The following is a 125,747-nucleotide window of genomic DNA, read 5'->3' on the forward strand; positions in this document are numbered from 1 at the left end:
TGTATGTCAGATTAAAATTGACATGACTGCTTTTAGATTGTGCTTAGTCATTTCTGTGGAAGAAAAGAGGCCTCCTCTCTTCTACGGATTCCCCGTGTCGCTTCTCGTGTGAGCGATGTGCGTGCTTTCAGATAGCGTCCTGTCCCTTTTTCTGCCTTGTGCCAAACACACACGCATACACCATGTGTGTGTTGCTAACACACTAAAAACGAAGCAACGAAAGCCACTACTCGTACTAGGCAGGTAAGATGTTCCATCGGGCGGGGTACAGGGATCCAGAAAGTTGTAGCCTGAACGTTGGTAGCCGAGGCGCGCCTCAACCGCACGCCTGAGAGCTTTGGCTGGCGGTGCTTCGTTTGAAGACCAACTCTGTACTAGGACAGAGCCACACCACATGGGAGGCGACAGATCAAGCACTAAGCAAGCAAGTGTGCGCTGAGCTGTGCTCTCTGTTGCAATGCGCAGACGACAGGCTAGACTCCCCCCACAGCGAGGGCAGCGTTCATTAGAAAAGCTGTTCGAAAAATTAAAAAAAAAAAACTCTTCCGCGCGGCGGGCAGACCACACACGCTTAGTAACGCCGGTCCACGGCCGGACTCAAGTGACAGCTGTGGCTGTCTTATCAGATCTCCCTGAGGCACCGGGTGGAGACAAGCATGCGCATGACAGCATTGCTCTCAGTCCACCGCCATTCGTTCATTTCCTGCGCTCTCTGTCTAAACGAGAGGTATTCCTTTAACTTACACTCCCCCCCCCCTCCCCGTCAAAAAAAAAAAAAAGAAAAGAACAGCGATCTGCAGGAATGGGTGGGCAAGTTATTCAGTTTGTGACTTCGTGCTGCTGTGTAGCTTTCGGTCGGACAGCTAAAATTGTTGTCGTTTATGTTCAAATCAACACTTTGGTGGGCTGTTGCAAATTTTATATGCTCAAGAATGTCCGTGCACAATGTGCGCGAATACGTTTCTATTGTGGCTGTGTGTGCCCCAGGATATTTTCGAGAAAGGCGCGGTCCAAGCAAAATGTGTGCACGACGTCATGCAGGTTCGAGGTGAGTTTCATTTTTCTACGGCTTTTGCATTGATAGCGCAGGCAATCTGGTCTCCGCTTTTTGAATATGCGGATATACTGCCCTGAATGGGACAGGTCAGGAGATGCGAAAACAGGTGAACTGATGCAGAGTGTGGATTCGGGCTAGTTGGCGCATGTGTGTTGCTTTTCTGGTCCCGTACAAAGCGCGGCTTTTTTTTTTTTTTTTTTTTTCATAATTGTACCTAGATTAGGCACGCTCTTTAGGAAGCATAACGAAGCCTTATGCACGGAACGCTGGCCTGTTCACCTTTCCCGACGTAATGCTCTAGTTAGACGCTATCCCGTTCTGTTGTCGTGTAACTTCAACAGTAATTGAAAATAAACAAAAAACGGTCTTAGGTGCGGTGGCGTCTGTGATAATCAGAAGCGCAACAGAATTACGTGTTTGACTGTTTGACTTTGTGTTTTCTGTTTGTTCCTGGAGGGACGCGACCGGAGCAGATCGTTGGTGGCACTTGCGGCGCCATGCCCAAACAACCGCTTTTTTACGCGGCGTCTGCCAAATTGCCGTGGACAAAAGTGGTATAATCCACGCGAACCGAAACGATTGCATTTTTTTTCAGTATAAAAATATGTGCCATACAAAATTGCTTGGATAAGATGGAAAGTATATCAAGGAGGGCACATATATCTCAGAAATAACTGCTTCTCTGTCAGGAAAACTTGGCGGGCAGATATCTCAGAGGGCGTGGAGTATACCACTTTTATGCACGGGGGTACATATCTGAAACTGTAGCACACGGCCCCAGGCTTGCATGCTGTGTCCCCTTTCCCTAAAATCGAAGGGAGCGAGAGATTAGGCTTCTGTTGAATAGCGTTTCTCTGTTCCTTAAATTATATTGCATTGTTCTGTTTTTTTAGTATACTGTATAAGCCTCATGCCTTCCGTAAGAGGCTGGATAGAAGTTGTTTGTATCATTTCCTTCTTCACGCGGTGTGGACTGTGCAATATTTCGTCGCTCTATCTCCTTCAAACATACGGAGAGTGAATCGGTGGGCAGGTTTGCCCGGTGAACTACGGCAGTAGCTATTTTCCTTCCTTCTCACAATTTCGCCTTTTATTGGTGGCTTAGGGCACTGTCACAATTTTTCTTTGCACTTTTCACAGCCCCTGGTTTCCCGGCGCAGTGCACATCTCATTGTCAGCAGCTGTCGGAACCTGTACCAGATGGCTCTTGCCAGTGATTCGCAACAGCATGAACGCAGCCCGCGTCTTAAAGTCCAGTATTATTCTCTCGAAATTCTGATTGCTAAGCATAAATTATCTACGCGGCTTGACACCGCCGAAAGCGGATGCAAAGGAGAATAGTTTGCGTCTACTTCGACTGAAGAACATTGTCATAGGTCGAAAGTAATGAAAAATAACTACAAGATTAAAGCTGCTGAACATGAGTTTGAGGGGGGGAAGATAAGAATTGAGGATGAGGGTGTGTGAGGACCAGCAGTTTAACTTGGGATGAGGGCGAGAGAGCGCCAGGAAATGAGATTTTTTTTTAAATCGAGCGTGACGGTGAGAGAAGCTCGCCGATTGGAAGGTGAGGGCGAGGAGAGCGCCAACAGCCTGGCCACGATGGTATAAAATGCCTGGCCTTCTTTCAGTCGTTCTCTTGCATCTCTCTGGATTTGTTGCGACTACTCGATATTCATGATGGCTGTCCCCCGTAAGGACCCCAAGTTCTGTGAAATGGGCCGAATCATGGATGACGCAAGGGTCCAGGAAGACTTCGTGAGAAGTTTGCGACTGGCATCCCAGTCATCTGCGGTGCGACCCCAAGCTTCGACGGCCCCTGTCGGTCGTCCGGCGACGGCGGAGTTTTGGGGAGTGTGTGGCCAGCTGGGGTTCAACAGCGCTCGCCCGACCTGCGACGAACAAGTAGTCACCTTCTATCGGATGTCGACGAACGGACGACGGGCCCAATTTCGGTGCAATAGATGCCGGAAGCAGCTTTCGCAGCTGCACGGCACCGCTGCACTGCATGGGCCCGCAGCTCTTCAGGCGACCGCTGGCACCTCAGCAAGTTTTTTCGCCAGAAAGGACAGCCTCGGCCGCCCAAATGTCAATTTGTCGCGATCCTATGCCCTTTATATCACCTACTGCATGGCAAAGGACGTTTCAATCACCAGCACCAGGGCTATGGAAGGCAACGACATTTCCAAGCAAACGTGCACCGACTGGTGCAATTACGTTCGCAAAGTCTGCTGCGCCGAGCTCCAGCTGCAGCCGCCGATGGGCGGTCCCGGTGAGGATGTGCAGGTCGATGAGTGCCTCATGCGGGGCAAGAGAAAGTACAACCGCGGCCGCCTTTTGGCAGGCGATAACGTTCCGCCCCACAGGCAGAACAATTACGGTGGCGTCGTCGATCGCGGCTCATGGATTTTTGGCATGATATGGGTGGCCACAAAGGAGCTGCGACTCTTCAAGGTGGACCAGCGGGACTCAGCGACACTTGGAGCCGTCATCTCCGCAAACGTCCGTCCGGGGACCACCATCCTCAGCGACGAGTGGGCGGCCTACCAGTGTGTGCCAGGATTGGTGGACGGTAACGGGGTAAACATGAACTTGAATCACTAAACTGTGAACCATACACAGTTTTTCGTGAACCCCGTTACCGGCGCGCACACGCAGAATATTGAAAGCGCATGGCAGAAAGTGAAGAGCCGGCTGATACGAAGCGGGTGGCGGATGACGGATGGCCTCACGGACTCGCACCTCGCGTGGATGTGGTGGTTGTCGATCAACGGGCGACGGCGTTGCAGTGACCTTTTCCTGCGGTCGATCGAGGCCATCGCACGGCACTACCCGATGTGAAGTATGTGCTGTATCTTCAGCCAGCCACTTTTTCCACTGGAACTCTCAAGGTCTTCAATCGGAGGCTCAAAGCTGCTCAGCAGCTTTTTTTTTTCCGGTCCCTCTTGGGGCCACCAAACGAGCTTTGGCAGAGCAGGCATGATATTTACCATCATGTCTCTGTCACCCCTGTCCCTCTCTTTATACGGAATCACCTTTTTGATGATCCGATGAATCCGTTTGGCATTACAAACTTCGTCAATTTTGGAACCGTCAACTTTGCGCTGATTCGCGAACTCAGCTTTGGTAGCCAAATGGCCTAGCCTGCTAGCTTTTTTTACCTTCGGTTTCCAACTAAATTCTTTTCCGAATTCATATTGCCTATTGGAGTGAAATTTATAGAACGAGTGCCCTCTGCTGTATCCACATGTTCTTCGCAGAGCTGTGCGCGGAGTGGGCGAACCGCCTCGAGCAAGACATGGCAGTTGTTAGATTATAGTAAATGTAGGTAAAGTCGTTCACTTTCGCCCTTGCGAAATTTATTGAAGTCTTTATATCCTTTTTAAGGTAACTCATCTGCATTTATATTTTTGCACTGAAGTTATTTTGACTTCCCCAAATGCTATTCACCTCTTGGTCTTGCTCTCTTGTGCAAATCGACGCACTCCGAATGTGTAGTTCGCGCTTTCAAAAACTGACCTTTTTTTCGGTCCAGTCCTGCGGCCGTCCAGCTAAGCCCGTTTGGCGGGAAGGGTTACCAGGACTACCTAGCATATTTTCTGCAAAAATTTGTTCACAATATTGGAGTGGACTCTGTTTCCGCCTACAGACGCGTGAGTCATCTGTGGAGACACCCTGACTCACCTCCTCCCACTGTTAACCCATTACAACAATAATCACTGGCAAACTCGGACGTGCTTCCGCACTGGAGGCCAGGAGGAGACAATAATATTCGTGTGCATCCATTCATCCAGCCATCCTTCCGAGGGCCTAGAATATGCTAGCGCCGCACACAATTATTGTTCACTAGCTTGTCGCGTCGATGAAGTAAGGGACGTTGTTTCGTGGAAAAAAGCGCGGACCGATCCCCTCGCTCTATTTTCGCATGACATCCTGGCGACTGAAGAGTCGTCCAGCATGCGCAGAACGTTACTGGAAATGCATTAGTTGAAATGCAGTGTTATTGCTTCGCATATGCAGCTCGGGCCGAGCGAGATATGAGCGAGCCTGCGAGCTATTACTTATTTTTATGACCTAGGGGGAGCACGGCATATAATAATAATAATAATAATAATAATAATAATAATAATAATAATAATAATAATAATAATAATAATAATAATAATAATAATAATAATAATAATAATAAATCTTTATTTAATGAGTGCAGGAACAACCATGTGGTCTCCGTGCAACAGCACAACTAAAAAAAATGCACACACAAGCTTTACACACACAGATAGAATACAAACGAAGAAACAAAAACACATGAAATGAAATTGCGACAAAAAGACTGTCAGATAGAAAGAAATCAGTGAGCAGAACATCTTGTATACACGGTGTAGGAATTGGAGAGCACATCACTAAGAAAGAAAAAAACGATAGAGAAAAAAAAAAACAAATAACTCATTGAGTATAGTAATATAGAAATATTGTCACGTAGTGGTGACAAGGCCGTAGACACCAAAAGAAGACACAAGCTTGATGGTACTGAAATGAACTCTTTATTGGGCTGACTTGCGCCCGCAAAAGAACTAAGCAAAGTAGAGTTCTGGGCTAGTTGGTAATACATAATAGCAATAACTGGTAATAACTAAGCAACTTGGCTGTGGCGATAGCAACAAACGTGCTCGTCGATCGTCGAACAAATAATGCCCTTCACACTCGTCAACGCTCAATTTAAATGCTGCTCAGAATAATCTAGATAACGTCTCAAACTGCTACCAGCACAACCTGGGACATTGTAGAAAATACGCAAGTGATCGTAATCTTCGAGACAAATTTCAGTGCATCGTTCGCGACAAACAAAATGATAACGCGTCGTATGGCGACAACGAGCATGAACAAACACGGGATACAGAATTGATACGCGTCCCAAAATCACAGTGATAAGGCCGCATGCCGGCGGCTGTTAAAAAAGAACAAATACAGTTTTGAAGGTTTCGCGGCAATATACATAACTACACAACCATTGCAGGCGCAACAAGTGTGTGGTACCTAACACACAGGCTAGAAATACAGGAAATACAATAAAGAAATAGAATCGAACGCGAACAGTAACACTCGAATTTTAAGATTAAAGTTAAAATGTAAATCAGAATTGTATACAAAGTAGTTCAAGATACAAACAGCATTGAACAGGAGAAAAAGCAATAAGTGAAGTTAATACAATATTTAGGCTAGAAAGTGGAAGTTATAAGTAGTGTTTAGAATACAACGCTAAGAACATCCAATACAAACGAAGAGAGCGAGTTTCTTGAGATATCAAGGTGACGAAGAAAAGAGTTCAATAACCACTGCATTCTGTCCAGAGGGGAAAGGGAATGAAGAGACGGAGAAACTTGAAATGGTCTGAATTCCCTCATGCTCTTTCGCGGAACGCGCAGTAGGATGTACTGTAATAAGTGAGGGCACATAATGTGGCCCTGAAGGAGTTTGTACAAAAAACTCATATCTATCTGACACGACGGCAGTTAAGACAAGAAAGATTCAGTTGGGTGCTCCGGGTGTAGCCAGAGGAGGAAGTTGCGCAAAAAAAACGATATCGAAACGTCCGTAAATTTTTTGCTGTACTCTGTAAACTTTGTCCAAGTTTGTTTTGTAAGTGCCATTCCAAACAACCGGCGCATACTACAAGAGCGGCAAGCATATCAACAAGTACAGCTTTAAGAACGGAAGTGGAGTACGGACTCTCTCGAACGTCTGCAAACGAATCCAAGTGTGCGCATAGCCCGCTGAGCAATGCGTTTAGTATGAGAGGAATAATAATATAATAATAATCAATCAGTAAATCAGTCAATCTTTATTTAATGAGCGAAGAAACAACCATAATGTCTTCGTGCTGCTCCACAAATACAAAAAAAAGAAAAAAAAAACAAAAATGCGCACACAAGTTTTACACACACAAAGGTAGAACACAAAAGAAGAAATAAATAACACATGAAATGAAACTGAGACGGAAAGGGTCACGGAAAGAAAGAAATCAATGAGTAGCATGTCTTATATACACAGTAAGAGAATTATTATTATTATTATTATTGGGCCCTGAAACAGGGCAAAAACAAAGAAGAGGGGGAGGGGTGCTCGTTGCTGTTGACAGTTCTCTGCAGTGTGCTCGACGTTACGATCTGGAAACTGTTAATGAATGTGTGTGGCTTGAGCTCACTTTAAATCGACATGAAAAACTTTTACTTGCAGCTTTCTACATTCCTCCGAGTCTTCCTCCTCGAGCCTAAGATGATGTCCAGCTCTCAATCGAGCATGTTATAACTCGTCATAGCAAACACAAAATTCTCACTTTAGGCGATTTTATTACTCCGGGTATCAACTGGAACTTTTACTTATCACAATAATCATTATGTATTAAGTAAATGTAGCATACTACTTGATTTTGTAGCCTTTAACTCTTTGTAACAACACAATTTCATTGAAAACTGCTGTGGTAATATTCTCGATATCTGTCTATCGAATTTAGAAAGTATTCGCGTCTCGAGTTCCGACATACCGCTTACTCGCTGTGACAAATTTCACCCTCCACTTCTTGTGATTACTTCTGTCTCTGCCTCACCCTCTACTAATTTTGATCGTGCGGGAAATTCGCCCTGTTTCCCGTATGCTCGTGGTGACTTTGTCGGTCTCTTCAATTTCTTCTCTTCTGTCGACTGGTCCCTTTTAAATGACATTAGTGATGCCCACGAACAAGTCAATCGCTTCACTGAAATAGTTCTTGATGGTATGCATCAGTACATACTTCTGCATACTCCTACTCGTAGGAAATTTCCTTTCTGGTTTTCCAGAGAACTGAAAACGGCGTTAAAACTTAAAAAACGGGCCCATCGTAAAGCGAAACGCCTCGGGTTTCACAATTGAGCAGATGAGTTTCGCCGCTTGCGTTCTCTTTGCAAACGCTTATACAAGCGGGACCATGACTCTTATCTTGAATCTTTAGAGAGGAGTGCCACTAATCCTCCTAGTCAGTTCTGACGGTACGTTCGCAAGCGTTCCATTAAATCGGATTCCAGTATGAGCTTAGTTGACTCTGAGGGGTCGGAAATTCGGGATGTTGCCGACAGTTATGCCCAACATTTTTCCTCCGTATACAAACCTCCACAGTGCGACTCCGTATGCCTCCCATCTGGTGCACCATATAATTCCTTTCTCTTTGACGAGAAATTATATAACTGCAAATTTTAAGCGTCTGAGACCATCTTTGTCTCCTGGACCTGATGGCATTCCAGCCGCCATAATAAAGCCTTCAGTTGTATCTTTGTACCAGTACTGACTGCTATATTTAATAACTGTTTGAAAACTACTGCCTTTCCTCGCGTGTGGAAAAAAGCACGCGTCTTTCCTGTCTTCAAGTCAGGAAACAAATCTCATGTTTCTAATTATTGTCCGATTTTTCCTCTATGTGCAATCAACATGGCTTCATATCGGGTCGCTCTACTTCAACCAACCTAGTCACGTTTATGACATATGCCTCTGCAGCAGTCCTTCAGAGAGGTAAGGTTGACACTGTGTACTGTTATTTGAGCAAAGCTTTCGACGTTGTTACTCACTCATTACTACTTGAAAAGCTTCTACTCTCTGGTGTCGAAACCTCAATCGTAGCCCTCCTACGTAGCTATCTCCTTGATCGCTCCTGCTTTGTCAGCGTCAATGAACAGACTTCCTTCGTTTATCCTGCAACCAGTGGAGTTCTTCAAAGTTCTCTATTAGGCCCGCTTCTCTTTGCCGCTTTTATTAACGACGTGTCCTCCGTCATCAAGAACTCGTCGTTTCTTCTTTATGCTGATGATATAAAAATATTCAAGGTCATACATTCTTTTCAAGATCGCTTGTTGTTGCAATCGGACATATCTGCTGTTTCTGATTGGTGTAAGAAGGATCGACTTACCCTCAATTCTTACAAAACTAGGGCTGTCGCATTTACTCGTAAAACGCACAGCTTTCTCCACCATTATTCTGTGAATTCTGTGCTGTTGGACAGGGTTGATGAAATTAATGACCATGGTGTACTTTTTGACCGCACCCTCCAGCTTCTCCTCTCATACTAAACGCATTGCTCAGCAGGCTATGCGGACGCTCGGATTCGTCTGCAGACTTTCGAGAGAGTTCCGTACTCCACTTCCATTCCTAAAGCTGTACCTGTCCATATGCTCGCCGTTTTTGGAGTACGCGTCGGTTGTATGGAGTGGCACTTGTAAATCGAAATGGAACAGGGTTGACAGAGTACAGCAAAAAAATTTAACGGATATTTCGATATCGCTTTCCTTGCTCAACTTCCTCCTCTCGCTCCACCAATAGTGCCCCCCTTAATCTTCCCTCTCTTAACTGCCGTCGTGTTAGAGTAGATATAATTTTTCTATAAAAGCTCTTTCATGGTCACATTATGTGCCCTCAGCTCTTAGAGTACATTCTTCTGCGCGTTCCGCGAAAGAGCATAAGGGAATTCAGACCTCGATATTTTACCGGCGCTGCGACAGGGGACGAGGAACAAGAAGAGACAAGACAAGCGCTCGGACTAAGAACTGAAAGTTTTAGAGCTTGTGTCTTTTTACCTATAATCCACTTTTGTTGAATGGGATGGCAGATTTTATATTCAAAAAACGGGGGAGTGCATTGGATCAAAAGTAGCGCCTGTACTAAGCAATACATTTCTTTCTTATGTGGACAAAGCTATCGAAAACTGCTTAGGCAAAGACGTAAAACAAGTCTTCAGATATGTGGACGATTACTTGGTTTTTGTTGGAGGCTGTAATCTAAAGAAGCAGGTGGAAGATGTTTTAAATACCTTTACCCGTAATGGATTCGGTCGTAAATTTACCTATGAAACACCGGAAAGAAATCAGCTCCAGTTCTTGAATATGAGACTAGAAGAAAAAGGTGACCATGTGTGCTGGTCATTTCAACAGAGGTCTGAAAAGCCCTTATTTAATTACAATTCAGCACATTCGAAGATAGTATAGCTGTGTCGTGTTTGGTTCGGCTATCACTAAATCCTGTGTCCACACTATCGACAGCAGTTTCAATCAGCAGGTTGGCTTCCCAAAGGAAGTGATAATACTGGCCTGCAATAAAATCCTGAAAAAGTTAGTCATTTGGTAAGTGGGATCTATCGGGAACCACCAAGTAAAAATTAAAAGAGTTATACGGTAATACCGTACGTTCACAAGCTATCCCATAGGCTTAAACAAGTTGGCAATATATATGGGGTTAAAGTGTTGTTTTCAGCTCTCAATAGTCTGGTAAAAATTTGTGCTATGGTAGATAGGAGACGCAAAAGAACAAAAACAAAAAACTAGCAAAGGATGTCAAGTAAAACATGAGCTGCGTTTTGTGCCATGCGCAGAAGGAGTAGTCTATGATATACCCTTTACAAGCGGGAAACTGGTATATAGGAAAAATGGGGAAATGCAGCAATGCGCGCCTTCGGCAGCATAAAACTTCTTTGAAAGGAGTTCCCTCATCCAGCTTAGCACTACATTACAGACATTGTAATCTTATTGATCCCGATTCATCGAAGGTGTCGAAAAAAGCATGCACTCCGATCCTTGATAAAGCTAAGATTATTTTCAGGAATCAAAACAAATTAACTAGAGAACCTTGGTAAGCCTATCACATCCATAAAAAAAGTAACACATCCGTTAGCAACAATCAGTAATTATCAATGATTGTGAACTGTCATATTTGAATCCATAGCTGTATGTTTTGGTGTTTCGTTTTTTGTGTGTGTGGGAAGGGATAGCGCATGCGCTTCTGGTTGTCATGTGAGAATATATTTCCTTGTGTTTCATTAAACCTTCAGTTGTTAGTCCGATAGTCCGAGCGCTTGTCTTGTCGTCTCTTCTTGTTCCTCGTCCCCTGTCGCAGCACTGGTAAAATATCGAAGATGAACCAACTAGCTCAAATCTCTGTGTTACTGGAATTCAGACCGTTTCAAGTTTCTCCGTTTCTTCATTCCCATTCCCCTCTCTACAGAATGCAGATGTTGTTTAACTCTTTTTGTCTTCACCTTGACATTTTCCAAAACTCGCTCTCTTCATTTATATTGGACGTTCGTAGCTTTGTACTCTAAACTGTATTTATCACATATAACTTCCACTTTCTAGCCTAAGAATTGTATTTAATTTACTTCACGTTTTGCTTTTTCTCCTGTTCAGTGCTGTTTAAAGTATCTTGTACTGCTTTTTATCCGTTTCTTATTTATATTTTATCTTTAAACTTTATTTTTGAATCTTACTGTCCAGCGTTCAATTCTATATTTTTATTGTATTTGCCTGTATTTCTAGCCTGTGTTTTAAGAACCACGCACTTGTGCCTGGAATGGTTGTTTATTTTATGTATATTTCTATATTTCTATATTCAATGTCAGTTATTTGCTTTTTTTGTCTCTATATATCTTGGTTGTTTTTTTTTTCGTGATGTGCTCTACAATTCTCTGACTGTGTACATAAGACATGCTACTCATTGATTTCTTTCTTTCTGTGACACTTTTCGTCTCAGTTTCACTTCATGTGTTATTTGTTTCTTCTTATGTGTTCTGTGTGTGCGTAAAACTTGTGTGTGCATTGTCTTTTTTTTTTTGTGCTGCAGCACGAAGACTACGTGGTTGTTCCTGCGCACATTAATGATTATTATTATTATTGTTTATTTATTTATTTATTCATTATTATTATTTCAATGCTGAAGTGCGACAGTATGAAGGGGGATTATTACTAATTACTCTTACAAGTGCGTTAAAATTTGCTCCTTTAATCAGCACTCTGATCAGAATAGCACGTTTTTACTGTCTTCATAAACTCCGACATGTTAACCGGGGGAGGCAAGTTAACGTGAGGGCACCTTTTTGTTTCTTTACGATGTCTTCTATGATAGGAATTCTTTTATGCTCATGTTCCGCCAATATGTCACCCGTTAGTTTCGGTTGCTCCTAATTTTAGTAACTTAGGCGCATAATATGATAGCAGTAAATTTCTTTTTTTTATTTGTAATATTTGTACAATTCCTTTCTGTGCCAGGTATTAAAAACAACCGCTTCATATTTTATTATTTATTTAGTAATGGTCAGCAGCTTTGCAGTTTATGCATTTTATGTTATCAGAGTGCTTTGCATACAAGGTCATGTTATTGTGCCTTCCTAACATGCTGTTTATACACTTATATTATACTTACATACGCCAACCTGCTAACAATATCAAATGGACATAGAATTATGTCTACATAAACAAATACCTAAATACACAAATAAATATTCTTAATTGGCAAGCGCTTGAACATTCACGAAATACACCAAGGAGTACTGGTGAAGTGGACCGTTACTAGGGTCATTGAAGACGGCAGATGTCAGTTTTAATCACCAGCATGGAAAGGAGGAGAACAGCAATAATCTTTGGCCACCCTTTCTTACGCCGGGCACAGGAAGCTGTTGGAGAAGGTAGTAGAAATGAGAATACCGAAGTTTTCATTCCTGCGTAAAGCAGCGCGTTGTAGAAGACTCCCCGAGATTAAAACTCACCTCGCAGAGGTCTTCTTTACATTCAGAAGCAGTATCATGCTCGTGCGTGTGGCCAGTTTGGCTTAAACTATTATGGAACGCCTGCGAGGCCCTGCAGACGCGAGCGCAATGTCGTGGCGCGCTCAACCCGAAGTCTTTATTCCTGCGTAAAACGACGAGTTATGGACGACTCTACGAGATGCAAAATCACTTCGCAGATGTCGTCTTTACACTCAGATGCAGTGTCAAGCTCGTGCGTGTGCTCAGTTTGGCTTAAACTATTATGGAGCGCCTGCGAGGCCTTACAGACGCGAGCGCAATGGCGTGGCGCGCTCAACCCGAAGTCTTTATTCCTGCGTAAAACGACGAGTTATAGACGACTCTACGAGATGCAAAATCACTTCGCAGATGTCGTCTTTACACTCAGATGCAGTATCATTCTCGTGAGTGTGCTCAGTTTGGCTTAAACTATTATGGAACGCCTGCGAGGCCCTGCAGACGCGAGCGGAATGTCGTGGCGCGCTCAACCCGAAGTCTTTATTCCTGCGTAAAACGACGAGTTAAAGACGACTCTACCAGATGCAAAATGACTTCGCAGATGTCTTCTTTACACTCAGATGCAGTGTCAAGCTCGTGCGTGTGCTCAGTTTGGCTTAAACTATTATGGAGCGCCTGCGAGGCCTTACAGACGCGAGCGCAATGGCGTGGCGCGCTCAACCCGAAGTCTTTATTCCTGCGTAAAACGACGAGTTATAGACGGCTCTACGAGATGCAAGATCACTTCGCAGAGGTCTTCTTTACACTTAGGTGCACTATCATGCTCGTGCGTGTGCTCAGTTTGGCTTAAGCTATTATGGAACGCCTGCGAGGCCCTGTAGACGCGAGCGCAATGTCGGGGCGCGCTCAACCCGAAGTCTTTATTCCTGCGTAAAACGACGAGTTATAGACGACTCTACGAGATGCAAAATAACTTCGCAGATGTTGTCTTTACACTTAGATGCAGTATCATGCTCGTGCATGTGGTCAGTTTGGCTTAAACTATTATAGAACGCCTGCGAGGCCCTGCAGACGCGAGCGGAATGTCGTGGCGCGCTCAACCCGAAGTCTTTATTCCTGCATAAAACGACGAGTTATAGACGACTCTACGAGATGCAAAATCACTTCGCAGAGGTCTTCTTTACACTTAGATGCAGTATCATGCTCGTGCGTGTGCTCAGTTTGGCTTAAGCTATTATGGAACGCCTGCGAGGCCCTTTAGACGCGAGTGCAATGTCGTGGCGCGCTCAACCCAAAGTCTTTACTCCTGCGTAAAACGACGAGTTATAGACGACTCTACCAGATGCAAAATGACTTCGCAGATGTCTTCTTTACACTCAGATGCAGTATCAAGCTCGTGCGTGCGCTCAGTTTGGCTTAAACTATTATGGAACGCCTGCGAGGCCTTACAGACGCGAGCGCAATGGCGTGGCGCGCTCAACCCGAAGTCTTTATTCCTGCGTAAAACGACGAGTTATAGACGACTCTACGAGATGCAAAATCACTTCGCAGATGTCGTCTTTACACTTAGATGCAGTATCACTCTCGTGAGTGTGCTCAGTTTGGCTTAAACTGTTATGGAACGCATGCGAGGCCCTGCAGACGCGAGCGGAATGTCGTGGCGCGCTCAACCCGAAGTCTTTATTCCTGCATAAAACGACGAGTTATAGACGACTCTACGAGATGCAAAATCACTTCGCAGAGGTCTTCTTTACACTTAGGTGCAGTATCATGCTCGTGCGTGCGCTCAGTTTGGCTTAAGCTATTATGGAACGCCTGCGAGGCCCTGTAGACGCGAGCGCAATGTCGGGGCGCACTCAACCCGAAGTCTTTATTCCTGCGTAAAACGACGAGTTATAGACGACTCTACGAGATGCAAAATCATTTCGCAGAGGTCTTCTTTACACTCAGATGCAGTATCATGCTCGTGCGTGTGCTCAGTTTGGCCTAAACTATTATGGAACGCCTTCGAGGCCCTGCAGACGCGAACACAACGTCGTGGTGCGCTTGCGGCTGGCGAGGTTGCGATCCGGGTAAAAAGGAAGGTGGTTAAAAATAAAAATAGGAAAAGGGCAGGGATGGGGCGGGGGAGGTGGCGGCGCGCGCCAAGTGAAAGGAGAGAAGAGGGAGGCCTCCCCCCCCCCCTCGCGCTCCCCACCGAGCTAGCGAGGACCTTGCCGTCGTTACTGCCGGCGGTGCATCAGGGTTGCATGGCCTTTATTGATGTTGATAGTTACCACAGAAGCTAGGCCAGCGGGCGGTCCCCAAAACCAAATGTAGGTCGAAAGAAGTAAAAAGCCTGAAAGGGTGCAGGAGTTTCCGGGCTTCATTGTTGCGATCTCTGAAGTAGATTAATCTTAATGAGAGTGCCTGAGAGAGGGACCATAAATACTTGTCTTGCGCTCGCAGTATGAAGCAGCGCTCTCAAGAAGGGCAGAGGAGGCAGCCTCAGTTCGCAAATCGAGTCAACGTTTCGACGATGACAAGTTCGCTTGTCCTAACGTTGGCTCAGTATCCATGTTTCTTTTGGTCTAACCTGAATAGAGCTCAGCTTTGACAGTGTCCACGCTATAAAGGCTAAAAGATCTACTTATGCAATGGCTTTGGAAAGACATTAGAAAAGAGGCTGAGGTTTACAATGGAAGGTTAGATGTGGTTAATAATGCTGATGATGATGGTATAAGGAAGAATGATGACGCCCTGCAGAACAAATTCCTTAAAAGAACGAGTAATATAGACCTATTTGTTGCTAAAAAAAGTGAGATATGGAACCATGCATTGAAGCTTTGGGTGACAGGCGAAACATTTAGCAGCTTGAGGACAGACCTTCCCAGGGCCCATTAAAAAAAAACAGGTTTTTAAGCCTGAAACGTCTTGACTACACCAGGATGGGCACACTGAGAGTCGGTATGGAAAGAGGCGCAAATTTCTTGTCGTAAATGGCGGGGAATGACGAGAAGCCACCGTAGACCATCAGGCATATAATTGCGGCGGTAGAGAAGACCGTCTCGTAGGGCAGTGTGGTGCTTGACGGCGTAAAGTCCGAGAAGGCGCAGCGTTTGGAGAAGTGGACACGATGTCGATAAGAGATGCGAGCCACGGGTCTTTTCCCTGCTCCGCAGGCATATCAGCGATTGTTAGAGACGAGAGGACGGGATCAGCCGCCGAGGAGCAAACAGGTGCGATGGATAGGGGAGAACGAGACAGAGCGTCGGCGACCATGTGTTTACGGCCAGACCGATATATAACGCGGATGCCAAAATCCTGAAGGCGGAGAGCCCATCGTGCAAGGCGGCCGGACGGGTCTTTAAGAGAGGACAGCGGTGGTCCGTGACGACGTCAAACTGGCGACCATACAGGTAGGGTCGGAATTTCGTTAGTGCCCACACAATGGCCAAACACTCCTTTTCCGTAACTGAGTAGTTGCATTCAGCTTTGGAGAGGACGCGACTCGCGTACGCGACGACGTATTCTTGAAAGCCATTTTTCCGTTGAGCCAATACCGCTCTGAGGCCAACGCCACTCACATCAGTATGGACCTCGGTAGGTGCTGTGGGGTCGTAGTGGCGAAGGATTGGTGGCGAAGTCAAAAGACGGCGCAATGCGGTGAACGCTTCGTCGCACTCGACCGACCACGCAGTTAAGTCACTGTTTCCCTCGAGTAGCTTCTTAAGGGGTGCAATTATAGAAGCGAAATTCCGCACGAAGCGCCGAAAATAGGAGCATAGACCAATGAAGCTTCGAAGTTGCTTGAGCGAGACCGGCTTAGGAAACTCCGCCACTGCGCGCAGCTTGGCCGGATCAGGGCGAGCACCTTGCTTAGAGACGATGTGCCCCAAAATAGTCAACTCCCGGGCACCGAAGTGACACTTCTTGAGATTTAGTTGTAGGCCGGCGTCAGTAAGACAAACCAAAACTTGCCGCAAGCGCTCTAGGTGCGTGGCGAAGTCGGTGAAAAAGATAACAATGTCGTCCAGGTAGCAGAGGCAGATGTGCCACTTGAACTTCCGCAAGATGTTATCCATCATCCTCTCGAATGTGGCGGGCGCGTTGCACAAACCGAAGGGCATTACATTAAATTAATAGAGGCCATCCGGGGTCACAAATGCGGTCTTCTCTCTGTCACAGGCGGCCATTGGTACTTGCCAGTAACCGGAACGTAAACCAAGAGACGAAAAGTACTCGGCACCTTAGAGGCAATCAAGAGCGTCGTCTATACGCGGCAGGGGGTAATTGTCCTTGTGGGTAATTTTGTTCAGGCGCCGGTAATCAACACAAAAGCGAACTGAGCCATCTTTCTTCTTTACTAGCACCACTGGTCAAGACTAGGGGCTTTGAGATGGACGGATCACACCACGTTTTAGCATGTCCTCAACTTGCTCATTGATCACGCGACGCTCTGCCGCTGACACATGATAGGGGCGCTGTCGAAAAGGCGTGTTAGAACCGGTCTGAATGTGATGCACGACTGTGGAAGTGCGGCCGAGAGGTGTGTGGGCGGCGTCGATCGCGGAGCGAAACGTCTGTAAAAGGGCCACAAGCTGCGTCCGGTAGGTGGAAGGAAGGGCGTCATCGATGGCGGTTCGGAAGAAGTCGTCTGGCAACGAATCAGGCGTCGGATCGGACTGCAGAGAATCGATGTAGTTACCACGGTTGGTGTCGGAGGCATCCAGGTCAGAGAGAAGGTGGGCTGGTTCAATAGAACCGGGAGATTCCCCACGTAGTAAAGTAATCGGGCGCGGAGACGAATTGTAGATGAGTAGCTTCGTGAAGCCACCGTGAACATCGAGAACAGCGGACGGCAGCGGCAGGTGCTTACGGTGGATGAAGGATGCAGACGGCGTAAATAGAACACTAATGGCTGACACGGCAGGACACGAAAGAGGCACAAGAGCACAAGCTTCTGGAGCTACGTCGACATCTTCAGCGATGGTGAGCTTTTGAGGACACACTGAACGGTTGTCGTCGTGCAGTACGTCGCACAGTGCAGAAAATTCCACTTCAGCTCGGGCGCAATCGATCACGGCGTTATTTTTAGACAAGAAGTCCCATCCAAGGATCACATCGTGAGAACAAGACGACAAAACTACGAACTCTACACTGTATAAAAGACCTTCAATGACGACACGCGCTGTACATGCTGCTAAAGGTGCAATCCTCTCTTCGCTGGCAGTGCGGAGCGACAAACCGTTAAATGGCGTTGTAACTTTTCGTATTCGTCGGCAAAGTCGCTCATGAATCACAGACACTGCAGCACCTGTATCGACCAGCGCATGTACAGACAGACCATCTATAGAGATTACTATAACGTTCGTGGGCAAAATATGAGGCCTTGAGCTTTTCGCAGAGCACGCAGTTCTCGCCTCATGAACCGCGGAACTTATGCCCGTATTCACAAACGCGCCTCGACTCGACGCTCCACCTCCACTCGTCGGAGCGGAGAATACAGCCGCTACTCCACTCCAGGACCGATTCGGATTCATGAACGCCCCTCGGCGTTTCCTCCGACAAGTTCTCCTCGAGAATACCTCCTCCACTCGGAGCAGCGCAAGTGGCATATGGGGACGAGATGAAGATGAACTTTTGGCCCGAAAACTGCGTGCTGAACTATGTAACATGCTCAGTTTTTTATGTCAAGTCTTCTAAACAACTTTCGCAACCGACCTCGACGTTAACAGCGTAGTGTAACTTGTTTTGTGGGCTGGATGAAAAGGGCGGCTGTGAAAAATGGCCGAAAATGTTTTCGCATCTGGCAACAGTCGCTGCTGGTGACGTCAGCTTCGAGAAATGGTGTGAATACTTCTGTTTATTTTTTGGTGTGAGATCTACGCTCGGCCTTTGCCGCTTTGCCTTTTTTTATTTTTTTTTTGACAGGCTTGACCGACTTTTCTTTTCCATGCTTTTTTTATTGCCGGGCGTCAAAGTACATTGCAGGAAAAAAAAGTACAAGCCGCGAACTCCTACCTCCTACCAGCATGGCTGGGCCTGCTCGGAGGCGAGCTAAACATGCGTGCTGCTTCGCAGCGCATTGCAGCTCATGCACGCTGAATTCGACCCTCCAGAAGAAAATGCCGCTTGCGGTTTCCAAACAAGTAGGGAGCCCTAATTGAAAACGTGCTTGAAAAGCCATGCTCTGCGCCCTCCGTAGGAGGAGCACACCAACGCGCTCCCTCGACAGGCCGCCCCGGCCGCGCGTCCGCAGACGTACTACGTACCCTCGGGCGACGGGCAAGCCATTTATGTCCGCACAGTCCCACCGCGCCTCCGGTGCTAGCCAGATTACTGGATACAACACGCTGTTCCCCCACAACTTCGGCGCCGTCTGCGGAAGCGCGCGGGGCGAGCCACGGAAGGTGCGCCGCCGCAGCTCGACTCCGGCCGCGGGCGAGCTCACCATTTGGCCAAATCGCGCCTCAACTCTGCACTCGGTGGGCTCAGAAAAGGCTATCCATTTATCCAGTGACGATTTGTGCCCGCGCCACACACGCGCAATGCGACGATGCGACGATCAAACAACACAGACGTTGGTGGCTGATCACGGTTATCCACGTTCGGCGTGAGCGGCAGGGACGGCCGGAGGCTAGCCATGACCACATTCGTAAAACGATAGCGTGCCAGACGTCCCGGGTCACGGTCACTCTCAGCTAATGCTTTAGAGAAAGGTTCGGTGCATCCTTGTCGTATCTTCTTTCGTGAAACTTTTGGTATAGCGGTAGAACGAATTCCACACAGCGAGCGAGCGATGCGATGTCGGCCATGTTTACAAGCGGAGTGGCGGTCGAGGAGCGGCCAAGGTAGCGTCGTCGCAGACTCGAGATTCTCGAGAAAACTCAAGTTTTCTCCACCGCTGGAGGAGCGATTCGAGTGGAGATTGCTAGGTGAAACGAAAAACAGGCCTCGAGGGCCGCTTGGAGTAGAAGTTCGAGTGAAGGCGTGTTTGTGAATACGGCGGTTAGTTTCCCTCATCAGCAGGGGGTGGTCGCCGGCGCATTGGTGACAGTGACCTGCGACGTGGAGAAGGAGAACGATTGGTCGTGTAGGAACGCTGTTCGGCGGCGTATGCAGGCGAAGACGGAGCGGAAAGAAGCAGTGGTGGGGAGTACTCCGAAGACGCAGACTCGGGACGCGCAGTTATGCGGCGACGGCACCGACGGGCCACGTGTCCAGGGCAACCACAGTAGTAACAAATTGGGCGATTGTCAGAAGTACGCCACGGGTTGTAATAGCGCGGAGTCGCAGGATGAAGCGGAGCCGTTTGAGGAAGCGGTGCATGGCGTAGGATAGGCTGCACGGGTGGTAACGGCTCAGGCGGAGGTCGCGCAGCCACTGCCGCGTAGGTCAAAGGGGCTGGGACAGATGGTTGGCTATATTGTAGTGGTGCTCCGACGTATGTCAAGATGCGACTGCGACTTGTTCGCGGATGACTTGCTGCAACTTTGGCGCCAAAGGAGAGGAAGCGTCAGGACGATGGGGAACAAGGGACAGTTGACGGGCAACTTCTTCTCGAATGAACTGCTTGATTTGTTGCAGCAAGGGGGACTGTTCTGCGTCAGCTGTTAAAGCTGCAAGAGGCTCCTGGTGTGAGAGCGAAGAACGAGTGATTTGACGGCGCTTGCGTAATTCCTCAAAGTTTTGGCATGCATTGATGACGTCGACCACGGTTGCTGGGTTTCTGGCCAGAAGCATCTGGCACGCGTCATCGTCGATTCCTTGTAAAATATGACCAATCTTGGCCTGTTCTGTCATTGAAGCGTCTAAGCGCTTACACAGGTCTACAACATCTTCAATATAACTTGTAAAATTTTCGCCGGGTAGCTGTGCACGGCGGCGCAAGCGTTGCTCAGCGCGCTGCTTGCGCACTGCAGGCCTGCCGAAGATATCGGAAAAAGTAGTCTTAAAAGCAGACCACGAGGAGATATCGGCCTCGTGTTTGCGGAACCACAGGTTGGCAACGTCCGTCAGGTAGAATATCACGCTATTTATTTGAGACAGTCGTCCCATTTGTTTTGCGTACTGACTCGCTCATATGATGACAGCCAATCTTCCACGTCGTGGTCGTCGGTTCCGCTGAAGATAGGAGGATCACGCTGGCGCAAAGCTCCAGCGCAGAACACGGCGGATGAGGGGCCGGTTGGACTGTGGGTGGTAGCGTCGGTCATTGCATGTGTCGGGAGTGTGCGGCTTCGAAGCTCCAGGACGGCAGTAAATTCTGAACTCCACCATGTGAAAGGGGGTGTTCACTGTCCTTTAACAGGGATAATAGCCCTCTTCAAGTTGCACAAAGAACCACACAGGAGCACAGCCAGTCTAGGCCTTCCACAAGCGAGCTCGAGCAGCGCAGCGGTACTTCGCCGTTCTTCTCCTTGTCTTTGTGATATCTTCGCCTAGTTCATCCTCGTCTTCACAATATATTCGCAGAGTTCACTACAGAAAGTTTTCTCACACACGCCAGTGTGCCAGTGTTCTTACACTTCCATTACTTTGCGAATAGCAGCTTCACTGTAGAGGTGGACCCCATTTATGTCGGCTTTCAAGGTCTCCCTATCGAAAGCAAGTAAAACGAAAATGTGATGCTAGCACAACCTGGGACATTGTAGAAAATACGCAAGTGATCGTAATCTTCGAGACCAATTTCAGTGCATCGTTCGCGACAAAGAAAATGATAACGCGTCGTATGGCGACAACGAGCATGAACAAACACGGGATACAGAATTGATACGCGTCCCAAAATCACAGTGATAAGGCCGCATGCCGGCGGCTGTTAAAAAAGAACAAATACAGTTTTGAAGGTTTCGCGGCAATATACATAACTACACAACCATTGCAGGCGCAACAAGTGTGGTACCTAACACACAGGCTAGAAATACAGGAAATACAATAAAGAAATAGAATTGAACGCGAACAGTAACACTAGAATTTTAAGATTAAAGTTAAAATGTAAATCAGAATTGTATAAAAGGCAGTAAAAGATACAAACAGCATTGAACAGGAGAAAAAGCAATAAGTGAAGTAAATACAATATTTAGGCTAGAAAGTGGAAGTTATAAGTAGTGTTTAGAATACAACGCTAAGAACATCCAATATAAACAAAGAGAGCGAGTTTCGGAAGATATCAAGGTGACGAAGAAAAGAGTTCAATAACCATTGCATTCTGTCCAGAGGGGAAAAGGAATGAAGAGACGGAGAAACTTGAAATGGTCTGAATTCCCTCATGCTCTTTCGCGGAACGCGCAGTAGGATGTACTGTAATAAGTGAGGGCACATAATGTGGCCCTGAAGGAGTTTGTACAAAAAACTCATATCTATCTGACAAGACGGCAGTTAAGACAAGAAAGATTCAGTTGGGTGCTCCGGGTGTAGCGAGAGGAGGAAGCTGCGCAAAAAAAACGATATCGAAATGTCCGTAAATTTTTTGCTGTACTCTGTAAACTTTGTCCAAGTTTGTTTTGTAAGTGCCATTCCAAACAACCGACGCATACTACAAGAGCGGCAAGCATATTAACAAGTACAGCTTTAAGAACGGAAGTGGAGTACGGACTCTCTCGAACGTCTGCAAACAAATCCAAGTGTGCGCATAGCCCGCTGAGCAATGCGTTTAGTATGAGAGGAATAATAATAATAATAATAATCAATCAATCAATCTTCATTTAATGAGCGCAGAAACAACCATATGGTCTTCGTGCTGCAGCACAAATAAAAAAAAGAAAAAAAGAACAAAAATGCGCACACAAGTTTTACACACACAAAGGTAGAACACAAAAGAAGAAATAAATAACACATGAAATGAAACTGAGACGGAAAGGGTCATGGAAAGAAAGAAATCAATGAGTAGCATGTCTTATATACACAGTAAGAGAATTATTATTATTATTATTATTATTATTATTATTATTATTATTATTATTATTATTATTATTATTATTATTATTATTATTATTATTATTATTATTATTATTATTATTATTATTATTATTATTATTGGGCCCTGAAACAGGACAAAAACAAAGAGGAGGAGGGCGGGGTGCTCGTTGCTGTTGACAGTTCTCTGCAGTGTGCTCGACGTTACGGTCTGGAAACTGTTAATGAATGTGTGTGGCTTGAGCTCACTTTAAATCGACATGAAAAACTTTTACTTGCAGCTTTCTACATTCCTCCGAGTCTTCCTCCTCGAGCCTAAAATGATGTCCTGCTCTCAATCGAGCATGTTATAACTCGTCATAGCAAACACAAAATTCTCATTTTAGGCGATTTTATTACTCCAGGTATCAACTGGAACTTATTTACCTCTCACAATAATCATTATATATTAAGTAAATGTAGCATGGTACTTGATTTTGTAGCCTTTAACTCTTTGTAACAACACAATTTCATTGAAAACTGCTGTGGTAATATTCTCGATATTTGTCTATCGAATTTAGAAAGTGTTCGCGTCTCGAGTTCCTACATACCGCTTACTCGCTGTGACAAATTTCACCCTCCACTTCTTGTGATTACTTCTGTCTCTGCCTCACCCTCTACTAATTTTGATCGTGCGGGAAATTCGCCCTGTTTCCCGTATGCTCGTGGTGACTATGTCGGTCTCTTCTGTCGACTAGTCCCTTTTAAATGACATTAGTGATGCCCACGAACAAGTCAATCGCTTCACATAAATAGTTCTTGATGGTATGCATCAGTACATACTTCTGCATACTCCTACTCGTAGGAAGTTTCCTTTCTGGTTTTCCAGAGAACTGAAAACGGCGTTAAAACTTTAAAAACGGGCCCATCGTAAAGCGGAATGCCTCGGGTTTCACAATTGAGCAGATGAGTTTCGCCGCTTGCGTTCTCTTTGCAAACGCATATACAAGCGGGACCATGACTCTTATCTTGAATCTTTAGAGAGGAGTGCCACTAATCCTCCTAGTCAGTTCTGGCGGTACGTTCGCAAGCGTTCCATTAAATCGGATTCCAGTATGAGCTTAGTTGACTCTGAGGGGTCGGAAATTCGGGATGTTGCCGACAGTTATGCCCAAAATTTTTCCTCCATATACAAACCTCCACAGTGCGACTCCGTATGCCTCCCATCTGGTGCACCATATAATTCCTTTCTCTTTGACGAGAAATTATATAACTGCAAATCTTAAGCGTCTGAGACCATCTTTGTCTCCTGGACCTGATGGCATTCCAGCCGCCATAATAAAGCCTTCAGTTGTATCTTTGTACCAGTACTGACTGCTATAATTAATAGCTGTTTGAAAAATACTGCCTTTCCTCGCGTGTGGAAAAAAGCTCGCGTCTTTCCTGTCTTCAAGTCAGGAAACAAATCTCATGTTTCTAATTATTGTCCGATTTTTCCTCTATGTGCAACCTCTAAGCTTCTTGAATTAGCTTTGCATAATGTACTTTCCTTCCATCTCAAACATGTCATCATACCGAATCAACATGGCTTCATATCGGGTCGCTCTACTTCAACCAACCTAGTCACGTTTATGACATATGCCTCTGCAGCAGTCCTTCAGAGAGGTCAGGTTGACACTGTGTACTGTTATTTGAGCAAAGCTTTCGACGTTGTTACTCACTCATTACTACTTGAAAAGCTTCTACTCTCTGGTGTCGAAGCCTCAATCGTAGCCCTCCTACGTAGCTATCTCCTTGATCGCTCCTGCTTTGTCAGCGTCAATGAACAGACTTCCTTCGTTTATCCTGCAACCAGTGGAGTTCCTCAAAGTTCTGTATTAGGCCCGCTTCTCTTTGCCGCTTTTATTAACGACGTTTCCTCCGTCATCAAGAACTCGTCGTTTCTTCTTTATGCTGATGATATAAAAATATTCAAGGTCATACATTCTTTTCAAGATTGCTTGTTGTTGCAATCGGACATATCTGTTGTTTCTGATTGGTGTACGAAGGATCGACGTACCCTCAATTCTTACAAAACTAGGGCTGTCGCATTTACTCGTAAAACGCACAGCTTTCTCCACCATTATTCTGTGAATTCTGTGCTGTTGGACAGGGTTGATGAAATTAATGACCTTGGTGTACTTTTTGACCGCACCCTCCAGCTTCTCCTCTCATACTAAACGCAATGCTCAGCAGGCTATGCGCACACGGATTCGTCTGCAGACTTTCGACAGAGTTCCGTACTCCACTTCCATTCCTAAAGCTGTACCTGTCCATATGCTCGCCGCTTTTGGAGTACGCGTCGGTTGTATGGAGTGGCACTTGTAAATCGAAATGGAACAGGGTTGACAGAGTACAGCAAAAAAATTTAACGGATATTTCGATATCGCTTTCCTTGCTCAACTTCCTCCTCTCGCTCCACCAATAGTACCCCCCTTAATCTTCCTTCTCTTAACTGCCGTCGTGTCAGAGTAGATATAATTTTTCTATAAAAGCTCCTTCATGGTCACATTATGTGCCCTCAGCTCTTAGAGTACATTCTTCTGCGCGTTCCGCGAAAGAGCATAAGGGAATTCAGACCTCGATATTTTACCGGCGCTGCGAAAGGGGACGAGGAACAAGAAGAGACAAGACAAGCGCTCGGACTAAGAACTGAAAGTTTTAGAGCTTGTGTCTTTTTACCTATAATCCACTTTTGTTGAATGGGATGGCAATTTGTACATTCAAAAAACGGGGGAGTGCATTGGATCAAAAGTAGCGCCTGTACTAAGCAATATATTTCTTTCTTATGTGGACAAAGCTATCGAAAACTGTTTAGGCATAGACGTGAAACAAGTCTTCAGATATGTTGACGATTAGTTGGTTTTTGTTGGAGGCTGTGATCTAAAGACGCAGGTGGAAGATGCTTTAATACCTTTACCCGTAATGGATTCGGTCGTAAATTTACCTATGAAACACCGGAAAGAAATCAGCTCCAGTTCTTATATATGAGACTAGAAGAAAAAGGTGACCATGTGTGCTGGTCATTTCAACAGAGGTCTGAAAAGCCCTTATTTAATTACAATTCAGCACATTCGAAGATAGTATAGCTGTGTCGTGTTTGGTTCGGCTATCACTAAATCCTGTGTCCACACTATCGACAGCAGTTTCAATCAGCAGGTTGGCTTCCCAAAGGAAGTGATAATACTGGCCTGCAATAAAATCCTGAAAAAGTTAAAGTCATTTGGTAAGTGGGATCTATCGGGCACAACAAGTAAAAATTAAAAGAGTTATACGGTAATACCGTATGTTCACAAGCTATCCCATAGGCTTAAACAAGTTGGCAATATATATGGGGTTAAAGTGCTGTTTTCAGCTCTCAATAGGCTGGTAAAAATTTGTGCTATGGTAGATAGGAGATGCAAAAGAACAAAAACAAAAAACTAGCAAAGCATGTCAAGTAAAACATGAGCTGCGTTTTGTGCCATGCGCAGAAGGAGTAGTCTATGCTATACCCATTACATGCGGGAAGAGGTATACAGGGAAAATGGGGAAATGCAGCAATGCGCGCCTTCGGCAGCATAAAACTTCTTTGAAAGGAGTTCCCTCATCCAGCTTAGCACTACATTACAGACATTGTAATCTTATTGATCCCGATTCATCGAAGGTGTCGAAAAAAGCATGCACTCCGATCCTTGATAAAGCTAAGATTATTTTCAGGAATCAAAACAAATTAACTAGAGAACCTTGGTAACCCTATCACATCCATAAAAAAAGTAACACATCCGTTAGCACACAATCAGTAATTATCAATGATTGTGAACTGTCATATTTGAATCCATAGCTGTATGTTTTGGTGTTTCTTTTTTTGTGTGTGTGGGAAGGGATAGCGCATGCGCTTCTGGTTGTCATGTGAGAATATATTTCCTTGTGTTTCATTAAACCTTCAGTTGTTAGTCCGATAGTCCGAGCGCTTGTCTTGTCGTCTCTTCTTGTTCCTCGTCCCCTGTCGCAGCACTGGTAAAATATCGAAGATGAACCAACTAGCTCAAATCTCTGTGTTACTGGAATTCAGGCCGTTTCAAGTTTCTCCGTTTCTTCATTCCCATTCCCCTCTCTACAAAATGCAGATGTTGTTTAACTCTTTTTGTCTTCACCTTGACATTTTCCAAAACTCGCTCTCTTCATTTATATTGGACGTTCGTAGCTTTGTACTCTAAACTGTATTTATCACATATAACTTCCACTTTCTAGCCTAAGCATTGTATTTAATTTACTTCACGTTTTGCTTTTTCTCCTGTTCAGTGCTGTTTAAAGTATCTTGTACTGCTTTTTATCCGTTTCTTATTTATATTTTATCTTTAAACTTTATTTTTGAATCTTACTGTCCAGCGTTCAATTCTATATTTTTATTGTATTTGCCTGTATTTCTAGCCTGTGTTTTAAGAACCACGCACTTGTGAATGGAATGGTTGTTTATTTTATGTATATTTCTATATTACTATATTCAATGTCAGTTATTTGCTTTTTTTGTCTCTATCTATCTTGGTTGTTTTTTTTTTCGTGATGTGCTCTACATTTCTCTGACTGTGTATATAAAACATGCTGCTCATTGATTTCTTTCTTTCTGTGACACTTTTCGTCTCAGTTTCACTTCATGTGTTATTTGTTTCTTCTTTTGTGTTCTGTGTGTGCGTAAAACTTGTGTGTGCATTGTCTTTTTTTTGTGCTGCAGCACGAAGACTATGTGGTTGTTCCTGCGCACATTAATTATTATTATTATTATTAATATTTATTTATTTATTTATTCATTATTATTATTTCAATGCTGAAGTGCGACAGTATGAACGGGGATTATTACTAATTACTCTTACAAGTGCGTTAAAATTTGCTCCTTTAATCAGCACTCTGATCAGAATAGCACGTTTTTACTGTCTTCATTAACTCCGACATGTTAACCGGGGGAGGCAAGTTAACGTGAAGGCATCTTTTTGTTTCTTTACGATGTCTTCTATGATAGGAATTCTTTTATGCTCATGTTCCGCCAGTATGTCTCCCGTTAGGTTCGGTCGCTCCTATTTTAGTAACTTAGGCGCATAATATGATAACAGTAAATTTCTTTTTTTTTTATTTGTAATATTTGTACAATTCCTTTCTGTGCAAGGTATTAAAAACAACCGCTTCATATTTTATTATTTATTTAGTAGTGGTCAGCAGCTTTGCAGTTTATGCATTTTATATTATCGGAGTGCTTTGCATACAAGGTCATGTTATTGTGCCTTCCTAACATGCTGTTTATACACTTATATTATACTTACATAAGCCAACCTGCTAACAATATCAAATGGACATAGAATTATGTCTACATAAACAAATACCTAAATACACAAATAAATATTCTTAATTCGCAAGCGCTTGAACATTCACGAAATACACCAAGGAGTACTGGTGAAGTGGACCGTTACTAGGGTCATTGAAGACGGCAGATGTCAGTTTTAATCACCAGCATGGAAACGAGGGGAACAGCAATAATATTTGCCACCCTTTCTTACGCCGGGCACAGGAAGCTGTTGGAGAAGGTAGTAGAAATGAGAATACCGAAGTTTTCATTCCTGCGTAAAGCAGCGCGTTGTAGAAGACTCCCCGAGATTAAAACTCACCTCGCAGAGGTCTTCTTTACATTCAGAAGCAGTATCATGCTCGTGCGTGTGGTCAGTTTTGCTTAAACTATTATAGAACGCCTGCGAGGCCCTGCAGACGCGAGCGCAATGTCGTGGCGCGCTCAACCCGAAGTCTTTATTCCTGCGTAAAACGACGAGTTGTAGACGACTCTACGAGATGCAAAATCACTTCGCAGATGTCGTCTTTACACTTAGATGCAGTATCATTCTCGTGAGTGTGCTCAGTTTGGCTTAAACTATTATGGAACGCCTGCGAGGCCCTGCAGACGCGAGCGGAATGTCGTGGCGCGCTGAACCCGAACTCTTTATTCCTGCGTAAAACGACGAGTTAAAGATGACTCTACCAGATGCAAAATGACTTCGCAGATGTCTTCTTTACACTCAGATGCAGTATCAAGCTCGTGCCTGTGCTCAGTTTGGCTTAAACTATTATGGAGCGCCTGCGAGGCCTTACAGACGCGAGCGCAATGGCGTGGCGCGCTCAACCCGAAGTCTTTATTCCTGCGTAAAACGACGAGTTATAGACGACTCTACGAGATGCGAAATCATTTCGCAGAGGTCTTCTTTACACTCAGATGCAGTATCATGCTCGTGAGTGTGCTCAGTTTGGCTTAAACTATTATGGAACTCCTGCGAGGCCCTGCAGACGCGAGCGGAATGTCATGGCGCGCTCAACCCGAATTCTTTATTCCAGCGTAAAACGACCAGTTATAGACGACTCTACGAGATGCAAAATCACTTCGCAGATGTCGTCTTTACACTTAGATGCAGTGTCATGCTCGTGCGTGTGGTCAGTTTGGATTAAACTATTATGGAACGCCTGCGAGGCCTTACAGACGCGAGCGCTATGGCGTGGCGCGCTCAACCCGAAGTCTTTATTCCTGCGTAAAACGACGAGTTATAGACGACACTACGAGATGCAAAATCATTTCGCAGAGGTCTTCTTTACACTCAGATGCAGTATCAGGCTCGTGCGTGTGCTCAGTTTGGCTTAAACTATTATTGAACGCCTGCGAGGCCTTACAGACGCGAGTGCTATGGCGTGGCGCGCTCAACCCGAAGTCTTTATTCCTGCGTAAAACGACGAGTTATAGACGACACTACGAGATGCAAAATCATTTCGCCGAGGTCTTCTTTACACTCAGATGCAGTATCATGCTCGTGCGTGTGCTCAGTTTGGCTTAAGCTATTATGGAACGCCTGCGAGGCCCTTTAGACGCGAGCGCAATGTCGTGGCGCGCTCAACCCGAAGTCTTTATTCCTGCGTAAAACGACCAGTTATAGACGACTCTACGAGATGCAAAATCACTTCGCAGATGTCGTCTTTACACTTAGATGCAGTGTCATGCTCGTGCGTGTGGTCAGTTTGGATTAAACTATTATGGAACGCCTGCGAGGCCTTACAGACGCGAGCGCTATGGCGTGGCGCGCTCAACCCGAAGTCTTTATTCCTGCGTAAAACGACGAGTTATAGACGACACTACGAGATGCAAAATCATTTCGCAGAGGTCTTCTTTACACTCAGATGCAGTATCATGCTCGTGAGCGTGCTCAGTTTGGCTTAAACTATTATGGAACGCCTGCGAGGCCCTGCAGACGCGAGCGGAATGTCGTGGCGCGCTCAACCCGAAGTCTTTATTCCTGCGTACAACGACGTGTTATAGACGACTCTACGAGATGCAAAATCATTTCGCAGAGGTCTTCTTTACACTCAGATGCAGTATCATGCTCGTGTGTGTGCTCAGTTTGGCTTAAACTATTATGGAACGCCTGCGAGGCCCTGTAGACGCGAGCGCAATGTCGTGGTGCGCTCAACCCGAAGTCTTTATTCCTGCGTAAAACAGCGAGTTATAGACGACTCTACGAGATGCAAAATCACTTCGCAGAGGTCGTCTTTACACTCAGATGCAGTATCACGCTCGTGCGTGTGCTCAGTTTGGCCTAAACTATTATGGAACGCCTGCGAGGCCCTGCAGCCGCGAGCGGAATGTCGTGGCGCACTGAACCCGAACTCTTTATTCCTGCGTAAAACGACCAGGTAAAGATGACTCTACCAGATGCAAAATGACTTCGCAGATGTCTTCTTTACACTCAGATGCAGTATCAAGCTCGTGCCTGTGCTCAGTTTGGCTTAAACTATTATGGAGCGCCTGCGAGGCCTTAGAGACGCGAGCGCAATGGCATGGCGCGCTCAACCCGAAGTCTTTATTCCTGCGTACAACGACGTGTTATAGACGACTCTACGAGATGCAAAATCACTTCGCAGATGTCGTCTTTACACTTAGATGCAGTATCATTCTCGTGAGTGTGCTCAGTTTGGCTTAAACTATTATGGAACGCCTGCGAGGCCCTGCAGACGCGAGAGGAATGTCGTGGCGCGCTGAACCCGAACTCTTTATTCCTGCGTAAAACGACGAGTTAAAGATGACTCTACCAGATGCAAAATGACTTCGCAGATGTCTTCTTTACACTCAGATGCAGTATCAAGCTCGTGCCTGTGCTCAGTTTGGCTTAAACTATTATGGAGCGCCTGCGAGGCCTTACAGACGCGAGCGCAATGGCGTGGCGCGCTCAACCCGAAGTCTTTATTCCTGCGTAAAACGACGAGTTATAGACGACTCTACGAGATGCGAAATCATTTCGCAGAGGCCTTCTTTACACTCAGATGCAGTATCATGCTCGTGAGTGTGCTCAGTTTGGCTTAAACTATTATGGAACTCCTGCGAGGCCCTGCAGACGCGAGCCGAATGTCGTGGCGCGCTCAACCCGAATTCTTTATTCCTGCGTAAAACGACCAGTTATAGACGACTCTACGAGATGCAAAATCACTTCGCAGATGTCGTCTTTACACTTAGATGCAGTGTCATGCTCGTGCGTGTGGTCAGTTTGGATTAAACTATTATGGAACGCCTGCGAGGCCTTACAGACGCGAGCGCTATGGCGTGGCGCGCTCATCCCGAAGTCTTTATTCCTGCGTAAAACGACGAGTTATGGACGACACTACGAGATGCAAAATCATTTCGCAGAGGTCTTCTTTACACTCAGATGCAGTATCATGCTCGTGTGTGTGCTCAGTTAGGCTTAAACTATTATGGAACGCCTGCGAGGCCCTGCAGACGCGAGCGGAATGTCGTGGCGCGCTCAACCCGAAGTCTTTATTCCTGCATAAAACGACTAGTTATAGACGACTCTACGAGATGCAAAATCACTTCGCAGAGGTCTTCTTTACACTCAGATGCAGTATCAGGCTCTGCGTGTGCTCAGTTTGGCTTAAACTATTATGGAACGCCTGCGAGGCCCTGTAGACGCGAGCGCAATGTCGTGGCGCGCTCAACCCGAAGTCTTTATTCCTGCGTAAAACAGCGAGTTATAGACGACTCTACGAGATGCAAAATCACTTCGCAGAGGTCGTCTTTACACTCAGATGCAGTATCATGCTCGTGCGTGTGCTCAGTTTGGCCTAAACTAATATGGAACGCCTGCGAGGCCCTGCAGACGCGAGCGGAATGTCGTGGCGCGCTCAACCCGAAGTCTTTATTCCTGCGTAAAACGACGAGTTATAGACGACTCTACGAGATGCAAAATCACTTCGCAGATGTCGTCTTTACACTTAGATGCAGTATCATTCTCGTGAGTGTGCTCAGTTTGGCTTAAACTATTATGGAACGCCTGCGAGGCCCTGCAGACGCGAGCGGAATGTCGTGGCGCGCTGAACCCGAACTCTTTATTCCTGCGTAAAACGACGAGTTAAAGATGACTCTACCAGATGCAAAATGACTTCGCAGATGTCTTCTTTACACTCAGATGCAGTATCAAGCTCGTGCCTGTGCTCAGTTTGGCTTAAACTATTATGGAGCGCCTGCGAGGCCTTACAGACGCGAGCGCAATGGCGTGGCGCGCTCAACCCAAAGTCTTTATTCCTGCGTAAAACGACGAGTTATAGACGACTCTACGAGATGCGAAATCATTTCGCAGAGGTCTTCTTTACACTCAGATGCAGTATCATGCTCGTGAGTGTGCTCAGTTTGGCTTAAACTATTATGGAACTCCTGCGAGGCCCTGCAGACGCGAGCGGAATGTCGTGGCGCGCTCAACCCGAATTCTTTATTCCTGCGTAAAACGACCAGTTATAGACGACTCTACGTGATGCAAAATCACTTCGCAGATGTCGTCTTTACACTTAGATGCAGTGTCATGCTCGTGCGTGTGGTCAGTTTGGATTAAACTATTATGGAACGCCTGCGAGGCCTTACAGACGCGAGCGCTATGGCGTGGCGCGCTCAACCCGAAGTCTTTATTCCTGCGTAAAACGACGAGTTATAGACGACACTACGAGATGCAAAATCATTTCGCAGAGGTCTTCTTTACACTCAGATGCAGTATCATGCTCGTGAGCGTGCTCAGTTTGGCTTAAACTATTATGGAACGCCTGCGAGGCCCGGCAGACGCGAGCGGAATGTCGTGGCGCGCTCAACCCGGAGTCTTTATTCCTGCGTACAACGACGTGTTATAGACGACTCTACGAGATGCAAAATCATTTCGCAGAGGTCTTCTTTACACTCAGATGCAGTATCATGCTCGTGCGTGTGCTCAGTTTGGCTTAAGCTATTATGGAACGCCTGCGAGGCCCTGCAGACGCGAGCGGAATGTCGTGGCGCGCTCAACCCGAAGTCTTTATTCCTGCGTAAAACGACGAGTTATAGACGACTCTACGAGATGCAAAATCACTTCGCAGATGTCGTCTTTACACTTAGATGCAGTATCATTCTCGTGAGTGTGCTCAGTTTGGCTTAAACTATTATGGAACGCCTGCGAGACCCTGCAGACGCGAGCGGAATGTCGTGGCGCGCTGAACCCGAACTCTTTATTCCTGCGTAAAACGACGAGTTAAAGATGACTCTACCAGATGCAAAATGACTTCGCAGATGTCTTCTTTACACTCAGATGCAGTATCAAGCTCGTGCCTGTGCTCAGTTTGGCTTAAACTATTATGGAGCGCCTGCGAGGCCTTACAGACGCGAGCGCAATGGCGTGGCGCGCTCAACCCAAAGTCTTTATTCCTGCGTAAAACGACGAGTTATAGACGACTCTACGAGATGCGAAATCATTTCGCAGAGGTCTTCTTTACACTCAGATGCAGTATCATGCTCGTGAGTGTGCTCAGTTTGGCTTAAACTATTATGGAACTCCTGCGAGGCCCTGCAGACGCGAGCGGAATGTCGTGGCGCGCTCAACCCGAATTCTTTATTCCTGCGTAAAACGACCAGTTATAGACGACTCTACGTGATGCAAAATCACTTCGCAGATGTCGTCTTTACACTTAGATGCAGTGTCATGCTCGTGCGTGTGGTCAGTTTGGATTAAACTATTATGGAACGCCTGCGAGGCCTTACAGACGCGAGCGCTATGGCGTGGCGCGCTCAACCCGAAGTCTTTATTCCTGCGTAAAACGACGAGTTATAGACGACACTACGAGATGCAAAATCATTTCGCAGAGGTCTTCTTTACACTCAGATGCAGTATCATGCTCGTGAGCGTGCTCAGTTTGGCTTAAACTATTATGGAACGCCTGCGAGGCCCGGCAGACGCGTGCGGAATGTCGTGGCGCGCTCAACCCGGAGTCTTTATTCCTGCGTACAACGACGTGTTATAGACGACTCTACGAGATGCAAAATCATTTCGCAGAGGTCTTCTTTACACTCAGATGCAGTATCATGCTCGTGCGTGTGCTCAGTTTGGCTTAAGCTATTATGGAACGCCTGCGAGGCCCTTTAGACGCGAGCGCAATGTCGTGGCGCGCTCAACCCGAAGTCTTTATTCCTGCGTAAAACGACCAGTTATAGACGACTCTACGAGATGCAAAATCACTTCGCAGATGTCGTCTTTACACTTAGATGCAGTGTCATGCTCGTGCGTGTGGTCAGTTTGGATTAAACTATTATGGAACGCCTGCGAGGCCTTACAGACGCGAGCGCATTGGCGTGGCGCGCTCAACCCGAAGTCTTTATTCCTGCGTAAAACGACGAGTTATAGACGACACTACGAGATGCAAAATCATTTCGCAGAGGTCTTCTTTACACTGAGATGCAGTATCATGCTCGTGAGCGTGCTCAGTTTGGCTTAAACTATTATGGAACGCCTGCGAGGCCCTGCAGACGCGAGCGGAATGTCGTGGCGCGCTGAACCCGAACTCTTTATTCCTGCGTAAAACGACGAGGTAAAGATGACTCTACCAGATGCAAAATGACTTCGCAGATGTCTTCTTTACACTCAGATGCAGTATCAAGCTCGTGCCTGTGCTCAGTTTGGCTTAAACTATTATGGAGCGCCTGCGAGGCCTTACAGACGCGAGCGCAATGGCGTGGCGCGCTCAACCCGAAGTCTTATTCCTGCGTACAACGACGTGTTATAGACGACTCTACGAGATGCAAAATCACTTCGCAGATGTCGTCTTTACACTTAGATGCAGTATCATTCTCGTGAGTGTGCTCAGTTTCGCTTAAACTATTATGGAACGCCTGCGAGGCCCTGCAGACGCGAGAGGAATGTCGTGGCGCGCTGAACCCGAACTCTTTATTCCTGCGTAAAACGACGAGTTAAAGATGACTCTACCAGATTCAAAATGACTTCGCAGATGTCTTCTTTAAACTCAGATGCAGTATCAAGCTCGTGCCTGTGCTCAGTTTGGCTTAAACTATTATGGAGCGCCTGCGAGGCCTTACAGACGCGAGCGCAATGGCGTGGCGCGCTCAACCCGAAGTCTTTATTCCTGCGTAAAACGACGAGTTATAGACGACTCTACGAGATGCGAAATCATTTCGCAGAGGCCTTCTTTACACTCAGATGCAGTATCATGCTCGTGAGTGTGCTCAGTTTGGCTTAAACTATTATGGAACTCCTGCGAGGCCCTGCAGACGCGAGCGGAATGTCGTGGCGCGCTCAACCCGAATTCTTTATTCCTGCGTAAAACGACCAGTTATAGACGACTCTACGAGATGCAAAATCACTTCGCAGATGTCGTCTTTACACTTAGATGCAGTGTCATGCTCGTGCGTGTGGTCAGTTTGGATTAAACTATTATGGAACGCCTGCGAGGCCTTACAGACGCGAGCGCTATGGCGTGGCGCGCTCAACCCGAAGTCTTTATTCCTGCGTAAAACGACGAGTTATAGACGACACTACGAGATGCAAAATCATTTCGCAGAGGTCTTCTTTACACTCAGATGCAGTATCATGCTCGTGAGCGTGCTCAGTTTGGCTTAAACTATTATGGAACGCCTGCGAGGCCCTGCAGACGCGAGCGGAATGTCGTGGCGCGCTCAACCCGAAGTCTTTATTCCTGCGTACAACGACGTGTTATAGACGACTCTACGAGATGCAAAATCATTTCGCAGAGGTCTTCTTTACACTCAGATGCAGTATCATGCTCGTGTGTGTGCTCAGTTTGGCTTAAACTATTATGGAACGCCTGCGAGGCCCTGCAGACGCGAGCGGAATGTCGTGGCGCGCTCAACCCGAAGTCTTTATTCCTGCATAAAACGACGAGTTATAGACGACTCTACGAGATGCAAAATCACTTCGCAGAGGTTTTCTTTACACTTAAATGCAGTATCATGCTCGTGCGTGTGCTCAGTTTGGCTTAAGATATTATGGAACGCCTGCGAGGCCCTTTAGACGCGAGCGCAATGTCGTGGCGCGCTCAACCCGAAGTCTTTATTCCTGCGTAAAACGACGAGTTATAGACGACTCTACCAGATGCAAAATGACTTCGCAGATGTCTTCTTTACACTCAGATGCAGTATCAGGCTCGTGCGTGTGCTCAGTTTGGCTTAAACTATTATGGAACGCCTCCGAGGCCTTACAGACGCGAGCGCTATGGCGTGGCGCGCTCAACCCGAAGTCTTTATTCCTGCGTAAAACGACGAGTTATAGACGACACTACGAGATGCAAAATCATTTCGCAGAGGTCTTCTTTACACTCAGATGCAGTATCATGCTCGTGCGTGTGCTCAGTTTGGCTTAAGCTATTATGGAACGCCTGCGAGGCCCTTTAGACGCGAGCGCAATGTCGTGGCGCGCTCAACCCGAAGTCTTTATTCCTGCGTAAAACGACCAGTTATAGACGACTCTACGAGATGCAAAATCACTTCGCAGATGTCGTCTTTACACTTAGATGCAGTGTCATGCTCGTGCGTGTGGTCAGTTTGGATTAAACTATTATGGAACGCCTGCGAGGCCTTACAGACGCGAGCGCGATGGCGTGGCGCGCTCAACCCGAAGTCTTTATTCCTGCGTAAAACGACGAGTTATAGACGACACTACGAGATGCAAAATCATTTCGCAGAGGTCTTCTTTACACTCAGATGCAGTATCATGCTCGTGAGCGTGCTCAGTTTGGCTTAAACTATTATGGAACGCCTGCGCGGCCCTGCAGACGCGAGCGGAATGTCGTGGCGCGCTCAACCCGAAGTCTTTATTCCTGCGTACAACGACGTGTTATAGACGACTCTACGAGATGCAAAATCATTTCGCAGAGGTCTTCTTTACACTCAGATGCAGTATCATGCTCGTGTGTGTGTTCAGTTTGGCTTAAACTATTATGGAACGCCTGCGAGGCCCTGCAGACGCGAGCGGAATGTCGTGGCGCGCTGAACCCGAACTCTTTATTCCTGCGTAAAACGACGAGTTAAAGATGACTCTACCAGATGCAAAATGACTTCGCAGATGTCTTCTTTACACTCAGATGCAGTATCAAGCTCGTGCCTGTGCTCAGTTTGGCTTAAACTATTATGGAACTCCTGCGAGGCCCTGCAGACGCGAGCGGAATGTCGTGGCGCGCTCAACCCGAATTCTTTATTCCTGCGTAAAACGACCAGTTATAGACGACTCTACGAGATGCAAAATCACTTCGCAGATGTCGTCTTTACACTTAGATGCAGTGTCATGCTCGTGCGTGTGGTCAGTTTGGATTAAACTATTATGGAACGCCTGCGAGGCCTTACAGACGCGAGCGCTATGGCGTGGCGCGCTCAACCCGAAGTCTTTATTCCTGCGTAAAACGACGAGTTATAGACGACACTACGAGATGCAAAATCATTTCGCAGAGGTCTTCTTTACACTCAGATGCAGTATCATGCTCGTGAGCGTGCTCAGTTTGGCTTAAACTATTATGGAACGCCTGCGAGGCCCTGCAGACGCGAGCGGAATGTCGTGGCGCGCTCAACCCGAAGTCTTTATTCCTGCGTACAACGACGTGTTATAGACGACTCTACGAGATGCAAAATCATTTCGCAGAGGTCTTCTTTACACTCAGATGCAGTATCATGCTCGTGTGTGTGCTCAGTTTGGCTTAAACTATTATGGAACGCCTGCGAGGCCCTGCAGACGCGAGCGGAATGTCGTGGCGCGCTGAACCCGAACTCTTTATTCCTGCGTAAAACGACGAGTTAAAGATGACTCTACCAGATGCAAAATGACTTCGCAGATGTCTTCTTTACACTCAGATGCAGTATCAAGCTCGTGCCTGTGCTCACTTTGGCTTAAACTATTATGGAACGCCTGCGAGGCCCTGCAGACGCGAGCGGAATGTCGTGGCGCGCTCAACCCGAAGTCTTTATTCCTGCATAAAACGACGAGTTATAGACGACTCTACGAGATGCAAAATCACTTCGCAGAGGTTTTCTTTACACTTAGATGCAGTATCATGCTCGTGCGTGTGCTCAGTTTGGCTTAAGATATTATGGAACGCCTGCGAGGCCCTTTAGACGCGAGCGCAATGTCGTGGCGCGCTCAACCCGAAGTCTTTATTCCTGCGTAAAACGACGAGTTATAGACGACTCTACCAGATGCAAAATCATTTCGCAGAGGTCTTCTTTACACTCAGATGCAGTATCATGCTCGTGCGTGTGCTCAGTTTGGCTTAAGCTATTATGGAACGCCTGCGAGGCCCTTTAGACGCGAGCGCAATGTCGTGGCGCGCTCAACCCGAAGTCTTTAGTCCTGCGTAAAACGACCAGTTATAGACGACTCTACGAGATGCAAAATCACTTCGCAGATGTCGTCTTTACACTTAGATGCAGTGTCATGCTCGTGCGTGTGGTCAGTTTGGATTAAACTATTATGGAACGCCTGCGAGGCCTTACAGACGCGAGCGCGATGGCGTGGCGCGCTCAACCCGAAGTCTTGATTCCTGCGTAAAACGACGAGTTAAAGATGACTCTACCAGATGCAAAATGACTTCGCAGATGTCTTCTTTACACTCAGATGCAGTATCAAGCTCGTGCCTGTGCTCAGTTTGGCTTAAACTATTATGGAGCGCCTGCGAGGCCTTACAGACGCGAGCGCAATGGCGTGGCGCGCTCAACCCAAAGTCTTTATTCCTGCGTAAAACGACGAGTTATAGACGACTCTACGAGATGCGAAATCATTTCGCAGAGGTCTTCTTTACACTCAGATGCAGTATCATGCTCGTGAGTGTGCTCAGTTTGGCTTAAACTATTATGGAACTCCTGCGAGGCCCTGCAGACGCGAGCGGAATGTCGTGGCGCGCTCAACCCGAATTCTTTATTCCTGCGTAAAACGACGAGTTATAGACGACTCTACGTGATGCAAAATCACTTCGCAGATGTCGTCTTTACACTTAGATGCAGTGTCATGCTCGTGCGTGTGGTCAGTTTGGATTAAACTATTATGGAACGCCTGCGAGGCCTTACAGACGCGAGCGCTATGGCGTGGCGCGCTCAACCCGAAGTCTTTATTCCTGCGTAAAACGACGAGTTATAGACGACACTACGAGATGCAAAATCATTTCGCAGAGGTCTTCTTTACACTTAGTTGCAGTATCATGCTCGTGCGTGTGCTCAGTTTGGCTTAAGATATTATGGAACGCCTGCGAGGCCCTTTAGACGCGAGCGCAATGTCGTGGCGCGCTCAACCCGAAGTCTTTATTCCTGCGTAAAACGACGAGTTATAGACGACTCTACCAGATGCAAAATCATTTCGCAGAGGTCTTCTTTACACTCAGATGCAGTATCATGCTCGTGCGTGTGCTCAGTTTGGCTTAAGCTATTATGGAACGCCTGCGAGGCCCTTTAGACGCGAGCGCAATGTCGTGGCGCGCTCAACCCGAAGTCTTTAGTCCTGCGTAAAACGACCAGTTATAGACGACTCTACGAGATGCAAAATCACTTCGCAGATGTCGTCTTTACACTTAGATGCAGTGTCATGCTCGTGCGTGTGGTCAGTTTGGATTAAACTATTATGGAACGCCTGCGAGGCCTTACAGACGCGAGCGCGATGGCGTGGCGCGCTCAACCCCAAGTCTTTATTCCTGCGTAAAACGACGAGTTATAGACGACACTACGAAATGCAAAATCATTTCGCAGAGGTCTTCTTTACACTCAGATGCAGTATCATGCTCGTGAGCGTGCTCAGTTTGGCTTAAACTATTATGGAACGCCTGCGAGGCCCTGTAGACGTGAGCGGAATGTCGTGGCGCGCTCAACCCGAAGTCTTTATTCCTGCGTACAACGACGTGTTATAGACGACTCTACGAGATGCAAAATCATTTCGCAGAGGTCTTCTTTACACTCAGATGCAATATCATGCTCGTGCGTGTGCTCAGTTTGGCTTAAGCTATTATGGAACGCCTGCGAGGCCCTTTAGACGCGAGCGCAATGTCGTGGCGCGCTCAACCCGAAGTCTTTAGTCCTGCGTAAAACGACCAGTTATAGACGACTCTACGAGATGCAAAATCACTTCGCAGATGTCGTCTTTACACTTAGATGCAGTGTCATGCTCGTGCGTGTGGTCAGTTTGGATTAAACTATTATGGAACGCCTGCGAGGCCTTACAGACGCGAGCGCGATGGCGTGGCGCGCTCAACCCCAAGTCTTTATTCCTGCGTAAAACGACGAGTTATAGACGACACTACGAAATGCAAAATCATTTCGCAGAGGTCTCCTTTACACTAAGATGCAGTATCATGCTCGTGAGCGTGCTCAGTTTGGCTTAAACTATTATGGAACGCCTGCGAGGCCCTGTAGACGTGAGCGGAATGTCGTGGCGCGCTCAACCCGAAGTCTTTATTCCTGCGTACAACGACGTGTTATAGACGACTCTACGAGATGCAAAATCATTTCGCAGAGGTCTTCTTTACACTCAGATGCAGTATCATGCTCGTGTGTGTGCTCAGTTTGGCTTAAACTATTATGGAACGCCTGCGAGGCCCTGTAGACGCGAGCGCAATGTCGTGGCGCGCTCAACCCGAAGTCTTTATTCCTGCGTAAAACAGCGAGTTATAGACGACTCTACGAGATGCAAAATCACTTCGCAGAGGTCGTCTTTACACTCAGATGCAGTATCATGCTCGTGCGTGTGCTCAATTTGGCCTAAAATATTATGGAACGCCTGCGAGGCCCTGCAGACGCGAGCGGAATGTCGTGGCGCGCTCAACCCGAAGTCTTTATTCCTGCATAAAACGACCAGTTATAGACGACTCTACGAGATGCAAAATCACTTCGCAGATGTCGTCTTTACACTTAAATGCAGTGTCATGCTCGTGCGTGTGGTCAGTTTGGATTAAACTATTATGGAACGCCTGCGAGGCCTTACAGACGCGAGCGCTATGGCGTGGCGCGCTCAACCCGAAGTCTTTATTCCTGCGTAAAACGACGAGTTATAGACGACACTACGAGATGCAAAATCATTTCGCAGAGGTCTTCTTTACACTCAGATGCAGTATCATGCTCGTGAGCGTGCTCAGTTTGGCTTAAACTATTATTGAACGCCTGCGAGGCCCTGCAGACGCGAGCGGAATGTCGTGGCGCGCTCAACCCGAAGTCTTTATTCCTGCATAAAACGACGAGTTATAGACGACTCTACGAGATGCAAAATCACTTCGCAGAGGTCTTCTTTACACTTAGATGCAGTATCATGCTCGTGCGTGTGCTCAGTTTGGCTTAAGCTATTATGGAACGCCTGCGAGGCCCTTTAGACGCGAGCGCAATGTCGTGGCGCGCTCAACCCGAAGTCTTTATTCCTGCGTAAAACGACAAGTTATAGACGACTCTACCAGATGCAAAATGACTTCGCAGATGTCTTCTTTACACTCAGATGCAGTATCAGGCTCGTGCGTGTGCTCACTTTGGCTTAAACTATTATGGAACGCCTGCGAGGCCTTACAGACGCGAGCACTATGGCGTGGCGCGCTCAACCCGAAGTCTTTATTCCTGCGTAAAACGACGAGTTATAGACGACACTACGAAATGCAAAATCATTTCGCAGAGGTCTTCTTTACACTCAGATGCAATATCATGCTCGTGCGTGTGCTCAGTTTGGCTTAAGCTATTATGGAACGCCTGCGAGGCCCTTTAGACGCGAGCGCAATGTCGTGGCGCGCTCAACCCGAAGTCTTTAGTCCTGCGTAAAACGACCAGTTATAGACGACTCTACGAGATGCAAAATCACTTCGCAGATGTCGTCTTTACACTTAGATGCAGTGTCATGCTCGTGCGTGTGGTCAGTTTGGATTAAACTATTATGGAACGCCTGCGAGGCCTTACAGACGCGAGCGCGATGGCGTGGCGCGCTCAACCCCAAGTCTTTATTCCTGCGTAAAACGACGAGTTATAGACGACACTACGAAATGCAAAATCATTTCGCAGAGGTCTTCTTTACACTCAGATGCAGTATCATGCTCGTGAGCGTGCTCAGTTTGGCTTAAACTATTATGGAACGCCTGCGAGGCCCTGTAGACGTGAGCGGAATGTCGTGGCGCGCTCAACCCGAAGTCTTTATTCCTGCGTACAACGACGTGTTATAGACGACTCTACGAGATGCAAAATCATTTCGCAGAGGTCTTCTTTACACTCAGATGCAATATCATGCTCGTGCGTGTGCTCAGTTTGGCTTAAGCTATTATGGAACGCCTGCGAGGCCCTTTAGACGCGAGCGCAATGTCGTGGCGCGCTCAACCCGAAGTCTTTAGTCCTGCGTAAAACGACCAGTTATAGACGACTCTACGAGATGCAAAATCACTTCGCAGATGTCGTCTTTACACTTAGATGCAGTGTCATGCTCGTGCGTGTGGTCAGTTTGGATTAAACTATTATGGAACGCCTGCAAGGCCTTACAGACGCGAGCGCGATGGCGTGGCGCGCTCAACCCCAAGTCTTTATTCCTGCGTAAAACGACGAGTTATAGACGACACTACGAAATGCAAAATCATTTCGCAGAGGTCTTCTTTACACTCAGATGCAGTATCATGCTCGTGAGCGTGCTCAGTTTGGCTTAAACTATTATGGAACGCCTGCGAGGCCCTGTAGACGTGAGCGGAATGTCGTGGCGCGCTCAACCCGAAGTCTTTATTCCTGCGTACAACGACGTGTTATAGACGACTCTACGAGATGCAAAATCATTTCGCAGAGGTCTTCTTTACACTCAGATGCAGTATCATGCTCGTGTGTGTGCTCAGTTTGGCTTAAACTATTATGGAACGCCTGCGAGGCCCTGTAGACGCGAGCGCAATGTCGTGGCGCGCTCAACCCGAAGTCTTTATTCCTGCGTAAAACAGCGAGTTATAGACGACTCTACGAGATGCAAAATCACTTCGCAGAGGTCGTCTTTACACTCAGATGCAGTATCATGCTCGTGCGTGTGCTCAATTTGGCCTAAAATATTATGGAACGCCTGCGAGGCCCTGCAGACGCGAGCGGAATGTCGTGGCGCGCTCAACCCGAAGTCTTTATTCCTGCATAAAACGACCAGTTATAGACGACTCTACGAGATGCAAAATCACTTCGCAGATGTCGTCTTTACACTTAAATGCAGTGTCATGCTCGTGCGTGTGGTCAGTTTGGATTAAACTATTATGGAACGCCTGCGAGGCCTTACAGACGCGAGCGCTATGGCGTGGCGCGCTCAACCCGAAGTCTTTATTCCTGCGTAAAACGACGAGTTATAGACGACACTACGAGATGCAAAATCATTTCGCAGAGGTCTTCTTTACACTCAGATGCAGTATCATGCTCGTGAGCGTGCTCAGTTTGGCTTAAACTATTATGGAACGCCTGCGAGGCCCTGCAGACGCGAGCGGAATGTCGTGGCGCGCTCAACCCGAAGTCTTTATTCCTGCGTACAACGACGTGTTATAGACGACTCTACGAGATGCAAAATCATTTCGCAGAGGTCTTCTTTACACTCAGATGCAGTATCATGCTCGTGTGTGTGCTCAGTTTGGCTTAAACTATTATGGAACGCCTGCGAGGCCCTGTAGACGCGAGCGCAATGTCGTGGCGCGCTCAACCCGAAGTCTTTATTCCTGCGTAAAACAGCGAGTTATAGACGACTCTACGAGATGCAAAATCACTTCGCAGAGGTCGTCTTTACACTCAGATGCAGTATCATGCTCGTGCGTGTGCTCAGTTTGGCCTAAAGTATTATGGAACGCCTGCGAGGCCCTGCAGACGCGAGCGGAATGTCGTGGCGCGCTCAACCCGGTCTTTATTCCTGCATAAAACGACGAGTTATAGACGACTCTACGAGATGCAAAATCACTTCGCAGAGGTCTTCTTTACACTCAGATGCAGTATCATGCTCGTGCGTGTGCTCAGTTTGGCCTAAACTATAATGGATCGCCTGCGAGGCCCTGCAGACGCGAGCGGAATGTCGTGGCGCGCTCAACCCGAAGTCTTTATTCCTGCATAAAACGACGAGTTATAGACGACTCTACGAGATGCAAAATCACTTCGCAGAGGTCTTCTTTACACTTAGATGCAGTATCATGCTCGTGCGTGTGCTCAGTTTGGCTTAAGCTATTATTGAACGCCTGCGAGGCCCTTTAGACGCGAGCGCAATGTCGTGGCGCGCTCAACCCGAAGTCTTTATTCCTGCGTAAAACGACGAGTTATAGACGACTCTACCAGATGCAAAATGACTTCGCAGATGTCTTCTTTACACTCAGATGCAGTATCAGGCTCGTGCGTGTGCTCAGTTTGGCTTAAACTATTATGGAACGCCTGCGAGGCCTTACAGACGCGAGCGCAATGGCGTGGCGCGCTCAACCCGAAGTCTTTATTCCTGCGTAAAACAACGAGTTATAGACGACTCTACGAGATGCAAAATCACTTCGCAGATGTCGTCTTTACACTCAGATGCAGTATCATGCTCGGTCGTGTGCTCAGTTTGGCCTAAACTATTATGGAACGCCTGCGAGGCCCTGCAGACGCGAGCGGAATGTCGTGGCGCGCTCAACCCGAAGTCTTCATTCCCGCATAGAACGACGAGTTATAGACGACTCTACGAGATGCAAAATCACTTCGCAGAGGTCTTCTTTACACTTAGATGCAGTATCATGCTCGTGCGTGTGCTCAGTTTGGCTTAAGCTATTATGGAACGCCTGCGAGGCCCTGTAGACGCGAGCGCAATGTCGTGGCGCGCTCAACCCGAAGTCATTATTCGTGCGTAAAACGACGAGTTATAGACGACTCTACGAGATGCAAAATCATTTCGCAGAGGTCTTCTTTACACTCAGATGCAGTATCATGCTCGTGCGTGTGCTCAGTTTCGCCTAAACTATTATGGAACGCCTTCGAGGCCCTGCAGATGCGAACACAACGTCGTGGCGCGCTTGCGGCTGGCGAGGTTGCGATCCGGGTAAAAAGGAAGGTGGTTAAAAAAAATAGGAAAAGGGCAGGGATGGGGCGGGGGAGGTGGCGGCGCGCGCCAAGTGAAAGGAGAGAAGAGGGAGGCCTCCCCCCCCCCTCGCGCTCCCCACCGAGCTAGCGAGCACCTTGCCGTCGTTACTGCCGGCGGTGCATCAGGGTTGCATGGCCTTTATTGATGTTGATAGTTACCACAGAAGCAAGGCCAGCGGGCGGTCCCCAAAACCAAATGTAGGTCGAAAGAAGTAAAAAGCCTGAAAGGGTGCAGGAGTTTCCGGGCTTCATTGTTGCGATCTCTGAAGTAGATTAATCTTAATGAGAGTGCCCGAGAGAGGGACCATAAATACTTGTCTTGCGCTCACAGTATGAAGCAGCGCTCTCAAGAAGGGCAGAGGAGGCAGTCTCAGTTCGCAAATCGAGTCAACGTTTCGACGATGACAAGTTCGCTTGTCCTAACGTTGGCTCAGTATCCATGTTTCTTTTGGTCTAGCCTGAATAGAGCTCAGCTTTGACAGTGTCCACGCTATAAAGGCTAAAAGATCTACTTATGCAATGGCTTTGGAAAGACATGAGAAAAGAGGCTGAGGTTTACAATGGAAGGTTAGATGTGGTTAATAATGCTGATGATGATGGTATAAGGAAGAATGATGACGCCCTGCAGAACAAATTCCTTAAAAGAACCAGTAATATAGACCTATTTGTTGCAAAAAAAAGTGAGATATGGAACCATGCATTGAAGCTTTGGGTGACAGGCGAAACATTTAGCAGCTTAAGACAGACCTTCCCAGGGCCTTTTAACAAAATAACAGGTTTTTAAGCCAAGGAGGCCACTAGAGCAATCTATACTGAGAATTACATGGTGCAGAAAGCGGTGGAGGATGATGAACAGCATAGGGGTTGTATAGCTGCAATGCTGTAACGGGCAAGTTACATTAAAATGACGGCAGTGAAACTGCTATGGAGGGCGCGAACGGCTGTGTAAACGGTGCCAGCTTTCTCTGCAACGTTCGTGCGGGTGTTCTTTACTCGCAACCATTTCGAACCTTTTAAATCTGCAGTAGAACCCGGAACACTTACCTGCTTTAAGAAGAGTATCCTAGTGCTTCCTTACGTCATTCCAAGTGACCAGAGGCCGCACCGAGCTGGGGGCAGTCTTTTTGAAGAACCACCTTTGTTACATCGGGGCCTAAAACTCGCCCGTTTCGAGGAAGGCGTGTAAGGTTCCGTCGCGTCGTTAAACAGCTCTGTCATCCAGCAGCTCGTGCAACCAGGCATGGAGACTCATGTTATGCTATAATTATTAGGTCTTTCCACAACCGAGCGTCGCACGCAAGTGGAACTACTCCTGAAGCACGTGACAGTGTTCTGATTTGGCAGACTACTAATACCGCTGCCTACCAGTCATATTCATCACGCGATCAAAACCAGGTCCGCACATCCGATACGCCAAAAGTAATATAGCAACGCAGCATAAGGTAATAGATGAGCAAGGTCCAGAGATGCTAAAGCGCGGCATTATTCGAGATTTTTCTAGTTCTTGGACACCTTCAGTTTTCCTTGTTAGAAAGAAAGATGGCACATTGAGGTTTTGTGTTGTCTACCGTGGGTTAAATAGAGTCAAGAAGAATGATTTTTATCTGCTTCCACATATAGATGACGCAAGTGACGTTTTGAACTCAACTTCAAACTTTTCTTTTATTGACTAAAAATCAGGCTACTGGCAAATCCCCATGCACGCTGAAGATAAAGAGAAAAGGCATTCGTAACACCGGATGGACTTTATGAATTCAACGTTATGCTGTTTGGATTATGCAAAGCGCCTACTGCATTCGAGTGGTGTATCGATATAGTCCTGCGTAGACTAAAATGGCGCGTTGTTTATGTTATTTGGAATAGGTCGTAATTTTTGGCAAACACTTAGTAAGAACAAGAGCTGTCTGGATGTCAAAGTTAATTGTATGGAACAGGTTGGTCTTATACTGAATTCAAAGAAATGTGAATTTGGGGTAGCGAAACAATTGTTATTGGTCACTTATTTGATAAAGAAGATGTTCAACCAGATCCCAAAACAATGAAGCTGTTACAAGTTTTCGGGTGCCTCAATCAGTAAAAACCTACAGAGCGTTTTAGGGCTATGGTCGTACTTTCGATGCTTTACAGCAAGATTTGCCGACTTCGCTTTCCCGCTCACGTGTCTACTGCATAAAAACACATAATTCAATTGAATCAATGAATGTGACGCAGTTTTTCGTCATCTGAAATTTATTTTGACCTCGGGCCCCATCCTATGCCACGTCTGTCCATCACCGCCAATTGAAGTACACGCTAACAACATTAGTATATCTATCGGAATTGTTTTTATACAGCAGCATGTCCCCGATTATTAAGTAAGTGCGAAAGAAAATACACGGTTACAGAGCAAAAATATCCCGCCATTGTTTTCGCTGTACAGTCCTTCCTTTCCTATCTGTTCTCGAATGCTTTCACCGTCGTGACTGACCATCACTCGCATTGCTGGCTGGTCAGCCTCTGTGACCCCTGTGGACGGCTCGCTCGATGGATTAGCGCCTATAAGAGTTTAATGTTACTGTGGTACATAAAAGCGGCCATAAAAACTTTGATGCTGATTGTCTTTTCATCTGCCGCTTCAAACGATTGATGACGAAGCAGAAAACTTTAATGAATACTTGGCTTCACTTTCACAAGCCTTCCCCGATCTTCGAGATTTTTGAACTGAACAAAGGAAAGACCAGATATTACCGTTTTTGTTTGATGCGGCCAAAATTCTACAAAGAACACTTTTTGCATTCGAGAGGGATTTCTGTACAATAAGGATTTTGCCCCTGGGGGATCACGTATGCTTCTTGTCGTGCCGGAAAGCTTACGGATCACAGTTCTTGAAATGGTGCACGATGATGCTACGTCTGGGCGTTTGCGAGTGGCCAAAACACTCCAACGCACACTGCATCAATTTTTACTGCCCGAAAATGCGTTCAACTATTCAGCGCTATGTGGCCAGCCTTGTGCAACGCCAGCGTTATAAGGTGCCGACTTCAAGCCCACCGGGACAGCTGCGGTCACTCACACCTCCGGCAGCCCTATTGAAGTAAGTTGCAATTGGTCTTCTTGAAATTTTTTCATGTTCCTCTAAAGGAAACCGCTGGATTCTTGTGTGTGTGTAGGTTATTTAGCCCGCGAGCGTGAGACAGCCGCGATATCATCCGTTACTTCGTCCGAAGTATCTTATTTCCTGCTTCGATTCGTCATTCTTCGACTCGGCCTTCCTGCAGCTCTCATTACCGACCATAGACGCCAATTCACCGCGAATGTTTTTGAAGAACTCCGCCTGAGCGCCTGCAGGTTTCGCCACTCGACGCCATAGCATCCCCAAACCAACAGTCCGGTAGAATGCACAAATCGGACGCTCGCCACATTGCTGGCTTTGCACGTCCCTGCTGATCATAAGGATAGATAGCGTCCTCCCTTTCATTATTCACGCATACAACACAAGCAACATGAGATAACCGGCTGTAGCCCTTTCTACTTGCTGCATGCTCGCTTGCCTCGGTGTGGCCTCGACAGCATAGTGCCATGTTTCTTTTATGATGAACCTTCCCTTGCTGCCAGACTGTTCAGAGCTGAAGAAGCTCGCCAGCTTGCCCGCGTTCGAATTTTATCTGCGCAAGGCTTCTAAGGACCGTTACGACGCCCGACATTATAACGTTTCTCAAGCTCCTGGTGACGTTTTGTGGTTCTGGACACCTATAGGTTAGCGTGGTATTTTTCAGAACCTGCTGCCGCACTATATTGGAGAGTTTGTTGTGTTAGAATGCATCAGCGACCTTAATTACTTTATAGCGCGACTAACTGCAAGTTTTCAACGATTGCACAAATCTCAGGTGATGCATGTAGTCCACCGCAAGCAGTTTCTGACCAGGGTTTTCTTTAACTCACCCGACGGGCTTCGTCTGCGAGGAGGGAACTGTCATGCGCCTTCGCAGTGACATCGACAGAAGAACATTCTGGCGGACTGGCAGAGAAAAAGGAAAAGCAAGGGCAGAAACACGTTTGTAGATTTGTCGTGGTCCTACTTTGGTCGATACCTGTAAATAACCCCGCCTGCGTACTAAGCACGTAACAATATCATTTCCGTTTTCAAATTGCTTGATTTTTACGAATGCCAAAATTAATTTCATTTGCTTGTGCCTTATAATGTTATGTAGCGGCAAGCCGATGAAAACTGGAGAAAAGAGAACAGGAAGATGTTCGATGACTGTGAGATGACTTTTAATGATCTCTCCGGGCCTAACGCAAGCGCTCGTGCCCATACTACTGCTCGCTTCTTCGTCGTTCGTAACATTACCTGAGGCCCCCGAGCGATCGTCCCGATCGTACTCTAGGAAATTTGGGATTTTCATGAGCCCATCGTATAACGATGGGCGTGTTTGGATGGCTGAAGAAGAGGAAAAAGAGAGCGGCTTGTCGCTACGATGGATCACAATGAATCTTGGCTCAGGACGCTTTCGGGCCAAAGGTCGCCAAGACCCGATGGCGGTGGCCAAGGCACGCACCTCATGGCATAAGCACATCGATGTCTTCAATTGTAGCGGTGTCTTGGGTCGTGTGGTCATTCGTCGGCACATCTGGCCAGTCGTGTCACATATGGTCGTTCGGTTCTCTCGTTAGGTCTTGTGGTCGTTTGGGTGGCGTCCCTGTTCAGTCTCTCCTTCGTCGTGTCTTGTGGTCGGGGCGGCTGACATAGTGGAGGAACGCCAAGGTCTTGTTGGGTCTGGCAGGCTGAGGACCAGCCATGCGATGTCTCCTAACCTTCCGCCAATGACGCAAGAGGACGCAGGACGCCGAAGTTCCGGGCCAGGAGGAGGGGTGATGATGACATGCCTGGAACCTGAACCAAATGTTACGGCACGGCAAGCTGAAGAAAGCAGAGTAAAGATGTTTGATGACCGTGCGATGATGTTTTAGGAATCGCGGCGGGCCTAATGCGTGCGCTTCTACCCGCGTCACTGCCGGCTTCTTCCTCGTCCGTAACCAAAGTTTCGTTCAAAAAGGGTGGATATTTTAGGGCTTTTTGTTGACTTGAAATTTCACAAAAGAAGATAATTAAACTGCAAAAACCTCATTTTGAAGATGTCAGACAGCTTCCTTCAGAAGAAATGAGCATTATGCTATGAGGGATAAGTTTTGTACTCCCACTGGCCCACCTGTTCCATGATGCTCAATTATCGTGGTTTGTTACACATTTGGAGATCAGTACCAATACGCAGAGATCTACTGATGCCACCTTGGTGTCTTGTCTACATTCCTGCATGCTGTCTTTGTTCTAAGAGTCGTGAGAGGCTAAAAGGCTCAACTTTATTGTTCGTAGAATGTTTACCCGCATTGTCTAAGCGGAGATATCGAAAAAATTCAGCCACGTGGTTTCCGTCTTTTCTGTCGTTCTTCTGGTAATAATCTTGCGAACAAAATTCTCTTGCCTTTTCTTTGGTGTTATGTGTTATTGAAAACAGCTCAATTACAATAAGCGATAATAAAGTTTAAAGAATCCTTTATTTAAAGAAAATAATTTGTGATGGAACGGGGAACATTTTAGTTACCCCATTGCACGATGTGTGGAAGGCGTGACCAGCAAATCGGGTAGTAGATGATTTTGGTATCTTGTGCGCAGTGCTCTCTGTAGACTTTGTTGCACATATCTGGAATCCCTTTATTCACTGTGCTACTTGTCTGGAGCAGTCGGCAAGCTGTTTGCAGTCAGACAAAGCCAAGAATTTTATTGACAGAACAGAGCAGAGTTTCGCTGTAGGCGGATGTTCAACAAATATCAACAACCTGCTGTTTTAATCACTAACATTGCCGCATGCAGCTTTACCCTTTTACAGTCCCACTATATTAGTGAAAAAGAATTCGCGTTTGTGAGCTCACAGAAAGAGCAGTAAAACAGGAATGATGCCAAAATTAAAAGGTTGCACTGAGCTTTGATCAGGGGCTTAATGGCGAAAGCTTTTCTCCTTGTTTATTTTTCACAATTTGATTCTTTCCATCTGCTTTATTTTTACTTTATATGGTTTTCAATTTTCCTTTATCTGCCTTTGATTTACATATTATCAATCCTTTTTATTTTATTTCATTTTTTTTTTTCAATATTTCTTATTTAAATAGATTACTTAATTTAGCCAATGTTGGCTGGCTCTATTCAGTTTGATACAATCCCACGGAAGCCACTCATGAGCTATAAAGGGATTTCGTCTTCATATTTGAACGTGAACCCATTGTGGTTAGCATCGGTTAGATACACGAACGGACAGCAGAAAGAGAATGCATGACGACAAAGACTTCATGGGGTCTGTCCTTGAATTTACGCCGTGTCAACCGTAGTGGATTAGTCTAAACAAGACAGACAGCTTTTTTTATTGAACACGAAGTGGGCGTTATGTTTTGGAAAATATATTTTTGATGCGTAATTAATGGTAATCAGAATATGCTGATAAAGTTATGTGCGCTGTTTTTCAGTTTGCTCTTGAGATATTGCGCTTTTCTTCTCCTTGCGATATTCAGATACTACCAATTTGCATTACTTTGGCGAGCACCAAATGACGTTGTGACAGACACAACTCTGTCTTCAAGGGTATACATAGAATGTATGACTTGTTGATGTCTGAAACTCCAATTGCGGACCTTCTCTCCTAAGCGTGACTTAGACTGATTTTGCTTAACCAGTAAATGCCTCATTGGTGCCCTTAGGTCTGACACTCATTAGAGTATAGTCACAGACTAACCCTTTTTCTAAATCATCGGTCGACATAGATGTAAGCCCCTTTATTCAATCCGTAGGAACTTGCTTATTAGGTCTAGGAATTGCCTACCGGACTCAGAAATAAAATTTCACAGAAAGCCACACCCACAGGACGCGGGCGAGTTGGTAACTCCTTCCAGTTTTATTATATCTTCAGGACTGGTTATATTTCTCAACAAGTAAAACCAATCTGCGTCCTTTTATGTACGCTTCACACTATTACTAGCCAGTGCTATTTCCGTATTTTCTTGCTCTCAGCATCATTGCCTACTGAAACGAAGATGACGCCCGTTCCCGACCTTTTGGAGAACTTGGAATTTGCCTCTTCGTGTAAAAATCTGCGCAGATTTAGTATATGTGTAGTAGTTTCTAAGATCACAATATAACAAGTTTGATCACTTTTATCTGCTTTAAACAGAATAATACACTGACGCATAGTTTTAAAACACTATTTTACTGAAAGTTCTGCATCGTTTCCATCGATATTTTTGACGCTCTAAGCGAAACCTCAAAGGCATTCTATGGTAGGTGGCAGTTATTAGGAGAGCGAAAATGTGGGCGAGTTGGTTGATATGCATACTCACTAAGATATCATGGGTTACACGCACTTTTTGTTCCTGTCTCCATTGTTTTGTTTTTCTTCTGGTTCTTTCCTAAATATTAGGGCTTACGTCATGGATAGACTTTGGTAGTGAGTTAGCGTTTGTCTTTGTTTTCCGCTCCTTTCTTTGTGTCTACGCGCAAACTTTTCATTAGGCAGTTAAGTGACATGGCAGGGTACTGACTTTTCAGTAGGTAATGCGAAGTCACAATGCGTCTAGCTTGGGTGAGTACAATCTTGAGCCTCTCTATTTAGGTGAACGGGTATGGTGAGAACAGTACTTTGAAGTATAGTTAGGCGAAGGGTAAATCACGTAGAAGGGTAAAGAAAGCCTGGCTCCGCTGCACAGGCCGCCATTGGAAACTGACCCTGGCAACGTTTAATGCTAGAACCCTAGCTAGTGAAGCTAGTTTAGCAGTGCTCTTAGACGAATTACAAGGTATGAAATGGGATGTCACAGGGCTTAGTGAGGTTAGGAGACCGAATGAGACATATACTGTACTGAAGGACAGGCATGTACTGTGTTATCGAGGTTTACCGCAGAGGCGAGAACTAGGAGTAGGTTTCCTTGTTAATAAGTATATAGCGGGTAATATCGATGAATTCTATCGTATTAATGAGAGGGTGGCAGGCATCGTAATTAGGCTTAATAAGCGGTATAAACTGACGGTTGTACAGGCCTATGCCCCTACATGTAGTTATGATGACCAGGCAGTTGCAAGCTTCTACGAAGATGTAGAATCGGCAATGCAAAAAGTAAAGACGCAGTATACTGTCTAATGGGCGACTTCAATGCCAAGGTAGGGAAAAAGCAGGCAGGAGACAAGGCAGTAGGTGACTATGGCATTGGTTCTAGGAATAGCAGGGGGGAGTTACTAGTTGAGTTTGCAGAGCGCAATACCTTACGAATCATGAGTACCTTCTTCAGCAAACGGAAGAACCGGAAATGGACATGGAAAAGTCCGAACGGGGAGACTAAAAATGAAACCGACTTCATAATGTGTTCAACCCCCGCCATTATGCAAGATGTAGAGGTAATCAGGAAAGTGCGATGCAGTGACCACGGGATGGTGAGGTCCCGAATTAGCCTAAATCTGAAGAAGGAACGCAACCGATTAGTAAGAAAGAAACCCATCAACGAATTAGCGGTGAGGGGGAGGGCAGAAGAGTTCAGGATCTCGCTACAGAATAGGTATTCAGCTCTAACCGAGGATAGCGACATTACCCTAGAAGCAAGGAACAATAATTTCAGAGATATCATTACATAGTGCGCGGTAGAAGTAGGCGGTAGGATAGTTAGAGAGGATACCGGTAAGCTGTCTAAGGAGACAAAGGATTTGATTAGGAAACGCCAGAGAATGAAAGCTTCCGATCCAACAGACCGGATCGAATTGGCCGAGATATCAAAGCTAACCAATAAGCGCAAGGTGGCCGATATAAGGAAGTATAACATGGAGAAAATTGAGCATGCTGTAAAGAACGGGGAAGCCTTAAAGCGGTAAAGAAGAAATTGGGGCATAGAGAAAAACCAGGTGTATGCGATAAGGGACAAGGCGGGTAACGTCATCACGAATATGGGTAAGATAGTCAAAGTAGCCGAGGAGTTCTATACAAATCTCTACCGTAGCCAAAGTAGTCAGGACCGTAATGAGATTGGCGGTAGGGAAAAACATTCAGACGTTCCACCAGTGACGAAGGACGATGTCAAGAAAGCATTAAAAACTATGAAAAGGGGAAAATCAGCTGGAGAGGATCAGATAACTACGGATTTGCTGAAGGACGGGGGGATATCGTGTTAGAAAAACTGGCCACCTTGTATGCGCAGTGCCTGGTGTCATCGACGGTACCGGAACCATGGAAGAATGCAAACATTATCCTCATTCAAAAAAAAGGAGACTCTAAGGACTTTAAAAATTACAGACCAATCAGCTTACTGTCTGTTACGTATAAGGTATAGTAATAGCTAATAGAATCAGGACAACCTTAGACTTCAATCAAGCGAAGGATCAAGCAGGGTGTGGTGTTTTTTCGTGCAGGCAGGAAACGAAGACAGCAGCCGTGAAGCACGCGGTGGGAATTTCTTATTCCCGGAAACAAGTTACTGGCGAGCGCCAGCAGAGCTGGGCGCTGTCCGTGATAAGCCAGGGCGAAGTGCGCAGCAGCACGCGGCACTGCGGCATTTATAGCCATTATCACTGAGGGGCGTGGAGCACAAGACCAGTAGGCGCGCAACTACTACACTCCCCCAGTCTTATTTGAACAGGGTGCATACAGTCAATAACGAAAAAAATCAACACAGACTAGTTCAAGGCACATAGCGGTCTGGAGGGCGGCGCTGCCTTTCCGGATACCGCCGTTGTGTCGTGGATGGAGGACGGGACGAAGTTGGCTGAACCGGCCTCGTCGCTGGACGTGGCTGCTCCGATTTACCCTGCTCCTCAGGAGTGTAGCGAGAGTCCAATCCCACGGCCTGAATGATGTGGTTCTGGTGGCGCTTCCAGATGAACACTCCTTGACCGGTTTCCACTTGAAGTCGGTACGAAACAGGTCCCGTTCGCTCTAACACGGCAGCAGGCAACCACTTTTCACCCCGCCTAAAATTGCGCACTAGGACACTGTCACCAACAGAAAATTCACGTGTGCGCTGCTTGCGACGCACTGTCTGCACGGACTGCCTTGTCGAAACAGTCTGCTGCAGCGAGTGCTTGACTGCGTCCAGCCGGGTGCGCAGCCGCCTGTTGAGCAGAAGAGCAGCCGGCGCCTCGCCCGTCGTCCGGTGTGGGGTGTTTCTGTAAGACAACAAAAACTCTCCAAATGTTGTGGTTAAACTTGCAGCAGTACTTTTCCGTAGTGCCGCTTTCAAAGTCTGGACAAATCGTTCAGCTTGTCCATTACTACTAGGATGGTAGGCTGATGTTCGTACATGCCGCGTGCCAGTGCTCTTAAAATACTCTGAGAACACCGCTGAGGTAAATTGCGGCGCATTATCAGATACCAAGACTTCAGGGTAACCAAACCTGCAGAAGAGTTCGTGGAGTCGACTGACTGTGCTTTCCGCAGACGTGTCGCGCACCTGGCACACCTCCGGCCACTTGGAGTGAGCGTTAACAACCACCAAGAACATGGTTCCCTTGAAAGGTCCTGCAAAATCGATGTGCAGGCGCTGCCATGGTTTGGTTGGCCATGCCCATGGGTGCAAAGGGGCAGGACACGGCATTGCGTGGTGCGTTAAACAAGCATTGCACGAACGGACTTTAGTCTGAATGTCGCGATCAATTCCTGGCCACCAGACGTAACTGCGTGCTAGCTCTTTCATTTTCACGATTCCAGGGTGTCCCTTATGCAATTCGTCGAGCATCTGCGGCTGGTGTTTAGCAGGAATAACGACACGCATACCAAGAACGAGACATCCTAGCTGTGACGAAAATTCACAGCGTCTGTGAAAAAACTGTTTCATTTCTTCACTGTCAGCGCGCTCAGGCCACCCGTTCATTACGTGCTGCATGACGTGTCTAAGGATCGGATTTCTAAACGTTTCGCGTGCAACGTGACGATAGTTGGTTGGCAAGGGCTGCAAGCGTAGGAGATAAAATTGATCATCCGAGCATTCTTCGCTTTCACTTTGCAGAGGCAGTCGAGATAAGCAGTCTGCGTCGGCGTTTTGACACGACGGCTTATACTTCAGAGTGAAGTTGTAAGCTGACAAAACTAAAGCCCAGCGTTGCAGTCGTGCTGCGGCGATAGTTGGTATGCCCGTTTTGGGACCAAAAATTGTCTGCAAGGGCTTAAGAACGACCAAAGAGGTAGTAGTGGAAGCGTTTCACGCCAAAAACTAAAGCTAGTGCCCCTTTTTCTAGCTGACTATAATTGACTTCTGCTGCAGATAAGGAGCGAGATGCGTACGCCACAGGATGACACTGACCGTTTGGCTGCACATGAGAGATGACAGCTCCTATACCGTATGCCGATGCATCACACGACAGCTGCAGGGACGCACCGGGGTCGTAGTGAGTGAGAACTGGTGGCTGGGACAGCAGCTCCTTGATGTTCGAGAAGGCTTCTTCGCACTCGTCATTCCAGGACCGGGGAACATTGAGTCGTAGCAACCTGTTGAGGGGCAAAACAACTCTTGACAGGTTAGGAACAAACTTCCCATAGTAGTTGATCAAGCCCAGCAGCGAACGCAATTGCTGCTTGTCTGTAGGACGTAGAGCCTGTGCTATAGCTTCTAGCTTGTCAGTAGCCGGCTCAATTCCTTGCGCGCTAATGACATATCCCAAGTACTGCAGCTTGTCTTTGAAAAATTCGCATTTTTCCTTCTTTATTTTGATGCCTCTCTCAGACAATCTTTTCAATACTGCCTCTAAATTTCTTAGATGTTCCTCTTCAGTCTTTCCGGTGACCATTATGTCGTCGATGTAGCAAGTAACGCCTTCAAGTCCTTTCAATATATTGTCCATGATTTTCTGAAAGATCACCGGTGCGGAGGCGATGCCAAAAGGCAACCGGTTAACGATATACAGGCCGTTGTGCGTGTTAAAGGTTAGGTAGGCTTTTGACTCCTCGTCCATCTCGACTTGCTGATAAGCCCGATTAAGATCAATTTTCGAGAATTTCTGACCTCCGGCTAATGCTTCCAAGAGCTCATCCAAATTAGGAAGCGGGTATGTCTCGACGTCTAGAATCGGATTCAAAGTGAGCTTGTAATCGCTACAAATTCTAATTGATCCGTCACGCTTTATCACAGGAACAATTGGTGTAGCGTACCTGCTACTGGCGACGCGAGAAATGATTCTCAACCTTTCGAGCTTTTCTAGCTCTGCCTCTACCAGTTCCACAAGAGCGAAAGGTACACTTCGTGCTTTCAGAAAACGTGGTATTTGGTCATCTTTCAACTGGAGACTTGCCTTTTCTCCCTGTATAGTTCCTAGCTCGACACTGAACAAGTCTGCGTTTCTCCGTAGCAGCGCTTCCAATGCTGCCGGCGGACTGCCTGGCGTAGCGGACACCTTACAAAGACCTTGAATTCCACTCCAGTCTAGTCTGATATGCTGTAGGCAGTTGCGACCTAAGAGCGGTGTCCCGTTTTGCGGAAGAATGTACAGCGGCATACGTGCCTCTTGGTTGTTGTGGCAGACGAGCACATCCATTACGCCAACAGGTTTTACAGTTTCCCCTGTGTATGTTTTCAATTGCATTGTTGTACGTTGCAAACGGATACCGGGAAAGCACTCTTTAGCCTGATGGTGCGACATAACCGACACTGCTGCTCCTGTGTCTAGCTCCATTCGTATGGTAGTTCCTTCTACATTCACTCCAACCATTAGGGTGATGTTCTGGACACGTCGACACTATTTAGCTTAGTTAGGTCGAGCTGAGCCTTGCAGTCAAGCGTGCGCATGCACTGCTTCTGTTTTTCTGTACTGTTCTAGCTTTGCACATTCTTCGTATGTGCCCTTGTCGGTTGCATTCGAAGCAAGTAGCTCGTACGTGCGGGCATGCTTGTGCATCATGCTTGAAAGAACCACAACGATAACACGGCTGGGATTTGCCACTTTTGCTAGCGTACTTAGGCTTCTGTTTCCCGCCCTGCATTCGGTGAACGTTTTCAGCGCTAACCGATAAGTCATGTGCTATCGCTGCATTGCTCATTGAAGCCTCGGCGGCCAAAGCACGATCAATTGCCTTCTGAAATGTTAGGTGCTTGTCCTCAACAAACAGCTGCCTCTGAATGTCAATTCGCCGCAAGCCACAAACAAATTTGTCACGAAGCGCATCGTCCAGAAAAAGAGCCAAATTCGCAAGTTTGAGCCAGCCTGCGTATATCTTCCACAAACTGGGCTATCGTTTGCGTTTTACGCTGCACGGCGCGATAAAATTTCGCTCTCTCAGCAATAACGGATGGCTTCGGTGACAGATGCTTGCTCAAAATTTTCCTCAAGTCCGTTAGTGACTTCGAAGTAGGCTTGTCAGGAGCAGTCAAAGACTTTAAGAGTTGGTAAGTTTTGGGACCGATGAGACTCACGAATACGTCGACTTGAAGGTCGTCCGGAACCTTGTTCGCCTTCAAGTACGATGCGAGGCGTTCGTCGTATGACGTCCAGTCAATCGTCGAGTCGTCAAAAGGTTCCATTAGTCCGAGCTGGGAGGCCATCTTGCAGTATCGGCACCAGGGCTTAGCTCCAGTGTCCCGCAGTCGTTGCGTTGATTCTCGTCGCCATTATGTGGTGTTTTTCCGTGTTGGCAGGAAACGAAGACAGCAGCCGAGAAGCACGCGGTGAGAATTTTTTTATTCCCTGAAACAAGTTACTGGCGAGCGCCAGCAGAGCTGGGCGCTGTCCGTGATAAGCCAGGGCGAAGTGCGCAGCAGCACGCGGCGCTACGGCATTTATAGCCGTTATCACTGAGGGGCGTGGCGCACAAGACCAGTAGGCGCGCAACTACTACACAGGATTTCGGAAACGGTACTCTACTATCGATTATACCCATAACATCAATCAGGTGATAGAAAAATGCTCGGAATATAACCAGCCCTTATACATAGCATTCATTGATTACGAAAGAGCATTTGACTCAGTTGAAACCTCGGCGGTGATGCAGGCATTGCGAAATCAGGGGGTAGGCGAGCCGTACGGGAAAGTGCTGGAAGATATATACAGTGGCTGCACAACAACCATAGTTCTGCACAAAGAAAGTAACAAAATTCCCATAAAGAAAGGTGTTAGGCAAGGAGACACAATCTCCCCAGTACTATTCACAGCTTGCTTAGAGGAAGTATTCAGAGACTTGGAATGGGAGCAGTTAGGGAAGAGGGTAGATGGAGAATACCTCAGTAATCTGAGATTTGCTGATGACATTGCCTTGCTAAGCAACTCGGGAGATGAACTACAATTAATGATTGATGACCTAGACAGGAAAAGTAGAAAGGTAGGCTTAAAAATTAATATGGAGAAGACTAAGGTAACGTCCAACAGCCTCGGGAAGGAACTGCAGTTTGCATTAGGTAGCGAAGTACTGGAAGTAGTAGGCGGATATGTCTACTTAGGACAGGTAGTAACCGCAAATCCGGACCATGAAGAGGAAATAAGAAGAATAAGATTGGGATGGCGCGCCTCGCAGATTATGTCTAGCAGCTTACCGGTATCGCTTAAGAGGAAAGTATATAACAGTTGCATCTTACCTGTACTCCCCTATGGCGCTGAAACGTGGAGGCTACCAAGAGAGTTCTACTTAAGTTGAGGACAACCCAGAGAGCTATGGAACGAAAAATGGTAGGGGTAACATTAAGAGATAGGAAGCGTGCAGAGTGGGACAGAGAAATAACTCAAGTTACCGACATTCTAGTGGAAATTAAGAAGAAGAAATGGACATGGGCAGGACATGTAGTGCGAAGAGAGGATAACCGATGGTCGCTTAGGGTAACAAACTGGATTCCAAGGGAAGGCAAGCGTAGTAGGGGGCGGCAGAAAGTTAGGTGGGCGGATGAGATTAAGAAGTTCGTAGGGGTCAAGTGGATGCAGCTAGCACAGAACCGGGTTAAGTGGAGAAATATGGGAGAGGCCTTGGCCCTGCAGTGGGTATAGTCAGGCTGATGATGATGATGATGAAAGCGCAATAATCGTAACACGAGAATGGTAAATCGTATGCCTTGCTAATAGCGCGGACATATTGATAACTACGCCTTGTGGTCTTACATATCAATGGGCAGCCTACGACTCACCAGTAGAAAACATGGAAGAAATACAGGCAGAGTGAAGAGTAATATAGGCACTGGTGGTAGACGAACTGCGAGAAAATGGCGCGAGACCGATGCGCTGATTGTAGATGCTTAGAGTCCGCGTTTGATATGCGTTCCTTAGCCTGTCTTCATTAAGCAGAGTGCGAAGAATAATTTTGGTGGAGGCATGCTGTGTAGCATTTTTAGCTTCGATGTTTAGACTACTATAATAACACCAAACATGAGGAAGTTCTTAGTATTTTTACCTAGCCGCATTATCTCCTCTGGCGGTTTCCAAAGCAGACCAGGCTATTTTCTGAGTGTGGTGAACACGTGAAGGATTTACTTGCCTTTCACGAACCCTTAGACGACGACTCACGTTTTGAAGAAAGTATGACACTAAACAAGGTACTGTTTTCCTGACAGCCTTTGCTCTAATGGGGTACAGAAACGACACAGCAAAGTTCTGTTCGCTGTTTGCCTTGAAACGGGACTTCTGCGAGGTCTTACGGCTCTCGATTGTGCGGAAGCGCTCGTACAGTTGGCGTATCGGATCCTAATTGTTCTGAAATGCACCTAGGCAGTTGCATTACAAACCCTTTTGGTTATAGACTTGCGAGTGTTTTGGACATCTTTTGTTTTGCCGCAGCTAAAACTAGAAGTACGAACCGCGCATTCAAGTTGACTTACCTTTCTTGCAGCCCAATTTGTTTTCAGCCTGGCTGTGTCTAGTGCCAGCATAGAGTTACTGGACCATACTGTGCAATTTGTGATTATACTTTTCCCTTATTGTGCTATCGCCAGATGCTTCAACCTGCCGTTAAAAATTCATGCGGGTCGCTCTGGTTTTCATGCCAGTGTTATGGGGCGGTGCTGAATTCGCGTTTCGACTGTACAGCACCTTCTTAAAGCTTTCTCCCTGTCTCTTTCATCCAATCTTGCGTCTCGTCTACCCGCCGCCCCCGTGATTTCCAAATATTTTCCACCATATCATGAATACATTGGGGCCTTAGAATACATTCCTTAGGTTAACTACACTTTAGCACCAGCGGTACTGTCTCTTGCAGAAGTTTGCAGCCCAACGCGACGGGCGGAGAAGCAGTATCGCTCCCTAGAGGCTGCCTGGGGACGCAGCTATAAAGAGTGAGCAGGCTTGTTCTCTTCCCCTCATCCCGCGGTTGATATCGCGCATCTTTGCTCTCAGCCGCGAGATAAGGGGAAGAGAACAAGCCTCCTCTCTATTTATAGCTGCGTCACCAGGCAGCGCCGGCGGGCGCAGCGCCGCCTCTCGGGAGCGATACTGCTCCTCCGCCCGGGCGTTGGGCTGCAAACTTCTGCAACAGACGGTACATACGAAGGATTCCCGCTGAAACCAAGAAAATGTAACAATGTGCCCGCCTCATGCCGCATGGAGACATGTGTGCGTTGTTATCTGCGTTTGTTCTCCCAGTGTATTATCGGTATGCCGGGGATGGGGAGCTATTGGACAAAGGAATACAGTCTTCGGCGGCAGCCTAAAACAAGTAACGATAAGACATCGACGCGTTGTCTGCAAAGGCAAACTTTGTAGTTTGAAATGCCATCTTTGGCGCTTTTTTTTTAGCAAAGCTCCGTTACACGCAAATTAAAGAATCGAAAGAGAGTAGTAAAAAAATATGTGAAATAAAAAAATACTCAACTGGAACCACAACCGGAAGCTGAAACGATATCGTGTCATGCATAATGGCTAAACGTGAGCGTTCATAGATTTTCTTTATTGTAAATAAAAGTATAGCACCTCTTTATAGCGTCTCCGGGCCTAAAACGTAATCATGCATTTTTATAACGAAATAGATTGATGGGCTTTAGTTTGCGTTCAGGAGAAGTCATCATGAAATATAAATTCTCAAAGCATTTCAGAAATAGCAAACGATGAAATAACAACATTGCGTGTAAACTGAGACTCCTCTAAATTTCTCAATTGTGTTTCGAAAATTGTATGTAAGGAAAGCACAAAGAAAAAATGCTAATATTAAAGAGAACCAAATATTTGTGTAGGAAACCGCGTGCTACGAACTGCAGACGTGAATGTCTTGCTTCAATCGGTGCATGGTATTAGAACCCACTCTCCTTTCGAGCTCAGTGGTCTCATATTCACATAAACCTTGGATATACCTACATGCTGAGAAGCTCCATTAGAAAACTTTGCGGGTTTGTAACGTGCGGTAATCATGTACAATCAGCCAAAGTTTATAACCCTGCGTAAACAGGTATTTGTATTTGTGTTATTTTTCAGGTGGAATGTGCCTTCCAAGGCTTGTCTTACCTTAAGTATTATGAAAAATATAATTAAACATCTGATTTCCATTTGTCCCTAAATCAGCATACTACCACAGCGGAACATATTGTCACGGTGTTGGCGACTGGGGCTAGGTTAACAGAGCCGGTACAGGTAGAATTACACTGTCCAAGGTTTAGGTACGTCCTGCGAGTCCGGAGCCGATTCACTTCAACGTCGTCTTTCACTCCGAGCGCCCCCTGGCATTCCTCCCTCCTGAAGTGTAACGCACACAGTTACACGTGCACAGTATCGGTTGAGTCGTTCACTCGTGTCCGACTCTTCGTGACCCTATGGACCATGTCACGCCACGCTTTCCGGTCTCTCACTACCTTCCTAACATCACATAACTTCATCTGCAGTGCCTCGAGGATGCCATCTAACCATCGCGTTCGCTGCCTACCCCTTCTCCGGCGACCCTCAACTTTTCCCAACATCAAATCTTTCTCCAGCAACTCCTCTCTTCTCATCAGATGACCAAAGTAGCTAAGCTATAACTTTAGAATTTTACCCTCAAATGAGCAGTCAGGGTTTATGGTTGACAATATCGACTGATTTGATCATCTGGCAGTCCAAGGAACTCTCAAGAGTCTTCGCCAGCACCACAATTCAAATGCGTCAATTCTTCGGCGGTCAGCCTTTTTCACAGTCCAACTCTCGCATCCATACATCACAACTGGAAAGACCATAGCAGGAGTTATATGGATCTTGGTTGGCAGACTAATGTCTCTGATCTTTACTAGGTGGTCAAGGCTAACCATTGCTCTCTTTCCCAGAAGCAGGCGTCTCCTAATTTCATGGCTGCAGTCTCCTTCCGAGGTAATCTTGGAGCTGAAGAACAGAAAATCTGTCACAGCTTCCACTTCTTGTGCATTGATGCTCCAGGACATGATAGGGCAAGACGCCATGATCTTTGTCTTTTAATTGTTCAGTTTAAGCCCAAACTTCTCACTCTCTTCCTGTACGCGCATCAGAAGTCTCTTGAGTTCCACTTCACTTTCTGCCATTAAAGTGGTATCATCCGCATATCTAAGGTTGTTGATACGTTTTCCAGCAATCTTCACTCCATCTGAAGACTCATCCAGACCGGCCTTACTAATGATGCACTCTGCATATAGATTAAATAGGCAGGGCGACTGTATGCAGCCTTGCCTCTCTCCTTTCTCGATTGGAAACCAATCCGTAAGACCATGCCCAGTTCTGACTGTGGCCTCTTGCCCTTCATACAGGTTCCTGAGGAGACAGATGAGGTGAATTGGAACTCCCATCTCTTGGAGAGCTTGCCACAATCTGCTGTGATCTACGCAGTGAAACGCTTTCGCATAATCAATAAAGCAGAAGTAGATGGGTTTCTGGAACTCTCTTGCTTTTACCATGATCAAGAGAAGATTGAAAATTTGGTCTCTAGTTCCTCTGCCCTTGCGATACCCAGCTTTCACGTCCGGAAGCTCCCGATTTACATATTGCTGCAGCCTACCTAGGAGGATTTTCAACATCACCTTGCTAGCATGCGAAATTTAGCGCGATCGTGCGGTAGTTGGAACAATCTTTGGCACTGCTTTTCTTTGGAATGGGGATGTAAAATGACCTCCTCCAATCCTGTGGCCACTGCAGGGTTGTCCAAATCTTCTGACATAATGCATGCAGAATGTTAACAGTGTCGTGGTGAAGGTTTTGAAGCAACTCAGCGGGAATGCCATCAATTCCGCTAGCTTTGTTCTTAGCAAGTCTGGCCAAGGCCCATTCAACTTCACTCTTCAGGATGTCCGGCTCGAGATCAGTAATCACAACCGTCTTATGTTGTGTCTGCACATTCAGGTCCTTCTTGTACAGTTCTTCTGTGTGTTCCTGCCACCTCTTCATTATCTCTGACGTTTCGGTGAGGTACTTGCCTCGTTTGTCCTTTATCACGCCCAGCTTAGCACGAAGCTTCCTTTGATATCTTTGATTGTCTTATACAGAGCTCTTGTATTCCTGAATTGGCTGTTGTCCTCAACTGCTTGGCACTGTATGTTCAGGAAAGCATTCTTATCTCTCCTTGCTATTATCTGAAAATCCGCATTGAGAACCTTGTATCTTTCTCTTTCCCCCATAACTTTTGCCATCCTCCTTTCCTCAGCTATTTGAAAAGCCACTTCAGATAACCAGATTGCTTTCTTGCATTTCTTTTGCTTTGGAACTACCTTAGTAGCAACTTCTTGTATTATATTACGAACATCAGTCCACATCTCTTCGGGCTCTCTGTCTTCTAGATCTAATCCTTGAAACCGATTCCTCACTTCCACAGCATATTCTAATGGAATTTGATCCAGATCATACCTGAAAGGTTTTCTAGTTTTCTGCGTTTTCCTCAATCGAAGGTTAATTTTGGCAACAAGAAGCTGATGATTGGTGCCACAATCGGCCCCAGGCCTTGTTTTTACTGCTTGTATAGCGCATTTCCATCGCTGCTGACAAAGAATATAATCGATCTGATTCCTGTACAGACCGTCCGGTGAAGTCGATGTGTACAGGCGCCTCTTGTGCTGTTGAAAATGAGTATTCGCTATGGTCAGGTTGTTTTTTTGACAAAACTCTACTAGCCTCTGACCAGCTTCATTTGGCTCGCCAAGACCGAACCTGCCTATAATTCCGGATATTTCTTCACTCCCGACCTTAGCATTTTAGTCTCCTATGAGAAAAACGACGTCTGATGATGGAGTGCGCTCTAAAAGGCATTGTAGGTCCGCATAAAATCTCTCAACGTCAGCTTCTTCAGCAGTAGCGGTCGGTTCATAGACTTGGATAACTGTTATGTTGAAAGGGTGACCTTGGATCCAAAGTGAAATCATTCGGTCGTTTTTGGGGTTGTACCCTAGCACTGCTTTGCCCATTCTTTTGTTTACTATGAGAGCGACCCCATTCCTTCTCTCGGATTCGTGCCCACAATAAAAGACATAATGGTCGCCGGAGTTAAATTCTCCCATTCCGGTCCACTTGAGCTCGCTGATACCCAAGATATCAATGTTCAATCTGTCCATTACTCGCTTTACGACATCCAGTTTACCTTGCGTCATAGATCTTACATTCCATGTTGCTATGTGATATATCTCCTTGCAACATCGGACTTTCCGGTCGCTTCCCGACACATCCACAATTGCGCGTCCTTTTGGCTTTAGCCCAGCCGCTTCATTCGTCCTGGAGCTACTAGGAATCGCCCTTTATTCATCCCCAGTAACATGTGGGACGCCTTCCAACCTGGGGGGTTCATCTTCCGGCGCCATATCGTTTATGGTATTGTGACTAGCCATAGGGTTTTCTTGACAGGAAATACTGGAGTGGGTTGCCATTACCTTCTCCAGTGAATCACATTTTGTCAGAACTCTCTGCCGTGACCTGTCTATCTTGGGTGGCCCTACAAAGCAGAGCTCACGACTTCATCGAGTTTCGCAAGCCCCTCCGCCACGACAAGGCAGTGATCCATGAAGGGGTACACGTGCACAGAAGTGTACAAAAGCAACATCCCCCCCTCAAAAAAAAGTTTGTAAATGTAGTTTGTCAGTCACCGTGCAAAGTACGGGTTCAATCGCAAGACATGAACTGTCTCTAGACGAGGTAGCCGACGGCCTGTGTGCTCTGATCCATCCGGGAGCACCGCGTAATTCACGTTACTGATGCGTCGCAAATTTTATACGGTCCGAAGTAGCGGCATATTAGCTTGTTTGAAAGGCCGCGGCGTCGAACAGGAGTCCACACCCACACCTGGCACCGGTGTTGTAGGCAGCTTGTCTGTGGCGGAGTTTGTACCGGCGTGAATCCCTGTCCTGTTGGTGGGTGATGTGGACGCGTGCTAGTTGGCGCGCTTGCTCAGCATCTTGGGCAAACTGCTCGGCGTCAGAACAAAGTTCGGTGTCTGGTAAGAGAGCATTGCTTCCAGCATCGTCCGAACCTCCCTGCCGTAAACGAGGCGAAACGACATGAAACGTGTAGTCTCCTGGACTGCCGTATTGTATGCGAACGTCACATATGGTACGATCGCGCCCCAAGTATTGTGCTGGGCGTCGACGTACATCGCCAGCATATCCGCGATGGTCTTATTAAGCCTTTCCGTCAGCCCATTTATCTGCGGATGGAAAGCAGTAGATTTTCGATGCGCCGTACTGCTGAGATGAAAGACTTCGGCCATCTTTTTTGAAGTAAAGGCAGTCCTTCTATCAGTAATATTACAGGTAGGAGGACCGTGCCGTAGTATGATCTGGTGTACAAAGAAATGGGCAACTTCAGACGCTGTACCATTAGGTAGCGCTTTGTTCTCGGCATAGCAAGTCAGATAGTCTGTGGCGATGATTATCCAATGGTTGCCACCAGAGGACCGAGGGAAAGGACCGAGAAGGTCCATGCCGACTTGATCAAATGGTGCTCGTGGTGGTATTATGGGCATGAGGAGGCCCGCAGGCTTTGATTGCGGAACCTTCCGACGCTGACATTGCCGACAGCTCTTGACATAGCGCTTAACAACAGTGGCAAGGTTGGGCTAGTAGAATGTCTGTCGTATCCTAGCAAGTGTGCGAGAATAGCCCAAGTGGCCAGATGTTGGTTCATCGTGGCCCGCGGAAAGGATTTCCTCTCTGAGAGCTGTGGGTACCACGAGGAGGTAGGTGCTTAACTCGGATTCTAGAGTTCTGCTTATAAAGCACACCACCTCTCAGGCAGAAAGTTGAGAGGCTCCGAGAAAAGCACTTAGGTATGGTGGTTGGCTGACCTTCTAAATAATCAATCAGTGCTCGTAAATCTGGATCGGCACGATGCTGATGTGACATATCTGAAGCATCAACAGCTCCGAGGAAACTGCCAGCGTCATCCGTGTCTGGTGAAGCGAGCTCGACAGGCGCGCTGGAGAGCGTGTCAGCATCTTCATGCTTATGTCCGGACTTATAAACAATAGTGAGATCGAACCCTTGTAGGCGAAGGCTCCATCGCGCCAGGCAGCCGCATGGGTCACGCAGGTTGGCCAGCCAACACAAAGAATGGTGGTCAGTGACAACTTTAAATGGGCGACTATAAAGGTAGGGGCGAAATTTCGCAGCAGCCCAAATAATGGCGAGGCATTCCTTTTCAGTAGTTGAATAGTTCGTCTCGGCGCGGGATAAAGTACGGCTGGCATAGGCGATGACTCGTTCAACACCCTGTTGACGTTGCACGAGAACCGCCCCAAGACCAATGTTACTGGCGCCGGTGTGTATTTCTGTCTCCCCCTGCTCATCGAAATGGGCTAGAACAGGCGGCGATTGGAGACAGAGACGCAGCTCGGCAAAAGCAGCTTCTTGTTCGTGAGTCCAAACAAAAGGGGTGTCTCCCCGGGTGAGCTGAGTCAGCGGTTCAGCGAGATCAGCGAAGTTATCGATAAAACGCCGGTAGTAACTGCACAAGCCGAGAAATCGGCGAACAGCTTTCTTGTCACGTGGAATCGGAAATTCCGCAACAGCAGCAATCTTGTCAGTGTCGGGCTTCACGCCGGCGGCGCTGACGACATGGCCGAGAAATTTAAGCTCTCGGTAGCCAAAGTGGCATTTCTGTGGCTTAAGTGTCAAGTTAGCGGATCGAAGGGCTTCAAGTACTGACCGCAGGCGCTGAAGATGTTGTGCAAATGATTCTGCAAAGACCACCACGTCATCTAGGTAGACTACACAACACTGCCATTTAAGGCCGGCGAGGACAGTGTCCATCACCCGCTGAAATGTGGCCGGCGCGGAACACAGGCCGAAAGGTAGAACTTTAAATTCGTAAAGGCCGTCGGGTGTGACGAAGGCCGTCTTCTCACGATCTCGCTCATCGACCTCAATCTGCCAGTAGCCACTTTTTAGATCGATGGACGAAAAATACTTTGCACGCCGAAGGCGGTCGAGAGAATCGTCAATCCGCGGCAAGGGGTAGACGTCCTTCTTGGTTACGGCGTTCAGTTTGCAGTAATCGACGCAAAAACGTAACGTGCCGTCTTTCTTTTTAACTAGAACGACCGGGGAGGACCACGGGCTATTGGAAGGCTGGATGTCCTCATCTTCGAGCATTTCCTTAACTTGTGACCTAATAACTTCGCGCTCGGTCGAAGAGACGCGGTAGGGGTGCTGGCGGATTGGGCGCACATTGGGACGATCTGGACGATCTGGTGCTTGGCGATGGGAGTTTGATTCACTTTTGACGACGATGCAAAACACTCTTTGAATTCGAGTAACCATGAAAACAGCTGGTCACGCTGGCTGACCGATAGCTCTGAGCTGACATCGAGATTGTCGAGGGATGTGGGCGGTGGCACGGTTTCGGTGGACAAGCACTCGGAGACATCAGACATGCGTCCGGCGAAAGCTACGGAAGTGTCACGAAAAAGGTGCCGATACTCGTAAGAAAAATTTGCAACAAGTACCTTGGACTGACCACGGTGAAGATGTATCAAACTGCGGGCCACGCAGACTCCTTGTGTCAACAGTAACGATACGTTAGTTTCGGCTATTACGTCACCATCGTTAAGGGCATTGCATTTGACATTAACGAAGGTGCTGGTTCGAGGTGGCAGAGTGACACTGTCCTCATAAACTCGAAGCACATTAAGTGGTCGCTTTGCACCGCTGAAGGCCACTGCTTTCTCAGTAGAAAACGAGACCTTAGAATTCCGGAGGTCAATAATTGCGCCATATTCAAGAAAGAAAATCTACGCCCAGAATCAGGTCACGCGAACCGCCTTTCAGAACAAGGCAGCTTACCGCAAATGTTGATTCTTGAATTTGAACTCTGTCCGTGCACATGCCCAGAGGAGTAATCAGATGACCACCCGCGGTGCGAACGTTTGTGCCAGCCCACGGAGCCAAAACCTTCTTGAGAACTGCGGCAAACTGCCTGCTAAAAATAGAATAATCAGCGCCAGTATCCAACAGAGCTCGAACATGGCGACCATCCAGTAGTACGGGTATGTCCAACGAAATCTGCTCGCGAATGTCAGGCTTCTGAGTCTTTGAGTGCTCTGCGTCGGTGTACGCGGTCTGCTTCACCTGCAAGTCGTCGTCGTTGCAGGTGCGTTGTTGCAGCGTCCGTTCCACCGGCAGTTCGTCGTCGTTGCGGGTGCGTTGTTTCGTCGTCGGTTCCACCGGCAATTCGTCGTTGTTGCAGGTGCGTCGTGGTGGCGTCGAGGTGGCGTTATGATCGGTAACCGCGGACTTTTCCAATGTCGATGCGTAGTCTTTCCGTGTCCGCATCAATGGGGGGTCTCCCTCGCCGCGATTTCCAGCGAGCCTACCCCCGAAGGTCGCTGGTTTCAGTTTTCCCTCTGGGGACTGGGCGAGCGGCCCTGCGCTGCCCATGAGGAACTCGCAGCAGATGGCGACGGGCGAGACCTGGGTGACGTTGATCTAGATGGTCGCAGACGAGACGGAACGATCCTGCGCTGATCATTGACGAAATCTTCAACGGCTCGAGGCCGTTCGCCGTGGCGAGGCCGCGGAGAATCAGCGGAAAACCCTTGGAGACCTAGTCGATGGTAGGGACAGCGCCGATAGACATGACCCGGTTCGCCGCAGTGAAAGCATAACGACCGTCGGTCGGGAGTGCGCCACTCGTCTGCTTTCCGTGTAGGCGGTCGAGAATCTGTGACGTACTGGATCACGGGGGCTGCTGTTTTCGGCCCAGCTACGTTCGGAGGAATCAGGGACGGCGACGAGGGCGGAGAGTATTGCAGCACCTGGGAGTATGTAGGGCGGTGACACTCTGGTGGTGTAAGAGGATCAGGGCGAGGTTCACCGATTGGAAATGGAGGCCGGAGCGCTTGCTGCACCTCGTCGCGGACAACGCTGGCGATGGAGGAAGGAGCTGGTTGAGGTGTGCCATACATCAGTCGGAGTTCGTCGCGCACAACGGAACGTATGAGCTCCCGTAGCGCCGATGTGTCCATGCTATGCGATGGGAACTCAGCAGAGACGGAGGCGGAGTGGATGGTGGGATCCCGTGCCGAAGCTCGCTGCTGAAGCACTTTCTCTATAGTGGATGTTTCCGCAAAGAATTCTGCAACAGTTTTCAGCGGGTTGCGCACCAGGCCAGCGAAAAGCTGGTCTTTGACACCATGCATGAGGTAGCGCAGCTTTTTGTCCTCGGACATCGTAGGATCCGCACGCTTAAACAGGCACGTCATGTCTTCGATAAACGCCGCGACGGTTTCGTTAGGCATTTGGATCCGAGTGTGTAGAGCGCGTTCGGCCCGTTCGCGGCGATTTGAGCTTCCGTAAGTTGCCGCAAGATGACGTTTGAACTCACTCCATGACGACAGCTGCTCTTCATGGTTCTCGAACCATGTCCGAGCGCCATCCTCGAGGCTGAAATATACATTTAGAAGCCGTGCGGCGTCATCCCAGAGGTTGAGTGTAGCTACCCTTTCGTAGTGCTGCAACCAGTCGTCGACGTCTTCATAGGTGTCCCCGTGAAAGGTCTTTGGGACGCGGGGGTTTTGCAACGTCACGTAGGTGGGGGTCGCGCCAGGCATTGCGACGTCGTGGCTACTGGTAGTCATGCCCGAGGGGGAAAACTCAGGTGGTAGGCCTCGTTGCCTGCGGCTAGTGAGGTGAACGGGCTTTTCATCGAATATATGACCAGCACTCCTGCTTAGCGTAGGGGTACGGGACATCAGACCTGACCTCCACCAGATTTGTCACGGTGTTGGCGACTGGGGCTAGGTTAACAGAGCCGGTACAGGTAGAATTACACGGTCCAAGGTTTAGGTACGTCCTGCGAGTCCGGAGCCGATTCACTTCAACGTCGTCGTTCACTCCGAGCGCCCCCTGGCAATATAATCTCGAGAAACAAAGTGCATGTTGAATATTTGGTAATATAAAAAATTCCCTGCGCCAAACTCACCTCTTCCAGCACTTGGGCGAAATGCAACGAGAATGAAGCAGCCGTGTAGTGGGTCAGCGTACAAAACCTTGTAAACGAAAAATGATCCTCCTGGGCAGTGCGAGATCAGAAGAATTCCATTTGAATTTTCAGTTCACTTTTTATTTTAAATTTATATCACATGCTAAAAATATTGCGCCTTATTAAAAGTCACCTCTTGTATGCAATACTTATTGTGTAAAATATACTTAAACAACATTCCACAAAGACAGAGAAAAGTAATATAGATGATGAAATGCACTGTGAAAGATACTATAATAGAGCACGTCGCAGCGAGCAAACTTGAGAAGCAGCTAATGTAGATCCTAAATTTATGATTTCATCACTGTTTTGTACTGTTTTATTATGGTGTTATGCGTATAGCAGTTCCTGTCCCAAAAATCTTGCTATGCGTACTGACCTTTTTGAAAAGGTATTATGCAAGGTTTTAGACAGAAAGTGCCGTATCAACCAGACAAGTATAACACACGTGCAGCGCCCCAAAAAAGATAAGCTCAGTTCATAAAAGGGTACAAGCTATGGCTCGACCTCGAGATGGCCTTAGCATGGCTCATGGGTAAGCAAAGGAGTCCGCACATTATTAGCCCAACACTGTTAGGCAGAAGGCACTTTTTAGCAGATCGTTCATCGTCGTCCTTACATCATCCGCCACTTATTGGCTAGTGCGCAATTATTCGCAAAAAAGCGGTCTGGTTTGGTTCGTATAGTTTGACGTCCCAGAGTGGCTCAGGCTTTGAGAAACATCGTATCTGCCACCTGGGTTTTTCAACATGCACGGACATCGCAAGGCACATGGGAACTTTCCTTTTGCCTTATTTTTGAAAGCTGCTGCAGGGCCCAAATTCGACCCCGTATCCCTATTCACAGTAGCCGAGTGCCCTAACTGCTGTGTCACCACTGTGGGGAGCTGAAAGCTTTCAATTAAAGCAGTAGTTTCAATCAAAACTTTGACTTAAGGGTCTTCCGAAACAGCAGCCGACCTAGAATAGCTACGTCTGACCGAATGTCTTCCAGCAGGACTTTCTAACAAAGGCATTCCCATGACCTGTGTTTAGCAATAAGAATATCAAATTCTGTACTTTAGTGTCCTCCTTTCTTCAATCGACGTTTTGTTCCGGCGCAAGGGCTGACGCTCCAGTTGAGGCCCACCCAATAAAGCATCAGCGCTAGCGCATCCTGACTTAATTTTCATTTATCGCTGCTCACCCAGAAGCCCAGGTTTCAGCGCCTGGTTGCCAATGGTCCATTCCTCATTAAAACTCTTGATATTTAATTTTTCCGCCAAACCTACCAGATGTTGGCCTCGCTCGTGAGTTTGTCTTGCTTCGTTTGAACTTGTACCGGATGCATCTGAGCCCTCATGCTCACCGAGGGAAATTCTTAAAAATTGTTAATTACCTGGAGCTGTCGTTTTTATTGGGGCTCGGTTTAATTGTCCGTGATTGGGAAGTCCGGGGGTGCGAAGGCAATGCTTCGGGGACAAGCCGAAAAATACTACATCATATGCCTCAACTCCAGCCTTAAATAACCGCGGCTACAGCTCATCAGTCTGCGGGCGGATGTGATGAAAGCACCTATTTCATGCATGGTACGTTTTTGATAATAACATAAGATGAACTTCAGGACACACACAAGTACTTCGTCAATTAAGGAGAGAATAGCTCGGAAACCGAAGCTTGTTCTTCTGTTCTTTGTGCTCTCTTGTTACCCCAATATATGAAGCTTTTTCAGCATATTTATCGCGGCAGGATGCAGAATGTGTTCTTCCCTGGACCAATTTTGGATATCATCCCATCACTGTCCGGCCCCAGGGATGAAAGTTTCGTTGAATCGGGGCTAGTTAAAAGACCTAACAGTGACAGCCGGTATGACAACTCGTCGTGCTCACGAGGATAGTGCATCCATTGTTATCTTGCTTAAGCGCCCGTGCACAGGGCTTTGCCAGTATGTCTACAGAGACAGAATAGAGACGATTTTGGTTGCTGTAAACAGTTTTGAACAGCATCCGAATTACAGTATTCTCTGCGAGGCCGACTAGACTGCGACTTCCGCTTTCACTCCATGATATGACAGTGTTAGGAAGCGTATCCGTTCGCCACCCACTTAATACAGTGAAAACGTAAACCATCGCCATTTTTTTCATTCATTCCTTGGTTATGCTAAATGTGTACACCGTAGCTTGCATATTTCTAGTGCATTTACCTCAATTGAATGGATTATCCTTTGGACAATCAAAAAACACTATTTGAGCACCCTCCGCTCATTCTGCTACTTGAAATGCGAAATTGAGAATCCCGCTAGGTCACAATACGTGAGAATTTCAGGAGAAAAGCCCTTGCGTCATCCATGCAAGGATTATGTTTCCGTGAAAACTTCTGTGTTTTCTTCTTTTCTTTTTATCTCACGGGCACGCACATAAGCTCGCAGCCTCAAGGAGTATGCAGTGTATATTTCTTGTCAGCAAGTATTCTGGGTCCGCAGGGATGAATATGAGTGGAAAGGTGTCTTATGAAAAGATCCGACAGTGCTACTAGTCATGCCTGTTTGTCGGCCACATTAAAATATTGCAGCCTTTAAACCTCGTCATTTTTGTCTTTTTGCGCTCTGTTGACATGAATAAGTTGCGGCAACGAGCACATGCATGCTTCGGTTGCCTAGCGCATGTAATGCAGCGGTAATTTGTGACTGCTTATGTGTAATGGGCATTTATGTAGAAGGTAATGGGACTTGTTTACGCAGGGCATGATAGCTAGTGTCAAAGTGAAGCAGATAAGAGGCTTAAGTAGAGCAGCTATTGATTGGGCTAAACAATGAAGTGTCTAGAATAAAATATGGACGGACAACTTATGATTGAGTATGTAACGCGCGCCCGATTAACAGTATGTCGTTGACTATAGTATCTGGTGCAAATGATTGCTAACGTGTGCGTAATATGCCGCCTGTGTAAATCAGACCTATTAACATAATCGCTTTCTACACTTGATATTAAAGCCTACGCACCCCTTTGCTTTACATTTTTCGTTTAATTTCTGACACTCTTCAGCGGGTAGCGATATTGGCAGTTCATTTAGCACGAGTGAAGGGATAATTCTGTGCTTTGTTTGTGGGATTTAACGTCCCAAAGCAACTCAGGCTATGAGACGCCGTAGTTGAGGACTCCGGAAATTTCGACCACCTTGGGTTCTTTAACGTGCACTGACTTCGCACAGCACACGGGCGCCTTGCTTTTCGCCTCCGTCGAAAAGCGGCCGCCGAGGCCGGGATTCGTTCCCGCGTCCTTGAATTCTGTGCTGGTGTCATTTGTACGCTAATGTCGAGATCATGAACAGAGGGTACTAATATAATTATGATACCAAGAGTTAGCAGACGTTAACTGGGAAAGAATAAAGTCAAACCGCTTCTGACCACGCACGGTGCATCTCCCTCTGCTGGGTCTCTTGTGTACCGGTAGAATAATAAGACAAGTAAAACAGTTTGTGACTATTGTACAAAGCTGCGAGCATAATAACCACATCCTCCTTTTTAAAGCACTTGTGTGTGGTCGCGCACATTTGTACATCTTTTTTTCAAAGAAAATACACTCTTGGCATTCCAATTACTTTTACAAATACCTTTCCTCTTACCTTGCACGGTCTGATAAGCAACAGTATTTCGGTGGACACGATACCCATTCTGGGCGGGGGCTATACCAGTAGTAAGCGTTGTAACAAACGCTTTCCTGCATCAAGAGTCAGTGGTTAAAATGGAATTCCAGAAAGCTTTAGGCAGTTTATGGTTTCGAATAACTAAGTGGGACGAACATGAAGACGAAGAATTTAGCACTCACACTTCTGTCCGTGCAGTAGGAAGAGCATAGTACACAGCGTACTGGAATGAGCCGCCACCAGTATAGCGCAACTTCAGCATCGCCTGACATAGAGTTTTAGGGACGAGTTCATTGCGTTGGCTCTGCTTCGTCACCCAAAGCATCTCCTCAGCTACTGTAAACTGAAATATACCATTGAAATGCCTTCACTTAAATCCTAATTTTGGACAATTCTGCTATCGTACGTCCACAATGTAGAGCACTGCCATATATGACGGTGCATTCCTATAGCTTATATTTAGAGTACGTTGCTTAATGGCGCAAAAAAGGAAACTTTATACATAAACCAAACTTTATTTTATATCATAACGCCAAACATCAAAATGAAGAGAGACCTGCTTCGAATGACATGTAGCGATATTGTGCAGACCGATGTTTGTCTCATTTAAATTCGGATTTCCTCAATGTCGACGCTAAACTTAGCTACCACAAGATGACATGAGTCGCGCTAGTTACATCAACTGTCGAGAGTTAGCGCCAGCGTCGTAGCTTCGTGACCAAAAGCTTCGGTATTACACACGCGTAGGAGGGCTGGGGGCTCGGAGCTGGAAACGCGTCGCTAGCATATATACGTACTGCCCAATGTGACGTAGCCTCTGGCTCACAGCGACACCACGGCTCCTGAGAACTCATCCCACGTCCTCGTCCCGTCTAGCATCGGAGCATATACCCCGGTTTAGCGCGGATGAACTTTGGCTCGTACTCTTGCTGTTAAGCCGGACTACCTCAATTTTAGCGTATTTCACTGCTAGCTGGTTTTTATCCCCACGTATTTTTCATCTGTTCCCACGAGCAGGACCTGCCGCGGTTGGTGTGTTTTTGTTAGGGCTAACGATCATGCGGTTAGGTTGCCGTTCCGGACAATCAGCGATGTCCGGATTCTCGCTTATAGCGAGAAGCAAGGATTTATATCGGCTATTATTAAGACCCTTAATATATATGCGAACAATATTAAAATGCAGTTTCCCGCAAATTGACATTAAATGTGCATTGATATGTGTGTTTCTGTGACACTTTTCTGCCGAAAAAGATGATAAATCAGCTTTAAGTAGAGAATTAGGTGGCAGTTTTGGCCTACTTGAGGTTGTTTGCAGACACTGAAAAAAAGAGCAACCGATGAACATCTCATACTGGACATCCTGAAAAGACCGAGTACAGTGGACTCTAAAGAAATAAGTACAAACAGAGGGTTGTTTTCGGCTTTGAGGCGGCTCTTAGTAAAGACTCACGCAATTTTGGCAAACTTGAGATTGTTAGTGGCCGCCGAAAGTAGCACCCGACGAACGTCTCATACGGGACATTCTGGAGCATGGCAGCCCAAAGACATATTCACTTAAAAAAATATTATCACTCGACAAACGTTCCAAATTTTTTTATTAGGGAGAATCGTAGTTTTCTTGATTCGTTACAGCCATCAGGCTGTCATAAACACGAAAATAAATTTTCAGGCATACAGCATAATATTTGGCAAGTAGTTCGATTCCGTGAAAGTTACTATATCTCAGGACGATACTAGGCACTGCACATTTCTTAAGAAGCGGCAACTCTAAATAAAACCGCTAAAACATAGCTGCGTAAAACAAAGAAGGCGAATGCACTTTGAGAACATAACGCAATTCAGTGCGAGCTGGTGCTGGCGAAAATTTGGCAGCGTCGAGATTCCCTAGGAGATAAACCTTAAATATTTTGAAGAAATCAACAAATTTGCAAGTGGCGCAATTGTAGTTGTACTTCACAAGGAAGTTACTTTTTAGGGATACTTCAGAAAATGCAAATGTCTTATGAAACAACAGAACCAAGATTGACTGCTTTTTGCGACGTCTGCATTGCAAAACCAATGATTAAAACTAGGGTATCAGAAAGATTGAAAAAACGGTATAAAATGTATTATACGCTGTAAAAGGCCGCAAACAGTACCCTTGCCAAGAGCGGATTTATCCAATACAGCACAGAACATAACAAACGCAGCCAAGTGGAGTCCAGTCTGTCTTTTTACCCGTTACACTAACACTCATAGCATGGAAGCTTGAACCAACGATGCCATGATCGGTCATTGGTTCAAACTTCATAAAGAAGCACCTAGATAACGCGTTGAGTTGTGGGACGTAATAGTATGTGCGCGAGCACTGCCTTGGCGAGCGGTAAAATTGAACAAGAAGAAATCACGAGAGAGGCTTTCGCATTTCGCATTTAAACTGTTAAAAGAAAGATTAACTAAACTTATTTATATTCAAAAGCCAAACCTGAGATTTTTGCACGTGTCCTCCAGCACTAGGCGAAAGCACCAAAATGAATGACTTACACGGTGATCACGAGAATATTTAAGCAGAGGTATCTCACAGACCAGCACGCATTCCAGCGGCCTTACCTAAATTAGTCGCAGAGGATTGCTTCCTGGGAGTGGTCACTGGGAGCTTTGCCTTAGACACAAAGAGCGGCGCACACGAAACAAAGGCGTGGTGATCGTTAAGAAGTTTGGGAGCGGCTTTCTGTTGCGTAGCGTAGAGAGTAATATGTCTAGTAGTTTTCCTCAATGTGGTTCGAGAAAGCATCAGAGGATTATGGTGTCGCATCGAGGAACAGCGAATGCTGAAACGAGAAATGGCCTCCAGAGCGTAGTGGTTGCACAGAAAAACTTCCAGTCAGAAGGAACCGTTATAAACGCTTCTAACATGTCAGGCGTGATGAACACCGTTATGGTGTTTCCGAGTTGATTTTTGTGGTAGCGAATTGGATTAATCGTCTAAACTGGCATAGATTACTGCTGAAATAGAATGCGCATACTGAATAAGAAACATTTTTAGGATTATGCTGCAAGCGGAATCAGAGTTGACTCAGCAATTGCTGCCAGCGACATTGCCCCATATTTTTTGAACGTGCTGGCCCTGGCATAAAGGGCACAAAACTAGTAGCTGTAAAAGAGGCGTGACGCTTTCTTCTTAGGACAACCTCTTCAAAGATCTAACGATGTAGTTAACAACCCTCAAAGCAAAGTAACAGAAGGCTCCTTACACCCAGTGAGGATCTCTTAAAAGCGGTGTGCCTTCCTACGGTGAATATTTATAACACCGCCATAACGGATCAACACCTAAGCAGCCATTTTCAAAATCCACCGAAAGAAAGCGCGACGCTTTTGTGGTATGCTCACTTAGAAAAGGAGCCTTCTATACATTCGCACCTATACATGAAATACCAGTAGTCCAAACCTCAGTGGTATGAGCTGAGAACTTGACAGTGTCCAATTTCTGGTAGTTCCAGATATCGTCTGAGAACGAATTGAGGACGAGAACAGTTAGTCCAGGGCAAGAAGCGCTATACATCTTACGTCATGCAAAAAAGTTCGCCTTTATTCCCCTTCTATTCCTCAATCGGTGTTTTTTTTAGATATTTATGACAGCCCCGTTAAAGGTTGCGTAGATTAGCCCCACAATTAGGGACATACAAGCATGTATGCCTGGTATTAATCTGAACCGAATTCGCTGCAATGTTGCTTCATTTCACAGACAAAGCGGTCATTGGCAATCAGACTCTATGCGATTTTGATATCACAAGGTCGTGTGCGTGAAAAAGAGCCTACTTTCTAAGTTTTGCCCTCCAATCGGAGTTATTTTGCGGCTAGCACGTTTTTTTTCTAGTAAAGACATTGTTCATCGTCCGCTTGTCCTGCAAAAGAACATTTGTCTCGATAACAAAGCGTGGTATTGTCCCTCGCCATTGATGCAAGGATGTCATCAGGCTGGAATAAAAAGAATAGTGGGATTGTTTGTGCGTGATATCTTTTTGGCTACATACTTATGGAACAGACGGGGAGTCTAGTGAGATGGTCTGTCTTATGGAGCTCCATCGGGTTTGTGCGCTCTGCTCTGGCGGTTCTCGCACATTCATTAAGGTGTTACGGGCTTGGGTTTTCCAAAGCTTTTACCTGAATAAGCATGAGCTCAACAAAGTGTTTCTGGAGCTCACGGCTCAAATGAAAAAGAAATACCTTTTTCTTATTTCCCCAGATCGCCTGTAAACATCACCACCGCTTGAATACACACTGCATTTTGCTCATCCGTTTGCCTGACCGAATGCGAATCTTAAGATATGAAGTCGGTGTGAAAAGGTGTTAAAACACAATTCCACAAAATCGTTGCACCATATTCTCACTTGGTGGCGACAAGCCCACACACGGTACACGGCCTTATTACGCAATCAATTTTGAATCGTGTGCACCATTTGGTCACTCTGCCTGGCATGCGTGGTGCATATTCTTAACATCTGGGTTTTGCCCAAACGTCCTCCATTACTTTGGCCCTAAACTAGAGTCGAAGTTGTACTTTTCATACGTAGACAATGTTTAATTTTCGCAAAACCTATTCTAGAACTCTAGGCAAAGTTGACAAGGCGCATTCAATGTGTAAAATTAGTCTACCAGAAAGAAGGGAAATGAGAAGTGCACAATCAAAATACGGACAGATTTTATTTAGGTCTCCAAAGGCTTACGTATCAAGAGATTAGGGCTTTGGGTTTTACTTAAATGCCGGATCCGTATATCCGAACTTCAACGTTATTGCGGAAAGCAAATACCAAACGGTGCCAAACTCAAAAGGCACCCTAGAATCAATGTACATTTTATAGACTTAGATAAATTAAGAGTAAAGAGGTACATTTTATTGCCTTAGATTAGATAACAGTTGATAAAGACGGAGGCATGTTAAATTTGGTATTTGGGTGTTACTTTGAGTTGCAAACTCTGGCGAATTGCTTCAGATTAAGACGGAACTATATCACAACAGAATGGGCTAGTTCATGATATTTCTTACGGTTGACCAAGAATCAACCCTAGAGTATTTCATGACATTGGAACTGCTGGAGTAAATGATAATGAAGTTTTGCTTTAAAATATGGTATACCCTTATGGTACGGTTGATCAAGAATCAACCCTAAAAAATATTATCATGAACTGGCCCATTCTGTTGTGATATATTTCCGTCTTAATCTGAAGCAATTCGCCAGAATTTGCAACTCAAAGTAACACCCAAATACCAAATTTAACATGCCTCCGTCTTTATCAACTGTTGCCCCTTCATGGATCACTGCCTTGTCGTGGCGGAGGGGCTTGCGAAACTCGATGAAGTCGTGAGCTCTGCTTTTTAGGGCCACCCAAGATAGACAGGTCACGGCAGAGAGTTCTGACAAAATGTGATTCACTGGAGAAGGTAATGGCAATCCACTCCAGTATTTCCTGCCAAGAAAACCCTATGGCCAGTCAAAATACATTAATTAAATGGCGCCGGAAGATGAGCCCTCCAGGTTGGAAGGCGTCCCACATGTTACTGGGAATGAACAAAGGGCGATTCCTAGTAGCTCCAGGACGAATGAAGCGGCTGGGCTAAAGCCAAAAGGACGCTCAGTTGTGGATGTGTCGGGAAGCGAACGGAAAGTCCGATGTTGCAAGGAGATATATCACATAGCAACATGGAATGTAAGATCTATGACGCAAGGTAAACTGGATGTCGTCAAGCGAGAAATGGACAGATTGAACATTGATATCTTGGGTATCAGGAACTCAAGTGGACCGGAATGGGAGAATTTAACTCCGGCGACCATTATGTCTTTTATTGTGGACACGAATCCAAGAGAAGGAATGGGGTCGCTCTCATAGTAAACAGAAGAAGGGGCAAAGCAGTGCTAGGGTACAACCCCAAAAAAGACCGAATGATTTCACTTCGGATCCAAGATCAACCTTTCAACATAACAGTTATCCAAGTCTATGCACCGACCACTACTGCTGAAGAAGCTGACGTTGAGAGGTTTTATGCGGACCTACAATGCCTTTTAGACCGCACCCCATCATCAGACGTCGTTTTTCTCATAGGAGACTGGAATGCTAAGGTCGGGAGTGAAGAAATATCCGGAATTATAGGCAAGTTCGGTCTTGGCGAGCCAAATGAAGCTGGGCAGAGGCTAGTAGAGTTTTGTCAAGAAAACTACCTGACCATAGCGAATACTCATTTTCAACAGCACAAGAGGCGCCTGTACACATGGACTTCACCGGACGGTCTGTACAGGAATCAGATCGATTATATTCTTTGCCGGCAGAGATGGAGAAGCGCTATACAAGCAGTAAAAACAAGGCCTGGGGCCGATTGTGGCACCGATCATCAGCTTCTTGTTGCCAAAATTAAGCTTCGATTGAGGAAAACGCAGAAAACTAGAAGGCCTTTTAGGTATGGTCTGGATCAAATTCCATTAGAATATGCTGTGGAAGTGAGGAATCTATTTCAAGAATTAGATCTAGAAGACAGAGAGTCCGAAGAGATGTGGACTGATGTTCGTGATATAATACAAGAAGTTGCTACTAAGGTAGTTCCAATGCAAAAGAAATGCAAGAAAGCAAACTGGTTACCACAAGAGGCTTTGCAAATAGCTGAGGAAAGGAGGATGGCAAAAGTTATGGGGGAAAGAGAAAAATACAAGGTTCTCAATGCGGATTTTCAGAAAATAGCAAGGAGAGATAAGAATGCCTTCCTCAACATACAGTGCCAAGCAGTTGAGGACAACAGCCAATTAAGGAACACAAGAGCTCTGTATAAGACAATCAAAGATATCAAAGGAAGTTTCTATGCTAAGCTGGGCGTGATAAAGGACAAACGAGGCAAGGACCTCACTGAAGCCTCAGAGATAAAGAAGAGGTGGCAGAAATACACAGAAGAATTGTACCAGAAGGACCCGAATGTGCAAACCCAAGATAAGACGGTTGTGATTACTGATCTCGAGCCGGGCATCCTGAAGAGTGAAGTTGAATGGGCGTTAGCCAGCCTTGCTAAGAACAAAGCTAGCGGAATTGATGGTATTCCAGCTGAGTTGCTTCAAAACCTCAACCATGACGCTGTTAACATTCTGCATGCATTGTGTCAGAAGATTTGGACAACCCTGCAGTGGCCACAGGATTAGAGGAGGTCAGTTTGCATCCCCATTCCAAAGAAAGGCAGTGCCAAAGATTGTTCCAACTACCCCACGATCGCACTTATTTCGCATGCAAGCAAGGTGATGTTGAAAATCCTCCAAGGTAGGCTGCAGCAGTATGTGGATCGGGAGCTTCCGGACATGCAAGCTGGCTTTCGCAAGGGCAGAGGAACTAGAGACCAAATTGCCAACCTTCGCTGGATCCTGGGAAAAACAAGAGTTCCAGAAACACATCTACTTCTGCTTTATTGATTATGCGAAAGCGTTTTACTGCGTAGATCACAGAAGATAGTGGCAAGCTCTCCAAGAGATGGGAGCTCCAATTCACCTCATCTGTCTCCTCAGGAACCTCTATGAAGGGCAAGAGGCCACAGTGAGCATTGGCCATGGTCTCACTGATTGGTTTTCGATCGAGAAAGGAGTGAGGCAAGGCTCCATACTGTCACCCTGCCTATTTAACCTATATGCAGAGTGCATCATGAGGAAGGCCGGTCTGGACGAGTCTTCCGCCGGAGTGAAGATTGCTGGAAAACTTATCAACAACCTCAGATATGCGGATGATACCACTTTAATGGCAGAAAGTGAAGTGAAACTCAAGAGTCTTCTGATGCGCGCACAAGAAGAGAGTGAGAAGTTTGGGCTTAAACTGAACATTAAAAAGACAAAGATCATGGCGTCTTGCCCTATCAAGTCCTGGAGCATCAATGGACAAGAAGTGGAAGCTGTGACAAATTTTCCGTTCTTGTGCTCCAAGATTACCTCGGAAGGAGACTGCAGCCATGAAATTAGGAGACGCCTGCTTCTGGGAAAGAGAGCGATGGTTAGCATTAACCGCATTGTAAAGAGCAGAGACATTAGTCTGCCAACCAAGATCCGTATAACTCGTGCTATGGTCTTTCCAGTTGTGATGTATGGATGCGAGAGTTGGACTGTGAAAAAGGCTGACCTTTGAAGAATTGACCCGTTTGAATTGTGGTGCTGGCGAAGACTCTTGAGAGTTCCTTGAACTGCCAGAAGGTCAAATCAGTCGATATTGTCAACCATAAACTCTGACTGCTCTTTGGAGGGTCAAATTACAAAGTTAAAGCTCAGCTACTTTGTCATCTGATGAGAAGAGAGGAGTCGCTGGAGAAAGATTTGATGTTGGGAAAGGTTGAGGGTCGCCGTAGAAGAGGTAGGCAGCGAACGCGATGGTTAGATGGCATCCTCGAGGCACTGCAGATGAAGTTATGTGATGTTAGGAAGATAGTGAGAGACCGGAAAGCGTGGCGTGACATGGTCCATAGGGTCACGAAGAGTCGGACACGACTGAACGACTGAACTGAACTGATACTCTTGTTGACGATAATAGGTGAATGCTGAATAGCGCTGGAATAACTTGGATTACGGTGGAATACAGGGACCAAATATAATTTAGGTTTATGACGGAATTTATTTTGGATTTTTATTCAATAAAGTGATGAGATGAAGAGCTAACATTAGGAAATACGGTATATCTGCGGATGTATAAAAAGCAGTCGCACGTCACGGTAACGCAGTGGTGACGGCCGACGACCGCTGTAACCAAAGATGCAGGATCCCACTCTGGCTACGGCAGCAACTTTTGGCCGGATGGGAAAAGCAAAGTAGCTGTGTTGCGTGCAATGTCTGTGACACTTAAAGATATTCACATGGTAGAAATTTCCTGAGCATTACGCCAGGGCATATTTCATATCCTGAGGCGCTTTGGCACTCTAAACTTCACCCATGAAACTAAACCTTATACATGGACCATGGTTTCATTAGGAGGTTGAGGAATGATTCATAGGCTAACCGTTGATTTTATTACGACCACGAAACCGACATTTAAATGTGAATTAAAATTTATGTATTTGGTAAAATCACTCATTTGGCTCACATCTGTATTACGTACGCTATGAGATCCGATTATATTCAGCGATCGCTGCTTATTTTGTAGAATTCTAAACTGTAGGAAACAGTCGATGTCGCCAAAAGCTTCTGCCGCGGTGCACAATCAGCGCAGTCATTTAACATGCTGATTTTAACCTTTGAGTAGACAAACACGTGTAGACCGATTGCTAACTTTCTCGAATATGAGAAGAGAATGCGCTACTGCAAGCACGTGCAAGTAGAAGCTTCTAAGAGGTAATAATGCGAGAAATGAAGAATCATGCTTGTTCGTCCTGCGTACTGTCCGCTCTTTGCTCGAGATCCGGACGTTCATAAAAAAACCCTGAATGAGGCAGTAAGAATGTATCCCTGTAGGCATCCAGCACCCGCTTGCACTTGTTGCGAGTGTTCGTCTTAGAGGATACCCTATTGCAAAAACCAGCGTCTCCAGTGCGAAACCAGTAAGATTTTCGCGCTGGTTTTGCACTGGATCTGCTGGGCACGCTGGAGGTCTGCGATATTCACTGGAGCAGTAACGGAAAGACACTGGCTGCACTGGTGCGATGGAAGAAAACTCTGGGATTAGCCTTTTGACGCTGGGTGAGTCGCTGGCATCCGCGATGCACTGAGAGAAGCGCTGTATGTGCGCTGGGGCCGCACTGGTCCCATTGCCCCAGTATAGCCGGTGCGGCCTGCATCGTCAGCCGGAGTAGCATCCCTCAGGGGCCAACACGGCAAGAGCGTACTTTCAATCGACCATCGGGGGGCATATGAAAAATATGGTTCAAGAAGCGCTTTTTGCTGCGAAGTTGTTGCGCATTTGTAAGAAAACAAAGGCGGTATATTTTTTCTAGAGTTTCCATGTTTCAATAGTTCGTTTCGAGCGTTTCGAGAGAGACAACGACCGCTGCGCCTCGATCTCATGACACACTGGCGATTAACGCACAACTAAAGCTGGAACTGAATAATGTGGGCTACCATGCATAACCAACTTCACAGCTGATCTTAAGGGCACTCTACCACAATGATTACTGTCAAAATGTTCAATGCGGGCTCGATCGCAGGCGAGCGTAGCCTGCACCATGGTCCAATATAAACAGCAGAAAGAAAAACTAAAACCAGGAAGAGAGTAGTTTACCGAGTGATGGGCCCATGAGAGAAAAAGCAGCAACATACAGCGCTTGTAATACATAATATTTGGCGTGTTTCTCAAGCCTTTGCGCTCCTTCTTACTCTGCGTATCAAGCAGCCGAGCCCTCGGTCATCGCAACGTTTCCCGCAATGTTTACATACAAATAAGGTTTAGTTACACGAAATTAGGGTCATCGCTGCGGCGCTTGCCGGTATTGAAGCTTGGTCACACTTTTTTCCTTGAAGGCTTCTACTAAAGCTCCTTGTTCAGCGAAAATTACGCCCACGGTAGCAGAGCACCACTCAAGAGCCGGCGTTGATAAATTTGCCCGCGATGTCAAACTCCAGATGTTAAAATGATACCAGTGCACAAAATAGCGCGCATAGGCACCCAGAACATTAGTTGCAAGTCGTGAGAGCAGACAGCAAGCTAAAACGATCAAGAAGTTGCAATTGTTAGAGCGGTAGCAATGGCCTGTAGACTAAAAACACGAAGTCCCAACCTTATAAATGCGGGTCCTGACATAGAATGCAAAAATGTTTCACGAAAACCCAGTTCTCGGCGTGGCCGAGTGGTTAGCGTGCATAGCTAGTGATTAATATGTGCCTAGGGAATGAGTACGAAGCGCGTTTAGTGCACTATTTTTTTTTTCACTTTTTAAGGATTTTTTTAAGTACCTAACTTGTTTCGTTACTTCTTACTTTTTAATTTTTATCCCACGCCTTTTTTTTTCTCTGGGCGAACAGTGCCGCCAGTGCGGAGCATGCCAGTATGCCGCGTCCCAGTGCGCCCAGTTTCCAGCATCATACTGGGACCATAATCAGGTATGGCGCTGGAGCGCTCGCACCCAGTGGCACTGGTTTTTGCAATAGGGTAACGTTTGTCATTTGAGGATAAGGGATTGAAAATCCTTCAGAAGCGCCAGATAAGAGTATTTCAGTACGGATGCAATTCACAATCTAAATGAACAAGTAGCTTGAAAAACTTTTTTCCAGGTGCTACAGAAGCTTAACTGTTGTCTAGCTTCTTTTTTGACAATATCTCTCGTCCCTTCACAGGACCTTTATAAGGCGCGAGATGTGTAGCCTGAAAGTGCGCTCATACCCCTTCAGTTTACTGGTTTTTTTTGCGTACGATGGAAGTCCTATTACTGCAGCTGAAACTGGTGAAGTGTCCTAGGCATATTTTTCTGTACTATTGTAGACAAAAGAAAATGTAATCCAGGACCTCCGATCAAGCGCCATGTTTTGCAGAACAGTGCCATGCCGGACAGTCTAAGACCCACTCTGGGGTGTCGCTTTGAAGGCGCAGGTTTCTAAGGCGCAGTGCAGCAAGAGGTGCACCTCAGTTCCTTAGTGAAATATAACTTTAGCTGTTTTTTGCTCTCCCTTTATCTATGTCTTCGATGAACTCCTCCAACAATCAGGAACACTTAATTCTCTAAGAGCGAGAAATCGGTCTCTATTTTTTTTTTTCACTAGACATGTTTCATCTTGAATTCAAATGTAACTGGTTGGTTTGGTTTGTGGGATTTAACGTCCCAAAGCGACTCAGGCTACGAGAGACGCCGTAGTAGAGGACTGCGGAAATTTCGACCACCTGGGGTTCTTTAACGTGCACTGACATCGCACAGCGCACGGGCGCCTTGCTTTTCGCCTCTATCGAAAAGCGGCCGCCAAGGTCGGGATTCGATCCCGCGTCTTTGGGAACAGTAGTCGAGCACCGTAACCACTGCGCCGCCCCGGCGGGGCTCAAATGTACCTTTCGCACCCCTAGTCAGTGTCAAAGTACTTTAACAAACAACGCATACAAGTTTGCAGCTTCAATGCTTTCAGTGCTCCTAAGATTTAACATCCGCGATGTAGTCATTCCATTCATAAAATATTGCCTCCTCAACCAGCCCATGTTTTCATCATAAGTCCTTCCCCAAGAAATGATTGCATACACTAATACAAATTATGAGTGGCGGATTATTTGTTCTTGTCAGAAGCAAACAATTTAAGTTTGACATGATTACCTAATCACACCCTTTTTCAGCCTTGATTTCGAAGAGTATCTTGTTCCTAGGATCACCGTGTTTTACCTTAGGTTATTTAGCCATTTGTGAACGGCGAGATGCAATTCACTTTATTGTGACACGTCCACCGTTCACCAGCGATTCACTGATCTACGGATACGACGTGCCATATCATAGGCAGTGCAGTAATGTGTTACCGCGATGAAAGATTCTACTTCATGTTAATACCGGAATCGGTATACCGGATTATTGCACAAACTGCTGCAGCATGAAACTGCGAAGCACAACTCATTCAGCAATTTCCTGTATTGTAGGTCGCCCTCGTTTCCGCTGCAATAAGTAGCACCGGGCTTAGAGCAAACAGCCGAGCTACAAAACAACACAACTAAATGAATAAAAAAAAACGTAAATTGGAAAAAAAGCAAAATTTCGACCTCAGGACTGGATTCGGATTTCGATGCTCGCGCACCACACCGCGGCATGCTAACTACTACTCCAGTATTTCATGTTTGTCTTTGTTCCCTTTATTTTACGAACACTGCAAGCGATACAATTTAAACAAGTGAGCCGATTTACCTGCAATACCTCTAAATATGAAGCGTTCACATTGATAACTTTTTCCATAATGTTGAAAGCATCAGCTAAAAATGACTGAGTTTTGAAAACATCAATTATCTGGCGGGTAGAATCCCCAAAATACTTCCGAATAAGCTTCATCTGAAGATGACCCCGACGAACAGCCATTCTACATGCTATGAAAGCCTAATAGCTTCATCATGTCATGCGGAATACTTTCTTTATTTTTTATATTTAGGAATCGAATTTCATGAGGTTTTAAACAAAGCATTTGTACAACGTTCGATTAAGGTTATGCAAAAGAAAACCCACATATAATATATGAACGCATGGTAATGTGTACGTGGCTTGTTACACGAAATGAACTTTACTACCCATGGTGAACAGATTTCTTTCGCTGTCACCACTTATTCGCAGTCAGAACTAACGTTTTAGGAGCTGGCTATACACACATTCTTTTTACTCATTTCTGCACATTTTGCTCTGGCCAAGAAGTTCAGCGCTACTGGTCAGGCGGTTATATTCTTAATTTTCTCAGGAACTTTGCTCTTTCACACTTTGTATACGTTTCTTGGGTCTCGAAGTTGTGATTCTTATTCACCGATCACCCCTAAAGTCTCTTAATCTTTTTCGTTGTTATCACAGTGGGCTCGGTATCAGCACATTGAGCACATTGCTCAGGAACCCGCTTTGCTTCATTGCGCAGGTTTTTGCCGCTTTACTGCTCGCACAGCGGTCGTCCCTCGGGTAGGGTTCTTCCGCACTGCCCTCATATAAAGCAGGTGACGTTTGCTTCGAGACTCCAGCACGTGTTTATTTTTGCTTGATTAACGACACAAGCGAGCCAATCATCACCGTTTCTGCGCCTGCGTCATCACCAGGACCGTCACATCACGGGGACATCGCCACCAATATAATAAATTCTTCATCGCCGTCTGCATCCAGTGGGCTCGGCAGCAGCACATCGAGCACAATGCCCAAGAACTCGTTTTGCTTCATTGCGGAGGTTTTTGCCGCTTTCTGCTGGCCCAGCCGTCGTCTCTCGGTTATGGTTCTTCCACACTGCCCTCCTATCAAGCAGGTGCCATTTGCTTTGAGACTACAGCACTTGCTGATCTTTGCCTGATTAGAGAGAAAGCGAAAGAGAGAAAACTTTATATAATACACAAAGAAAAATAATAATGTAGAGCTCCCGCGGTTGGGTCCTCCTTCCAGGATTCCCGCGGCCTTTCCTACCCGGCTGGCCCATTCAATCAGCCAAAGCTGATCGTTCGATTCCGAACTGGACAGCGCAGCCTCCCACTGCTCCAGCGTGCCGTCGTGAATTACAGTCCTGCATATATTTTCTGTCAGGCCCATGTGATATGATAAATTGTTGGTTCCTGCCCACACCATGGACAGGTGTCCCTGTATATGGTCAAATGTATCTTGCTGTATATAGACAGGCATGGATAAGTATTTGTTTGTAGCTGCCACCAAGACACCGACTGCTCCCTGTTTAACAACTTGTGGGGCGGAGGATACCATCTTCTGATCTCCCTGTAGCGCACAAAAATGTCTGTGTAGGTACCAGTCACATCCTCTGTCTCTTCAACCTCTGACCTCTATCGGCTTGCATAACCTCGAGCTCTAAAATCGGCCTGGAGTAACGACACCAGCGAGCCACGCATGACTGTTTCTGCGTTTGCGCCATCACTAGGAACGTCACATCACGGCGACATCGCCACGAATATAAGAAGGTCCTCATCGCCATATGCATCCGGTGGGCTGGGCAGCAGCACATCGAGCACAATGCTGAGGAACTCGTTTTGCTTGATTGCGCAGGTTTGTGACTACTCTTCTGCCAGTTGCTATCGTAGCGACGATCGCTTTTTGCAGCTGCAGCCCTGCCGACAGTGTATAAGGAATGCTTTATCGTATGTTTGTTCTTTCAAATATGATTTACTAAAATGTGGAGATATTGAATCAAATCCAGGCCCAGATAAGAGAGAAAAAGGAATGCTCCAGCAGCTACTCCTAGTTCAAAACACTTTAACTGCGTCTCTCAATGAGATTCTGGCAAAACAGCGTTCTTTCGAAGAAAAGATAGATACCTTGGCAAATGGAAATAAAAGTCTTGAAAACGAGTTAGCAACAATCTACACTATAAAAACTGAGATGCAGGAACTGAAATCGACAGTAGCTGAACTGGAATGCATATTTCATACCTGTTGGGTAAAATAGACGACTTGGAAAACTGGAGCCGTAGGAACAATTTACTTATTTATTGAATTAAAAAAGGGATTGAAGCATCAGAAGCACAACTTCGGACAAAAGAACAAAGGAAATCTTCAGTAAGAAGTTAGCAGTTGATGTAAATAGCATTTAAAAGTGTGATAAAATAGGTGTCATAAAATAAAAAAATCGCCCTGTCATCATAAAATTGGGCAATTACCGACATGATGTCTCAATAATGAAGGTAAGCTCCAAGTTGAAAGGCACAGATTTTTCAGTTAGCGAAGATTTTTCAAAAAGAATTCGTGACACCAGAAAAAAGTTTTTGGGAAAGCGCACCTCAGGAAAACAGCAATGGAGTCAAATTTATATTGGTTTTTCACAAATTGAGCATTGCATGGTGAAATATTTGGATGAAATAATGCAAGAAACGCTCGGTATAAAATTATCAGGAATCAACAGTGACACCTGAAAAGTGGCAGGGAAGATTTCAACACACTTAACAACTATTGTCGCACCGTCGTAAACAAAACTAGTGAATTTGAAGGCATTCTTTCACATGACGCGGAAGTTGCCGTTGCACAGGTCTGGTTGACGAGTGAAATATTTGATAGTGAATTTGTTCATAAAGGTTATAAAGTTTTTCGTGTCTACCGTGATAGAAGGGAGGAACGGAGTGACAATGTTATTCAAATCATCCCTGCAAGTTTTCAGGATGCCTGAGGGTCAGGGCATTGAAGCCGTGTTTTTTAAAGCATACATAAATAAGGTCCGCTTTATTCTTGGTATTTTTTTATAAACCTCCGATCTCTTGTGTGACGGGCTTAAAAAATGTAAAGAAATGTTTACAATGCCATGTAAAAACAGACGATAGACTAATACGGACGATGATTTCAACTTGCCTAACATTGATTGGCGGACTTTTTCATCTTGCTCTAACCATAATTGTGAAACTGAAATGCTCGACATTGTTTTCCCATTTGACTTGCTTCAAGTAGTAAATAATTTTTACGAGATGGCAAGGTGCCGTAGGATCAATTCAAGATTAAATTTTTGGTAAGCGGTACCATCCGCAATTTCGTGAAATGGGACGTCAATAAAGGGATATCCGATACAAAGCTGTACTACTGAGTTTGTCAAATGTGTACTCAAGTTATGAAACTAGTGTAAATTATTTCCTAATTTTTCACGTGCTGACGATGAATCTATTTTGAACATGCTTGATTTACGCTTTGATAACTTTAGAAACAGCAACGGCAGCGTGAATGACTTATGGCTTTTGTTTAGAAAAATAGTTTCCGATTGTATTGACTGTTATGTTCTTAAAATTGCAAAACAAATCATTGTATAGAGTAGTCCATGGCTTTCTCGGGAGACGCTATGCTTGCCGCAAAGGCATAAACGATTCTAGAAAAAGAAGTTGAGCAGAAGCCTATTATTAAAACCAGTCATGGAAAAAATTTCCGAACAACTAAAGCAGAAAATACCTTCCGACAAAGAAAAATATTACGAAACTTTGGTGCCTTTATTCATAAGAACATCGCCTGAGAGATTCTAGCGTCAAATTCTATCAAACTCTTCTTCCACGATTGAATTTATAGTTAACGGGAAATGCGTACATGATGAGGGTGTTCTGCATTCAACACATTGTTCCAATTGGTATTTACACAGGACAACAGTTGTCTCCTTAACTTTTCGGTATCGTTTCCTGCCATATCTGATGTTGTCAATTTGGAGACTGTTGTTCTTAATTTGCTCTTAAACCTTGACGTTAAAAACTCCCCAGGCCCCGATAATCTCAGTTCAGTTCAGTCTTTCAGTCGTGTCCGAATCTTCGTGACCCTATGGACCATATCACGCCATGCTTTCCGGTCTCTCACTATCTTTCTAACATCACATAAATTCATCTGAAGCGGCTCGAGGATGACATCTAATCATCGCGTTCGCTGCCTACCCCTTCTCCGGTGACCCTCAACCTTTCCCAACATCAAATCTTTCTCCAGCGACTCTTCTCTTCTCATCAGATGACCAAAGTAGCTGAGCTTTAACTTTAGAATTTGACCCCCCAATGAGCAGTCAGGGTTTCTGGTCGACAATATCGACTGATTTGATCTTCCGATCCGGCAAGGGACTCTCAAGAGTCTCCGCCAGCACCACAATTTAAACACGTCAATTCTTCGCCGGTCAGCCTTCTTAACAGTCCAAATCTCGCATCCATACAGCACACCCGGAAAGACAATAGCACGAATTATACGGATCTTGGTTGGCAGTGTAATTTTTCTGCTCTTTACTACGCGGTCAAGGCTAGCCATGGCTCTCTATTTCAGAAGCAGGCGTCTCCTAGTTTGATGGCTGCAGTCTCCTTCCGGGGTAATCTTGGAGCCCAAGAAGAGAAACTCTATCACAGCTTCCACTTGTTGTCCCTTGATGCTCCAGGGTTTGATAGGGCAAGACGCCATGATCTTTGTCTTTTTAATGTTCAGTTTAAGCCCAAACTTCTCACTCTCTTCTTGTACGCGCATCTGAAGTCTCATGAGTTCCACTTCACTTTTTGCCATAAAAGTGGTGTCATCCGGATATCTAAGGTTGTTGATACGTTTCCCAGCAATCTTCACTCCTGCTGAAGACTCGTCCAGACCGGCTTTCCTCATTATGCACTCAGCATATAGGTTAAATAGGCAGGGCGACAGTATGCAGCCTTGTCTGACCCCTTTTTTGAAGCGCTATGCAGAGTGGTGCGCGAAATACTTACCTGTTGTACGCGCCACGACGCGAAGGTTCTTTGCCGAATGACTGGAAAATAGCCGCGTAATAACTTTGCACAAAACCGGGGAAAAACGCACATCGGGAACTACCGAAGAATTTCACTAACGTCGACATCATGTATAGCTTTAGAACACATAATTCATAATCATATATAAGGTTTTTTGGAAGAGAACAAAGCCCTTACAGATTTCCAGCGCAGTTTGGGGCCTGAGTTTTCCATAATTACACAATTAGTTGAGATTGTGCATGACTTCGCTCGGCGGATTAATGAAGGAAAGCAAACAGATGCTATATGTATGAACTTTCGAAACCATTTGACTAGGTATCACGTAGCACTCTAAGGCATAAACTAAGCTATTGTTTTAAAAACGACCAAATACATGCATCGATAAAGGCATACTTCTGGAACAGGTGTCATTTTGTCACTCTAAACAATACTTCTTCTAACAGTACTGAAGTTGTATCTGGCGTCCTACAGGTATCTGCGTTGGGCCCATGTTTATTTATAATATTTATTATGGACATTGTTGCAGGTCTTTCAGTCGGTATGAAGCCGTACGCGGATGATTATATTGTGTACAATGAGGTGTCTTCAGTTGATGACCAAGTGTGTCTAAATAATGATTTCGAGAAAGTGATTGCGTGGTATAATGAATGGCAGATGTGTGTTAATTTTGAAACAAAATGTTTTTTATAAAAATACAAATAGGAACTGGCCTCTTCACTTTGTGTGCGGTACTAGCAACATATCATTATTGGACGTAACAGAGTATATTTGGGCCTGCGTATTACTAACAACCTTTCCTGGACAAAACAAATAAATTCTATTGTAAGAAATTCGATGCGCACGCTCTTTTTTTAGGCGTTAAGTGAAGTCTGCCCCCTCCAGTGTTCTTCTATTAGCATAGAATTTTCTCATCCGGCCGCTCTTAGAATATGCCGTAATTATCTGGGACCCTTTAGAATTAGCCAACATAATAAACTAGAGCGAATACAGCACAAGGTATTTAGGTTATAGTCTAATTCATACGGCGTGCATCTCTTTTTGTGAAACGCAGCGGATTACCCCCATTCAGTGAGCACAATTGTGTCTGCCGAACAAAGTTTTTATTTCAGCTCATAAAAGGTCACCATAATATTTATACTTTTAATTATTCTGTTTATTCCTCAGGTTATAACACGAGACAAAGGGACGCACTGACATTAACACCCTTGAACGCGCGAAATAACTGCTTTAAAAATTCTTTTTTTCCTAGGACAATTACTGAGTGGAACAAACTTAACAGCGAGACTGTTACTCAGAATAGTGTAGGGATGTTTCAAAACTACCTGCAAATGTTATGAATTTTATGATTTTGAGTTGTGTGCACTATATACTTGTATTTCGTTTGTTTCTCTGCCCTGCTATAATCTGTACTAGATCGCAGTATCTATAAATAAAAAAAAGGTCACCGATGTCCTTAAATTTTAAAATGCATCGCTCCTTTGCAGACAACTCTCAGAATATCCTAATTTACTACTTATAACCATTTTTCCTCATCTTTAGGCGCATGTAATTTTTGCTAGATACAGAAATACCCGGCTGAATAATGCCTGCCATACAGCCTGTGTTAGATGCACGTGGTGCCAGCGGAGTAGTAATGTCAAACGTACGCTTCCCACTAAGCGTTTTGCATTTTTAAAACACTTAGAGAAGCGTAGCCCAATTTCAGCCTATCTGCATATTTCGATGATGGGCGATGCGTTTAATTTATGCTCGGGCATACGTTTGTCATCGCTAGCGAAATGCACCGTTCTTCCACTTTCGCGTTAAAGGCTCTCTTCAGTTGCACATATTAAGTTACAACACAAGGTCCGACTAGCTGCAGCAACCGTTTCATGAGCAACAGCGATGCGATGCGCACATGTACTTTCTGGCATGCGCTTCGATGACTTCACATGTTCAAGGCATTTGTTAAGCAGTCCGTACCAGACATACTCGGATAAGCTGTAGCGCCAACCTGTCATTCTTTTTGCTTTTCTTCCTCTGCTTGCTTCCCCTGCGATTCTCTCTCTCCTTGTATCTGCTTCCTTAGCTATTCTTTCTTTCTTTCTTCTCGTTGCCTTTGGGCCTCTGCCTACCTTTTCTTCTATTCTATCTCTGTTTTTTCTTTGATATCTTTTTAATTCTGGATCCCCCCTCATTCCCACAAGTCGCCATTCCTCTTTGACCATTCTGTAGGCCCAACTCAATAGTTACCTTGACATTAATCATGAGTCTGTACTGCCCAAATGCTAACACATAGCACTAGTTGGTTGACCCTACACAACCCTTCCGCGCGATACCGCTCGCTATCGCTCTGCTGCTACATAGTTTAGAACCTGATCGTAAACAAAATAGATTCATTCTACGTTCTCTGAGCTTGAGTGCACCAAACGTTCCGTCGCGGACGCCATGATTATCAGCTCTGAATAATAGTAAGGGATTACGATGCGCCACTATAGGCGCGAAGTCTGCCAGGAACCCTACGAATGAGGGGGGGGGGGGGGGAGGGAGCTGTTCCGGTCTCAAAGGAGATGCCCTAGAGATGTGCGGCAAGCTAGAAGCCAGTTACCTGTAGTGACAGAAAGGGGTCGCCGTTTGGTGCCCAGCTTTCACAGCCTATGTAAACATCGTACAAGAGACAATACAGAGTAATTCACACTAACACCTAAAGGAGGTTCACAAAATGGCAATGCAAAGCATGCAGCTAAGAAGGGTTTAAAATAATAAAGAGACTTTACATCAATGACGAGTGCACAAATCAGTCATACTAAGTTAACACCATATTGTTCCTATTTCACTGTCGCAGAACGACACAAAATACAACCAGTCTAGTATTCTGTGGCGATTTATATTCAGTAACAATACCTTGTTTGTATTCAATACTAATCTGTTATTTACGGAGATCACCTGTAAAGAATTTATAAAAAAAGAGAAGAAATACCGAGCTCTTGCTCCCGAAAAAGCAGCCAGCAAAAGTCAGCGCGTTCCTAGGTATAGGCATGGTCCACTTTCCCGGAACGACCGGGGCACGCGCGATTGGGAAAAAGGGTCGGAGTGGCACCCCGCTGAGGAGAAGGAGGGGCCTGGGCCAGCGACGAGGAGGCTGTGCGCACGTGCGGGGTGCGAGTGCTGCTGGGAACGACTGGCGGAGAGAAGAGGGGACGAGACAGTGTGGAACACACCCTTCGACGGAGAAAGACGCGTGTAAACTTTGCTGAATATATCCAGTATTTTTATTACCGTTAAAGAGTTTTTGTCCGCGTGTGATTTCTTCACTTTTATTCGAATCCCCTAAAGTTCAAAGTTGTAGTAACAAAGTTCAGTCTAATATAAATTCATCAACTACTACATGGTGCCGAAACCAGGGATGAGAAGATAGTGGCGAAATTCGAAAAGACCGCGACGGACCAAAATGGAAAACCTCAAAGCGAAGAGGCGAAGTCGACGAGGGCAGAACACGATTATCATCAACGAGGCCACAACAGCACTGCCGACCGCCAACGTCCAACAGTTGACAGCTCTGCTTCACAGACTGGAAGTCAGCAATGATGAGCTGCGGAAGATCAACGACGAGTTGAAGAACTATCTACCGGAGGAAGCGTTCGAGACCGAGTTTACAGAAAGCGTCGAATACGACGACCGGGCCATAAACCTCATCGGCCAACTGAGGGCTCGAATCGCCGCTTCACAACTCTGAACAGAACGCCGAATCGACGCAAACGTCCGTGCCAACACCCAGACTCACTGCAATCAGGCTTCCGAAGCTGCAGCTCCAGTCTTTCAATGGTGAGCTTGCCAACTGGCAGTCGTTTTGGGAATGTTTCCGCGAAGCGGTGCATGATAATCAGGCCCTGTCCAAAGCGGAGAAATTTCATTACTTAAAGAGCCTCCTCACCGGGCCTGCCGCGTCGGCAGTTAAAGGGTTTCAAGCGACTGAGGCCTGCTATGAAGACGCTTTACAGATACTGCAGCGCCGTTTCGGAGACAAGGGGCTAATCGAACAAGAACACCTTGCCGAATTAAGGACGCTACCGCCCATGTCGTCATCAGGAAATGTCACGATCATGCTCAAGCCCACATTTGCGGGTTAACGGCTCTCGGAGTGACCAAGCATGCTTTCTGCGCAACGCTTTGCGATATTATCCTGACGGCGCTGCCGCGAGACATGGTGGTGGAGTTTCACCGCCTGGCAAGCCGAGCGACCAAGACAGATGTATTGTCGCCGCCCGACAGTAGTCCCGCGTCACCAGCGCAGCAGTCCTCCGCCTCGACGCAGGCAGCAGACAGATCAGAGAGAAGGCTAGAGGAGGTACTACATTTTCTGCTGGTAGAAACAGAGTGTCGAGAGCGATGTAGGCAAGGTCCCGCCTTTGAGACGCCTTCTTACAAGGAAAACCTCGGCAAACGCGCCAGGCATCCGACTCCTAGTACCGCTGTTCTTTATGCACAATCAGAGAAGGCAGAAAAATGCGCATTCTGCTATTCGAACAGGCACGACGCAGAGATCTGTACGGCTGCACTGACGAACAAAGAAAAAATCGAAAAACTTGCCAGGACGAAAAGGTGCTTTCGATGCACAAGGTGGGGACACCGAGCAAAAGACTGCAGACGAAAGATAAAACGCGGGAATTGCGAGAAAAGGCACGCTACCTCACTGTGTAACCCCAATTGGGCAGCGATCAAAACTGACGTACCAACAGAGATCACTGCCACTAATGTGCATGCAGACGCCAAAACAGAAGAAACGCAAGAGAAGGCACTGCAGACTTTCCGTGCCTTTGCGTTGGGGAGCACCAAATACGGCTACATCCGGGGTGTAATGAACGGTGGAAGTCAAAAAACATTCATTCGAGCAGATATCTCAAAAACACTTGATTTGAAGGTTTCAGGAAAGGCCGACTTCCGCCTAAACACCTTTGGTGCTGCGGCCGCGCAAATCCAAAGCAGCCGGCTGGTATAAGTTCGCCTCCGAAGCCAATACGGAGATCACGAAATAGCAATAGAGGCTATTGAGGTGCCCTTCATATGCAAGAACGTCAAGCAGGTACCCACAGATCACAGTTTTGTGCAAAAGATGGAAGTTCGAGGAGCACTGCTCGCAGACAGACCGATCCATCCGGGCATGTCTTCAGTGCCAGGTATTGGATTACTAATTGGAGCCGACCACCTTTGGAAATTTCAAACGGGAGAGGTGCAAAGATGCAACGAAAATGAAGGATTAGCAGCCGTGAATACAAAGTTTGGTTGGACGATTCAGGGACCGTTCAGTGTGACTTCAAGCCTCGCAATCGCAAACAATGTTTGCATACTAAGAATAGGCTTGGAAACTGCAGACAAGGTACACACTACGCTGCAGAATTTCCGGGAACTAGACGCCATCGGCATAAAAGATTCTCCAGAGACAGACGACGAAAGAGCACTGAGCAAGGTAAAGTTGGAAAAGAAATGTCTGCGCTATGAAGTTGCCTTGCCATGGAAAGACGCATCCAAAGAACTCAACGACAACAAAAATATGGCAATTCGGCGACTCGACAACCTGACAAAGCGACTATGCCGCAATCCAAAACTCGCTCAGCAATACGACGACGCCATCAGGAGTTATTTCGAGGCAGGGCATGCGGAGCTGGTGACCGAAGAAGTAGCGTCTGGGAAAGTTTATTACATGCCACATCAGCCAGTCGTACGTAGTGAGGCAACTACAACGAAGCTGCGTGTCGTGTTCGACGCATCATCACACGCTCCGAAGAAACGGTCACTCAACGACACTTGGAAAAAGGACCTAACCTCGTCAGTGATTTGGTGCAGATTCTCTTGCGGGTCCGCCTACACAAGGTCGCTCTCGTAGCAGACATCGAGAAAACCATTTCTGCAGAGAAGCGTGCGGCCTGAGGATAGAGACGCCCTGTGGTTCTTCTGGTACAGTAGCCCGCCGCTTGACCCGTCAGCATTGCCGGATATCGAAGAATGGAGAATGACTCGGGTACCGTTCGGTACGACAGCCAGCCCGTATTTGCTGACCGCTACCCTTCTCCACCACCTTGAATGCCCGACAAAGGAAGTTTCGAAAACGGCGAGCCTCATGAAGGACTCCTTTTACGTGGACGATCTGGTGACGGGGGCGGCTACAGTAAACGAGGCGTTGAAAATGGCGACTGAAGCCATCGACATAATGAGCGACGCCGGCATACGCTTAAGGAAATGGTCCTCGAATTCCGATGCAGTCCGCTCGGCGTTTGGGGACGACGAAACTACATCTTCGAACGGTGAACAGAAGATCCTGGGAATGAAATGGAACGCAGCTGACAAGATGGCAATATCCCTGGCCAGTGTGATCAGCTCATTAACTAGCGGAGCTGCGTCGAAGCGCGTAGTGCTTGCAGACGTCGAGGCTACGATTAATTCTCGACCACTAGCCTACGTCTCCTCAGCACCAGAAGAAAGATCGGTTCTCACGTCTTCCCATCTGCTCACTGGGAAACGGTTGATCGCCTTGCCCGAAGCGAAAGCAGCCTCCGTTCCTTCGGCCGGTGCAACCGACTTAGGTCGAAGGTGTAAATACCGACAAACGGTCATGGACTCGTTTTGGAAGCGATGGCTGAAGGAGTACCTGCTTTAGTTACGCTCGGTCAACTTGTCCGCTTCCAGCCCTGCGAGTGCGATCACAGTAGACGATTTGGTTATCGTGCATCAAGAAAAGGCGCCGAAGCATATGTGGCAGACTGCTCGCGTGGTAGAGGTTTCTAAGGGACGAGATGGACATGTGCGTTCGTGCACAGTTAAGATGCCATCCGAGGCCATCATAAGGCGACCGGTTCAGCTCCTCTATCCCTTGGAGACGCGCATAAAATGAGTTGCACTCATTTTTTTTTTGGGGGGGGGGGGGGGGGTGGTGATGTAAAGATTTTATAAAGAAAGAGAAGAAATACCAAACTCTTGCTCCCGAAAGAGCAGCCAGCAAAAGTCAGCGCGTTCCTAGGTATAGGCATGGTCCACTTTCCCGGAACGACCGGGGAACGCGCGATTGGGAACAAGGGTCGGAGTGGCACCCCGCTGAGGAGAAGGAGGGGCCTGGGCCGGCGACGAGGAGGCTGTGTGCACGTGCGGGGTGCGAGTGCTGCTGGGAACGACTGGCGGAGAGAAGAGGGGACGAGACAGTGTGGAACGCACCCTTTGTCGGAGAAAGACGCGTGTAAACTTTGCTGAATATATCCAGTATTTTTGTTACCGTTAGAGTTTTTGTCCGCGTGTGATTTCTTCACTTTTATTCGAATCCCCTAAAGTTCAAAGTTGTAACAAAGTTCAGTCTAATATAAATTCATCAACTACTACATCACCTGCTTTCTTTACTCTAACGTTTCTTTCTAAGCTTTCGTTACTCTAAAATGGCGCTAAATACATGTTTGTTTACCTTTCGTTCAAACTTGGCCTCACCTTATTAATGAAGTGAGTGTTATGCGTACGTTCTACGCACTGTATGTCAAGGAAGGCGTTTTAAGAAATTCTAAACCTATTTACCATCGCGAAAGAAGGTACAGCAGACAAAGAATTGTTTTCAGTAAAACACAACAGAAACAAGAGTGTACTCACATCACTGGCACGCTGATATGCAGCGTAGTTTATATCGTCTTCATAGCGCATTGCCAAAGTGAAACTTGACAAAATAAGTGTATAGACAACGAAAACCATTCTCATAGCGTTCTTCATGTCGTTAAACATGCGACCCAACACGTAAAAGTGTTCTGTCGTTTTCTGCAGTAATCTATTAAAACGATGCGTATATCTTTCTTCAGCAGGCGAGATAATGTTAAGTTCAGTTCAGCCGTTCAACAAGTAACATAGTTTGCTTTGAAAAACTGATTTTTTATTCATAATTCATCAGCTATCATTTCGCATGGATATTGATGCCGGAAGGAAAAGACCATTCGGCGAACGCAACTGACACATTTTAAAAATTACTCAAATTTGATATGATATGCACAAAATGAGCATACAATTTAAACCAAATGATATGGATTTGAGTTATAAAATATTCTTTACTGCGCTGCAAAATCGTTTTGAGAAACCGTTTGCACTTGCGGAAGGAAGGTTGATTTCTACGATGAGTAACATTTCTTGTATATTGCTCTTTGTATTTTGGGAGCATGGAGCTGAAATGTCGCACAGGCACTCGGGGTTTGGTGTCATAAAACGAAGCGTTTTCTTAGCTAGCCAAAAGCATGCGGGTAATCATTAGTATTAAAGCTAAATCAATTTTGGGCTCATGGTGAAAACATCGCGTCGGCGAGATATGTCCGCGAGACGTTTCAACGATATTTCGCGTGTGACAGGCCTTACCTTTCCTACAAAAAATGTATAAAACCCCGGTTAAATTTCATGCGTGCAACGACAGGCTGTTCCTGGTCGACAAGGGGATTCCGATGTAGCGTGTGCAGCACCAAGGCTCAGGCTTTCGATTTCTCTACTGCTGATTCCGCCGTGTTCTCAAACTTTTATCGAGTAATGTAGGAATCGATTCAACAACAAATATTTTCACCATTATTCGTTCGTCGTCCGTTAGTCCCGTGCGCATCTCGAGGAATACAAGTTGATAAATATTCTTGGCATAATCAGGTCGAGGTAAAAACAATTACGGGGACGCATGACCTTCACATTTATAAAAACCGTGCACCTCTACACCTCCTTTTCAGTCTACGCTGTTGTTTTATTATAAGAGTTATAGGTGCCTTACAGGCAAGAGTAGGTGCATTACTTGTGGTGGTGGTAAAATTTTAATCTCCAACAGATACAGGATAGGCGTTAACCCATCTGCCTACAGGGCGGCCTGGAGTCCTTGGACCTGGGCGGTGTGTTCGGTAATTCAGATTACAAATGAGTGTCAGGGTGTAAGCTCACAATTCACAACGTTTTGAGTGGGCGTCTAACGTTGCCGTAAGGGACAGACGGAAGGTGGGCATGAAGGAAGGGAGAAGAGGTGCCGTAGTGAAGGGCTTGGGATCTTTAACATAGAGCCGCTTATCTAGTTACTGTATTTTCAAGTGCACAGTGGCATCACACACTACACGGACACCTCTCCATTTTATTTCCATTCAGACGCAGCCACCGATGGTCGGGTTCGTACCCGAGCACTCCGGCAGAATAGTCGGGAATCCCAATTACTGCAGCACTGTAGCAGGGCTGTCATTTTTGCTTATAATGTTTTTGTGGATAAGGATGCGCCATATCTATCTCATATTCCGATGGGCACCTGCACCTAATTTGTGATTTGGTTTATAGTAAAAATGCCCCTTCATGGACCACTGCCTTGTCGTGGCGGAGGGGCTTGCGAAACTCGATGAAGTCGTGAGCTCTGCTGTGTAGGGCCACCCAAGATAGACAGGTCACGGCAGAGAGTTCTGACAAAATGTGATTCACTGGAGAAGGTAATGGCAACCCACTCCAGTATTTCCTGCCAAGAAAACCCTATGGCCAGTCACAATACCATTATCGATATGGCGCCGGAAGATGAGCCCCCCAGGTTGGAAGGCGTCCCACATGTTACTGGGGATGAACAAAGGGCGATTCCTAGTAGCTCCAGGACGAATGAAGCGGCTGGGCTAAAGCCAAAAGGACGCTCAGTTGTGGATGTGTCGGGAAGCGACCGGAAAGTCCGATGTTGCAAGGAGATATATCACATAGCAACATGGAATGTAAGATCTATGACGCAAGGTAAACTGGATATCGTCAGGCGAGAAATGGACAGATTGAGCATTGATATCTTGGGTATCAGCGAGCTCAAGTGGACCGGAATGGGAGAATTTAACTCCGGCGACCATTATGTCTTTTATTGTGGGCACGAATCCAAGAGAAGGAATGGGGTCGCTCTCATAGTAAACAGAAGAATGGGCAAAGCAGTGCTAGGGTACAACCCCAAAAACGACCGAATGATTTCACTTCGGATCCAAGGTCACCCTTTGAACATAACTGTTATCCAAGTCTATGCACCGACCACTGCTGCTGAAGAAGCTGACGTTGAGAGATTTTATGCGGACCTACAATGCCTTTTAGACCGCACCCCATCATCAGACGTCGTTTTTCTCATAGGAGACTGGAATGCTAAGGTCGGGAGTGAAGAAATATCCGGAATTACAGGCAAGTTCGGTCTTGGTGAGCCAAATGAAGCTGGGCAGAGGCTAGTAGAGTTATGTCAAGAAAACAACCTGACCATAGCGAATACTCATTTTCAACAGCACAAGAGGCGCCTGTACACATGGATTTCACCGGACGGTCTGTACAGGAATCAGATCGATTATATTATTTGCCGGCAGAGATGGAGAAGCGCTATACAAGCAGTAAAAACAAGGCCTGGGGCCGATTGTGGCACCGATCATCAGCTTCTTGTTGGCAAAATTAAGCTTCGATTGAGGAAAACGCAGAAAACTAGAAGGCCTTTCAGGTATGATCTGATCAGATTCCATTAGAATATGCTGTGGAAGTGAGGAATCGATTTCAAGAATTAGATCTAGAAGACAAAGAGCCCGAAGAGATGTGGACTGATGTTCGTAATATAATACAAGAAGTTGCTACTAAGGTAGTTCCAAAGCAAAAGAAATGCAAAAAAGCAAACTGGTTATCTGAAGAGGCTTTGCAAATAGCTGAGGAAAGGAGGATGGCAAAAGGTATGGGGGAAAGAGAAAGATACAAGGTTCTCAATGCGGATTTTCAGAAAATAGCAAGGAGAGATAAGAATGCCTTCCTGAACATACAGTGTCAAGCAGTTGAGGACAATAGCCAATTAAGGAGCACAAGAGCTCTGTATAAGACAATCAAAGATATCAAAGAAAGCTTCTGTGCTAAGCTGGGTGTGATAAAGGACAAACGAGGCAAGGACCTCCCCGAAGCCTCAGAGATAAATAAGAGGTGGCAGGAATACACAGAAGAACTGTACAAGAAGGACCCGGATGTGCAAACCCAACATAGGACGGTTGTGATTACTGATCTCGAGCCGGGCATCCTGAACAGTGAAGTTGAATGGGCCTTAGTCAGCCTTGCTAAGAACAAAGCTAGCGGAATTGATGGTATTCCAGCTGAGTTGCTTCAAAACCTCAACCACGACGCTGTTAACACACTGCATACATTATGTCAAAAGATTTGGACAACCCTGCAGTGGCCACAGGATTGGAGGAGGTCAGTTTACATCCCCATTCCAAAGAAAGGCAGTGCCAAAGATTGTTCCAACTACCGCACGATCGCGCTTATTTCGCATGCTAGCAAGGTGATGTTAAAAATCCTGCAAGGTAGGCTGCAGCAGTATGTGGATCGGGAGCTTCCGGACGTGCAAGCTGGGTTTCGCAAGGGCAGAGGAACTAGAGACCAAATTGCCAACCTTCGCTGGATCATGGAAAAAGCAAGAGAGTTCCAGAAACCCATTTACTTCTGCTTTATTGATTACGCGAAAGCGTTTGACTGCGTAGATCACGGCAGATTGTGGCAAGCTCTCCAAGAGATGGGAGTTCCAATTCACCTCATCTGTCTCCTCAGGAACCTTTATTAAGGGCAAGAGGCCACAGTCAGAACTGGGCATGGTCGTACTGATTGGTTTCCGATTGAGAAAGGGGTGAGGCAAGGCTGCATAGTGTCGCCCTGCCTATTTAACCTATATGCAGAGTGCATCATGAGGAAGGCCGGTCTGCACGAGTCTTCAGCTGGAGGGAAGATTGCTGGAAAACGTATCAACAACCTTAGATATGCGGATGATACCACTTTAATGGCAGAAAGTGAAGTGGAACTCAAGAGACTTCTGATGCGCGTACAAGAAGAGAGTGAGAAGTTTGGGCTTAAACTGAACATTAAAAAGACTGTAGTGAACTACATGAGGATATACGAAGACAAGGATGAAGTAGGAGAGAATACCACGAAGACGAGGATAAGGACGACAAAGTGCCGCTGCGCTGCTCGAGCTCGCTTGTGGAAGGCCTAAACTGGCTGTGCTCTTGTGTGGTTCTTTGTGCAACTTGGAGAGGGCTATTATCCCTGTTAAAGGACAGTAAACACCCCCTTTCACTTGGTGGAGGTCAGGATTTCCTGCCGTCCTGGAGCTTCGAAGCCGCACACTCCCGACACAAGCAATGACCGACGCTACCACCCCCAGTCCAACCGGCCCCTCATCCGCCGTGTTTTGCGCTGGAGCTTTGCGCCAGCGTGATCCTCCTATCTTCAGCGGAACCGGCGACCACGACGTGGAAGATTGGCTGTCATCATATGAGCGTGTCAGTACGCACAAAAAATGGGACGACGGTCTCAAATTAAATAACGTGATATTCTACCTGACGGACGTTGCCAACCTGTGGTTCCGCAACCACGAGGCCAATATCTCCTTGTGGTCTGCTTTCAAGACTACTTTTTCCGATATCTTCGGTAGGCCTGCAGTGCGCAAGCTGCGCGCTGAGCAACGCTTGCGCCGCCGTGCACAGCTACCCGGCGAAAATTTTACGAGTTATATTGAAGATGTTGTAGATCTGTGCAAGCGCGCGGACGCTTCAATGACAGAACAGGCCAAGATTAGTCATATTTTACAAGAAATCGACGATGACGCGTGCCAGATGCTTCTGGCCAGAAACCCAGCAACCGTGGTCGACGTCATCAATGCATGCCAAAATTTTGAGGAATTACGCAAGCGCCGTCAAATCACTCGTTCTTCGCTCTCACACCAGCAGCCTCTTGCAGCTTTAACAGCTGACGAAGAACAGTCCCCCTTGCTGCAACAAATCAAGCAGTTCATTCGAGAAGAAGTTGCCCGTCAACTGTCCCTCGTTCCCCATCGTCCTGACGCTTCCTCTTCTTTGGCGTCAAAGTTGCAGCAAGTCATCCGCGAACAAGTCGCAGAAGCACTTCCTACGCTTCCTGAAGCTCCTGCCGTCGCTCCTTTGACATACGTCGGAGCACCACTACAATATAGCCAACCGTCTGTCCCAGCCCCTTTGACCTACGCGGCAGTGGCTGCGCGGCCTCCGCCTGAGCCGTTACCACCCGTGCAGCCTGTCCTACGCCATGCACTGCTTCCTCAAACGGCTCCGCTTCATCCTGCGACACCGCGCTATTACAACCCGTGGCGTACTTCTGACAATCGCCCAATTTGTTACTACTGTGGTTGCCCTGGACACGTGGCCCGTCGGTGCCGTCGCCGCATGGCTGCGCGTCCCGAGCCTGCGTCTTCGGAGTACTCCCCACCGCTGCTTCGTTCTGTTCCGTCTTCTCCTGCATACGCCGCCGAACAGCGTTCGTACACGACCAATCGTTCTCCTTCTCCACGTCGCAGGTCACTGTCACCAATGCGCCGGCGACCACCCCCTGCTGATGAGGGAAACTAAGCTCCGCGGTTCCTGAGGCAAGAACTGCGTACTCTGCGAAAAGCTCAAGGCCTCATATTTCTCCCACGAACGTTATGATGATTTCTATCGATGGTCTGTCCGTATATGCGCTGGTCGATACGGGTGCTGCAGTGTCAGTGATTCATGAGCAACTCTGCCGACGATTACGAAAAGTTACGACGTCATTTAACGGTTTGTCACTCCGCACTGCCAGTGAAGAGAGAATTGCACCTTTAGCAGCATGTACAGCGCGTGTCCTCATTGAAGGTATTTTGTACAGTGTCGAGTTCGTCGTTTTGTCATCTTGTTCCCACGACGTGATCCTCGGATGGGACTTCTTGTCTAAACATAACGTCGTGATCGATTGCGCCCGAGCTGAAGTAGAATTTTCTGCACTGTGCGACGCACTGCCCGACGACAACCGTTCAGTGTGTCCTCAAAAGCTCACCATCGCTGAAGATGTCGACGTAGCACCAGAGGCTTGTGCCCTTGTGCCTCTTTTGTGTCCTGCTGTGTCAGACGTTAGTGTTTTATTTACGCCGTCTGCATCCTTCATCCACCGCAAGCACCTGCCGCTGCCATCTGCTGTTCTCGATGTTCACGGTGGCTTCACGAACCTACTCATCTACAATCCGTCTCCGCACCCGATTACTCTGCTACGTGGGGAATCTCCGGGTTCTATTCAACCAGCCCACCTTCTCTCTGACCTGGACGCCTCAGAGACCTACCGCAGCAACTACATTGATGCTCTGCAGTCCGATCCGACGCCTGATTCGTTGCCAGACGACTTCTTCCGAACCGCCATCGATGACGCTCTTCCTTCCACCTACCGGACTCAGCTTGTGGCCCTTTTACAGACATTTCGCTTCGCCTTCGACGCCGCCCACACACCTCTCGGCCGTACTTCCACAGTCGCGCATCACATTCAGACCGGCTCTAACTCGCCTTTTCGACAGCGCCCCTATCGTGTGTCAGCGGCAGAGCGTCGCGTGATCAGTGAGCAAGTTGAGGACATGCTGCAACGTGGTGTAATCCGTCCATCACAAAGCCCCTGGTCTTCACCAGTGGTGCTAGTGAAAAAGATGGCTCGTTTCGCTTTTGTATCGACTACCGGCGCCTCAACAAAATTACCCACAAGGACAATTGCCCCCTTCCGCGTATAGACGACGCTCTTGATTGCCTCCAAGGTGCCGAGTACTTTTCATCTCTTGATTTACGTTCAGGTTACTGGCAAGTACCAATGGCCGCCTGTGACAGAGAGAAGACCGCATTTGTGACGCCGGATGGCCTCTATGAATTTAATGTGATGCCCTTCGGTCTGTGCAATGCGCCCGCCACATTCGAAAGGATGATGGATAACATCTTGCGGAAGTTCAAGTGGCACATCTGCCTCTGCTACTTAGACGACATTGTTGTCTTTTCCACCGACTTCGCTACGCACCTAGAGCGCTTGCGGCAAGTTTTGGTTTGCCTTACTGACGCCGGCCTGCAACTGAATCTTAAGAAGTGTCACTTCGGTGCCAGGGAGTTGACTATTTTGGGGCACATCGTCTCTAAGGAAGGTGTTCGCCCTGATCCGGCAAGCTGCGAGCAGTGGCGGAGTTTCCTAAGCCGGTTTCGCTCAAGCAACTTCGAAGCTTCATAGGCCTATGCTCCTATTTTCGGCGCTTCGTGCAGAATTTTGCTTCAATAATTGCACCCCTGACGAAACTACTCGGAGGAAACAATGACTTAACTGCGTGGTCGGTCGAGTGCGACGAAGCGTTCAACGCATTGCGCTGTCTTTTGACTTCGCCACCAATCCTTCGCCACTATGACCCGACAGCACCCACCGAGGTCCATACTGATGCGAGTGGCGTTGGCCTCGGAGCTGCCTTGCCACAACGGAAAAACGGTTTTCACGAATACGTCGTCGCGTACGCGAGTCGTGTCCTCTCTAAAGCCGAATGCAACTACTCAGTTACAGAAAAGGAGTGTTTGGCAATTGTGTGGGCATTGACGAAATTCCGACCCTACCTTTACGGTCGCCAGTTTGACGCCGTCACGGACCACCACGCGTTATGTTGGCTGTCCTCTCTTAAAGACCCGTCCGGCCGCCTCGCACGATGGGCTCTCCGCCTACAGGAATTTGACATCCGCGTTATATATCGCTCTGGCCGTAAACACTTGGACGCCGACGCACTGTCTCGTTCTCCCCTCTCCAACGAACCTGCTTGCTCTACGGCGGCTGATCCCGTCCCCTCCTCTCTAACCATCGCTGACATGCCTGCGGAGCAGCGCAAAGACCCGTGGCTCGCCTCTCTTATTGACGTCGTGTCCACTTCTAACGCTGCTGCACCTTCTCGGGCTTTACGCCGTCAAGCACCACACTTTGCCCTACGAGATGGTCTTCTCTACCGCCGTAATTATATGACTGATGGTCGACGATGGCTTCTCGTCATTCCTCGCCATTTACGGCATGAAATTTGCGCCTCTTTCCATGCCGACCCTCAGTGTGCCCATCCTGGTGTCGTCAAGACGTTTCAAAGAATCTCTCAACGCTACTATTGGCGCGGCATGTACGGTTATATTCGCAAATACGTCCGCTCCTGCATCGCCTGTCAGCGCCGGAAGTCATCCACACCTCGTGCTTCTGGCCCCTTACAACCACTTCCATGCCCGGCCCGCCCTTTTGACCGCATTGGCGTTGACCTTTACGGGCCACTTCCCTGCACGGTTTCTGGGAACCGGTGGATTATCGTCGGCATCGACCACCTCACCCGGTATGCCGAGACCGCCGCTTTATCCGCCGCTACTGCCCGTGAAGTTGCCCTGTTCTTACTCCATCATTTTGTTCTTCGCCACGGCGCACCGCGAGAGCTGCTAAGTGACCGAGGACGCGTCTTCCTATCCAACGTCGTTGAAGCTCTACTGGCCGAATGTCGCGTCATACATCGGACCACAACGGCCTACCACCCTCAAACTAACGGGCTGACTGAGCGCTTCAATCGTACTCTCGGAAATATGCTGACGATTTACGTTGCCGCCGATCAGACGAACTGGGACGCTGTTCTTCCTTTCGTGACATACGCTTACAACACCGCCACGCAGTCAACTACTGGATTTAGCCCTTTTTTCCTCCTTTATGGGCGTGAGGCGTCGTCCACGATGGACACTATTTTACCATATCGTCCTGACTCCTCCGAGTGTACTCTCCTTTCAGACGTTGCCAAACATGCGGAGGAATGTCGCCAGTTGGCCCGGTGTTTTACATCGGAATCTCAAGGCCGCCAAAAGCATCACCACGACAAAGATGAGACGCCACACGTTTTTCCTGCATGATCCCTTGTTTGGCTTTGGGTTCCCGGCACCCCACCGGGGCTGTCATCAAAATTTCGAACCGAGTATCACGGCCCCTACCGCATTATCCGTCAAACCTCCCCTGTGAATTACATCGTGGAGCCACTCACTACCTCTTCGGACATGCGTCATCGCGGCCGCGAAACTGTGCACGTGAGCCGCCTTAAAATGTACTACGATCCGCTCCTCTTGCCCTCACCATAGGTCGCCAGGATGGCTCCACCTCGCCCCGGGGGAAATTGTAGTGAACTGCATGAGGATATACGAAGACAAGGATGAAGTAGGAGAGAATACCACGAAGACGAGGATAAGGACGACAAAGTGCCGCTGCGCTGCTCGAGCTCGCTTGTGGAAGGCCTAGACTGGCTGTGCTCTTGTGTGGTTCTTTGTGCAACTTGGAGAGGGCTATTATCCCTGTTAAAGGACAGTAAACAACCCCTTTCGAGACGAAGATCATGGCGTCTTGCCCTGTCAAGTCCTGGAGCATCAATGGACAAGAAGTGGAAGCTGTGACAGATTTTCTGTTCTTGGGCGCCAAGATTACCTCGGAAGGAGACTGCAGCCATGAAATTAGGAGACGCCTGCTTCTGGGAAAGAGAGCAATGGTTAGCCTTGACCGCCTAGTAAAGAGCAGTGACATTAGTCTGCCAACCAAGATCCGTATAACCCGTGCTATGGTCTTTCCAGTTGTGATGTATGGATGCGAGAGTTGGACTGTGAAAAAGGCTGACCGCCGAAGAATTCGCGCGTTTTAATTGTGGTGCTGGCGAAGACTCTTAAGAGTTCCTTGGACTGCCAGAAGATCAAATCAATCGATATTGTCGACCATAAACCCTGACTGCTCATTGGAGAGTCAAATTCTAAAGTTAAAGCTCAGCTACTTTGGTCATCTGATGAGAAGAGAGGAGTCGCTGGAGAAAGATTTGATGTTGGGAAAGGTTGAGGGTCGCCGGAAAAGGGGTAGGCAGCGAACGCGATGGTTAGATGGCATTCTCGAGGCATTGCAGATGAAGCTATGTGATGTTAAGAAGATAGTGAGAGACCGGGAAGCGTGGCGTGACATGATCCATAGGGTCACGAAGAGTCGGACACGACTGAACGCCTGATCTGAACTGAACTGAAAAATAAAGCAGAATACACAGTTTTCAGTGCGCATCTGAAACACATCGTTAGAAAATGACGCCGCCTCAAGTGTAGACATTCTATTTTCCGAAGACACTCTGAACGCTTGGTAAAAATGTTTGCGTGAAACTAAGGTATGACAATGCTCACCGAGAGTTGACAGAACTATGAATGCAAGCAATTTACTTAATATTTAGGTTTTTCATCGAGGCGAGCTTGATACTTTTCGCTTAATATCTGATTGCCGCCCTATTCCTAATGCACAGTATGTGTTCTCGGCTGTCAGGTAGGTGCTTATGAGTTGCATGCCAAAATAGCTTACAACTCCTTATTCATGTATGAGTTCGTGATTCCTGGCGTGCGCACGGACAACAAAATTTTGAAACGCGCAAAAGTAATCAAACCTCAGGCTTATTCTAGTAGCGACGCTGCCTAGACAAAATACTTTTGAAGCAACATGCATTTGTTATTTATTATTTTGTTTTATAGCGCTCTCATGGGATGGGTCAGCAAATATTGCAAATAGCTTTTGGGATATTGATCATTCATCCTTCATGTATTTATACCGCTTCATCAAGAAGAATAAAGTGAAATTGAAGTGGACGCAGCGCTAAGCCGTATGATTATAAAGTACCGTTATTACAAAGGTTCTTTACTGTGGCAACAGGGCAAACGGCCTGGCTTTATAAATTTCGGGTATTTTATTTTGTGTCAAGCCCTAAGCACGTCACCATTGGAAGGCTTTGTCCTATATCGACAGGCGTTATGCTTAGCGTAGAATGTTTAATTTAAGAACAGTAATTTTATAAATATTTAGCCTTGTCCTCAGTACCTCCTTGCTGTCTTACATGAAATGCGAAGCGAGGCTAGCTGCGGCTAGAGATTTGAGTGCCACTGATATGTGAACAGGTTTAAAAGCAATCTGTTTGAATAGCACCATTGAAGAGTCGATCGGACAATAATACCTACGACATAGAATAGCAACTTTTGCTCATATGTTGGTTCGCCGGTTGGTCTACTATCTGTAGTGGAAGTTTCATCTCGGTCACCGCAAAAGTGCCTTCTGCATTTATTTAAAGACCACAGTTTTCTGATAACTTCATCAAGCATCATTCCAGCTAATGTTGTCTTTGCCAATGTGTGCGCAATTGAAAAAGTGGTCGCACAGGACTCTGCCGTTTGTTTTGAGGAGGCGAGGGTTATGTACTTGTACTGCCATAGGCTCACTGTGCGTCCCATTGAGAAGTTCGTGAGCTCATTTGCATTATTTGCTTGCATTGTAGGTGAGAAAGGCTTCAAGGACGTTTTTAGTATCCAAAGGGGCCCAAGAGCTGCTTTCTTTGCGCAGCTGGATATGGCTTCCTGATTTCACAGCCATGTATTGGCTCAAATACACAGCTTCAAGGGGTGCGACTGGGAAGCATACGTCTGCGTGCGCATAGAATTTGAGAACGTGACTTAGTACTAGCATGAAGGTTGGCCTATCTGGTCAGCTTGAAGTGGTGAGAGCGCAGCAAAATTGAGTTCTGACGAGGTTGAGTACTTTATTGAATGTGTTCTCCGTAATGAGTAAGCCGTTTGGAGTGTATAGTGTGGACAATGATCAGATAAGAATAAGTTGGTTGGGAGGCAAAAATGGGAGAAATGACTTCAGAGGCCGGATCTAGCGAGCTGATGAAAATTTGTACCACCAGCTGTTGGAAGCGGGAGGTTACGCCAGGGATACGGGCTTCAAGATAAAGCAGAACATTTAAAATGAATTTTGGAAGTCCAAGACAGAGATGTAAAGTAAAATATGAAGATTGTAATTTGAACTGCTAGCGAACAGAATGCAACCAGATTTATGTATTGGTCTCACATAAGCTTCGAAGAGAAACAATACAGTATCGCGAAACATTCTAAACTTTTATTGTTATTCGTATAAACCGCCCAAGAGCATGTTCTCCTTTAACTATATTGTTCTTTTTACGGAGTCTTCATTATGGAGTCTCCATCTTACGTAAAAACTAAATATATAACCGAATCTATCTTTGGAGTCCGGTTGGAGCGATGAGCTAAGTAAATATGTAAAGGTGTATCCGGAGGAAATACAAGCACACCACATGTACTCACATTTAGGTATAAATTAATACGGTCCAGACAGACTTCAATCTCATCCAAATATCATTGCAGAATGCAGTATGAGCCGTGAATGCCCAGAGTCAATGTTAAAAAGGCTATGTCGTCGGCATAAACTTAAACTGTTATGTTTGGACGGATGGGGATGTCATTTACCAAGATGTTAAAAAGCAGTGGTGTAAAACTGATACTTGGGGCACACCTCGTGATTGCTCATATGTAGTAGAGCAGACGGTTTTGTCCGTGCAGAAAAAATGCCTTTCCTTCAAATATTCACATACCCATCCATAAATATATATTAGATGATGTAACATGGCAAACTTGTTAAGCAGGATCGTATGTTCAATACTGTCGTAAGCCTTAGCAACATCAAGTGTCACCACAGCAGAGAATTCCCTCCGGTGTAGCGCGAAAGGAATTCGACTCTAGATCTACGTGCGCGGACCTTATGCAGCAACCTTGTAAAAGGCAATCTTCATTTCCTATGGCCGTTAACCTCATGCACATGCTGTGTTAAACAACTGTGGACTATTCGTTCTATTATTTGACTAACTTCGAAGTTAATTCAATTGGCCGAATTCTGTGACATATCCCTTCCCTACATCTTTCAACAAGAAAATAATTTTCCTACCTACCAAAGGTGCGGAATCCAAACATTTTCCAATGAAGACTTCAAAATATCTAAAGCGTCACTCGTAAAACCTTGGGCTAAGATTGTAATCATTCCAACAGTGGCACTATCATTTTCTGGAGCTTTGAAATACAATATTGTTAAGACTAACAGCAGCTCAGGCGAGGAAATCTCGTTAATGTCTCAGCAAGTAGTGAGGTTGGAGACTAGTGAACACTTTTTATATTCCATCAGCCTTTATAGAGCCTTCCGATAACCTGGATTATAGAGATAAGCGTTTAAATTCATGTTGTACTCCTTTGCTTTTACAATCGTTCTTTCGAAAGATGAAGAGAAGAATGTATAATTTAACCCATTAGCTGGGCCCTGGTTGTAAGATAGGCCTTGCAAGCAGCTTTTCTGTGACGATAGGCTATCTCGCATTCTTGCGTCCGCCAGGGATATGGCTGTTTGGTTGATATAGCCGCGCGTACAGTAAATACTGATTGCTGTACAAAATTGTTCAGAATGCAAACTGCCTTATTAGCTCTGTCTGACTGACTTGTACTAATTAGCTAAGCAAAAGACGCGGATGTCAAATTTTTGTAGTGTACGTGGTTAACAAATTTGTGGATTTTAACAATATTTCTGAGGTGAGATAAACATGTTTGATGGTATTGGAAAATGAATACTGGATGTTCCAGAATCCTCTGTGGCCCAATTAATGATCACTAGCCCACCGATTGATAATGTTAAGTCGATGAATGAGCTGGAAACGCCTCGCATGAATGTATTAGCTCCGGAATCGCAGCATCGCACAGCATTTGTAGACCCACGACCAGAGAAACTGGCCGCAGGCATCTGTTCAACTGCCTAATGCACTATGATGACAATTAAAATGTCCTGTAACTAAAACACTACTTGAGCTGTTCAATAACCCATCCTAAAAGTCTGTCCTGAGCATGCCTAGAGGGAAGTACACATTAACGTTTTTTATTTTGGCACAATCTGGAAGTGAAATATTAATCGCCAGAAGCTTACAGTGAGGACGTATAATTTTGTTAGATATATATGCTTGATGACATATATTTTTTTATTTTAATGTTGCCAATCCACCTCCTCTGCCAGTATTGCGATTGGTTCTGAAGGTTCTGAAATTTCTAATTAAAAATGGTTTACTGGCAGATAGCCACGTTTCTTGTAGACGTACGATATGAGTATTGTGCTTATTAAGAAGTAATTCTAAATCAGTAAGGGAACGCGGAACAGAGCGGCAGTTCTATTGTGAAAACTTTAGGACCAGTAAAAATTACTGACCAATTAAAGATACTCTAATAGACTCTTTGAGGACGTCAGTCTGAGGGAGGACTTGTTTTTCGTTTACCTGAGGTAGACAAGATTTTCACGGTGACAAAGCATGGTGCTTCTGGGACGGGTACATCATCTCAACAACTGTGGCTCAGATATCAGTGCGATGTGTATTACTAGAAACATTGATCTAAGCTTGCGCCTGATAAACATCAGGAGGGGTCGTTGAACGGGTAAAATTTTGTACAATTTGTACATGTTTGTACATTTGACAGATAGGAAGACGTTGATGTCTGATCCATTGGAGGAGGATGACACTTACTGTGCTGCTACAATCGGAGCCAACGCTTCCGAAAATGTGGTCTTCATACGCTGAACCGCAGTATTGAGGGTTTTTTAAACAGTAGATACAATTGATGTTGCCAAAATGAACTCAATATCTCTAACAGAGCAGCGCATGTGAGTGGCGTATGACATAATTGCGGTCAATAAATGCGTATGCATCTGATCTTGAGCAGCGCTTCTGTATGGTTATCTACAATAAACTTTGTTCTTCACTACACTTTGGGCAGCCTGCATTATCAGCTGTATGGCTGCTATTGCACAAGCAACAGTGAGGTTGCTCTGATGTGCAGTTATGTGAATGGTTCTGTACACACACACGGCAGTGGGTAGCAGACGTGCACGCTTTGCCACTATGGCCAATCAGCAGCAGTTGGTGCACTGCAGAAGGCGGGGATGCAGAGGGTCCACACGATGTGCAATAGGCCAAATGTTTTATTCATCGGGACACGAGGAACCCGCAAAGGTTGTTATTCCCTAATTAGTGGGAAATCGCGAGCTGTTCACCTCTCAGTTGCATCGATAAACAAAAATATTCCAACTCCCGCCTCCTGAAATTGTTCAGATATTTCCTATGGGGATGATGTTGGTCTACACCACGCATAATACCTTTGATACATGCTAGTTGTTCAAGAATCTATGCCTTAACCAGCAGTGAACTGAACAAACAATGCTTGCTGACTTGCAAACAATACCTATACGACTGAAAGGCTGCACTTCAGAGATCTGCAAGCAATGGGCAGTGAGAGACCTTAGTTCCTTTTGAAATATTTTCACTGTTTTCATCGTGATTATACCGTCACCGATCGTGACAAGAGATACGGATATTACATCAATCGTAATTTTTTAGAAGTATTCAAGTGGCAGGCTTTGGGCTGTCAAACTGGTTAACCAATATTCCGACCCTCCACCTGCAGAAGTCAAAAACATAACTTGACAAACACGGCTTTGGATGCACATGAAAAGTGCCGTAACCTTAACCTAAATCTTGGCCAAACCCTCATGAGGAATGGCCTCACCGGTGTTGAAGATGCAGGCACACCAGCAAAAGCAGGTCCAATTAGCGCCTGTGTCTTCTTGTTGTTGTTGTGACTTCGTTGTCTTCGGGTGCCACATAATGACACCTTGTGGCAATATGCCTTCCGGTATGAAGTTAAAAATGCAATTGCGGCTCGGAAACCACTTATCCCGATGAATTGCGCAAATCATCGTCATGCATATCTAGTCGTTTTCATAACTTTGCCGATTTCTCAGTCCCTTCTTGTCTGCGACAACTGTAAATTATCGAGCCACTTTGCAATGGTATATTTTCGTCATCTAAAGAAAGTACAAAAGTTGAGCAAATGTAGCTCCTTTTACATATGTATGCGCATATTTGATCTTCACATGCAAGTTGTCAGAAATGTCTGGGTAAAATATTGAAAACTCTACTTTTGTCTGCAATTTAAAGCTCTTGAACATCGAATATTAGAGCCATTTGTATCCTCATTTTCGTCTGCACTTTATTTATCATACACTCTACAATGTTGAAGAAGTCATCTGCTCCAAGACACAATACGAGGAAGTTGTGATGGACAGTGTGGGTAGTATATTCGAATACTATATGCAGGACAGTTCTCCGTGTACACTTTGTCACAGTTTCGTGGCACGTGGCTATGAATTGACATGCTTGTTTGCAGAAGTCGGCAACCTGTGTATAGAAGAAAAAATTCATTCCGCATCTCATGCATAAATAAAATAATGACCATCCCAGATTTTAGCATACAACGGTGACTCTCATAGAGCGGAATGAAATTATATCGCGCCAAATACAACCAACAATAATCTGTTCGCAGCACCTCAGGAGGTTAGAATTGTCGTCACATGTCATTGGTGAAGCTGTGGATACCATTCATATTTACCCAGTCGTTAACAAACTTATTAATGCTTGAGTCTTTTACAATATTTACTACATTTGTCCAATATTTCTGTGGATTGAAAAGGGTCTCCTGCTTTTTCGGGCTGGTGGCGATTTCGTAATTCAATATCTGTTTGGCCATTCGTGAGTATCCATTGCATAACTGGTTGTTGTAAATTGTGTTCTCTTTTTTTGTTGTGTTTTGTTCTGTATTAATTCCCAGATTCTTCTCTGTAATACCTTTGTTCATGAGAAAAATAACAAATACATGAAGTTCTGTTGCGCACTTTAGGGTTGGGATAGTTGGTGCCTCAATTCGCTGTTCAATAATGAGCGATTCGTAAGTCCTTGGTGTCCTCTAATGGTTCCTAATCTGCACTGAAAAGAAAGACATGATACCTTGTTCTATCAGTTTGTTACCACCCCCTGAGCTTAACTCAGTTTGTGTCTCTGGTGCAACAATATTAAAATAATCGAATGTACTGAGTTCCAAAACAAAATAAATTGGCACGTATTTGGGAACAGCACGCTATTGGAATCTGTTAAAGCTTGCAGTTAATGCCATGAAGCGATGATTTCGTTCCAGTGTACTTCACAGTACACTGGAACGCGTTCTCGAAGCCCTTATATTCAACTGTGCGCTGAGCTACTTTGGTTGTTATCAGGTCGACTAATTTCAAGTTTAAAAGATCATGACAGAAGGTTACATTTAAATACCTTGTTAAAATCTTTATGCATATTGATATCGCAGAGCATAGAATTTTCTGAGTTACGAACAATAGCTTTTAAACACACTTAACTTGTCGGCCCTTTTTATTCTGGTGAAATCGGAAAAGAATCCAACGATTTCATAACCTCTTAATTGCTAATTTCAAAACCCGTGTTATTCTTAATAAATGTCAAAGCTAATTGAATTTGTTTTGCAGGTATTGAAGCACCTATTTGTGAATCGCCATTATGCCCCGGCCTTCTGCTTATAAACATGATCAGTTGCACAGGTATCTGCAAAAAACATTAAGCTCAAAAACGTTATTTTATGTTTAGAACAGAAGAATATTGATTAAAAAAGACTCCAGTCATAACGCAAACAAAAAAACTAGTAACTTAGATTTTATACAATATCAGTTCAAATCTTCTTTCTATGCTTAACTTGATTCTGTAATTTAGTATATTTCCGAGTTCAAAAGTATATATATTATAAATATCGGTATGTGTATTGCAAAGAAATACTACCAGTTGTGGGAAGGTATGCCACTGCTTTTACTACCAGATGTCCCCATTCTTAAATTTCTTCCATGCCTTGCTTAATATTTATATTTGATAGCCCTAAATACTATACTCTACATGGGCTTACGAGCGTAACAACTACAAATTTAGGACCAAATTAAGCAGCGAAGAATTCAGGCATATGTGTTAGACGAATTTTAAAGTAAAGGAGTTACCATTGCCATGAATAGGGCTATAAGTACTGAGGACGAAGCAGCGACCGCGTGGGTCGGCATACATAATTTTGAATGTAGATGGTAAGCCACCTATAGAATGATAAAGAAAAAAGACGTAATGAGATTATCAAATTTCGGCTATGCTTAAAACGCTCTAGTAAATATTTTCTGTACACAATTTTCGACACCTGTTTTGTAAGACATTCCCAAATCATAAAACGGGATAAATGCTCACTAGTCAAGAATAAATATTAAGTAGGGTAAACGGTTGCTTCGAAGTACTGATAGTATCCCCATAAATAAACGGATTGTAAGTTGAGTGCAAGCTTATTATTCATGAATGTGTCACCTTGAGGACAAATTCTCGCTACACACACTTTAAGGTAATGTGTAAGGTAAAATGGTTTTGTTGGGGTAAAGGATTGCTTTACAAGGCGATCCAGCATTCTGCGCTGATGATGCGTGAAAAATACCATTACATCAGGATTTGTATCGCGTATATAAAAAGTAAATTTTGTTAGTTATAAGTGCGTATTTGCGGTACAGTGCATACGCATATTGATATATCAATCTCTCAATATTGCCTATTGGTTTAGCAACTATACCAGCATAAAAATGTTCCTCTCCGACAAACGCCGTATCGTTATTTTCAAGTATTGTAATGGGGGGGGGGGTGGTTATAGCAGCTAAAACAACTGCTGCAAAGCTTATGTCTTTGTTGATCGCCGGTTGTTTTCGATTTCTTTTGAGAAAAATTGTATAGGTTGGCCAGGACTGCACTTGCGGTTCAACTTATGCTGTTGCACATCACATACGATTTTTCAGCTTTTTTTTTTAAACATATGAGCCGCGATCTTCAACTGCTAACTCATTTGAAAAGCTTTGTGCTTTTAGGGATAGTGAGTCTCGCTAAAAGGATAAAGGAATATATCGGTTCGCATGACAATGAAACCAGAAGAGTTGAATGCCGATATTGTGACACTGAACTTAAGCAACAATGGCAATAGGATGCAGCAGACTTTGCAGCAGAGTGGGTATACAGCCAGCATGACCAGGTGAATTATCGTGCTAATTTTTATGCAGTGAATGTAAGGAGTTGTGCAGTAGCAGTGTTTGCATTGAGCGCCACTGCTACACTGAGCTGCCACCTTCAGAGCAGAAACGAGCAGAAAGAGAAGCAGAAGAGCATGGTTGCTATAGATGCAGCAAATTACTGTAAAAGCGAGAGCTATTAAACAATAAAAACCAGAACAGGCTAAATTTCAATGTGATGAAAATTGTAGAATATGCTAGCCTACAGGCTTGTGGACAACACAGCAATGGCAGTTTTCGCATGTGCAGAAATCAGTTCAGAGAACACAGGTAGCGAATAGTCTGCTCTGCAGGACCACTTGCGTCCTGGGCAATGACGACTCCTTACAATGCCTAATTCAACAACTCATCGGGGTCATCACGGTATAAATTAGGTCATTAGTCATCGCGTACCTTAGAAACGTTATATAATTTGGGAGCTGCCAAAGAGAAAATAATTGACAGGTTTACTGTCGGCAAGATATCGCCACAAATACTACACATTATCTAAATTTCAGAACATGTACAGATAAAATATAAGGTAAGCTAGACATTGCTGAACAAAAATGAAAAACTGAAGAATAACGCTTTGGGCACTTTTAGTAGGTACACACTTTGCCAAACGTTCGGAGCCCAGGGGATCTATTTCTGAACCATACTTTTGATTAATAATGCATTCCAAGGTTTACAAACATGCTGAAGGCGAGCAGATATTTCATCCTACCCTCTCCAGTGGCTAGCACTTGCACTATGGTTAAAGAAGTCGTTATATATGGCTTAGAAGCAAACACTATGAGCTGTAAACATTATACAAAGACAATACTTTATAGCGGGGATTCTAGTTGCTTGACGAGGGCTAGGCCAGGGCGCCGTACATTCATAGTAATACTTAAAACTATATAACTTCTTCCGAGAGTTCAATTCTCTAAAACTGTGGTTGCAGGTTCCTACATTAAGTGATTATATAGCCTACACATTTCAAATGGGGATACCACCCGGTATGCCGACAAGAAGGCAATATATTTAATTAGGACTTTGCTGATGTCTCAAGTACATCAACCTAAACACACATGAGTCATAAGCACAAAACGGTATCAGCAAAGAAGCCTTCCCTTTGGGGCAGGTATTTAATGAGGAATACACGTAGCTTGTAAACTGCAGGAATTAATTTTTTTTTATTATGGAATGAAATAACGCCAAGTTGCGCGGAAATAATGTTTTGCCAGCTATAGCGACCTAGCCTAAAAACACTTTTGATACTGTTTTTTAAAATATGGGTATATGGCAAAAGCTTCAAAGTATCTAAAAGCCCTAATCTTCATTTCTCTAAAAAGCTGAAACGCGAAAAAATAAAGAAATTATAGACCAATCATCCTTAACTTTTTATTGCGAAACAAATTCAAGTGTTGAAAATATTAGATTACTTTTTCAAACCGATATACTTCTGGATACACATTAAAGTATGCAATTTACGCTGTAAAGCCACATCTTTGTTGCTTCAAATGCATTTTTGTACCGATAACCTTGGACGTATGTAAAATACAATCTGGGAGGAGTTCACTCAAAGAAAATGCTGCATGGCAGTATTCATCGACCTGAAGATCTATAACATCACGTGGGTTTTCGGTGCCCACCATAACTTTTCATACTGATGCCCGGAGCCGGTTCGGGAACTTCTTGAGCGCCTTCTTAATGGAATGCACATTTCGTAGTCTAGAAACAACTTTCTTAATTATGTTGACACGAGAAAAAAGCGTACCCCAGGGGTGCATGTAAGAATGTCTGTTATTCATAAGGAGATTCCTTACAGGTGCAAGCCGATTTGTAATCTAACTAAATACATGGCTTCAAAATAGTACACCCTTCTTCAAGCATCCGCGCATCTGAGAGACATATATAAAGTACAATACATAATTAGATTTCTGGGAGACACAAACTGACTCGTTGTTCCTTCAAAAATAGTATCCCTTCCTTTCTCAAAAAGACAGGTCTGGAAGGTTAATCACTAGCGATAGCTACACCAAACTAATTTACCTCTCAACCGAAAACACCAATATTCAGCCATCACATTGCCAGAAAACTTCACATTTTCGCTCCACGTTAAACCGTCAAGAAGAAACGTGCCCGCCACTTTGATGTCCTAAACGAGCTCTCGTGAAAGCTGTAATGGTCCCACAGTGCAAGACATTTGCTTAACTAGCGATCTGTGGTGCGTTCTAAGTTGGACTATGAATGCTCGGGGCAGGCTCAGTAGAAACATACTACAATAAAATACAAAGCCTTGTTCATGATCAGTGCCTGCACTAGTGTTTAGGACCATAAAGGACATCCGCATAGCCGAGCTTTATGTTGAATCAAATGAGGCCCCGCTAAATGGTGGAAGAAGCGCATGTCTTGCATATCCGTTATGGAAGTTTGTTCTCTCCCGAAATATCGCTGCTATACTCAGTTCACATGCACTGTTTGAATCTGTATTCTAGAATATGCCTTGCTTATGCTGCCGCTTTTACTGTGTTTTGAAGATAAATGCGTAGAGTTAATGGATCCCTCAAAACGGTACTTGAGCAAAACTTCTAATGCAAGATACCCATATACTTTTCTTTGTAAGCATCCAAGTAAAATCTGAAAACTTTGATGAAGTCCGTAGCTTTTAAAAGTGATTTAGAAGTGCACCTGACAACGCTCTAAAACGCTGAGGGTAACATACCAGTGCGCAGTCTCTGATGAGACCATCGAGGCTTCTTTTTTGAGCCCATTAGTGGAGGCGCACAACTTAAGCGGGCGGTTCGGGGATAAGTTTGATGCAGTTCCGACATGTTATCTTCAAATTTTCTTTGCGCGCTACGGGGAATGGAGGAGGCTTAGGACACAATATTTAATCGCCGATATATTCGGTGCTAATAAAGATCAGTAAAACATTTTCGCGCTGGCGCGTTGTACTGATTGGACGTATATTGCTTGCACACGTATTATGAATTTAGTAAATGGCTTTTCGTGAGGCCTTTAACTTCACTTGACACAGCACTAGATCATGATATAATCTCTTCCATCCTACAACTCTTCTGCAATATGAACCTTCACACTGACACGTTTGCAGGAAACACCAACACCTAAGAGCGCGTTCCAAAATATTACACACAATTAAAAAAACATTTCACCAAATAAATATTTTATGCTGAAGGAGAAAAGGTACAATTGCATCTTAGAGGGCAGCAGTTGTGAAGAAAATAAAATGAAAATATCTTAACTGATATAGATTGCGACGACTTTTTCAACGAACTTTTACGTTCCAAGGGTGGCTGTACTGCTTATAGTAAACTCGAAAATCCAAATTAATTCATAAAAACTGGTTCGCCAATAATCGAAAAATGGCAAACAACCTCTTTTCGGAAAGGCATACATAGCATAGTTATAATGTCAACTGAAACCCGCAAAGACAATTTCTGTCGGTTCTATTTGCAAACGAAGGTGAAGGTAACGAAGGTGAAGGTAACGAAGGTGTCTGTGCGTGCTCGCGAAACAATGAAGATCACGCAGGAGACACAGGCCCATATCGTCAGGGAGCCAGGTCTTAGCAGAAGTTACTAACCGCAAGTTACACAGCGGGAGCGAGCTAGGTCAGGGCAACGTCTCAACGTCCCAACTTCGGCTTCTTTCTCTCGAGGAGCCAAGCGCTCGCTATAAGCACAAAGCGACGATGAGGGATGTGCTGTGTCATATTGCCCCCCCCCCCCCCCCCCCTGTGTAAATAAGCATAGTCCATATGCTGGGAGGTTGTACTTGAGAGAAAAAATAAACACGGAAGGCAGTTGCTCGGCTCACATACGTGCACACACACACAAACACAAATGTCAACTGCTTCTGCCATAATAGGGCTACCGGCTGACGACATGGACCACCTCAGCGAGTGCAAAGCGTCGACACTTTTGGAAACCGTCCGGAACGACATCGTAATTTAGGTTCCCAACCGGTCGTAGCACCTTGTACGGTCCGAAGGATCGGCAGAGGATTTTCTCGCTGAGGCCCCGTCGGCGTACTGGAAACCAGACCAACACACGGTCTAAAGTTGAGTACCGAGTATGACGGCATCGGGGGTAGTATCGTTGGGAATCTCGGCAGTGCTCGTTCAGACTTCTCAGCCTGGCTAGCTGACGGGCCTCTTCGGAGAGGTGTAGAATGGTATAAACATCATCATGCTGGTTCGTCGTCCAGATATGGCATCATGGCGGCAGGCATTGTGGTCACTTCGTGGCCATGGACTAGGCGGAAAGGGGATATGTTCGTTGTTTCCTGGACCGCCGTAATTTATGCGAAATTGACGTACTCTAGCACTTCATCTCATGTTTTGTGCTTCGCATCAACATCCAGGGAGAGCATGTCAGCGATTGTCTTGTTAAATCATTCGCTTAAGCTGTTCGTTTGAGGAAGGTATGGTGTCGTCTTTCTGTGTTCGTGACTCTGAAGCATAATCTTCGGTAGTAATAATGCTGCGAATGCAGTACCCCTGTCGGTGAGAGTATCGGGTGCGCCATTAGGCAGAACAATCTCATGAATGAAAAACATTGCGACTTCTATGAATGCACTGTTGGGTTGACAGATGTTTCTGCGTATCGTGTAAGGTAATCTGTAGCAACTTTGACTCACCTGTTACCGGAGCGCGAAAGTGGAATTGATTCAATCATGAGCACGCCAATCGGCTGGAAGGGCCTCGATGGCGGATCTATGGGCTTCAAAAACCCAGTGGGTTTTTTCTTTTCGGCGGCACCTTGCGATGCTGACAGTCACGATATATTTTGACATAGTGTACGAAATCCGTGCTGGGATGAGGCCAGTAATACTTTTCTTCGATCCTTGCAAGAGTTCTGGTTCATCCCAAATATTGAGATGTTGGTTCATTGTGGCAAGCTTGAGAAATTTAGCGCCTTAGGCTCAGAGGTACAAAAATTAGATATGGCATATTGCGGGGGAAATAATTTCCTTCACCGGCACACAGTCACGCTCACACAACGATGGTAGAGCACGCTGGTTCTCGGTGCTGTTTTGCATGCACCTTTCAGATAGTTCATTACGTCACGAAGATCTGAGTCGGCAGCTGCGCTGATGACGTTTAAGACCATGGCGTCATCCGCAATATCATCGGTGGGGGTGTCTATTGGGGAACGCGAGAGACTGTCGACGTCCGAGAGCTGGCGGTCAGACTTGTTCCTCACAGTTATGTCGAATTCTCGAAGCCGGAGACTCAATCCGACAATATGAATAATCGGGATTAGTTATTCGGATCTTCGGTGCCCTTTACATGATTCTTCGCGTTAAAGGGAAGCAAGCATACGTTCTCTGGGAGATAGAAGAGCCAATAAATTCAGCATAAAACAATTTATTGAAGTCAGACACTTCTTCGAAGAAGACGACGTGGCGTTTACAAATAAGTAAGAAAAAGCGGACGCTGCGGACCACCAGCGTTCCCCTCCTGAGCTACGGTGGGGCGCCCATCAAGGCGCTTGACGCCCCCACACGGAGGCAGAGGTGAGGGCAGAAACCGCAAGACTGAAAGCTAAATCAACCCCGGGCATTAATAGCATCCCCAATAAAATGCCAAGAAATTTGGAAGATGACTCCATTAGTCATCTAAGGGAATTCATTTAGAATCTTTTGGTAACGAGCCAGTTGCCAGATCAATGGAAAACGGCAAACATAATACTAATACTAAAAAAAAACAAACCCCAAAAATTAGAAAATGAGACACCAATTTCCCTCGCCTGACGCGTATGGAAGTTGCTGGAGCACGTACTCTAAACGAGATTAACGCGCTTCATGGAGAAAAATGACCTGTGGCCGCGCGAGATGATCGGTTTTCGACCGCACATTTGCATGCAGGACATAATGCTCCCACTAAAACATAATATCCGAGGCTCGCGATCGAAAGACGCCAAAGGGATCTGGGCCTAGACCTTACCAAGACCTTCGACAAAATCAGACACGAGGCTATCCTCGAATGGCCCGAAGCGCTAGGAGTAGGGAGCGAACGCACAACTACCGGTTAGAGTTGTTATCGGGTAGAAAAGCATACATGATATATACAACTAGAATCTCCCTTGATAAAGTTAGGAAGCAGAGGCATGCCGCAGGTCTTAGTGCTATCGCGTTTCATATTCAACGTGGCAATGAGAGGCCTCCTAAGTAAACCTGACCAAATCAAGGGGGTACATTTTACCAGGTATGCGGGCGATGTCAACCTCTCGATTAACCAGGGGAGGGATGCGACTACGCAGGAAAGTTTGCAGGCAGCGACCGACATTATTATCGATTACGAGGCTGAAAGAGGACTTTCGTGCTCCTCGCAAAAATCTGAGTTTTTTTTATGTAACCCAAAGTATCTCCGCTGCAAGAATAGCGGGGAGTTTCATATTCATGTAGAGGGAAAACCAGGGCCAAAAGTAGATCAGATCCATATTTTGGGGTTGGTCATCCAAAATCACGGGCAGAACGGGGAAGTACTGAAGAAATTAAAAGGTTACGCGATGCAAACCC

General features: G+C 46.0%; 1 protein-coding gene across 2 annotated transcripts; it reads right to left on the reverse strand.

Moving 5' to 3' along the window:
* Positions 1-50,359: 50,359 nt before the first annotated feature.
* Positions 50,360-100,450, reverse strand: LOC146174122 (uncharacterized). 2 transcript variants are annotated; one of them, XM_084583687.1, is made up of 6 exons: positions 100,212-100,450; positions 95,566-95,766; positions 75,015-75,175; positions 74,812-74,906; positions 71,150-71,239; positions 50,360-50,588 (listed from the first exon to the last, which is right to left on the reverse strand). In XM_084583687.1, exons 1-6 carry the CDS (start codon positions 100,338-100,340, stop codon positions 50,434-50,436), a joined length of 831 nt encoding a protein of 276 aa, XP_084439813.1. In that variant the 5' UTR covers positions 100,341-100,450; the 3' UTR covers positions 50,360-50,433. The 2 variants fall into 2 exon arrangements, with proteins under 2 accessions (XP_084439813.1, XP_084439814.1); XM_084583688.1 differs by lacking the exon at positions 95,566-95,766 and having other exon boundaries at positions 100,212-100,445.
* Positions 100,451-125,747: the final 25,297 nt, after the last annotated feature.

The sequence above is a fragment of the Amblyomma maculatum genome, chromosome 11 (genome assembly GCF_055883805.1).
Source record: "Amblyomma maculatum isolate TAMU_Amacu chromosome 11, ASM5588380v1, whole genome shotgun sequence".
NCBI classification, from domain to species: domain Eukaryota; kingdom Metazoa; phylum Arthropoda; class Arachnida; order Ixodida; family Ixodidae; genus Amblyomma; species Amblyomma maculatum.

Bases quoted from the DNA above. Each gene is read 5' to 3' on its own strand.
- LOC146174122 (XM_084583687.1), bottom strand. From the start codon at position 100,340: ATGTTTAACGACATGAAGAACGCTATGAGAATGGTTTTCGTTGTCTAT. The intron at 95,767-100,211 runs GTGAGTACACTC...TCTCTCCGCCAG, and splicing joins CATATCAGCGTGCCAGTGAT to TCGTTCCCAGCAGCACTCGC. The intron at 71,240-74,811 runs GTAAGAGGAAAG...CGCACTGCCCAG, and splicing joins TGCTTATCAGACCGTGCAAG to GAGGATCATTTTTCGTTTAC.